We start from the raw sequence: 144,179 nt of genomic DNA on the forward strand, positions 1-144,179 counted from the left end.
AACTTTCTTTGTCTGAACTGTTTCATAATGTTTGGAAATCTATCTCTTTTTTCCCCCTCTTTTCTCTATTTTTTGCAGGCCCACATACTACATAATGCAGTTCAACCCTCACTGAGGTTTAGATTTAATCCCTAGTATCATATCACTCAAATATGCCAAGACAAATAAGATAGATAGTTAATCCTAATGAACAGTAAATTCTAAGCTTGTACGCAAACACTGAAGAGCACGTTCCTCAGCAGAAAACAGCAAGCAGTAGAAAACTGTTATGTATGTTTATCATTATAAATTAATTAGTATTTTCTAGAGAGATAGACATGACCTGCTGCAGAACTTTCAAAAGCCCACAGTCATGGAAAAGTCTGACCTCGATGGGAAAACAATTTATTCCTTTTTTTTTCGGACCAAAAATACAAAGTAAGATCCTTGCATTACACCAAGGACACACTAAAAAACAGTGCTGGCAACTAGCAAGGTAAAGAATGAAGTGTTTGCTCCTTGAACTGTGAGGTGCCCCAAAGGGATTTTAAGCTTCACTGAGCAAATGTGTGAAGTGGAATCTTTGGGAGGCTGTAAATAAAATCTCTCCACACTGCATGAGTGAGACCAATAATGCAGTGCTATGTAAGATCATACTGATAAGTACCAAGTGAAGGAAAGACTATTAAACACTATGCCCTTATCCTGCAATAATTTATGCATTTGAAAATATTCACGTAAGCAAGTGATCCTACTCAGTTCAGCTGGAGAAACTCATGTGAGAAACAAGGATCAGGGTTTAAGGCTTTAACCATTATTTGATACAAACTAGAGAAATGGAGGCTTGTAGTTATATATAATCAAACCCTCAGCATTTAATTAGACAGTAAGTTAGACACGTTGCCCTATGAAGATTCTGACAGCTGTCAACAACTAGTACACAAACAAAGAATATCAGGAAGAAATGAATTTCAAAGTCTTTAATGAATGTTAATGTAAGAAAAAAGAGCTGGTGTTTCCACTGCCCAACTATCAGCACAGGGCAACAACACAACAGTGATCTTCAAAATTCTTGACATTTATTTTTCCTTATATTCTCCAGTTATACAGCCCTTGTACTTCAGTTTTCTCTCATGCAGTCATAAAATACTATGTTCTTCCCTACTTCAATATACACATAGTATTCCTGATTAGCTTTAAAATTCTTCACATCTTTCACACTGATGTCTGAGTTATCTGTTGTAACAAAGTCAGTTATTCATTCATAATAGTGAATGCTTTGTTCCAGTTTTTTCCTTCTAAAAGCCACATAAACTACACATAAACTACTATCCTGCTGCTGAGTACCATCAAAAAGACCGTGGTCTTTCCCTTTCAGTCTCCTCCAGGCTAAATAGTCCCACATCCCTTATCCGTTCCTCGTACAAGAGATGCTCCATGCCTCTAAACATTTTTACACCACTCCACTGGACTCTATCCTGTCTCCCTCAATGGGGGAGCCTGGATACAGTTCCCCAGATGTGGCCTCACCACTGCAGAGTATAAGGGGTGGATAATCTTCTTCAAACTGCTGGCCACACTTTTCATAGTGCACCCCCAGGATACCACTGGTTTTCTTGTCCACAAGGGACACTGCTGCTTCATGGGAAACCTGTTTTCCATCAGGACACCTAGGTCCTTCCCCACAGAGCTCCCTTCCAGCAGATCAGCCCCCAACCTACACTGATGCACACAAGTCAGTTAAACTTGGTGGAAATCCTTAGACTACTCTACATACCATGTTTGATAACGCATCCAAAGTGATTGATATCTTTTGACAAATTTCATATTCATTATGGGTAACCTAGTGATCTAGTTCTTTACGCTGGGGCTCAAAATTCCAGTTTTGCACAATTATTTTCAAGAAAGCTGCACCATACAGTGACTTACCCAGAAAAAAATAAAAATAAAAAAATTTTAAAGAAAGAAAGAAAGAAAGAAAGAAAGAGAGAAAGAAAGAGAGAAAAAAAGAGAGAAAGAAAGAGAGAAAGAAAGAAAGAGAGAAAGAAAGAGAGAAAGAAAGAGAGAAAGAAAGAAAGAAAGAAAGAAAGAAAGAAAGAAAGAAAGAAAGNAAGAAAGAAAGAAAGAAAGAAAGAAAGAAAGAAAGAAAGAAAGAAAGAAAGAAAGAAAGAAAGAAAGAAAGAAAGAAAGAAAGAAAGAAAGAAAAAAGAAGAAGATATTTAAGAACATGTTGTAAGATCTACTTTGAAAGCACAAGTAATGATCTTTCTATTGAAAATAAATAAATAAATAAATAACAGAAATAAAATACCCTATGCAAGTCTCCTTCTTCCACTAAACTCCCTTCAAGGGAGAATTTGAGATTTGGCATCCTCTAGACAGTTTTATTTTGTGTTTTAAAATATATTCTTTATATAAGGGAAGTTATATAAAAAATATAGCTTACCTCTCTGACTTTTTCAATGGCAGTGCTGAAAATATAAATAATAACAAGCCACTCCTGCACACTTGGTCTTGGTTCCATTTTCACCAACACAGTGTAAGTAAAGAGCATGAGAAAGGCCATGTACGCCATCTAAAAAACAATCAGTATATAATACAGATGCATGAAAACCTCCAACAAATTTCTACAGACATACCAACAAATTATTACCCTGAGTATAACCAAATACACTTTGAATATAATATACTCAAACAACTGAAGCACTTCAATATTTTTGAACCCAGCTCTTCAAAGTATTTTTATGAGGAAACCCTTAAACATAAGCAAACTTGTGCTTTGGTGCTCAAAAAACAGAAGCAGAAGACAAACTACTGCAGTGCAAATTCACCTAGGCCCCAGCCACACAATATGAAATAATAGACTATCTTTCTTTCTAATTATAATAATAATCTATCTTTCTAATTATCTACCTATCTTTCTGTCTAAATCTTAACTATCCCCACACTGTTACTTGAATATAAAGGCATTGCTACATTGCTATCCCGACCATAAGTAGGAGCAAGTAACCATTCTCAAAGTCATCTGAATCACAACTGGTTAATAAGTGCCTTCCAAAACACAAAAAGAACAAAATCAATAGCAAACATATTTTAAAGGTATCAAACCATACAATAACTATGTCTGAGATTAAAAACGTATAAAGTAGTTGACTGTTAAAGGATTAACAGTTTACATAAACAGTAGCCTGACCTTATAGACAGGTTGATCTTAAATATCCTAAGTTCTACTACAGGGTTAGTAACTAAAATTGATTTAATTAACACATATAGCATAAAATGAAAATTTATTCAATAAATGCTCTATAGTAAATGATTGTTTCTAGATTAATTTTCACAGCTTCAAGGAAGAGTTCCTAAATAAAGAGGAAAAAATATTTGTGATAGTTTATGCATGAGAAGTCATTTTCAAATTTATCTTTACACTGGAAGTTATACACTGTAAAAAAGCTCTGCTTCAGTCTTACTTTCTTTTTTTTTCTTTTTTTTTTCTTTTTTTTTTTTTTTTTTCTTAATGGGTGTGCTGTTTCTTTGCTTTTTAAATACCAGCTATACGATTTTAGCTGAAAAGATTTTCATGCAATTGCAAGATTGCAAGAGAAGCATTCACATCTTTTGCCACTCCCCACCACCACCTAGTGATTGTAAATCCATGCTGGGCAAAGAACAAGTGGAATCAAGTAGTATTTGAGAAATCAGAGAAGAATTTTGGCAATCAAGTTCCTGTGCAATGACCCACCGTGTGAAACCAGAACTTGACAATCGGTGCATTGTAGAACTCATAGATTTTTCTAGGGCCTGACAGGTTTCCTTGTCCATTGTATATATGTCTTTCATCGGATGACTGAGCTACCTTCTCCACATCACAATCTTTCTTTAAAAGGAAAGAGCATTTTAGAAGTAAGAAAGCATAGTCTATGACAGCAAATGTTGCGTTATGTTAGCAGAACACACAAATGACTAAGTTTTGCTCAGAATCTCTAAAAAAATGACTCTACCTTGATTTTATGTCGTTACAACCATCACCACTTTTCTACTACAAATATCTTCCAGTGTTTGCTTTTTCGACTACGGGCAGCAGACAGGTAGAGATCAGCAGACTTAAACCTGCTCCTGTCTCTGACACATTTCTCCTTCAGCAAGTCACTCATCCCCCTCTACCTCTAAAACACAGACAAATAGCAACTTTCAATTTGCCTTAAGTGTGCTGACTAGAAACCCATTCACATCAGTGTGGCATTATGAAACAAAGGAATAAGTACCCTCATTCAGTCCGCTGTGCACAATCTGAATGTATTTGCACATAAAATGTCAGGACAATAAAGTAATAAATACAAAATCCAGTTGCTATTTTTGATGTATTACAAGCCTCATTAGAAGATGAAGATGAAATAAGCATTCTCTCACAAAATCCACTTAGAAAAAAATATGGATAATTTCTTCCTCAACAAAATAAATTCACAATTTGACACTTGTACAGGAACCCAAGACACAAGAATCTGAGCTGCTGCAGACCCACAGCAGCAGACAACAGAAAATAAATAAATAAATAGATAGGCAGATTGGCAGATAGATAGATAGATAGATAGATAGATAGATAGATAGATAGATAGATAGATAGATAAAAGAATTTGAAAGTAGTTTCAACAGATGAAGTGGAGCACCCGAGTACCCTTAGGAAACTATAGACAGATAATAGATGGGCATGGCCAGAGAAAACAAAATTTTATTTTGTTTCAGTCTGACAAAAACCATTTTATTTTCTTTCAGTGTTAGCCAACTGCCTAGGCTATTATTAATGCCAAGACTTAATGTTAGCAGACATGTGCAGTATAACATTTCCAGGACATGGGCATTTGTGTCCATTATACAATTCCTCCTTGAATTATGGGCAGAAAACTGATTTTTTTTCCCCATCATCATTGATTCAGAAAAGTAGTAAAACCGAGAAACTGATATACTGACTCATCTGACACAGTAACACCAAAACCTCTGAGGTTAAAGAGAATCTGTCCCATGAAAGACTTCAATATCCAAGAAAGCAGAATTGATAACAATGTGTAAAAAATGATCTGTTAGGCACATGTACACTTACAAAATGTTCTATACTTTTTTCTACTATATTTCATATTAGAGTATTTAAGAAAACTAGGCCAGACTTTTGTTTTAAACAACTGTCTGTATTATATTAGCAGTTAAGCCTATTGCTAGCTTAGAAGGGAAGCAGCCCTTGTGGGGCGTGTGAAAAAAAATTGTTGCATTGCCTTCTACCAGACTGCAGGGGGTCTCTAAAGCAAGTAATTACAACTCACCTTTTATCTGAATCATAGCTGCTACCAAAACCCACTGAAAGCACTTTCTGAACTGACTATATTAGACAGGCACTGCAGAGGTAAGAGCTTCGAAGAGTTTTCCACATCAGAGATGATAGAAAATACAGGTAATGAGGCAATGACAGGTCTGTCATTCTGCAGCAAAAGCCCTAGATGATAATCCATTCTTTTATTTTGCACACACTGAAAGTCAACCAAGAAGGTCCAAGGCAAACTATACCACATCTGCAGTAAGAAGAGCAAGACTGCCCGACACACTTCACTTGACAATCATGTTTTAACTGGTCAGTGCTCCATCAACATTTCCCCTTCAAGGTGGAAGTTCTCTGCATCTGACATCTGCATCATACTGAAAACTTCTAGATAATTTTAGTTCAAGGAATGCCTTGTGAAGAATGAGAAAAAGAAAGGACAAACAGCACTGCTTAGTGGAAGTCACAAGGAGCTCAAATCTTAACAGGAAAAGTCTTCACCTATGCTAGAGACTCTCTACACTCAAATCTAATGACTTCAGAGCAAATACACAACCCCTTAGAGTGCTTCAGTATTCAGTTCACATGACTAAACCAAAAGCATAGTGCTTCTCTTGTGCTTCAAATAATATCTCTACTAGCTAGACTCAAGAGACTGAAAAGTAGAGATACCCATGAATAAGGAGAGTAATGGCACAATTGACTGACAGTTATAACCTCTGTATTCCTGTGAGGTGATTTTTTCCATATGATCAGTGCAGGATGGATTAAGTGACTTGCTAAAGCTCCATTTTCTGCCCAAACAAGGACCCAGAGTCCTACATGAGAATCTGGTCCCAGTGTTTCCAGATGAATGCTCCTCCCTAAGTCAACAGATACAAATGACTGATTATCACAGACTAACCAGAGACAAGACATCTTTAGTGCTGGCTGGGCTCTGATCACCATGGTACCATGTGAACTGGTGGCAGTCTTGAGACTGAGGCACATGAGACATTTCAGCCTTGCTTTTAAACTCCAGCAACAAGATAGTGGGAGGCAGGAGAATACTTATGATGACCTAAAAGAAGAACACAGGAAATTAATTCAGCACTGATAGCATAGTTCTGAGGCCTAAGTCTGCCATGCACAGTGACAGCAAAAAAGCAGAGCTACTCCATGGCCTGGGAAGTACTCCATGTCACTGCAGCAGGAATCACCACATAACACTCTTTTTCACTCTGTGAAGAACTGTGTTGCTCTAGGTTCTCTGTCAGAGAACCAGCAATGCAGTGTAGTGGGAGGAGGTGGGGAGGGATCAGAGGGTGCTGAGAAAAATGGGAACAGAGAAAACTCAGAATATGCAATCACCTACTACCCGCCAGCTTGCTACTGCAAAGAAGTAAAACCAAAGCAAATACTGTCCTCCCTTCCCCTGTCTTTCTCCCAGATGTGCACAGTCCAATCCATGCTCAAGTGCAGAGCTAGATTAGACTAGTTCATAACTACACAGACATGTATAAAGCATGTGAGCAGCATCTAAATGCTCAGAAAGTTAAAGTGAGTGATGTTACCTTAAACCAGCAGTTCTTCCGCATCTTCAGACGTCCCATCCACATATCAGTCAGCAGCATCTGTGTACAAGTATGAGACACAAAAGGCCGAAGGCCCACAGACACTGCTAGTTTTAAGCAAGTTGAGTTGCTCCAGTTTTTCAGTTCATATGTCAGCAACTTCATGGCCATTTGTTCATTTTGTTTGAATGCTTTCTCCAGTATATCTAAAGCAAGCTGTCCAAATTCCCTAGAACAGAAAAGAATTAACAGTCACAATAAGAATGACCTGTCAGAATTACTACTGCAAATAGTTCCATTAACTAAAGTTCAGTGAAAAATCACAGCATGTCTACCACCATTGTTCACACAGCTTTATCAATGTATGTATTACTAAAAAAATAATTTGGGGGGGTAAATGTAATTATTTAGTCCTAAGCATAGGCATTTGTGTCATTTTGGTTTCTGTTTTTTAATTATTTGTTTTGTTCCTAACCCCATTCAGTGTTCAAAATGGACCCTATAGAACACTGTATATTTTCTTCAGCAACTCATCACTGTGAGGAAGCAATGCAGGCAGTTGAAAAAAAAGTATTCTATTACACTGGTTTCTACACATTTTATTGTTGAAGAGACTCTGCCAGAAGACACACCTTCCTTTAAATTAAACTTTGGACTTAAATATATAAGAAGCCAGCACAATCCATTGTACTATGAATTTGAGGATTTAGTATTGCGAAACCTTAGGAAAGCCTTAAATTAAATAGCAAACTTGAGGAAAAATTCTTGGTCTACTTCATTATTCATTATCTCAGGTATTTCTTATACAAGCAGGACTTAAGGACTAGTTTTGCTTCGCTCATTACCAACTATTAGTGCTGGTTTGAAATGTTCAGTACAGCTGTATTGTGACGGCTTTTTGACAAGTAAAGCTGATAAGGGAAGCTACAAAGGAAATTTTAACTTTCCACTTAACCACTTAGCAGACAGTGAGATATGTATTACTCACCTATATGTCATTTTCAACTGTGCAACTAGATTACATGCTAGTAGATTTCCCTTAACACTTGATTAAACTGTGCACTAATAAGAGCTCCATTGTATGTTATAAACAATGTGCAGCTGAAGTTATTTTACACTCCACAGACTGCAGCATCACTAATCTTACATACTCCCAGTTGAATAAGAAATAGGAAGAAGTCATACTTTGAGTACTTCTTAAGTTCTTCTGAAGTGTCATCCACCATGTTGCTCTGTTTAGCTTCATGTGCCATTGCCCTGTAGAGTTTACAAGCCACAACTGCTTTGACCATGGCTTCCTCTCCATGTTGCCAGAAGAACATTGCCATCTTCTGCCTTCTCATTAACACTGCCCAAACCAGGAGATCATTATAGGGGTAGATAAAACCAGATGCCTCATAGCTCTCATCAAATTTTATATTCTCTTTTGACTTCTTCTTAGACTTATGGAAACCAGTTGATTTTTCCTATAAATTTATTAAAAAATAAATAAATTAAAAACTCACAAAATCTCTGTGAATGTTTGAGGTTCACGTAAAGAAAACTGCAAGCAAACCCAAATTGCAAATATCAAAATGTTTGGTTTTCACATATATGTAAGATATAAACCATAGCTAGTATTACTATCAGATTACTAGTGCTAAGATGGGATAATATCTGCATAGGGAAAACACTCCTTGCTCTGTACCCTTGTCATTTACTGCCATCCCCTTGTCATCAGTCCCTGAAACACCAAGATACTACTTTCACTCTCTTGTACTTGCATCATGACAAGAGAAAAAGCAATAAGAGAATCAAATATGCATAAAGGACTTAAAATAGTTAAATGTACTTTTTAGTGTCTACCACACATTTAGCATAGATTTTCTACACATTCCTATCTGGGTATTTCTCTGCTAAAGGCAAAGAAAGTCTTGCTAAAGCAGGTTCATTTTGGCTCAGACAAGTTCTAATAAAGCCCATTAAACTCATTCAACTTTATGGTTACGTATTAGATATGTAATAGCTATGTGGTGACCTTCGCTCTTTTAACATTCTTTCCTTGATAGAAAACACTGTTGCCTTTTTCAATATATCAGAACTGTATCTTCTTGGTGAAGCTACTTTAATAAGCAATCCTGAGAAAACATGGGGAAAATCAGAAAATTCCTATTGTGACTTCCAAATATGAAGGCTTTCAGCCACAACTGGAGTTCAGTTGTTTACTTTGGTGAATAAAAGCCCTATCCAGAATTGGATTAAAGTCACAAAGTATCATGGGAGGAGTCCATCACTTTATGAACAATGGGCAATAAAAACTTATATGAAAAAAACAGCCTGCAAGTATATGTCCCAAACAAATCTTTCAGAAAATTGATTAGTAGACTAATCAGTTCTAAGAACAGTTCAGAGCAATTACATTACCTTGCATTTGTAAGGCTGTGCTGTTCTGAAGAACTGAGAATGTAAGGTATTTTCAGGAGATCCCATTCTGCAACCCATCTGATTACTCTGACGAAGGGAATGAGATAGGTTCTGAGAAAAGCTGGAGAGCACTCTCTAGATGCAAATGCAAAACACAAAACATCAAATTAGGGATGAAGTTTACCTGTACTTAATACCGGTTTTGATGGTACCTCTGAGTTATTCAAAGACTACCAGAATCAGCTGCCAATGCAACTACAGCAGGAGCTTAAACCATCAAGATCAATGGCCTATTCAACATTTAATTTTAAAATTTAAGTTATATATATATATATCTAATTCTCTGAAAGACAACATAGATTCATAGAATCATAGAATCACAGAATCAGTAAGGTTGGAAAAGACTCACAGGATCATCCAGTCCAACCATCCACCCATCACCAATAGTTCTCATCAAACCATGTCTCTCAACACAGTGTCCAAACATTCCTTGAGCACCTCCAGGTTTGGTGACTCCACCACCTCCCTGGGCAAACCATTCCACTGCCTGGCCACTCTTTCAGAGTAGTAGTATTTTCTAACTTCCAGCCTGAACCTCCCCTGGTGCAGCTTGAAGCCATTCCCTCTAGTGCTATCATGTACGTATTTCCCCAATAGCACACACACATTTACACAGAGCTTTTGCTACAACTGAAATGCCCAAGCTGGATGCTCTTCCAAGTGCCTGTCTTTACAAAAGGTACCACAAGTTCTTTAAAAGACAAAAAAAAATCTCTGAACACTTTACTGACCATTTCATGCAAATTATAGCATATCTAGAATTTTGTCTAGATAACAGGTGATTTGCCTGATTTATTTCCAGTCACTCCTCAGCTCACAGATTTATAAACAGAATACACATACAGTCTTCAATCAAACCACAGTGACATACTGAGCTGTTTCTAGGTGTCATGCTTTGGCTTTTCTTGGTACCCAGTGGTAAGCATTTCACAGAATTTACCTTGTGCTTTCTGTAGAGATTATTGTACAGAACTCGGAAGTGTTTCCTTGTGTAGCTGCTCCGATAGGCTTCACCAAGGAGATACTCTATCACCAGACCAATATCAATCAAGGATATCTTATAATCTGAGGGAAGTGTGCTCTGAAACACCAAACATCACAAGAATTCCACAATGATCTTATATGCAGCATTCAACACCTACTATGAGGGAATTCTGGCAGAAGGTGCAACTGACAGCTCTGGCATCTGTCAGAAAGAGTACGCATTCTTTAGGCATATGGAATTTCTCTGGGAAGGAGAAAACAGGCACACTGACATTTTCAGTATAAGAAGTGTGACATCTGCTGAACACTGCATAGATGTCACTTAGGGACATACACTGTAGTGTTCACAAGACCAGCTGTATTCGATGGTGAGAGTAACTTACTTCAGAATATTCACTGACAGCCAGACAGACTGATAAAAATCTTTCTAAGGTAACAAGAGACAACTGGCATGGTACAATTTGCTCATTAAACCAATTCATTAATTAAAAATGGGGAAGTGGATGAAGAATATATTTAACATTGTAGAGTAATTCCAGGAGACTGGAGTCTTTTGTAAAGGCTCAAGACTATCTTGACAACTAGGACAAAAGCCTCACTTTTACGTTATCTGTATCTTCCAGCTCTGTTACCACTTGTGTTAAAACACCCTTGATTGCCTGATTACATTAAATGTACTTCTAAGGCACAAGCTTTGCAACAAATTATCTGAAGAACAGGTTATCTGCCACGTAGATGACAAAGATGATCAGCAAAATCTTAAACCATAACTCTTGTATATGAAAAATGGGCCTTTCTGTACAACATCAGATGTTTTACGTATTCCTAGCAGTCTGCACCATTCAGACTTTGAAAAGCCATTTTCTTCATTAGGCTGAGCTTTTTTTTTTTCAATAGACTTCAGTGGCAACCCTCAGGATAACCAGTTAATGCTATTCTTTCCTGGGAAAAAGGGGCACCAACAAACATACTGAGTACTGTGGAGCGTGCCTCACAGGCCTGGCTTGCCAGCTCTGGCATTAAGGGATAGGCCAATATTTCTGACTATCTGTATTTGTAAGTACTTCTCTGCATGGAAAAAAAAAAATAAATAAATTTAAAAACATATATATATATGTATGTATATATACATATATACACATATATATGTATGTATGTATGTGTGTGTGTGTGTGTGTGTATATGTATGTATGTATGTATATGTGTATGTATATATATATATGTATATGTGTATATATATATATTGCTTCTTGGGCAAGCTGCAACATATTTGTATTCAAACACCTGTATTTCTATTCAAACACCAGCAACAAAGCTGGTCACATTAATGGAGAAAGTATCTCTATCCCCAATGTGGAAAGGTAGAATATATTTTTAAGACTGTGACTCTCTCTTCACTACATAAATTAGACCTCAAACATTTCCATCAGCATGGGAAAGCACAGAAAATAGCTTGTCATAAAAATCAGAACATGCTGCACAGTAGCATTAACATGAAGGTCATCCACAAAAATAACATATCTCAGAAATCCCAATACATGAAATGTGAGAATTCTACAAGCAGTCATTTTTCTTATTTATTTATTTATTTATTATCTTAGTACTCACAACCTGGAAAGAATTAGCCTATTAATATAGTTTTGGATCTAGGCATCTCCTGCAGTGGATACTAGATGCAGAAAGAACAGCTCATCCTTTCCTGACTAAGCAAAGCTGTCAGGTACAATAGATAATGGTAATACAAAATAAATTTAATGTAGCTAAATAACAAGGCTCCCAATGATCTAATTCAGACAGAGCTCTGTGCAGTAGTCATCCACTGCCACCTTCTGTTCTTCAAGACACTGCAGTATGTTAAAATACACGTTGTTACAGCATCTTTCTGTTACTGCTTCACAAGGAAAATCTTTTATTTTTAGCTTTAGGGGGGAAAGTTTTACAGCAGTAATTATAATTATTGTGCTAATTCACTAAATCTTTTGTGCAACCACTTCATAATGTCATCTGAGTAATTCAAGAAACAGACAGTCTGATCTATATGAACTACCAAGCTTTGAAATTAAGGTACAGGACCCCGGGGAACATTCAGTAGAAGGTTAGTTAATTGCTTGAGGGTATCAGTGGGATGAGGATAAAACTATTTAGTAGATGAAGGGTTTTAGTAATGAACCCATGGATTTTATTATTTTGTATTCCCCTGTATTGTCTAATAGCAGTGTACTGCTGAACACTGAAACTTATAAGTTACTATTTTAGCTCCTCAGCTTCTCCTATACCCATTACCTGTTTCACATCTCGAATAAGGTGCTGCAAAAGTAGATTGGATGGTCCTTGTTTCTGTTATGTGAAAAAAAAAAAAAAAAGAAAGAAAGAAAAAAAAGAAAAAGAAAAAAAAAGTAAACCAACATGTCTCTCTGCATTTGAAAATCAAAGAAGCTTGAAGATCTTCAGAATACAGCACTGTGATTCACTTTCCTCACAAACCTATTCAAAATAATTCATCACCTATCTGCAGCACTTCCACAATCTTCAACTTTCACATATGCTAAAAAGAAGCGAGTACAACTTTGGTTAAACAGCATACCATTTCCAGCAAGATGAGTATATGTAAAATACCAGATTAAAATCAGAGTATATTCTCATAAGCTTCAAGTGAATACTCAGTCTGGTTTTAGTCAATGAACTGAAAAATAAAAAGATGGGACACACCATTCATTAATTTTTTTTTTCCAAAGCCTTTTGTAAAAAACTGTAGGCTAATCTTTTCAGCAGAGCAATAATCTTTCTACAAATTTTTATCCAAAGCAAACTGTGTGCCTTCTGTAAGGCACTACAATACTCACTGTATTGTAGAGCTCTTCCAGACGAGATATGGTAAGAAAACGGTGCATATTTACTCCATGCTCTATTAACAGCTTTACAAAATCCACCCGGTCCATCACTAAAGCATCCAGCATTGCTTGTTCCAATGCACCAACCTTCAGAAGGACAGAGACAAAATAAGAGGGAAAGCCTCCTATTTTGGAGATGAAAAAAAAAAAAAAAAAAGATTCCCAAACTGCTGAAGAAGTCTGTCATGGTTTTGTAATTCTGTAATTTTGCTATCAGTATTCCACATCATAACATCATGTAAAGTATGGATACTTCTATTGAATGTGAAGTCCACAGAAGAAGACTACATATCCCAGAGAACAACAGGGGTAATGATAAGTCACGGGACCAGGACGCTGTATAATCTCGTTCCCAGGCTGGAGTGCCCTCCTTCTTCTCTCGAACTTCTCGGAGAGTGGGAAGCGTTCCAGCCGTGTCGCCTAGAGTTCACAGTAGGCCTCTCGGTTTTCGGGGACTCTCTCTCTCTCTCTGTTTGTTCGATTTGTTAGCCTCAATTATATTATATTGTGTTATCTTGTATTTCAATATCATATTTAGTAAAATAAGTTTTTCCTCCTTAGATTGCCGCTGTTTTTATCCCATTCCCCTTTTTCCCCCTCCTTTCTGGGCCCCGGGGGGGGCCCACGGGGTGGCTTCCCCTGTCACGGGCATAGGTAAATCTAAGTAACCCGTGACAAAGTCTTTATCACAATGATGTATTTTTATGTGTACTTCCAGCACACAGTATGAAAGAAAAATATGCTGGAAGAAGTATCCCCATTAAAAAAAAAACAAAATCCAGTAGAGAGGGGGAATACAACAGAGTCTCCATAAACCCACTGTCTATATGGGCTTTTATGTAAGATTATGCAACAGAACTTGGAGAACACTGCACTCCACAGTAGAATAATACTCTTCTACTCTAATTCATTTTAGAAACTAATGTATGATAATGCTTCAAGCAGAAGGAGAGCTAATCTTTTTTGAAAGATGACAAAAGCCACTTCAAGGTTCTGTATTTCAACATCTCTGTAGAACTTGAAGTCCTTTAAAGCATACTTCACATATGAGAGAGAATCTGGACTAGGATAAAGTCTCTGAAAGATGCTGCAAAGCAGAGCTCTACCTACAACACTGTCCAAAATGTGAAACACTACAGTCACACTACCTGCACAGTGCTTAACAGGGTCAAAACATAATAGCATATTAAAAATATATATATATATATATATTATTAAGGCAACAATATGCACACAAACTTGTTTATATACAAATCTCTTCCATATCTTTTTTTTTTTCCTCCTATCTCATAGAAACAAAATCTGTGTTGAAGAAATACTATAAAGGTTATGTGGTCAATCACTCTAAAATTATCAAATAATTCATCACCATGAATAATGGTAAAGTTACTGATTGCACAGTCATATACAATGTTTCCCCAGAGGGCTCAGGCTCATTCAGTTCACACAGTGAATGATGCCCACTCAGCAGGCAGCTATTCAGCATCTTGATCTACCCTTATTGTTCCAGGCTTGGAACACCATGTATCATCTGCATGCTATTCAAATCCCAAAAACTAACTGGGAAAATTCCTTCTTTATTTTTCAGTGAGCACCCAACACCATTCTTACCACTTTTATTTTTTTTTCCAAGATTATGCTGTGATCAACAACACTTCATGAATAGTGAACTGAGCCTGAAGAGGAAACAAATTTAACTCACAGATTCGAAAATATGTCAAGAATAATATTTACATATTCAGCTCTATACACCACAGGAGGTATATAAAGAGTGATATAAAGTGTACTAAAAGTGTATAAATACTAGTGAACAATAAATTCAAGTCTTTCTTGTGTGTGTGTGTGTGTGTGTCAAGCAATCAACTTGGTCAGTTAACAATATATATACATATATTCACTGTCCATAATACAAAATTTACTCCAGAAAGTTCTTGGAATAGCAAAATCAACACTGTAATTCTTGGAGGACAAAACTTACTTAAAAAGTAATTCTGGGAGCTTCAGATGTCATTTCTTTCAGAAAACATTTTCTCTTGTAATCAGTTGGGAAGTCCCAACACTCAGCATTTCCTAATGGGAGAGGTGTTCCAGTTTCTTAACATTCTTTGCAGCCCCATGTTGGACTCCCTCCAGTACGTCCATATCTCTCTTGCACGTGGGGGCCAGCAATGGACACAGTCCAAGCACAGCCTCAATAGTACTGAGTAGAGTGGAGAGAGGACTGCCTAGTACAACTAAAAATACTGTTAGGCCTTAGCCTTCTAAATGGCAAGCGTTGCTGACTCGTGTTAACCTTGGTGTCTGCCAGGTCTTTTTCTGCAAAGCTGAGCCACAATGCCATATTAACAACAGTTTTTTTCTACCTGTCATACTATAAAGTATTCATTACTGATCCTGGAAGTTCCTCATTTCCTAGATCTAGGAAAACAGAGACAATATTCCTTTGTAGTTTATTCTTTCAGGGGAAAAAAAAAAAAAATGTATTCTGGATTACAAAGAAATGTCCATAACCATCAGAGACTGTCAAGACAGGCTTGAAAAATACACATCCAGAAGGACCACTGAAGCTATTCTGAAAGGCTAGCAGTGAAAACTATAAGAATTTTAGGCAGAATCTCTTTTCTAGGTAAACACTGCATTTGATTCTTCATGTGATGCCCTCTGCAGTTGAACACCTTGAAGTTTTAAGGATAATGACTCTCCAAAATCAGAGATCATTACTCTAGAAGACTGAATCCAAGCACCATACCATTCCCCAGCTAAAGAATGATAAACACAAATTATGGGAAATCAGTCATCACAGCAAAGTGTAAAAAATACAACATAAAAGTACCTTCCAGTGCTGTCCATAAACCAATATATGTTTTTTGGCAATATCTAGCTGGTTCCAAGCCAATGCCAAATCCAGTTGATCTGATGCAGACATACTTGTACCTAGGAAATGAGCAAAAGACCCAGCAGTTTGCACAGTCAATATTACTCCTTTGCTTAGAAAAGGTAAGCTGACAAGACTGCATGTTAGACGAGAACAAAATATTCAAACACATACCTTTCAGAAGTGCAGTTAGAATTGACAAATCAATGTCTTGATGCTCTTCAGACTCCACATCAAGTATAGTTATCTGTTAGAATCGCAGAAGTACACTATTTGAGGTGTGCTTATTTCTTCTTGGTTCTGGTAGATTAAATCATACACACTTCAACACAAACACTGGCAAAGACCAGACTAATTTTCCTTTGTTTCAGAAAGGAAATGTACAATTTTGCTTGTAATGCAACAGCATCCAAGACCAACTGCCATCAACCTGCTGCATAATAACATGAGTCTATATCCTTTCAATTAGCTTTAAAGCTCTGAAATATAAAAATGCAATATGATAAATAACTACTCAGCTTCCAAGTAGAGAACAGACACTTCAACAAAGTAAAACAAATAATAACAAAAACAGATTGGATAGTTTCCATTTTAGTAATCACTGTCATTATTCCTAAAACAAATATTTGGCAGCCCTAAATGAGCTCAGTAGTCACTACACATGCCAGCACATGGCAAAAATCCCAATACACTGTGACAAATTCTAGCACAATGCTGTTATGAGTAGAAGAATGGATATAAACATTTCCAAATTATAAAGAAAAGACTACTAAATAAATTAAAAAGTAAAAATTACTTGATCGTTCCTGTGAAAATAAAGACACTTAGCCTCAACTAAAATCAGAAGGGTTATCATTTCATAAGCAGCCACTGAGACTTCCAAAGTTAACTAAGCAGCCTCTTCGGAGTTACCTAAGATACAAATTAGCACAGAGTCTTTTGTGTTACTTTCATTTTATTATTAAAATATAATATTATTATATTTTACAACTGTGATGTCAATCCAACACAGAAAAGGCAAAAAAAGATAACAGCAGATGAAATTATTGTAAAGCATAAATCCCACTCACAGACTCTCTGTGCTCCATGCATTCCATCAAAATGTGAAATAGATGACTGGACTGCTTCTGTCCCAAACTAAACATGTTTTGAATCATTATTAAAACCTCCTCCTTCACTTGTGGGCGCAGCTCCCTGAAAAAGAGATACATAAGCTAAAATATTGTTGGTTATCTCTCCCCAGTCCAAACAACACCCAAGGGAGAGGAAGAAACTAGGCTGAGCAGACACTTCTCTGGTGTCTTACTGCTTCCTTTGTCCAGTAAAAGAAGGCCAAGGTATCCTATAGCATCAGTTATTATTCACACAGATATTTTCTCTAATCATGCATACTGGAAATAAAAGAAACGAGTTAATTTTCAAAGGACTGTCTGTGCACACAGGGCAAAAAAAAACACTGGAATTTTAGCAGTCACCTTCATTCCTTCAATAATAGTTTATGAATAAATTCAATTCCCCATTCTTTGTTCATTAATCTTAATATACCTCTTTCTTTCCTACACCCATTTTCCCCTTATTTCTCTGCTAACTTTACTGTTCATACTCTTCTCTCCTGTTCAAATGACCAGGTGTTTTTTTTTTATTATTTTTTTATTTTAAGATCAAGAAACATTGAGGGAAAAGTGGAAAAAAAAAAAAAAAAGTACTTGTTATAACATTTTAGAGAAAAACAGCATGCTCAGAAAAGAATATTAAGATAATAAATTATTAGTGCATATATACAGTGAATAACTGAAGTTTACTAAGTTGTCATCTTCTAATTGGAACAAATCCAGTTCAGTTTTTTAAAAAAAAAAACAAAAAAACTTTTATGTAAAGTCCTTTTGACTTTTAAAAACTTTCACAATAATAATAATAATAATAATAATAATAATAATAATAATAATAATAATAATAATAATAATAGTAATAATAATAATAATAATAATAATAATAATAATTTGCTACACAAGTTCATACTTTTTTTTTCATTTTGGATACAAAACTGTCATCAGAATAGCTTTAATGTTGAGTCTGTAGCTAAGGCTGAACTGGAGGTGGCAAAAAAGTCACAGAAAGAATTACAAATACATTTTAATGCTGGGTTAACCAAAGCCAAACCCAAGGCATATCACTCCTCCTTCTGCCTCAGTCTTAGTTGCCTACAGCCACTAACCCCACTCTAGGAGCATTAGAAGAATTACAAATTTTCTCTGTGGTTAGGGCATTTTTAGGTCCCCCCCAGCATGGCATATCATGCACTACTCACCCTGTATCACTTGTGTGTTTGTGGGTGAAAGCCAGAATATCAGCAGCTCTGCCAGTGCCCTCATAGACCACCACAGGGACAGGTGGGCTGGTCCTTACATACTCCCACACCATTAGAATCACACTGGCATCTCCTTCCACCACCAACCCAACTACAGGTACACCTTGGCCCACTCCTGTTTCAAAACACAGCTACCCAGTTAGAAATAGGTCACAGTTGTGCACACAAACACACAAAATAAAAAATTTAAAACAAAATAAAACAGAAGCAAACAAAAAAAACCCAAACAAACAAACAAAAAAAAAAACAAAAAACCCACATCATCAGGAGATAATATAATTCCTGGGTGACTAATACATAATGAAGTCTTATAGTAAGTATGTAGTTCAACAGGTGGAAAATTGTGTGTCTAGCATCTCTTGCTTGACCTAATTTTCCTATGAATTATTTTTGTAGTACACAGTGATGGTGTTTTAAAGGTGGTCCATACTCTTTTCGTTACCAGAACAAACAGAAAAGTAGTTTGTTACTTTGTTTTTTTAAGGATTTTCTCAAGTTGTACACCAGTAGGGTATTCCTCTCTATAATCTAAAATAAATCTCAAGATGCAATAAATAATTTAAAAAAAAAACCATAAAAATTAAAAAAAAAAATTAAAAAAAGAATTACTCCTAGCATGAAAAAAATATCAGAGACTGATTTAGAAACTCTAAATACAAACCATTAAAACTATCTTGCAAACATATAAAGAAAACAAGGATTGAATATCATAAAATTCAGCTAAGGTATTTTTAACATGCCTAAAGATTTACATCACTGTGTAAGAATGGTTTTCCACAAAAAACTTATACAATCTAGTACATAAAAGGAAATGCTCATCTATGTAATAAAGATTTCCTTGATAATCTCTGTACTACAATTCAATTGCTGCATACGCAAACAATAAAATTTACATAATACGATAAATAGAAATACTAGATACAAGTACTTTTGCAACCAGCCTTTGTCTCTGAATATGGGGAGGTCACAGTGACAGACACATAAGGAGGTTAAAAGTAACAAATGATTGTGTTCTTTCCACCTGGCAAAGCTATCTAGTGCCTATATAGAAACTATGGAAAACTGCATGGTGAGCAAATGCTCAATACATACTATGGACAAACAATGTATTATTTCCAATTCAAACTGCTTTGTGAGAATGCCATTCTTTTCATTTTTTTCTGAGAAACTTGCACTGGGCAACTTTGAATCACAGTGAAATACATCACAAATGAATTGTTGAATCATTTATATTGGAAAAGACCTTTAATATCAGTTTAACATTAACAGTTACAACATTAAACCATGTCCCTAAGCAACACAGACAAGAGAAAATGACAGGAAGTGTCAAGTACTTCCATGACATTTTAGACAGGGCTTTCTGTGTTAAAGCTGACCTTGGCAGTACTTACTTGTGTGTATCTTTTGAAGTGACAAATACTTCTCCAAATTCCTCCTGAGCATCATTTCATTCCCATACTTGCCTACTGTTCCATCATCTGCCATTAGAAAATGAGAATGCATGCTGTTGAGGGTACTCAGTTTGCTGAGAGGATTACCAAGAGTCTGGTACAGGCAAACTACCTATTAAAAAAAAAAAAAAAAAAAAAAAGTTATTCACAGAAAACAGTGAAATATACCAGGCATGCTGCCTCATTTGCATGTATTTCTTCATCACATCATAGTCCAAAGAAAGTCCCTATCATGCCTTTTGTTGCTCAAGTAACAACTCAAGATCATTTAATATGATCTGAACAGCAGCATTGTTTATAGCCAGAAACATTTCTGATTAGGCAGACTTGCAGCCCTCATTACGAGATACTGACAACCTTTCTTTGCAACAGTTGAAACACAATGGCACTTTTTTCCTGAGTGTATTTCCAATAAAAGCATGTATGCTATCATTTATCAGGAATGATTTTGCCTTACTTGTCAAGTGTCTTTAAACAGTTACTTAAACTGCATCCTCACACTGACTTAAAATTCTAATTTATGAATAAAAATCACACATATGAATTGTCCTTTTGTATATACAATTAATGTTATTGCTTGTCCTAAATCACGTGAATATAGAAATAAATAATTTGCATCCACAAGAAAATTACCTAGTTTTAAAGCTATCTATTTCTATATGAAAAACAGAATACACTGTGTCAACATGCCGCAGAATTCTGGCCCTAAGAAAAACCTAAACCTCTGATGCTAAGAAAAAATATCAAATTAGTGAAATGAAGCTAGCAAAAAAATAAAGTGCGCAAGAAAGCTAAAGCATTACTCAAACATGAAGGATTTTATTACTAAAATGCATCAAACTCACATCTTTCCCAATGAGATCCCTCTGGTTCTCAATGATACCCCATGGGGGGATTCCAACAGCACAGATTTTTCTCAGGTATGGTGAGGTACGTCCTTTCAGTGCATCTCCAACGTGTCTGGATACTCCTAAACAAATGATTAACCATAATTTTTTTTCTGCATTTGTGGCTTGCTACAGGACAATAACTGAAGGACTTCCCACCATGTATGAGATTTCATCTGAAAGTAATGCCTCCTGTTTTGTTAGGTTCACACAATGTCAGAGGCAGATGTTAGTAGTAGGGTGTCGTGAGTTAACAACGTAATACAGGGTTCTTGTGCCAGGAAGATTTCTTTATTGCTGTGATGATCATGATCATAATGCTGTATCTCTCTCTCTCATTCTTCTAAGCAAGTCTTTTTATATTCTGCTACATGCATTCAGTACATTTCCACTAACAATCCATTGGCTGGAAAGCAAGCAAATTCCATAACAAGTCTTCATAATCAGCAGAGTTTATCTTATGCCTATGTACAAAACATCCCTGTTTATTCAAACCATCTGTCTACTTTCCAGATCCTCATTATCAGACAGTTGACATCCAACAAGGCCAAGCAACTCTGACAGTAGGGAAGTTTGAACCTTCCCACAAATATTCCATTCAGTTTTGTTTCTATGTGACAGACAGCAGCAGAGAGGCAGTCCTACAAAATGGCATCTGACACCATTAAATTCCTCCATATAAAGCACTGAATTCCTCTATGCAGAAAAAATGGCACCCACTGACATTTGTTGGTGCTTACTGAAAGCTTATGGAGACCAACCAGTGAATGTCAGCACAGTGAGGTGGTGAGTGGTGCATTTCAGCAGTGCCAAAAGTAACATGAAAGACAAGCTATGTTATGGACAGCCATGCACAGTTTTCATACTGCAAAATGAGCTGATCAGCTCATCCACACAAATCATTGGATTATGACCAGGAAATTGTGTACAGAGCTGTATATTGGCTTCAGTGAAATGAAAACAATGGTGGCTACACTGGAATATCAAAAAGTTTGAACCAGGTGTTCACACCTGGAATAGAAAGAACTCCACACACAAGTTTGTCAGGACCTACTGAACCAGTACTGTGCTGAAGGCAACCATTTCCCAGATCTCATCATTACCGGGGATGAGGTGTCATGTCACCACTATGAGCCCAAGTCAAAACAGCAGTGCATGGAGTAGCAACAGGTGAATTCATCTCTTGCAACATGATAACACACAAGGCTCCATACCACTTCAGACTGTGGAGCATACCACAAACCTTGACTGGGCTGCCCTACCACACCCCTTAACAGTGCAGATTAACATTTCTGACTTCCATCTATTTGGGCTGATGAATGACAGACTCCACAGGCAACACATTCCTAGCTGTGACATTGCCATAGCAGCTGTGAAACAGGAGGTCAGCTCCACTGGTGAAGATTGTTATGAGTGTGGCATGTAGGCTTTTGGTCAACGCTGGCAAAAAGTACGTAGCTAATGGTGGTAACTGTGTTGAAAAACAGTATTCCTTAGCTGAGAGTTTCCTCTATCAAAGTGTTATTCTACTCTTTGTATCTGTTACAGTTTCCATGAAAATAAATAGGATGAATTACTTTCAGAGCAACCTACATATTGTATTCTGTGGTTATGTTTTAACCAGAAATAAACCATCCCCTGTTTGTATACTTGATATGAACTGCCATAATTGCAAGGCTTAAACTGAATAACCGCACACTTCAAACCCAAATTTTTAGTTCATAATACCCATCTACATGCCAATGGCACTTTCTATCTAATCATAAAAACTTCATTATTTACATACAGGGTGGTTCCCTTGTAAGCTCGCTGGACTCAATAAAAGATAAAGAAGTAAAATTACTTCAGTTCTGTGGCTGACCAGCCACCTCAGTTTTTGAGAGGATAACAGGCTAATAACTTAATTGTACGGATTATCAGAATTCAAAACTTTCCTAGTGGGAAAAAAGAAAAAAGAAAAAGAAAAAGAAAAAGAAAAAGAAAAAGAAAAAGAAAAAGAAAAAGAAAAAGAAAAAGAAAAAGAAAAAGAAAAAGAAAAAGANAAAAGAAAAAGAAAAAGAAAAAGAAAAAGAAAAAGAAAAAGAAAAAGAAAAAGAAAAAGAAAAAGAAAAAGAAAAAAAAAAAAGTTATATCTAGATTTGAAAATTTCAGAAGTTCAAAAAAGCTTCCCACAGTCATCAGAAACTAAATATTTTAATGAAGCAGATAAAACTGACTACTTGTAGAATACACTGCTGTTTAATAACAAATAAATAAATCAGAATGCCCGTCAATAGTAAAAGGCACACATTGTTTGTCATTGAACGATGCATTGTTCCTAAAACAAAAATGTTTAATGTGTCAAAAAGTACCACAAATTATAAAACTAACAGTTTCATTATATTTGCCTATACACAGAGAAAGAACACTAGAGGAAGACTGAAACAATAAGAAGAATTACACTACCACTGTTGATGCCTTCAGTAATGATCCATGCTCCTGTAGTCTCAGCAGCCTTCACCAATCCTTTACTGAAAACCTGCTTGATCTTTGGAGGAAGTTTGAAATTTTCAGTGCCTCCATGCACAGAGATTACTAGCTTTGGCAACTCCATCTGCCATTCATTAACCATCAGGTGCAACAGTTGATCCAAACTGCTATCATAAGAGAGTCTAATGTACTGGAAGAAACAATTGCAGACAAAATAAACATCACTGAAATCCTTGAAGAGAAAAAACTGCAACATCATACCAATTTCCCAGCTCTAGCATCTTAAAGACTTCATGCTAGATTAGAACTTTCATAATACTGTTAAAGTGATTGCACAGAAACACGTCAGCGAGCAATATAGGCAGTTAGACAAGCAGCTACTCTTAATTGTGGTGAAGTTCAACATAAAGATATAATGCACATACACTAACTTCAGTTGCTTTTAGGATCCTCCTTCTCTCTTAAAACAAACCAGCCTATAGTCACCAGAGTCACTCTCTGCCCTTCTTCCAGGGAATTATAAAAAGAAAGCAGACAAATAAACCCAGCAATCAGTAGGAATCAAATTACATGCAAACCTTGGCATGGTAAGTGTGATCTCCATCTTGAAAATTGATTGTACCAAATGCATCTGTTGGACTTGTCTTTGTGTGTTTTTGAACAGACCATTTTTCATCTCTCTGCAGGGCAGTCTGACAGACGGGCCAGCTACAGTCTACTCCTTGGTGATCTCCAATGAGCCTTCCACAGCAACATCTCACATTAAAAATAAAATTAAAAAACAATTTTATATTACATAAACCTGTGCACAGATCTAGGATCTCCACTAGAGTAGCCAAAACAGTTTTCTTCAAAGAAGGATATTGCAACATTCTGACACTAAATAAAACAAGAGTGAACTCAGATAAAAAAAATCTCAGTGATGGTTAAATGACATTTAGTTAATGAATAAAGATGTTTTGCTAGATATGTCATTGGTTCTCCTCCTGAGGAACACTGATACCAGTTTTACAGTTCACCCACAAGTTAGTTCTGGTCTGAGCTATTCAGCTCAGATTTACTGGAATCTTCTGTAAGATTTCAGAGAATTATCTTAGAACACTGAAATTTGCTATAGCAATTGCAACGGGTTACTCCAGGTGCAGAAAAAAGATCTAGGAGCTACAGTCATGAATGCAAATGAGAGCAGCACTCTCAGTCTAAAGAGACCTCTAGATTAACTCCAGGACACCAGCAAAGTGCATATATGCATATACAAAATAAATACTTTGATTGTTAAGGGGAATATAACAGAAGCTCAGTTAGCATTTAAGATTTGCAGCAAGATGAGTAACTCAGACTCCAAATTCAATCAGTATTATGGTCATATGGACCTCAACAGGCTCCAGCCTGTTCTAGAGAATTAAATTTGATATATTTGTAGCAACATCTGATACTTCACCTTTCTTGTAGACATTTTAAATGCCAACAAACTGTTAGTGATGGGAAAAAAAAAAACCAAAAAAACAGGGAATAGGTTAGGAGGCACAGGAACTGCTGAAACAAATTAGTCATCTATAAACTTTATTCTGATGAGCCCAAAAGCAAAATTCACGTTAATTTTGACTTCTCATTGACAATCCAGGTCAATACTCACGAACTATACAAAAGTATCCAAGCTGGAGATTGGCAAACAAGCCAAGTGTTCTATAGATACGCAATTAAATAGTTATTACAGGAAACAAAGCACTCAAAACAAATGGAAAATCACTGCTGACATTTTAAGTGCTATCAAATACTATATGGGCTCAGACTTCACTTGGATGTGCTATACAGACATATATTTTTTAAAGCATTTCATAGCAATGTAGCTGCAAAGGCAGGTAGCACAAGGAAAGCAGCTTTGGACATTTGCCTATAAAAATCATGAGGCCAAGGACTCCATTTGTTCATGGCATTCTGCATGTAACTTAAAGGAAGGACAAGAAAAAGAGGTATTTTCAATTAAATTATTGGTCTTCAGAGGGTAAGTTTCCTTACAGCTGAGGAAATAACCTCCTTGCTCCAATTTTCTCATTTTCTCTCTCTCTCTCTCTCTCTCTCTCTCTTTTTTATTTTATTTTTTTTTTATTCTTTCTCCTGGGGTAGCAGCAAAATATCCATAAAATATATCCTTTAGAGAAAAGGTAAGCAAGCCTTTGAATACCCTATTTTTCTTTTGTCCTGAAAATATCTTAGAGCCACTGTACTGCTCCTAGAGTAGTCTCACTAAAACAAATTCTTTTATCCAAGAGTCAATCTTGAAGACAGCAAAACTAAAGCAGTCTCATCTAAGTAGTACATTAAATTTCATTATTTACCTAGTACACCATATTACACAGTCTGACTCAGCAAATGCCAGTGCTTGGAAGAACGGTGCTGGAAGAACAGTGTGTGCCCCAGTGGTGCAGTCGTAGGAATGCCACGTTGCAACACCAGTAGGCCCGGGTTCGAATCCCCCCTGTGGCGCAAGTGGTAGAAGTGCCACTCTGCTACACAGGGGCTCGAATCCCGGGGGTTGGAGTCAATGACCTCTAAGGTCCCTTCCAACCCGCACGAGACTGTGATACTGTGTGAAAAGCATTCAGACTTATTAGCAGTAGATTACATTTTTTTAAAATCTGAATTAATTTCAGTTCACGGAGTAAACCATCATCAAATTAGAAAACAGAATGACTGTCCCACATGTTACTGCTCCATACAGGGAGCGATCATGTTAGTGGCCATTAGAGCAGCAAGAGCCAGAGCAACCCTACTTTTTAAATCAGAAATCCTATGGAATGCAATCAACTGACATAACAAATAACTACACTAACCTTGAAATTGACAGGCCAAATGAACATTGAGCAATTTTCATCATTAGCATTATTTTCACTACATATCTAACATCTAAGCGCAAATGTCCACAGGTGAGCTGCACTCAGAACAGTTCAAGTACACTGTGCAGACAGCAAAGGAACTGCACGTGGACCTAACACATGCATTGCAGGGTATGTACACCTGTTTTTATCTTGGAGATAGTCACAATGAGAAGTATGAACTAAAAAAGAACTGGTATTTCCTGAACAGCTCATGCTCCACCCCAAGTTGACACGCTCAGTCTCTTGAACTAAATAGGAGAAATGGACAAAGTCCTAATGCCTCCCTGATCAGGGAGGTCAAAAGCCAAGATCAAGAAACTAGAAAGGGTGAGAAAACCAAAGCACATTACACACATCTGTTTGGCTTTGTTTTGCTTTCCCATAAGCTTTTGTGCTCTGTGCCTAGTGAGGGAGTTCAAGGAGGAGAGGAGCTAGCAGCCAAGGATAGTGGTCAAGCCAGGGATTGCTTCAGAGCACTGGAGCCACACACACATCCCTGTGACCTGCTGGGCTGCACCCCAGGGTGCTGATGGAGCTGGCTGATGCCTTTGTACATTTGTTAATACCTAGATTAGTTTTCCCAAAGTTCCATCCATCCTGGCCTTGAACATCTCCAGGGATGGAGGGTCCACAGCTTCTCTGTGCAACATGTTTCGGTGCTTCATAACACTCAAAGTGAAGAATTTTTTCCTGCTGTCTAATCTAAATCTGACCTCTATCACTTAAACACCATTACTGCTTGGTCCAATCACTACACTCCCAGATAAAGAAACTCTTCTCAACTTTTCTGCAGGACCTCCTTAAATACTTAATGCCAACAGTGACATTTCTCTGGAGCCTTCTCCAGACTAAATAACCTCAGCTCCTTCAGCCTCATTCTGTAGTAACAGTGCCTCAGCCACCTGATCATCCTTGTGGCACCTCTAACATCTCACTTCAGCAGACCCATGCTGGGATCCCCAATTCAAATGAAATACTTTAAGAGGGGTCTCACTAGCAAGAAACAGAGTGGGAAAATAGCTTCCCTCAGTTTGCTGGTCATGCTTCTTTTGATGCAGCCCACAATATAACTAGGCATAAATGTGCCTAAATGGTAAGACAGTGACCACTTGTGAAAGCATCTCAAATGTGCAAGAATCTAGAAGTACTGCATTCCTGAGCACTCACTCAGTGAGGCTGGTCTATATTCTGTCTGGCAAGTATTTATGAACACTAAAAGAACAGCAAATAGAGGTAATTTCAATAGAGAAGCAGCAAGTTTCTCAAATTTCATTAGGAACTACTTAACAGAGTTATTCTACTTAATATTAGCAAATACTTGTTTAAGCCACTCATAAACAGTTTGCAAACCTTGGAAGTTTCTTGCAAATAAGAAACCACTAAAAGATTTCAATTGCCTACAATGTTGTGATATTGGGTCATATTATAATAGGTGTCAAGTTCATTCACATCAGTTTTGGACTATGTGGAAAATTACAGATCTCAAGCTGACTTCACAGCTGATCTAATAAGTACAGTATAAACAATTATAATGCTCAGGTGAAAATTACTTCTCCTTGTTAGGCATAGGAGAACTCTTCTATAACAGAGCTATGAGTGTGGATTCAGATATACAAGTAGAAAATAATGTTTAATATTTGAAGAATCATACTTGAAAATAATAGCTGGCTGAAAAAAAAACATCAGACAACCCTATATATTCCGCAGCTGTAGAAGGAGGGACATACATGATACACAGGAAAATGTTCACCAAATAGTGAAAGAAACAACTAAAAGATAAAAAATAAAAAGAAAAATTGAAAGGTAAAGAATTTCATTACAGAGAAGGCTGGAAGAGAAAAACAAACACGCTTTAAGGGGTGCACACTTTCAGTTTCTCTTTCTTCTTTTCTTGATTTAGTACCAGAATTCATGCAACTGAACAGTTTCATTAGAAGACTGGTTTGATGAAAGCTTTCTTTTTTTTCTTCTTTTTTTTCACCCAAGTTAATTTTCATACCAGAGAGCTTCTCATGCCAAGTAATAACATGGTAAAACCAAGAGGGGAGATGGCACAGAACTGCAGAACTGCTGTGGTGTTAACTTGAATCAGATTAAGACATGAAACTACACCTTAAGTACTCTTTACTTAGCATACATTGCCCTAAAGGTATAAGCACAAGTTAACTTCAGTTTAAAGCACAAGTTAACTTTAGCTTACGTACACACCAAAGTATCACCAAATCAGCAGGAAGCAATAAAATCTTTACAGCATTTCTCATTCTAAAACATTTGCAAAGAATCTTAGGATCTCTTTTCCTCTACTCTAAAGCAACCATTCTTTTTGCACAGATCATCTGCTTCCATTTTAAGACCAATGCTATTCTGTGTATTAATCATTTTCAGCAATGTGATTCACAGAAGTAATTTATTTGCTTTTTGGAAAATGTGATTCTTCTTTCATATAGGTCTTAAAAGTGAAACAAACAACAGAATACAGTAGAATAGAGGACTTTAGTTCCATTGGAAAAGACCTTCAAAGACCATCTTGCTCAGCTGAAAAATGTTAAATGTCACATAAAAAAAGCAAATAATCTTGCTTATGTATATGACAGGACCAATTTTCACAAGTTTCCTAGTCCTCAGTTACTGGAGGACGCTCACTGCTTTCTGGTGCTTCAGCTTTCAAAAGCCTTTAATACAAAACAAATGCAAAGAAAAGTTAATTTTTTGTTATAGTAACTATTTATTATCATAAACAATATCAAAAGGTGCTTGGAAAAAGCAGCTGAGCAAAGAACCTTGGATGGGAACCAGCAAGTTAATATAAGCTACAAATACTAGCTGCCTGGAAAATATACAGACCAGTTAAAAGCACCATAATAGTGTAATTTTTGTTACTTATTGAAGGTGTGGATGCCCGGTGCAATTTTCAGAAATTCTGTCATCAGGGATGCTTCCATTGCCCTCTTTCTACTCTTTTTATTTCATTTCTCCTCTTATCCTGATTCTTACTGTTCCCATTGCCTTCCTCTCTCTTTCCCTGTATCATCCAGGATACAGCCTGAACTTAAAGATAAACTCATTTACAGAAGTTATTTTGGTAAAATTTTCTACTGCAAGTAAGTTAAAGTTCATAATGTAATTGATTTCACCTGGGTTTATGGTAAACCTTCCCCTCAGTCTCCAAAAATGATGTTCTGACATTGGAAGAGGAAGGATTTTTTTGTTTTTGCTTCCTGGTGTAGGAATGTCCATTGCTAGCTTTTGGTCATTTCAGAAATCATATATACATAATTTTTGCAGTGTTACCTGATTAAATTCTGGCACACCTGGCATCCTGCAGGACATCTGTGATAAAGATAAATAATTAATATATGCATGTACAAAAGAAAACATCTGTAACAATACTCATATCAATTCACCTTTGACAAAATTCTTACCATCATAATTAAAGGCTATCTTCTTCTGTGTTAACCACTGGAAGAACTACTAGATAATTTCAGTGATTTAGTTTGCATGTTGCATCTCAAAATATATATTCTATCTACATTTCAAAGATGAGTTCTTTATTGTCTACACAATCCATGCATTCAAAACAATAATACTAAGTTCACATTCTCAAAACATGATCTTGCTGAGTATATTTAGGCATCACCTTCTGTTAGATACAGCCTGGAATGTCAAATCATGATTTTTTTCTTAGTTCCCACAGAAAGGCTCAGGAGTTTGATCTTTTCCTTAGTCTTCCTTAATTGTTTATAACTTCATATTCAGATGAACAGCAGCATTTGAAATGTATGAAAATTACCAACAGTAGTATTGTAAAGATGGGAAGAATTGTGTTCAAACTTCACAAAACACCCATATAAGTAAGTGTATTCTGATTCTTTCTAACTTTAACAGAAAGAAATGAAAGTAACTGTTTTACCTGTGAGGGTCTTTTAAATAGGGAATAATGTTTGCACATTCTCTCTTACTGAAGACTTCTTCTATCCACGATTTGGGGGTCTGAAAAGACATTTCAAACATAATTATATTCTTTAACTTTAGAACACAGAGCAAAAAATTGCATTAGAAACTTTAGGTTGCTATATTTGCTCAATTTCAAATAATTTCCATTACAGTGTCAAATGAAACCAAATGCTATTACCTGAAAATGCAACTCAGAATTGTACAAGGCCTTCACTCCCAAACTTTTTTTCACTGAAATATGAATCCTAACGTATACTCCCATTCCTCAGTAATAAACATGAAAATGATTTAGGGGATCACATACATGTAACTGAAAGCACTTCATTCTGCTAGAAGTCTACCAAATAGCAATAGTACTAAAACTGATACTGTGCAGAAAAGGCATTATTTCATTTTTACCTGAAAGACACTGTTTACTCCTTCTTGTTTTATTATTATAACAGATTTCAAAATTGATGCATCCTGGTTACGTTTACTGAACTAGGACTGTGTTGAAGTACAAAAGACAGTGAACAAAGACCGGACCAAGCATTTAGAGTGTGTCAGGTGGAGTTTTATCACTGAGACACTGCCTCACTGTTGTAGCAGAACGACATGAACACTTGCTTTTCTACACAGACTTTTTTCAAACTCTTTCTAATCCAGCCAATCAGACCACAAGAACCAAAGGATCCCCTACACTCTCGCCATGAGGCAGAAAAAGGGACCTATTAGACAGAGGCAAATGGGAGCAGGTTTCTGCTTGGGGCAGCCAAAAAAATTTACAGTCTGCCTACCCCACCCTCCAAGATACCCTCAGACTACAGATATGAAGCTCTGGAACTTGACAGACATCCTAACATCCATATCACAATCACCTCAGACAAGAAAGAAAGAAGCATTTCTACCATAGGTGAGTCCCTTGTGAGGGGAACAGAGAGCCTAGAATGCCAACTGGACCAGACCTACAGGGAAGACTGCTGCCTCCCTGGGGCCCAAGTAAAAGATGTTACTAGGAAGTTCACTAGGTTGGTACAGCCACCTGATTATTAACCATAATTAATTTCTCATGTCTGCAACAATTAGATATCAAAAAGAAGTCCAAGGTCAATCAAATGGAACTTCAGAGCTTTGGAGTGATTAAGGATAAAGGAGGAAGTACACAGGCAATGCTCCCTTACATCCTTCCTGTAGCAGGTGCCAATAGCAAAAGAACAGGCAGACCCAGGTGGTCAATACATAGCTCCAAGATTAGTGTAACCAGCAGAATTTTGGGTTTCACAATTGTGGGGTAATCTAAACAATACAAGGACTGTTGGTGCCTGCTGAGATTCAACTTTCTTGAAAACAATTTCTGCTCTAGGCCTCCCAGCCAGGGTGACAACATCTATGAATAATTCTATAAGGAACTCGGAGATATCTCTAGATTGGCTGCCCTTTTCCTTATGGGTGACTTCAACTTGCCAGATATTAACTACAAACATACAGCTGATACAAACAGGTCCAGGAGATTCCTAAAACACTTTGATGATAACTTTTTGGTACAGGCAACTAGAAACAGTTCCCTCCTGGATTCTTTTGTCTGTAAGCAGAGAGGGTCTTGTGAGTCAAGTGGAAGTTAGTGTCTTTCTTGGTGATCATGAAGTATATAAGTTCAAGATGTTTGGCTATAGGAGGAAAACTGCCATCAGAACTACAGCTCCAGATATGCAGCCTTCAAGCTACTCATTTTATGATTAGGTATGAAAGGCAAATGGTAATCAAATTATAAACACTGACTCCTTATTCATTCTCTAAGTTGAAAATTGATTTCTCCTATGCAATATGCCCAACTTGCAAAAATACTTAAGGTAAGTACTTCTCTTGATACTTGTTTATAAAATGCCTCCTTCGTACAATGAATTAGAAAAGAATTCAGTTCATGAAAATGCCTGTAACCACTGACTGAGAGCAGTGCATTGTTATGGTCAGAGTTCAGCAGTTATTCTTACAAAAGATAATACTTCTCTTTTATCTCCTGAAAAGAATTATGAACCTTAATAAAAAAAAAAATGCTTGTTTGAGGATTTTTACTTCAGCTTCACATCCCTAAATACCCCTGAATTAATTCACAGCTAATCACCTGGTTATGGAATAACAAGAGGTACATCAGTCAAATAGCAACATGTGTGCAGGACCCAGCTCCCACCAGGACTAACAGAAGTCCTCCCTTTGATTTTAATGCAGTCTGAATGAGTCCCCCACTGACAGAGATAAAAGAGTTTATTAAAAAGCAGTTTGCAGGTATTGATATGCACATGTACTCTTCCAAGAGTAACTAATTTAATTATGTGTGGTTGAGCTTAGAATGAAGAATAAGTGTGGAAGATCCTTAGGGGTGGACGGAGGGTGGGCATACAGAAAAATTAATTATCTCAGGAATACACCTATTGAAGACAGAAGACAAAAGTTAAATCCAAGGAAAAACCCGAGAAGCAGTAAAGCAAATTTCATTGTTTGAAGGCAGGCATGCGATGCTTTCAAAAACCTTTCAGTAGTAGTCTTGTTAGTAATCATTCTTGTTTCACGCTTCCCAAATCACTTTATTCTAGTTGTCTGAGCTGTGAAGCAAAATAGAGAAATGTTTCTACTATTACAATACCCTGGGAGGAATCTTTTTATTTAGGGGATACCTTGGATAAGAATGGACTTCTCTAAACTTTTCATTAACAGGAGAAGGAGTAATGGAATTGCCAAGAGGTTGGCAAGCCTCACAGCACTTGCTAGGGAAACATGTTCAGCCTTGTGAGAGGAGAACATTCATGTTCCTGTCATTTTGATTAGCAGCAACACTAGCAGTCCAAATACTTATGAACAAGCTGTTGGTATTATTCAGTCTTCCCCCCAGCTGTATTATCTCCAGTATGATGTATTCTAGAAATCAAATGTTCTGGGGGTTTCTTTCCAGATGTGCAGCACAGGAGAATATAAAGTATTCAACTGGGTGTGTTGCACAAACCTACATGGCAACAGCAAAACATACTGTCAAATGTGCAACACAGGTGCTCAGAATTGTGACTCCATTTGAAAACCGGTGTCAAAGAAGTTTTTTCCTCCAAAATTTAACATTCCTTAGCAAAAAGCTGCATTATACAAGTTACAACATCAATAAGTAATTTTAAAGAGGGTAGAGGTCATGTGGAACACTACCTCTTTTAGACCACAGAATCACAGAATGGCTTCAGTTGGAAGGGGACTCAAGGATCACCAAGTTCCAGCTCTCATGCCACAGCAAGAGAAGTGGTTATTTGCAACCAAAATATAATTTACAGTCTTCAGGGATAGCAATAAATTTTGCTGAAGTTACAGCAAGTATTATGGGAGATAACAAGCCTCCATTACTATTAGCTTTTTGAACATCTAGGCTTTTTCCTAACTAACACACCTTGTTCTAAATATTATTTTGTTTAGATTCTAGAGAATCTAAAGAGGGAGATTAGGGAGTTAAGACGAAAGTAACAATGCTTAAAATTCTGTAAAAACATTTCACAATTTTGTCCACATTTTCTAATGTAGCTGAGGCAGTGACTAACATGCGCTACAGCTGATTAGGCCACTCTAATCCCAATGCATTGGACTCAATGTATAACAAATTCAGTGGAAAAATCCTACTGATTCCTTGGATGATATACCATGAATCCAATCTTGGAACAATGATTCCCATTTAATCTGAATGAACAAGGCCTTGATTCAATTAATTTGATCCTTTAATACTGATGCACCATTGATGCACCTCACATAGTGTCTATAAGATACCCATAACCTCACGCTCACTTGAGTTAGATTGTTAAATATTTATTTTTATAACCAATGAGAAGCAAGTAAACACAGCCAAAATTTTGCAATTTTTGCAAATTCTCTATCATTTCTGTCTTAATGAAATTCCAGATAGTTTTACTTAAATACATAAATAAATTGCAATTCCAATCAGCCATAGGGAAGAAATGAAAAAACTTTGAACCACTATATTTCATCTTGTTCTGAGCAAGTTTCAAAACTGAAACACCGTGAGATGAAACACATTTACCATTATTATATAAAATTCAGATGAAATCATCACTTAATGTACAATATATACTGTAAAAATAACATCCATTTCTCAGTCTAAGGTGACCAAATTAATAAACAGGAAAAGGGTTTTTAACCTTCATGCTCTCTACAGCAATCTGTGACTTCAGGACTGGGCAAGTAAGAATGAAAAGAGGAGGCTTCTCATCTGCTGTTTGTCTGATCTTGGTTTCCAGCTTTCTGAAACACATCTGTAATATATATATTTCTCTCTTAAAACATTTCAAAAGTGTCATCATTCAGTTAAACTTCAACATCAGATTAAAACTTCTTCCCTTACTACAACTGAGGTGTATATACATATCTCAGCCAGTATCAGCAAGCACCCTTTCTAATACAAAAATGGATCTACCTACTGTTTATGATTTAAAAATTTATTTTCTGATATACTGAAGACTGAAAGCAACGTTTATATTACAATTTTCCTTCTAGAAAGTCTTGAGACCTTTATTTGGGAGATTTGCCTTCTCATTTCTTACCAGCCAGAGGATTAGAACTGCTACTTATGCTTCCTTGCCACAGAAGAGGCTTTGGAGATTTCTAGCCTGATTTAGTCAATGGAGTTGGAAGAGTTTGGCACTGAAATTTAAGGCACATGAGTAGTTTTTAGAAAACCACTTTTAATCACGTCTCCAGTATATTTAGTGTCTGAGATTCTTACATAACATGGAATTAAAGGGATACTCTCAGGTCAAATTTGGTTACACAGAAGTAAGGTTTGCGGTAGTAAAGAAAGAGATCAACAGACTAAAATTCAGAAAACACCTGCAATGTTTATTTCTTTCAAACTCCTTTCAGCTGGGGGTGCAAGAAGACAAAACCTAAAAACCCAGACCAGCAGGAAGGCAAGCAGTCCTCCAAAGCCTAGCAGTGACACATGTGGTATGCCACCATGACTGGGTCTTTGTGTAGGGGGTTCAGCAATTCCTCATGACTGGGGGTCAGGTAGTATGAGCAGGGGAATCACCCAGGCACCACATGCTGTTCCTGGTCCTCAGACAAACACTGTGATTACTGCTACAGCTGTCTTTGGCCCACGCTCACCCTGCTCACTCACACAGCATGTCAAAGCCAAACCTCTTAGAAGCACTGCACCAACTACATACTAACAAACAGTGGCAAATGTGGAGTTGTCCTGCTTTAGAATGAGCTTTCCTAAACCAAGGTCTGCAGTAAACATTCAGGCTCTTCAAGAACAGACATCATACTCCACTCATTGGTTAAGTACTAAACTAAGGAAAACTAGGTTATGCTGTGAATACTAAACAACGATTTTTTGAGACTATTAGATGTAATAATGTTCACTTTGGGGTGAAAGGCACAGATACACACATCTTCAAAAGACACCACACACTACTCCTGACACCCTCAAATCCCCTGCAAAAAGTAATTGAAAGGCACACACATCTCTCTTTCAAAATTCCATCCGTTGCTGAAATATAACCACTTTCTCTACAAAACAGCAGCATCTGCCTTTAATTGCATATTATAGATTAAGACAAGGGAAGATAACATAAATTAAATAATGACAATTCATGTAATTGTATGCAAAGTCATTTAAGCAAAATCCATTCAAGCTGAATACTGGTTGTAACAATCAAGTTTGTAATCACTTACATACTTCACTGCATCAAATTGGTACCGGCATCACAAATAGCAATGATCTGTATGTCATGTCTTAGCCAAAACAGTATTTAAAGAGCTGGAAAGTGTTGCCAGACACTGCACTTCTGCTCTGCACAGAACCCACTGTATACAACCACTTTTCTTAGTCATATCACAATGGTTCATAAGCTCAAAAGGCATCCCTAAGGATCTTAACTCTTAGAATCAAAGATTTTAAAAAGCTGGGCAGATATAGCGGAATCACTGCAAAACAAGATACAGCTGCACTGTTTCCAGTTAAGAAATGTTTTGTTATCATTAAAATGATGTGGTGATAGCAAATACTCATTTAGTAGCAACAGATAGTTACAGGGCTGATAAATTTGCACCAGACTCCAGAGCACGCACACAGTATCTGCAAAGAACTGTTATGACTGATGTCAAAAAACAGACACAAAACGTCTAAAAGTGATTTTTTGTGCCTAGTAAGGTGGGAGCTACCAGTATTGGGTGAAAACTCTGAGAAATTAACCTAAGGGAATATGTGACCAACCTTTCCTAAAATTCAAAGTGAGGTGATAGAAAGAGGAACTTTTCAGCACTGTCTCTGCAGGAATACAGCCTCCACATTCGGCACGGCATCCTAAAAGATTTTAAACCCTTTTAAAAATTAACTAGACATGGAGAAGTCACTGGCAAGAACACCAGGTATCTGAAATGTAGCCAGACTTCTTGTAAGTTAACACTCAAAAGTGTTTCACAACAGCTCAGCCTGTCAGCCAATTTTATGTCTTTTTTAACCCTTAGACCTGGAATGCTTATTGAGCTATAAAAGCTAAAGTGGTCTTACAGGTATTGTAATTTCATGCATAAAAATTCTTATGTGAAACACAGGACTTTAGCAATATTTCCACTCCCCAAGGTGACGGCTAAATTAGTGCCAGCCTGAAAGATTTTTAACTTCAACATGCTGTCCTGGGGTAGGAATTCTCCTCCTTAGTTTCCATTACATACACACTCATGGTATGAAGTAACGCTCATATAAACTGTTCATAACAAAGAACACCACTTTAGATTCACATAGGGCAGAAGAGTATTGTAAAAGACCAGAGTGTGCAATAAGAACCCAACATGAGGTTTCCAACAAACATCCAGGCATTCTAAAATTTCCTTCTGTTCAGGCCAAGCTGTCGAAGGACAGCAGCCTGGCTTTACAACACAGAAATGCCATAATTCCCCCCAACTTTCATCACTGCATTACATCAGTCCACCTGTTACTAACAAGTATCTTACCCACTCCTCTGCTCAAGTGTTTAGAACTCTGTACATCTGTGAAAATACTACATCATAACTAACTGAATTTGTAAGAAAACTGTCATCACTATGCTTTGAGAAGACTCTCAGAAGTACTGCACAGAACACTCCATTAAAATGCCTCGCTGCTCAACAGTGAAACACCCAATTATAAAAGACAGCTACCATTTACCCCAGAGCCACTTTTTCAGAAATTCCATAGCTACAGATTCTCTTTTCTCCCTTTTTAAAAGTAAAGAATGATTTCAGCAGAATCTCTGTGATTTTTTCCTAGTATTTTCACAGTCAACTGCCCATAAAACTAAAGTATGCATACCTAAGTGCCTTTCTGGATTGCAGTCTTAAATTGAAGGCTCATAAAAATGTTTCCAAAACTACAATCCCAAACTCAGCCAATGAAAGAAAACCCCTTCAACTGTAATGAGCTTTCCAACACACTGTTTCTAATCTCAGAGTGGACCATGCAAGATATTCAGAAGAACATTTCCGAATGCAAATACCAGTTGGGCTGTGGCAACAAAACACAGGAAATACTAAACAGAAAATTATCTCCTTGTTGCTGTTGAAGAAGCTCTAGTTTGACACCTGGAACAAAGAACTAGTAAGCTGCTGAAACATTTAGTCCATAGAATGAAGGACTAGGCCTTTGCTTAATAATTAAGTCTTACTATTTTATCAGTTAATCAAGTAAGCCCTTCTGCTATCACCAAAGACATAACATTTTGGAAAAATATAATGAACAACACAGCCCTACAAGTGCACGTAGTGCAGTTGCACTGAGAGGCTCTAAGCAGGCCTCCCTCTCTGACTGCATGGCCTGTGGCACCCAATCTCATGGGAGGAAGGCTAAGGAAGCCTCCACCATAACACTTCTTCTGATAGCCCAGGCATTTGCAAATGAGCTAAACACAGGAAATACACATCCATAAGTCAGCTTCCTCAGAACAGTCCTTGAAGCTGGCCCCAAAAGCATTACTTAAAATCTTCCATTGGTATTACACATTCATATTTAAAAAATAAAAAAAAAAAAAGTTTCCTCGTCATACTCCACAACTGAAATGAAACATGGAATGTAATTTAGCTGAAACAGACTAATCCAAAACCTACAACACCAGCAGAGCGGTGTTTCTGAGAAAGTTTGGATGTGGCTATGCTTCATAATTGTAATCTACGCAGACAACAAAGCATAAAGCTAATAGCAGCTGCCTGGCCAAATGCTGACATCCGCCCCACACTGCTAGCATTGGAACACAGTATAATACTATACATCACCTCCTCTTACAAAGCCAGTTCAATAAGGAGTCTAAAACACAGATTATTAAACCAACTAGTCACAAAAAAAGATATATAAAGATATCTTGTAGTGACTTCAATTAATGGAAAACAATCCAAAATTGCAGAGTAAATTGCGAATGGCAAAAAGAACTTTTGATAGACAAGAGAAGGAATAAATAAAAGAGTATTTGCAAATAATTATAAATCCTAAAATATAGTAATGGCCTTGCTTTTCCACATTTGTTTTAGAGAACTCCTTAATGAATAGCCCTGCCCGACTCACTGGCAATGTTTCTGAAGACAGTGGTGTTGGCAAAACAGAGAAAGTAAAGCAGTTAGTCTTCCTGTACTCACTAACATAGCATCATCAGAAAATCCCACAAATTCAAGCAAGCCACACATCTACTTCTAAATTATTTTGTTGCAAATCATTTTAAAGCAGTAAAAAAAAAAAAAACAGGCAGTCATAAGAAAAAGTTGCTTCCAGATTATTATTTAGAGGGTTAGTGCAGTACTTCAAGCCTTGCTCAGATTTCCACCTTGGGAACAGCAGAAGCCAAGCCAATGCTTTTTCTTTGCTTACACTTCATACAAACAACATCAACTTGTGGTAATTGAAACTGTCTCTCACCTTCCTGGCAGTGAGGAATCACAATGCTCAACCACCTACATCTACCAATTCAAAATTAGATATAGTCTTCCTTGTTTAAACCAACTATAACATCATTTGCATTACATTATATCACTCGTGGCTCTCATCTTACTTGATGAAATTATAAAGTGTTTTTCATATACTCATAGCCCTGAACACAGCTTTACAGTAAATACCGTAAGCCACTGATCAATACACAAAGATTTCTTCTTGACAACCATGAGACCTCATTCATGTTTCTTGAAGAATTTCCCCCCAGGAAAGTTCACAGCATATTTTGCATTCAATTAAAACTGTTCCTCTGCTCTAAAAATATTCCATGTCTGCCTAGAAATTTAGTCTCTAGGTTTAAAGTCACCCTGAAATCTATTTTATGCCTACATTTATACAAAATTTTCCTCCTTTCTCATTTCTCTTGTCTTTTGGACTAACGATAGAAGTTCTTCTTCACCAAGAGAAGATGTTCAGGAGAAAGTGAAAAAAAAGTTACATTTGACACCTGCAGGTAAATTCAGAGCTTTCTTTCACTTATTTTTTATTTTCAAAACAGAAGAATATTAGATAGAGAGGTGATCCTCCAAAGACAGGATACATCTAAAATGTCTGAAGTTACTAATGAGAGGAAAACAAATACAGACTGCAATACAGCCTGTAATACAAAATACAAATACACCTGCAAAAAGCTTGAAAGGTGCCAAGAAGAGAGTTTGACAGCAGTCTGCATTACAACACAATACTACGAAGTTTACAGTACATGAACTACCTAGACTACTGACTTTTGAAGCCTCTTGGCCATTTGCTGTCACACCTGACATTGCTGTTTGTTTTGCTCCCCTGCTTGTCTCACACCCTAATAAAACTTTATGGCTGGAATTGTACACACACTGTGAGAGAGCCTTACTTTTCACAAGACATGGAGGTACTGGAGCAGGTCCAGAGGACAGCAACAAGGCTTGTGAAGGGCTTGGAAAATCAGCCCTATGAGGGAGCTGGGCCTGTTTAGTCCGGGGAAAAGGAGGCCGAGGGGAGATCTTATTGCTCTCTTCCAGTATCTGAAAGGTGCTCACAGTGAGAGTGGGGCAGGCCTCTTCTTACTGGTGACAAGTGACAGGAGGAGGGGAAATGGCCTCAAGTTGTGCCAAGGTAAGTTTAGGTTGGATATTAGGAAACACTTCTTTACAGAAAGAATAGTGGGCCACTGGAGTAGGCCCCCCATGGAGGTGATTGAGTCACCATCCCTGGATGTGTTTAAGAGCTGTTTGGATGTGGTGCTCAGAGCTACGATTTAGCAGATGGTTGTTAGAGTTAGGGTACTATGGCTGCGATTGGATTTGATGATCTTTGAGGTCTTTTCCAAACTGAGTAATTCTATGATTCTGTGATTCACTGTGCCAAAATCCCACTTTACAAAGAAAGGGATCTGATAACCCCCAGAAAAGTCAGAAAGGCAAAGGCCATGTTCCTACATTTTCCAGCCTAGCATCTCCTGCTCTCAGAGGCTGGCAGAGCAGGCAAAGGGCTTTTCTCCTAGGTCTGGAAAGTGAAAAGTGGCTGCTGCTACAACAGCCAGCCCTCATTCAAGCTGCTGCACAAGCAGCAGAAGGAGACCTGGCTGGGCTCCTGTACAGTCCAGGTGCTCTCAGATGCCTCTCATCTTCCAGTTGCACATCCTGCCCCCTCCACTTAGTTGAATCCACAGGCTTGGTTCTGGCACTCAGCCTTTCTGGTGAGTGCTGGTGAGACAGTGGGCAGATATATCTTGTAAGTATTTGGTCTGCTGGTACAAGTTCCTCTATCTATCTGTTAAATCATGCCAGTGAAGTATAAACAAGAACAGCATTTTATAGTGGACTGGTAAAAAATTTATATCCACAATCCAACCTTACAGACACAGCCTAATCCAACTGACATTAAAGTCACAGTTGGAGACAAACAGATAAACTCTTTATGAAAGTGATCAAGTTACCTTGGCATACTCCCCAGCACCACTCAACAGCTAGGAAACCACCTATGTAATGAAATCTGTCATTTTTAGACTGGCATCATGGCACAGCCCAACTGTTTGGACCTTAGAGATCACTGATGGTTACTAATTAGTGAAAAACAGAAGTACTCATTCCAGCAGCAACTTGATGGCATGACTTGGAACATCAAGATGGATGTTAAAAACCCCTTTTATTGGATTACATCAGTTTATATATCTTCTGTCCCAAGACAAGAGCAGCAAGAAGCCCAGAAAGTATTTTTGGGTGCCTCCTTTTATGCCTGCATGATGGACAGAGGGAAACAGACAGCTCGCAATACCATGTACCAGAAACTGCACTATGGGAGAAGAAAAGCAACCATGCAATCATACTGCAGAATCACAGAATCATATCACTGAATCTATTATTATGATAACAAAAGCTTAATAAATCCTGCCCTTCTTTGGTGTGTAAGCACTTTCCTTACAGCTCTGACCCGCTCAAGGTGTCTCTTTCAGTACTAACCCGAGAATCAGCTTCTCAATAACTGGTTAGCTCTCTATAACCAAATTAAAATAGCAGAGATAAGAACAGAAAGAAAAAGAACTGGTAACTCAAAGCACAGAGCAGATCACAAGAGTTTATCTAGTATATTGTTACACAGAAATGTTTTCACTTATTACCTTGTAATAAATCAGGGAAGCTTTAAACAGCAGTTAAATGAGGTCTTCTTGAAAAAGAGCACTGAGAGAAAATGAAAAAGTTTCATCATAGACACCCCAACTTCCCACTACACTGAGAGCTGACTGAAGTCTCCAAACTCAACGCTCTGTAAATTGCATTACCCAGCTGGGATCTGCCACCTTCCTGGAGAGAGCCAAAAGCCTAGGATCCAGCTTCCTGACATCATGTGGGGACTGACTCTCAGCAGACTTGGTACTGCAAGTTAAGGCTAACTGAGCCATGAAAAGGCAGGATGGAAAGTGGGATCATTTAGTAGAAGACAGAGAGCCCAGAGTGTTCCACACCTTGTCCTTTGTATGACACCCTAGAAGGCCCTGTCAATTAGATTAAGCCTTCAGAGACATAAACTGAAGTGTGAACTAGACACGTAATTGCCCTGTCAAGACCAAGGCCAAGGAAGATCTTAGTGCCAGCATCCATATTCAAGTTTAGCTGAAACAGATTAGCTCATCTAGCTCCTGCTGTAGTTCCAGGCCTTTCCTCCTCACATCATATGCTTATCCGATACAATTCATCTCTAGGACAAATGAACTAATATTTCTTGGAAATAGCTGTCTGCTATAAAATACTCTTGATTTATATGTTATGCTATTGCAAGAAAATAAAAGTAATAAACATATTTAGAAGATTCAACATCCATTTGCCTCTTTTTGTGTTGTCACAGAACTGACCACCTGCAGAAAAACCACCAAGGCTCCTGGCTCTCATCAAAATGATCTCAGTTCAAGTCTCAGAACTGCTCAGTCCGACTCCCACTGAAAATTTCTTTGGGAAAAAGTATATGGAGCTGTGAATGCTAAAGGCAGCTGAAGTACTTTGTAACAGATTATCCCCATACTTATCCCAGTACTTCTACTTCGTAATTTATATGTCAGACAAATAATTGTCAGTTTCTTCATGCATTCCTCCAAAGAATGTTAAAAATGAAAGAAGAGATTACATAGTTTGCTCTTTTCTATTGTCTGTCAGACGTTTCTGGCGCTTCACCTTTCTCCAATAGTACTGGATACAGGAACAATATTGCACATAGGTTCTTTTCCCTTTCTGCTCAAGTTTTTCCTTCTGGGAAGTATTCATTCATGTACAGCAGATGTCACCAAGACCAGACACACGCTGATAGGATACAGCAATACTTCATGACCTTTGCCATCTCTTTGGTAACATCTGCCATGTTCAGAGTGGCACTGGTAACAAGCTGAAGGTACCAACCTTCTCTTCTATACCTGCAACTTTCTCCTGACAAGCTACTGTGTACCAAAACCCCACTTTAAAGACAAGGATGATTCTGGCGACTGCAACTTGTTTTCAATTATCCCTGAGCATCTGCCACAGTGGTTACACGCAGGTAAACAATAACTCTTTCTGCCAAAGCAGTGGCATGCTATGGCCACATTCAGGCAATTTGTGTGCCTTTGAATAAGTTACCTGCAGCCCCACAATGAGCATTCATGGTTACATGAATGCAGATGCTTAGAAAGACCTCATTTTCTTCTGTGAGTTGCAAGAATTTTAAAGTCTGTCCTTTAAATCTAGTGCATGGCTTTTAGATTTTACTTTGGTGATCACAAGATAACTTCCTTACCCAGTCCTCGTCCCTGAAACACTTAAGAAAAAGAAAAGAAAAAGAGAGGGTGGAGCACAAAGGGAAATGTCTTCCTCCAGTACAATTCTGCAGTTCTTATGATTCCCCCTGATGCTGGTTACTTCTAGGAAAGCATACTTCAGCACATTCACTATTGGGCAACTTCTTTGCCTCTGACCTCATAACAGCTGAGAAAGCTTCATCCTTTGTCCCTCATCAAGCCTAAAGGTGATTAAAGAAACTTAAGTTCAAATACAATCAAATCCACTTGCTGCTTATCATGTTTTAATAGCACTGCCACAACTTTATGTGAGGTTGTTATTGCATAAAGACAGAGCCTGTAAAGCGATTTCACAACTGCAGAACATTTTCCTTGTCCTTTTTTAATTAAACTCATTTTAGCCTTCCACGAGTACAGGCACATCCTTGCAGGTAGCACAGTAATCCCTCCTGGTTTGTCTGCCCATGGTGTCCAACATGCAGTAAATCTCTGAAACCAGTTGCTCCATTTTGGTACCAAGAAACGAGCCTGTGATTTAATATCTGAGCACACTGTTCTCTCAGTGCACAGGCTGATATTGTGTCTCTTAGAATTCACATCCATAAACTGGAATACCCACAGCAGATGCAATTCTATCACCAAAATATTAGAAATGGATAGTCGGAGTTACAGCACAGCCTGCATAAAGCCCAGTTGTCCCATCTGACAACTTCATCTACAGCTGCTGAGCTGTCTTCCCAAAACCCCGGCATCCGAACCATTACATTTCCCAATCCCAAACAATGCCGTCAGCCGGCGGTACACTGAACGGCAGGTCTGGCAGAGCCATGGGCAGCTCTCGCACCTCGCACCTCACTGTGCAGCCCCACGGCGGTTCACCCTGACAGCGGGGATCGTCCCGCGGCCACCAGAGAAGGGGAGGCAGCCGGGCACGGCAGCGGGCTATCCCGCAGCCAGCTGATGGGGATCCATCCCCCGCTCCGCTCCTAACGGGCTGTCGAACAAACCCGCCCGCTCCTCGCCCTGCTCAGCCGTCCCGGTGAGCTCCGACGTCGGAGCGCTCGGCCCCGAGGAAGGCACCCTATGCCCCGCTCGCGCCCGCCCTTCCCTCACCTCATGCGGCACGGAGCCTGTGGGTTCGCGGCTGCCATCGGCCCGGCCGCGGTGTCGCGGGTGCCGCCAGCCTCCCCCCGGCCAGTCCCTGCTGCCGCGGCAGACGGGGCCGAGCTGAGACAGGAGCAGGTCCCGCCACGTCGCCATGCTCGCGCGGCTCCGCCGATCCTCGTCCCGCGGCAGAGGGGCAGGCGGGCGGCGCCTCTGCGGGGCGCGGCGGCACCCGGGGCGCCGGCCTTCACCTCCGGCATGGTCGGCGTGGAGCGCTCGCTCCGCCCGGCGAGGTCCCGCAAGGCGCCGTCCCATCCCGGCCGTATCTGTGTGGGGCCGATCCGTCGTGTCGAGCGACTCAGGCAATACGAGCGTGGCTCCAGCTCGTCCGCTCCTTGGTTATCCCCCCTGAAACTGGAGGTGCTTTTTGTGTGGTTAGTTATTAGGCTGTTGTGAAAATAAGTTAATAGTGGGAGATGAAGTTATAGCAGTCATCGTAAACCTAATGGAAAAGTCAAAGTGGAAATTTTTTATTCTCTCTTGGTTTATGGAGACTTAAATCATATGTAATCAGCATGCTGAGAAGCAACAGGTGAAGAAGTGCCTGTTCTATGGCTCATGACCACGAAAAACTCAGCCACAGTACAAGAAAACCAGTGCATTATCCACGTGTTAGTTAAACCCTGCTTGTTCACAGAGGGGTGACAGCTGGATATAAACCCAAACATTTGAATGCTCAGGTTTGTAACAAAACCTTGTGTCACTTTTTCTACAGTGACAAATAAAATTGAATGCAGAAACCCCAGCACACCTTCAGCAGTTACCAACTGTCTTCTGCTGGGCTGGAGACCTTCAACACAGCAAAGCCCACGACCCTTGCACCACAACAAGATCTGACAGCAATCTGAATCACAGAACAGCTCTGAAGGGATTGAAAGGATCCTAAAGTCATTCCAGTTCCAACCTCTCTGCCACAGGCAGGGCTACCCCGACCAGCTCAGGCTGCCCAGGGCCCCATCCAACCCAGTTTTGAACACCTTCAGGGATGGGACATTCACAGCTTCTCTGGGCAGCTGTGCCAGTGCCTCACTGCCCTCTGAGTAAAGAATTCCCTCCAAACATCTAAACTAAATGTATCCTCTTTTAGTTTAAAACAATTACACCTTGTTCTGGAACTGTAGACCATGTAATAAGTCTCTCTCTATCTTAGTTACAGTCACCCTTTATACACTGAAGGCCTTTGGTAAGGTCTCTCCTTCTCTTTTCCAAGCTAAACAAGCCCAGCTCCCTTAGTCTGCTTTCACAGGAGAGGTGCTCCAACACTCTGATTATCTTTGTGGCCCTCCTATAGACCCACTGCAGCAGCTCCTCATCTCTATTGTGTTGTGAGCCCCAGACTTGAACGCAGCATTCCAGATGAGGCCTCCTCCTCACTTCCCCCTCCCTACTGGCCACTCCTTCATCTACCAGTTTCTCTGAATGCTTCACTGCAAAGATGCTCTCATCCAGTTCATCACCCACACAGTGCTGACAGTTAAGGACTGCCCTAACCCAATGCAGGATCTGGCACTTATAGCTGATTGTACCTAATGTGGTCTAACACATCTGGCATGGTTATTCTTCCTTTGTTCTGAGCTCCATTTGTTTCCATTCTCCTGTATTTTTTCCAACATACCTCTTTTCTGAGCTCTAAGTTGGTCAGTTGTGCCACTGAATTTATTGTAAGCCTCAGTACCTGTCTCTGAATGCTGTCTGTATCTCCCAACTACTTTTCCATTTTCCAGTCTTTCCATTTCCAATTTTCCAGGCAATCTCAGCTTCCTCCTTGGTGCCTTGAAGCTTGTTATCCTCTCCTGTCCTGCAGGACAGCTCTGCCTTCAGACCATGCTGTCTCTTTCCTCAAGGGCATGCACAGGTCATGCTAAGTAACCAGGCTGCACAGCTCTGTAAATCCCAGTAGAAATGCTTGCTGAGCCCCAGAGTGTGCCTTGGGGCCTTGCTAAACTTAGTGGCAGGTTCACATAAACAGCTCTTTCAGAGTCAAAAAGGATAAAACGTGCCCCTGCATGACATGCGTTTAAACTTCTTGCACTGTTTCTATTTTGTCTTTAGACTTCTTACATTGCATCTAATTCCGGGAAATTTTAGCAAGTGATAAACAGCAAGTTATTTCTTTTTCTTGCCACCTTTTTTTTCAATTATTTTCAGTTTTTGCAAACATATCATCCTGAGTCAGGGTAGCAACTTCCTGCTCCTTCTACTAGTTTCACCAATGTTTGCAAATGGAATAAGAAATTTTCTTTTAATAGACATACTAGATGAACATATCAGCCAGTATTACCAGGTCCCAATGACGATGTTTTCTTGGGGTGCCTGGAATAAAGGGATTAGCACCCAGATGCCAGTGTTTTCTATTAGACCTTACTTTCCATCAATCAAGAATATGAAAAAGGTTTTCTATCAACCGTACTTAATCTGACAGGATCTACTGAAGAATTATCAAGATTTTGGAATGAAGAAGCCAAAACTAACCTACATTTTATGAACCAGTCTACTTAAGAGGGAACTCCTAGTTTTGCTGTTTTAGCATTTCCAAACACACACTGAAAACATCAAATTTAATGAGACTACCTGAAAGTTTTCAATTTTTTGTCTTTTCTTAGCATACTGGTAGATCTTCAAGAACTGACAGAGCAGTGAAAAGCACAGTATGAGACTGCTAAAGACTGTTCTTACCCTGCACTCTCATTTCTTCTTCAATAAATCAGCCTTCCATTAGGCTTATTTCTTTTATATTCTGATAGAAATTAAGAAGACTCGTAAGACAGTCCAACGCTGTGGTTGGCAGCCTGTACAGTGAGCGCATATTTATCAGATGATGGCTGCACTACTGCTTTATCATGCTGTGTAGCAGTATTGTGGCAGAAATAGGTCTGCTTGTCTATACAGCACAGAATTTATCATGCAGATTCTGGACTACATAAGAACAGAATAACTTGTCATCCCCTTCAACTTCTATGGTGCAGAAGCAACATATTGGAGTGAGTTCCATAATGAATTATTGCTTATTTCAGAGTATGTAAATATGCAGTAATGATTCCAGGTCTGATTGTAGCAAAACTGCTCTCATGCTGCCACTGTACCCCAGTGCTAGAATCATAGACATAGAATGATTTAGGTTGGAAGGGACATTAAAGACCATGTGGTTCCAGATCCCCCTCTGTGGGCAGGGCTGCCTCCCAGTAGATCAGATTGTCTAGCTTTCCATCCAACCTGGCTTCAATGACAGGCCATCCACAGCTTCTCTGGGCAGTCTATGACAGTGCCTTGTCACACTCATAGTGAAAGTTTTCTTCTTAATGTCTAATCTGTAGCATAAGATACAGTTGCCTTTCTGGGCTGGCAGTATGCACTGCTGGCTTGTGCACAGGTTTTCATCCATTGGTACCCCCAAGTCCATATCCATGAGGCTGTTCTCCATCCAGTCTCTACCCAGCCCGTATTCATGTTCAAGATTGCCCAGACGCAGCTGCAACACCTTGCACTTGGTCTTGTTAAGCTTCATGATGTTCATATGTACTCACCTATCAAGCTTGTCTCGGCTCTTTTGGAAGGCAACCCTTCTGTCATACCAGCTGCACCACTCAGCTTGGTGCCCTCCTCAAACTTGCTGAGGGTGTACTTGATCCCACTGTTTATCTCATTAATAAAGATACTAAATGATTCCAATCTTCTGAGGAACTTTACCCATCATAGGGTAAATTTCTCTATCCAGAGAAACTGATCTGCCAACAAATCTTTCCCAGGAAGGAGAATATGGTTTCCCTCACGAAGAATAAATGTTTTGTCATGCATTCAGATTAAGGATGATAGAACTCAAGCAGTTGTATAAATGTTCATTAGGTATCAGTTCACATGATACTTGTGCTTCAGTAAGTTTAGAAAGATAATGACCCTGAATATTGAATCATACACAGGCAGTATGTCATGTGTTGGTGGAGTCCATGGTGTTTTCTCAGTCAGACTGCTCAGTGGTTGCAACAAGTAGTTAATGGTACCTAAGCATGCCTCAAGCTGTATTATGATAGTTCAGACATCTCTGTATTTGAATGAAGAATTATTCAGAGTAAGATTGTCTGAAGGACTTGTTCTATTTGGGAACAAAAGAAGGATCTACAAGTAGACAGGAATGTAGTGAGGTATGTTTTGTCAGTTTGATGGTCATGCACACAAACTACCCAAACACAAGTTCTCCCCAGAAAAATTCTGTAAATACCTTTGAAGTCAGTGCAAACCTGAGGAAGAACAAAATGTGACAGCATTCTCTCATTGTAATTATGATCTCTAGAGGTCCCTTCCAACCCCTACGATTCTGTGATTCTGTGATTCCTCTCTTCAGCTTTCTCTGTCATTCTTTGCATCCATCAGGTTAGTTAACACATTTTTCAAACATTTTGCTTTTTTGAGAACTCCTAGAGAATGTGAATTCTGACTTGTTGTCTCCCTCACCTGTGTCAAACACAGTCATAAGGATTTTTCTGTGAGACTTTCTTCAGCTATAACACAAGGACTTCCAAATCTTCCTCTTTAAACAAATTTCAAAGTCTCATTCTCCATCTTTTTCACACTAGATATAATCAGTTTTCCTCACAGGGCTTGTAGAGAAGGTAGCTGATGGGACAGAGATTTGTGTTGGCACTCAGCGATGTACCAAAGCAAAAATTTCAAGCTCTAGAGAAGAGAGGACAAAAAACTTCCTGCTTCAGGCTGGAGGGAAAAAAAAAAAAGAAGAAAAAAAAATCTAGTCTCCACAGTCTCCTTATTTTAAAGTAATCTAAAACTATTTACTTAAAATCAAGGGTTAAACAGAATGAGAGTACAGGGGGCATTGGATAACCACTTCAAAGAAAGAACTCTGTCCTTTAGTGACTCATGACTGGAGGCAAGAGTCAAACATGATGCACTCTGAGTGCACCTGAGTGCACTCAGTGTTTAAGTGGCATAATCTGAGCAGAAGTTAAGCCATGGACTGATTTACAAAGAGTAGTATTGTCCCAGGCAAGTCACAATTGCTGGAGGCCAGATGCCAGCTGAGGACACCTCCACAGTGCACCTGGTACTGTGCTTTCCAGACACGAGTGCCTACTGCTCTGCAAGTAATTCCAACTTCACTGTTGGTTTTCACAGGGAGCTGTATTCATTTTCAGCTGCAGTGTTTTAGGAACTCACTTTACTAGGCAGTGTCACCCCATTAGCCACAGCCATGACACAAGAGGCCAGTGACCACATAGAACTGCTGAAGCTGGTCCTGGTCTGCAGGTCATTGCTTGGACCACTTCACTGGGAGCAGCAAGCAGTAAACAGCTGGCAGCAGTCTCACTTATAAATAATGAGACAGTTGTACCAGTTAGGCAGGGCTCTGTTATGATTATTACTGCTTTTGCACTGCTTTGAGAAGCTAGTAAGTACTACATAACAGTAAAGCACCATATCATCAATGTTCAATCTGTCTAACTGATCTGTTGCTGATTGCTTGACAGTTTCACCTTCTAAGAGGAAAGCAGAGTAAATATGTTTACTTTTATTCAGCAGATTATCAAGACTTGGGGTGATTTCTTGTCTGGTACAGTCACCCCTTTCTGGAGTTACATTATTTTTATACCAAAGTACTGGCTAATTGTTACATTCTGCTTTTAAATGGTAGTTTTAAAAGTCACAGAAATTCCTCTCGTAAGTGCTTACCTAATATGAAAATACTTTATGTATTTTTACATTTAAAGTTAAAAAGTTAGTTAAAAATAATAAAAATAATAATAAAATTCAAATTTCCCTGGAAAAGTTGAGCAGCCCAGGAGGCATGGTCTTATAATTTGATTTATACTTACATACATGCTGTGAACAGAGGAGCTCTGATAGAAAAGGAGAAGGAAGAAATGTATTGAAATGCAGAGTGTTGGGTGAAATGAAGGGTGTTGGGGAGCCCATTCTGCCTTTTATGTTATTTGATGGCACAAAACCAGCTCAAAACAGGCAATCTCACTACCTGCTTGTTTGATGCAAAGGAACACCGCAGACCAAGTTTTCTTTAAAACACTTTCGGCATACACACACTGTATGTATGGACTCATAAGGAAAAAAAAAAAAAAAGCATATTCTGGGGACTGAAACCATCTTAATTCCACTTTGGAGCCTTGCCATGTCATAAAAATTAAGCCAGTTTTATATTTTCTGATTTTACTTCCAATGTCCAAAGTATAAACCTTTTTGCCTGTTAGCCATTCACTTCCATCTCATATCAACCCATGGTTTGGAATCACACTTCAGAATTATTTTGCGGCTTCCATTTAATCGGTGAGAAACTGTAGTATTTTTCCCTCCTCTGTCACGTGTGTCTCTGAATTTGCACACTATATACTGAGAAATATAGACGTATATCTGAAGTGTACTTCTCTAGTTTTGGACAGGTTTCTCTAATTCTAAACAGATAAAAGCACAAAACCAGTAACTATTAAGGAGCATGTAACATTTTGTAGTTTTTTGATCAAAAAACATTGAAGTTTACAACTGAGAATCATGAAAGTATAGGATTTTGGTAGCTTATTGCCACAGTAGTTCTCACATACTAGATGTTTTTCATGCAATAAGAAGCAAATTTAATTTGTTTAAAATGGTGCTTGGATTACTGGAACATTGTGTTAGAGCTGTTGGAACACAGAACATAAAGGAAAGTAAAAACAATACACTTCATGTTCTACAAGTTGGAGCACTGAAAGGAAATAAGTACTTTTTATGGCATCAGACTGCAGAGAGAACACATTTGATACTTCAGAGTAGATTCTATGGAATTAATCATGTTCCTATTTAATCAAAGCATGGAGCATCGCTCAGATTAAGTAGACTACAAAATTCACCAGTGCAAGAAAACAGAGAGGAGAAGTTGCTCATATCCATTCATATTTTAGCATAAAAACAAAATCTTTACTCTGATATAAAGTTTATTGAAGGTAGTACAGTACTGTTTTCTTTACTTGGTTCTCTCACATTTGATAAGCCACCTTTTTCATCATATTCCAGCTGAGCACAAACCACTCACATTCTTTTAAGTAAGCAACAAAAAAGAGTATTTTTATAGCCAGACTCAATCCTGACAGAGTCATTCTTAAAAAGGAAATCAGAGTAACAAACAAGAAGACTTTTTCTCCATCCTCCTTTCACAACTTTAATCCTGAGAATCATAGAACATCAGCAACAAGGAAACAACTTTTATCCCTAAAATCATATATTTTTTCGCTACTGCGTGTCCTTAAGAGAAAAACAAAAAATTTTAAGTTCTTAGAAGTGACTAACAGAAAGTCACTACTGGTCCAGAAGTGTGCTGTAATATTTGAACAAGAGTGTTTAAAACGTACTAATGAGTTTGCTTACAAATGAAATACCAGTAATTAAAATACACTGTTTGCTGCATCAAAAACAAAATCTCTTCTATGTAAAGTTTGAAGTAAGGATTTTAAACAGACAAGCCTCTAATAGGACAGTTAGAAAAATCCTCTGGTCTTTCCCCCACACGTTTCCAATGTACTGTTACATATATGTCAATACTTTAAATACTACTGCATGAGTTATATTCTCCAGAGTTAGTGTACTTACCTCCTTCTTCCCCATGTTTAAGGAACACATTTCAAGCAGCCTTCAGCCCACAGGGCCAACTTGCAATCAGAAGAAGCTTGCTTTCCAGTTACAACCAACGGAAACAGTTTTAAGAAGCAATGGCAATAAATTCCCATGTGTTTAAATTGGTCAGGTTTTTTGGTGGGGTAGGGAAGAAGGAAGAGATGAACCAAAATCTCTTGCCAAAAACACTTACTCTTGCTTTTACTCTAATTATGCTGAAGACTTTTTGTCACCTTGCAGTTAGGGACTTGTGGCTTGATGTGCTTTATTTATGCATCATGGTCAGGAAATAATTAGTATTCATGATGTCACGGCTTGAATTCTTAGCAGTAGTTCAGAACAAAAGCATACCCCAAACATTTTCCACATCACTGTATTTTACTGTGTACATCTATTGCCACCTAGAGTCAAGTTCAGAAATGAAGGTAGGCATGGAAATAACTAAGCCTGGCCATAAGAGCAATTTTGAAATGCATCTTTGAACACAGGTTTTGCTGTAACACTTAGCCTATGCAGACTAACATCTCTTACCCAACTACCAGCCAGTACTTTCAGAAAAATGCAAGTGAATTCCCCACAGTGAATCTGCCATGAGCAGAACGAGCCACCAAATACTAGAAATACTATCTTTCATGCCACTTGGAAATATGCATTTGCACTCTTCTGTTCTTCACTAAGGTTTTTCAATCACCCACATATATGTGTATACTCTTTAAAGTCCATTAAATTATTAGTCATGCCAGCAAGACAGGAAGCATGAAACATGAAGCAATTAACTGCTGAAACAGTGAGAAAACTAACATATTTACTGTGAATAACCGTGTTCAAGTTATTGTTAATATATCTTATGCTGAAAATGGAGTCACTACTGTGAAAATATTGCTTCATGTCATTGCTCTGCTGCCTGCCTGCTCTTACTCTACTCTTCATAGCAGTTCTGCACTCACCTATTTAGGACTGACCTTCAACCTCCTCCTGGAAGCTTATCTAAGAAGCCATAAAAACCTCAGCACATACAAGCAAATGCCAGCCTTCATGTAGTACAAGGCAAACCTCTTAAAAGATGCCTTAAGTTTAGAATGAGACACAGAACTTACATAGGTGGACATGCTGCTAATATGACCTTGCTGGAATGAAAAATACTTCAGCAGAGGTTTAAACAGCAGTGTACCTGTACCTGGTTCTTATTAGCATTACTCATAGTTGATGGTTCACCCAAACCACAGCTGCCTTGAAGAAAACTGCCAGAATTCAAGAGCAGTGTTGTGATGGCTCACAGTGACACATGCTATCTGAAGACATTGAGATGTTTGGTAAAGACGCTTCTTGATTGTGCCTTCAGGTTATGTAATTTGACCACACTCTCACCTTGCCCAGCCTTGTATTTAACCTACAATCTCAGTCTCATTTCAAAAGCTTTTCCAAGGCTACTTGGAAACAGATGAATGGAAAAAATGAATCAGCAACTACTCTGAAAGTACCTGTAACATTCCACTCCATAACCAGAGCCCAGGAATGGAACAAAATGAGAGGAAAGTGTTAGCCTGCAGCATAATTGTAAATTAAGGGAATATATGAACCACAGCATTATGCAAGCTCAATTTTTTTAAAGGACTTCTTTGTTTTCGGGATCCAAAATATGTACATTAAAGGCAAACATAAAATCTCTTCTGTTCTTTAAATATAAAGGCAAATTAGAGATGGATTTTAACATTAACACTCAATCTACTACTGGGATGCATTTACTGTATATGAAGTTTCAACAGATTATAAATTAAATGACTATAGTAGGAGGGCTGCTCCAATTTTATTATGTTAGCCCGTGAGTCCAGAGGTGGACGTTGGCATGGCATTAGAGGCTGAATCTTCCTGCCAATACCTTGTTACATTTTGCTGCTGTATGACAGACGACAATGGAGGAGCACTCTGACAGAATGGCATCTGCTCTGGTAGGGTAATTTCAGTTACCATGGTATGTCTGGTGAAGATAACTCATACTTCAGCTTTGAAATAATCTCCTGTTCCTACCTGTTCCACTAATTAATATGATGAGCCCCATTTACTTTAAGGAAAAACTGAGATGTGATCAATCTAGTAGAAGCATTTAGACTCAAGCTTGCAGTCACCTTTCTCTGTAACATGTTTAACATACTTAACAATATGATGTTGTTTTTTGGACTCAAGATTCCAAAGTATTAATTATTTCAATTGTTAAGAAAAAAATATTCCTTTCAATCTGGTGAAAGAGGTGCCTTCCTCTTTGATGGGCAGCAGGGTTGCCGAACAAGTGGTCTCTGCCCTGCATGGAGGGAGCCACTGCGACCAACTGCCCCAGCTCTTCTTGAAGCTCCTCCTCTGAGAACATATTGGTGGTGGTGGTGTGCCTTGGATGCCCATAAAGGATACTGGGGAGCCTCTCAGCACTGGAGCCTGCAAGGCTGGTAGTGTGGCCAGTGCCAGGGGCAGAAGGCCTGTGATGGAAAGTGGAGGAGAGTGACTGTGAAGCTGTCTTCCTGTGCTCCTCAACACAGGCATCCCCATGGTCCCGCTGACCACGGATCTCTGGGCCATACAGAGCTATGTAGCAGAGATGAACCTCCTCAAAAAGTGCACCATGAGATCTTGGACGAATGGCGGCAGTGCCTGTAAGGCTGTCTGTTTGAGCCTGAACACACAAAGCTGACATTGCTCTGTCCTGCAAGTTCCTCCTATCATCTGTTGCTGCAGATTCAATCTCTTGTTGGTGCCACTGGAGAAGGGGTCCAAGGTCTTCTGGAAGTTGTTAGAAAAAGGCAGCTCAAACCTCAGCTGAGAAACTGTGCTCAGAAGCAACAAACACCAGCTCATCCTGCAGGCCAGAATCTGAGCATGCTGTGGGCTGCAGGACAGGACACTAAAGGTAATCACTGTGCTACCTCATCAAGAATCAGTTGGTCCTGATCTGGTGCCTGCATATAGCAAAACTCCATTTCTTTTCCCACCAGAACACACAGCCACAACAAAGCTGTTGGAAACAGAGTCACGCAGGTGACATCATCCCAACTGTGCCCGCTGACGGGTCCAGTCAGATGCCACCTTCATGGACCTGGGCTGTGCAGTGGGATGGGGAGAGGTCAAGTCAGGAAGCTGCTCCCTCACTAGTGCTGCAACAGGCAGGAGCTGTTACAAACTGCAAGAGAGGCTGCGGTCACATCATGTCTTCAAAGCAGGCAGCAGTGACACCCCAACTTCCCAAAAGCAAACCCTCCTAGCTCCTTCCAACCACCCTGGGCTTTATTCTCTCTCCATACCACTCATCTCCACTGCTGCAAGTACACCCTGCAAGGTCCCAGCTGCCTGAGTCAGGCAGGACTAAGGGAAATGCTATTGATGCTATGGGATGGGCACCAACAACTGCTGCCAGCAGCTCCACAGCACAACACAACCAAAGCCTTGTTCACTGGTCCAAGTCTCACAGTCTGCTTGACCGGGTTGCAGGCTCTTGTCTACACTGGGCTCAGCCAGCACCTGAATTTATGAAGTGACAGTCAGCAAGGTCACAGTCATCTCTCACTAACATCAAAACCTATTGGTTGGTGATCCCTCAGACAAGCACTGCACATATTCAGACACTAGCCTGGGTCTCCATCTCCTTCCATCATTCAATGATTTTTTTTCATATGGTGATATATTTGGGAAAATAAGAATTGCCTGTTTGCAGGGTTCACAATAACCCACATTCTATGAACTATTTCAGAAACTTAAAAGATATTTTTTATCTGTTCTGGCTTGGGTGCAATAAAAATTGGCAGCAAACTATGTCAGGCTTGCCTTTCATTCCAAGCACTCACAAGAGGTTGTTTTCTCATGCTTTCCTGTGCTACCAATGGGACCTGCTTTAGCAGGGTGCTGGACTAGATGAGCTTCCATTGCCCCTACGATTCTGTGATTGAATTCCTCCATGCAGAAAAAAATGGTCCGCTGTCATTCACTGAGACTTTCTGAATGTTTATGGAGACCAAACAGCGGACGTGTCAGTATAGTGAGGTGTTGGGCAGTGTGTTTCAGCAGTGGTGACAGCAACATGAAAGACAAGCCATGCTCCAGATGGCCATTTTTATAAGCATGGCATGAAGATTCTTGCTCATGGCTGGAATCTGTCATTGTTTCCACAGAAATAAATAGGAGGCGTTATTTTCAGGGTGAGCTACATGTATCCACATAAATACTAAGTAGTAATGCAAAATAGTGGATCCTGAGAAATAATGAGTGCCGTGAAATATCAGACAGACTGCAAATATAGGAAGGCAGTACATTAGTGTTAAAAACAAACAAACAAATAAACAAAAAAACAAAAAAATCCACAAATTTATTTCCTTTCTAATTTACTTTGGTTATAGTAAACAATAATGGTTGTATTCTTGACAGAAATCTAGTAGGTTGGTAAAGACATTTTCAAAGCATTTCCTAAGAGAACTAGATTTGGACTTAATGTAACATTAAAATGCATGCTTAATATGAATATTGTTTTAAACATGTATCTCGCTGATGTGACAGCAATTAGAAGCACATCTGAACAAGCACCATGAAACGCCCAATTTAGTAAGCATCTTCTGCAGGCACCAGGGGACCCTGACAATAAAAACATTTTACAGTACAAACACTGAAAAAAAAGTCTTGAAATGTTCACTAAGAAGGTGGACAAGTTGCCTCTTTTTAAATAAAGACACTTAATAAATAAAACAACCAAGTTACAGAAGTAATCGTAAGAAAAGTCAGGAGCTTCAAACAGTAATAGTCCCAAGGCTTTCAAACGCGCACAGGTAAAATTTTATTGACCATTAACAAACACATTAGTAAAAAGAATTCTCCTTATTTTAAGATGATTCCAGCAAAAATATGACAAACTCACCTAAAAACAAGTCACATTCGCAAGCCTGACAAGCCACCAATACAACTTAAAATTTCAACCTATTACTGAAGACACATATTTCTAATTGTACTTTTAACTTGTAAATAAATTACAAAAAAGCACATTACAATCATATTTCACAGCAAACAAGACAATAAAACCCACTAAATAACTGAACTTCTGTAAAAGAAAGTCTTTTCAACATCCACATCATCTGCAAAAAAACTAAACCTCAGTCAACTAGGTACACAATTCATACTGTATTAACCTTTCATGACCCCACACACAGCTGCTATTTCCACATTACCAAGTAGTTCAATTTCACAAAGAGTAAGAAAATCATTAACTTAAGAACAGATGAAAAAAAAAAATAAAATCTAAAAGCAAGCTGCTTTGCATGATCACAAGAAGACTGTAATCATTTAGAACACCGGCAGCATATAAAATAGATCCCCCCTTTTCCCTTCCCATCCCCAAAACACTCATTTTTGGTTTGCATAGAAAAGGGAATGTTTTGTCTGGTTTTGGTGGACATACATTTTCTTTTGGCTTAGCTATTACACCGAAAAAAAAAACCCACAAAAACCAAACCCACTAAAAAATACTAGTTTCTGTGCTTTATGATAAAGAATTTCATATTCTGGTACAATAGTTACACGTTTTGTTCAGAACAGCCTAAATTGTTTTCCACGTGTAACTTATCCAACTGTTTCTTAAACTACATCCAGAAGTTAACTAATTTTCTGTCATTTTTTTCTACCTTGCTTTCATGAATTCAGGCCTTCATGCCAGACAATCACAGCCTCCTTCACACAGAATCAGTAAGTTCACATCTCCAGCTAGCTAAAAGTACCTAATAGTGATGATTCCACCAACCTGACAGCTCTGATTTGCCTTTTCAGATTGATATAACACTGTTTCTTCGTGAAAATTGAAGCATGTTGATTTTTCTCCCACACAGGAAAAACTGAATCCGAACAGAAATGAGCTTCCTGTGAGTAGATGTACAACTATGAAACAACTGATCAGGTCTCCATCTCAGTCTCCATGGTATCAGTCCTTGAAGGAGTCTTATTGGCAGATGTAGTCTCTTCATGCAGGCTCTGAATATCAGATAAATCAATTGTAGGCAGTGGTGCTCTCCAATAAAAGAATGAGTTATACTGATTGAATTCTTCTTGCTTTGAAAAGACAGAAAAAAAGAAAGGTAACAAAATATTAATATACATCATATTAATCAATTAAGCAAATAATTTACTTCTGTCAAGTACTCAACTACTGCATCACTTCTGGGAAACACCTCCATGATCTCATCAATTTGTTGAATTGGCAATCTTTCAATAGAAAGAAAAAAACAAAAACTTGTAAAAACCTCTGTTGGAAAGTGGTATTGGTTTTTAACCTTACATCCTTAACCACAGAATAAAATCTACAGACTGGGTGGCCAACCCATACATGTATCCATACAAGTTATTTATGTATGTAGGAAGTGAAAAAAGGAATTCTCAAGCAACTCCTTACATCTTAAGCATGCAATTTCTTTTGGTATATGAAAACAATAAATGCTTTTATTAACTTGTAACTGGAACTGTTAAGGCAGTATATTAAATGTCTCAGTATATCCAAGTGCTAAAAAAAGGGGTTCAGCAACTGAACTGGTACACCTGCTTTGAGATGGCTCTTGAACAAATTCATGCTCTGTCTGCTGACTCCATAACTGATTAATAAAAAATATGTAATGTTCAATAAATTCCAGTAAGCACTGGCCATAGCCCTTCTCAACCACCAGAATAACCATGCCTTTTTTTCTTTAACAAAATTTAAAAAATTAAGTGTATAAACTCACAGTACTTTCCCTCTAAAAATAACATTCCTCTACTCACTGCAATACAAGCCTACCGTGAACTCCAGTTTGTATTTGTTCATCTTTTTTTCTAAATATTCTATAAAGCAAATTATACAAGCATCTACCATACTTGTATAGCATATTTTTTCCCTCACTTCCTTCATGCCTCAGTTCTACAATACACCAGAAAACACAGACAAAAAGAAAAGCCTGAGGTAAAAGAAGTCACAAATCATAGAATCATAGGGGTTGGAAGGGATCTGTAGAAATCATCAAGTCCAACCCCCCTACCAAAGTAGGCCCCTACAGTGGGCTGCACAGTTAAGCATCCACGTGGGTCTTGAGTATCTCCAGAGGAGACTCCACAGCCTCCCTGGGCAGCCTGTTCCAGTGCTCCGTCACCCTCACTGTGAAGAAGTTCCTTCATATACCGGTGTAGAATTTTCTATGCTCCAGTTCATGACTGTTTACCCTCGCCCTGTCCCCACAGACCACTGAAAAGATGTCTTTACAAGTCACAGTGCTGTACAATCAAAGGATCAACTTGAGAATGGGCCTGATGTCCCTCCATCCTACCAGACCTGCCACCATAAGGCCACCAGATCCAATTCTTTGCTTTCATCTGAAAGGTACACGTGAGTTCACATGCTGCAGACCTCTACGCAGGTGTTACTTATAAGAAGCTAAAACCTTCCTCGAACCACATGTTGCCTGCTATGCTACTGCACAGAAGGCGGCCAGAAGAGGCAGGCCATCCTGCTCCATTGTTCGGCGCTGCCCAGGTGCGCTAGAAGCCAACCGTGTGCCGGCACTCTGATCACAGCACCAGCAGCAGCGAGGACCGCCACTAAAGGGGGCTCGCTCGAGCAACCGACTGGGCAGCCAGGCTGCCACACAGCCTAAGCCCGACTTGTGAGAGGCACTACCTTCAAACTTCCACCTCGCTTTTGGACGGGGATGTGACTGTAGACACAGTAAACACAGACAAGCGCTCCCCCCAGACTTTCTACTGCAGAAAGGTTCCAGCCTTTCTGAAAGAAAACACCGCTTTCTTAGCTGCAGAAAATACACGACCAAGAGCCCAAAGGGTCCATCGGCCGCGCACGGCAGTGCTGCCCGAGGGCACGTGGTTTTGCGGGGCCTGCAGCGCCGTGCCGGAGCGTCTGGGCGTGAGGCCCCAGGCTGCGAAGCAGCACCTCCCTCCCAGCCCCGCCCCGCTCCCCGCGCCGTTACCGGGGCGGCTGCCGGTTCCTCGCCCCGCCTGCCGTCGCTTCCTTCCGCCGTCCGCTCGTTCTGTGACGCCGCGGGCTCGCTCCGCCGCCGTCGCCTGCCTGCCGCGTCGCCCTGCTCGCCGCGTGGACTGCCGCCCCGCAGCCCGGGACGCTTTCCCGGAGGCGCCTCGGCCTCCTCCAGCTTCCGCTTGGCGGCGGAGCCGGCGCCCGCTGCCTCGTTCCGCGGGCGGCGCTCGGACAGGGCGCTGCGGAGCGGCGGCTCCCGCAGGAGCCGCTTGAAGGGCGCGTAACAGACCAGCGGTTCCGCGCGCCGCTTGGCCATGGGGGGAACCGGGCGCGCAGATTCCGCGCGACGCAACGACCGCGGCGGCGAACGCACCACCACCACCACTCGCCGAATGCGCATGCGCGCCGCCGCTTCCCCAGCACCCGCGTGGGGCGGGACAAGGCGAGACCACGCCGCCGTGAGGCCCCGCCCCGCTGCATGGGCAGCTCGGAGCCCTGCATAACCAAGGGCAGGAACACGCGGGACCTGAGCCGTACTCAAGCCGACGACAAAGCACACCGCACGCCGTGTCGTACTGCAAACTTTAATGTCTGAGTAAAATCAAGTTCATTACACACATTAAAAATAGCGGAAAGTTCACGCGGAGACATGAAGCTTCCAATCCCCATCTTTGTGACTGTGCTGTGTGTGCACTACATATAAATAATAACACAGGTAGCTTTACATTTGTCAAACATACTCCATACACAGAAGCATTTGTTAGGCCAGGATCTGGGAGCGCACTCACACTGGGTGCAGCGGGAGGAGTGTGGCACAGCAGTTATCCCCGGCAGGGCGATGGAGCAGCCTAGGACCGCGCAGGCAGGGCAGAGGGTTCCACACCACTGACTCACACCACCGATTCACAAGGCTGTGCCGCTTCCAGCTGTTAAAGAAGCTGCTACGCATTAAAAGGAAATTCGTGGGGGAAAGCTGGCATTTTCCAAATGAGAAATACAAGCACATTGCTATATACATGATTAAAGTCAATTAAACCACTTCTATAACCAGTGCTGAAAATGGCACTTGTGACAACATGGGGCAGCAACGAACAAAGCCAACTGAATGAAGGATAGCAATGTTCAACCAGAACACAAGGGTACAATTTCATATGTGTAGGAAACATCGCATGTTGGGTGTAACCACTGACTGCTAGGACAGGGCAGCCCTCAGCCTCAGCAGGACCAACATTCAGCTAACTCATTAGCATTCAGGAACTTGGAAACCAAAACGCTAATCTTGTTTTATCTGAGCAGAAAAAAAAAAAAAAAGTGAAGAAACACAAAGTCTAACCAGAAACCAAAGTAAATAATACAGTAAGAGAATAAAAGTAAGATTATTATTATTATTTTGAAGGTGTGGAAGGGCTCTTATTTTAATCCCACTGTGGTAGCAGCACTTTAAAAACCTTTCTTGGACCAAAGCAGAAACTCAGCAGTTCATTAACAGAGTAAAGTCTTGGAGGTGCAGTTTCTAACAAGAGTATTTTGTGTAAAGCTGAAAACTTCTGTAGTCCAGAAGTCTTTATTCTCAGTAAAAATTCTGACCAGAAAGGGGCACGGTACTGAAACACCCACAATCGCTCTTTTCCTATGTGCAGTGTTAACGTTTAAACACAAACCAACAAAGTAACAGAGCTGTGTTTTTCTTCCATGCAAACTTTCATCTTAGAAATGAAGGCACAAATGTCCAGCCTTAACAGGAAAAACCCCAAACTTAGCAATGGAAATATAAAAAAGATGTGATTATGAGATTCTGACATCACCCTGAAAAAGGGACCGGAAATAATTGTAAACATTTAAACAAGTTATTGTCCAGTGCACCATTGTGACCCTGAAAACACCCTTAATTCCTTACCACAAGGTTCTTATAGTTTGAATAACAGTAAAGGTGGTACTGAACCAAACCAGTACATTAAAGAGGACAAATGGCTACCATGATACCTCCTCTAAGCTCAGTAATTTTTTTTCATTTATATAACTTAAGCAAAAGAAGATTCAGCCTTACTTCTACGAAGGTTTGGCTAGGATTTGCAGATTAAATATCCACCTAAGCCTCATTAACCAGAAAAATAATTAGGAAAAGGAACCTAGAAGTAAGCCACTAAGTAGTAAAGTGCCTAAAGCTACAATGCTGACCCAGGTTAGGAAATTTACTAAGTTACAGCACATTATTTACATGGTTTTTTGTTTTTTTTTATTCCTCAAGAAAGAGGGATTTTTCTCTGTCACTACCTACAAGTAGCATGGATAACAGTTTTGTCATTAACACTGAAAAAGAGATGAGTGAAAGGTTTACTGTAGCTTTCTGTTAATTATATGTTTAACACTTTGGCTTAAGCGGTAAGTAGGTGACTCAAAATCAGTGTGTCTTAAAGCCACAATGCATCCAATATTTCTGTTTCAAGGCCATGAGATGATCATTTAGCTAAAACCCCCCTGGTAGGTTGCCACCGCCTCAGTAACAGGTCATTTAATCATTTCATAAATTTTCAATCATTTCAGACTTCATAACTGACTTTAAATGTACATTTAAAAATACTTCTTTAAATGTGATGCAGTAAGTACAGTAAGTACCTCTTTGCAGAAACACCCAAAAGCAGAACACCCAAAATCATTATAAATCCAAGGAAAACGAGGCAGCATTTGTAAAATTAGCTTGGCTCTGGCAAACAATTTTTATGTCCTAAAAAACATTTTTGTTCTTAACGCATTCCAAAGCACAAAGACAGTATATGCAAATATTTTATCCTCCATTTTCACTAGTCATAGTACAAATACGTATGGCATAGTACATGTCTGGATAGCAACAGAAATATTAAGAAAATAGACACTATCTAAATCTTATTAGGAATAGGAAGGCACCACTGATTTGAGGTTGCGTCCAGACATCAATCAGTCCATATTATTTTTATTTCTAGCATTCAGGCCAAACTCTTTTCTGACTAACCTATTCAAAGCACTTCTCTTCTGGTTTTCTCACCACAAACAACACACATTCATAGTAGTATTTCATCATGGAGAGTTCATTCACAGTGTAAGTTGACAGAACAGATTCTTTCTCCACCTGGAAAAAAAGCGTAAGTTTTCAAAACATTTTCAAGCACTACCCAAACTTCTCTTAGTGAAATAAACTGCTACTTAATTATAGCCCATAGATTTCAAAGCCTCACACTTTAAAAAAATGAGGAAAGCAAACTTGTGATGCAATTACACACAACCTACTCTCCTAAAAGTTTTTTGTCTATGACGCTAGCTTGAATGAACTTTAAGATAAACTTTTATTTAAAGACTTTATCAGGTCTCTACCAATACTGCTCAGTCAAAGCTACATCATCTTCTTACCTCTATATGGAAGCCATACTGCAGTATAACGTTTTTTATATCCTCATAGCTTAACTCTATTGAAAGTTCATTTGCCAGATTTTCAAAGTGGTAAAGAAGAGGACCTGGAGTGCAAACATAAAATGGAAATGTCTATCAAAAACATTTTTAAAACCAAAACCACATACTGAAAATGTGAAGAATGCTAACATCCAGACCCACTAAGCTGGAACATATTGCTATCACTGAAATACAGTATTCTGTGCAAAATCACAGTAGTTCAATTGCGTATGCAAGAATGAAGTCTCATTTCCCATTAAATCATGTTTTCTGTACCTTAAACTTTCTTCCATTCTATCAGTCTACTATCACTGCTGTGTGTACCAACTAGAATGCAGGCCAAACCATGATCTACTCAAGACCTGTGCTCACATTCTGTGACTGACAAGTTTATCCCACACAAAATGTTTAATAATAGAGTTTTGCCTGCCAGTCTCTCACCATAGGAAACTTAAACCCTGTTTTTAGTTAAGATAAGGAAACCCATAAATCTCATTTCCAAAACTTATACTTAGGAGCTTTAATTAATAGCAAGAACACAGCACACTAGAATTGTCAGATAACAAAAGTGTGACACATGTATGAGAAACCTAGCACTGGGAAGATACACTTCAACATTTCAAATCATGTGCTGGTAACTTGACTGTAACTAATATTTGAACAAATGCTGAACACAAAATTTAAAAGTTATGTGTGTTCTTATCTCCACACAGTCTTTAGTACAGACGCCTTCATCCCCACAACTATTTCATAGCACAAAATGCCTGCTATGTGAGTAAAGGGAAGTCAGAAGTTGCAAGAAGAAAGTTGGTCACACTTGCCTACATTTATCCATATGCCTCCAGGCTTCAGTATTTTCCATATAGTATCAATATAATCAATAACGTTATGTGCTGTATCAATGAAAAAGCAAGTTGCTATGCAGTCCCAAGTATCTGTGTAAGAACAATAAAATGTACAGATTAATTTAAATTTTCTTTTCCCCTATAGAAATTCATAATTTAACACCAGTATTTGTTTATACGCTCACTATTTCCTTTAAATAACAGTAACAACTGAACACCACACTTAAATTAAAAGTAAACTGTCATTTACAAGAAACTAAGTGCAAAACATTTTATGTTAAATACATTTAAAGCATGAATCTCCCTGTTTGTCTCTAAACATGTATCATTGAAATTGTAAAAGTTTAAGCTTCTGAAATAAAATAAAAATCTTAACATTCTTAAGATAACATCTTCAGAACAGCAAGCAAATGTAAGGAAGGCAACTACTGTAAAAATACTACAAAAAATAACAAAAATATTTTAATAGTGGTGAAAAACTGCTATGAAAACAGAATGGATGAGAGCTGTAACAAAAAATAGGCATTCCAAGTGATATCTAATGCTGTGTGAGGATAAAATACTGACTTTTATATAACCTGAATATTTATTTATTTATCTAGCTCTACCAGGTTCTGAAGAAATGAGATGTTAGACTATATATAAAAGTTAAGTATGTGCTGCCTTTGATCTAGTCTTGTGCACATAATTGACAGAGTAGGTGCTAAATATGGTCATCTGAAGGTTAATTCAGCTCCATCATAATAGACTGCTTTGGCCACAAAGAAAACAGCACAACTAACCTACCATCACAAGAGAAAAAAGTGGTATCTGTACTGGCATAAGTCTCAGTCTTTGTTACCTATCACTGCCACAGCGTATCTCGGAAATACTCATGACTGACCAGTAAGCACACATACATCTGCTTTAATAACAGGAAATAAATAAGTAAGAAATACAAATTTGTATATTTTGTACTGAATAAGAAAATTAACTTTCTATTCCAGCTCATAACATCATCTTTCCCGATCAGGTTAACCTTTCCATAATTTTTCCTTGTTGACTTATTCTAAAAGACACAACCGTAACAAATGTTCATTAGGAAAGGAGGAAAGGATGCATCCATTTTTTTATTTTTATTTTTTAATAACCAAAACAAAAAATTGATTTAGAAAAAAAATATCTTACTAACGCTGGTACTTTTTTGCTTAATGCTCATAGATATTGGTTATATTCTGTTTATGTGTTTATATATTACAATCACAACAAATAGTCTGAACCACGCAGCTGGTCTAAATGATGATTTTACTCACTGCATTCAGAGTAAATTTCTTGAAAATCCCCTGCTGTCATAGAGAAGTTTGAACCAGAAGGAAGACTGTGAGGATCAACATCAGGGAAGTAAATTGGACGTATCTGATCTGCAGATCTTTTGTTATTGCTAAACTGATGAATCCAGGGGTAAAGCTTACATGAGTTAACTTCAGAACATCTAGAAAATATAGAAATTGGAACAATTTAGTTTCAACTAATTGCTTACACATTATCTAGAAATGTACGAGACAAACTTCCAACATGCTTTTTTTTTTTCGTCAATGAAGCTCATGCTAAACCTATTATTGTTTTTTCACCTTATCTAGTTCAAAACAATTCAGGCTGCCCAACAATTTATGAGCTGTTCAAAATAGCAAATTCAGTCTGACACATCAACTGAACCACATGATGACTGCCTTTTCTTCATTTTAATTTTTCTCCTTTTTACAATTATTCCCAATTTCCCCAACAAAAATGACTAGAATTCCCTGCATAGAATTACTGACACTTGTGATTTAATATCCATAGTAATTATAAGCATTTTGCATCAATCTTTTTTTCCCCCCTATTTACAGAAAGGATTCTCTTACTTCTGTACTTGTTTTAAACTTCCTTGACCACATCTGTTCTCATCCAAGGCCTTCCTGCTCCTGAACCATAAAAGTTTCAAAGGCCAACAAAACAAAAGCATTTTTCGGATGCCAACTGAAATTATGCATTTAAATTTATATATATATATAAATAAATAAATGAATGAATGAATGAATATATTTATTTATATATGATAAATAAATAAATAAATATATATATATATATAAATTCCTTTTTGCAAAGTGTAATTTTTGTAATTCCATTTTAAGTCAGCAAAATCTAAAATACTCAACTTATGTCAAGTATAAGCATGCACTAATAAGTATGTCATCATAAAACAGAACTTGTGGATTGACATGACCAACTAGAAGAACATGTATTTTAAAAACTGACAAAAACAGCATGAAAATATGAGGAACACCTTTACACACAGTCCTGCAAAATCAATATTTAATTGAAAAATGAGGCGATTTTCATTCCCTGAGCAAAAGTGTATCCTGCTCTCTAGCCCAATTATTAAGGCTATGTTACACACGCATCACTAAATTCAGATAACAGAGGACACATCTATCCAACAGAACACACAGCAAACACTTGTAAACTGCAAGCAGTCCACCAGCTTGTAGAAAACACACTATTCACTGGAGGATAAAAAAAAAGAAAAATCAGTGTCAGAGTCCTAGAAATAACAGTTTTTACCTTTGTAAATATTTGTATTTAATCCATAAAAAACAGAAATACCCCACAATGCTGCTGTTGTATGAGCAGCAGTATACTGAGCACATTAACTGATGTTTATTTGTCCACCATGTATGGAGATAATCAGACACATGCAATTAGCCAACGAAAACAATTAGGTAAAAAACTGTAACCACAGGGGCATCATTTTCTTAAAACAAAACATTTCAAAATCTGCCAACAAATGTTTTGTGCTAACTATTGTGGCACTCTCATGTGCTCAGAGTCAATTTGTACTAGCCTATGAATATTCTGTGTAAGAATGAAATTTTCCAAAAAAGCAAGGAAAAGGAAAAAAAAAAAATCTGAGTAGATCAGAATGGAATTTTTTTCTGAGCTATAAGGGAGGAAACACCTCTAGATATTTTTTTTTTCCAGCACAAATTGTACTAATGTAGACTTCCCAACAGTTTTAGAAGGAATTACTGATTCAGTATAAAAGACTAATTCTTATGTTTACAGTCCCTCTTGAAAAATCTTCCTTTTTACTCAAAAAAAAAAAAAAAAAAGTCAACCAAAATAACAACAAGCAACGAAGCAAAGAAACTACAGCAAATCTTCACGTTTCCCTCTTTCTGCAAAACATGTTAGATAAAGTTGACATCCTCAAGTAAAACTGTGACACATTTCATTTCTTTTCAAGAAAAGGCAGAACATTTCCTGTACAATATTTAGTCTGAAACGCTTGCACTCCAAAAGATAGTGAGGCCATACCTTACTTTTGACCACTGATTTCAAAATAGAACGCTAACTACTTTCATCCTAAGGCACTCACGGACATGCAATAAGTAGAATTGAGCAGCCTTCTCAAAGTGTCAAGATTTATCTACAAAGATGTTTTTGCATGAGACCAAGGATTAGCCAGTTTTTAATTAGCATGAAATACACTTCTATTTAAGAGCTCTTCTTAAAGCACTCTGTTATTTGGGTACAAAATTTTATATTACTTCACCTGAACTTTTGGTATGCCTTCCAGAGGCAGGAAAACAGGTTATGCTTTTAACAGCTTTTGTTCTTAATAAAAATCACAGGGAGTCTGTTCATCACCTCTGCCATCTGTTACAGACTGAACTCATCTAAATGTAACAAAAAGAAACCAGCAGTAAGAGCCTTAAATCAGAATAAATAAAGCAGAATCAGGTGGGTGTCTTGGAGCCACTGGAGTTTAACTACTCCAGAACAAGTGTATTTTCAGATTAAAACTTCATAATAATGCATTTTAATTTTATACTTCAAATATTCACAGGTGAACATAGCTAGGCCTTGATGCATTTCCTATATTTAACACTATCAAACCTCATTCAAGGTGAAAAAAATGTCATAACTTAAGAGAATTTATTTTTTATGTCTGTTCAGATCAGCAGGTATCTCTGCACACAGAAGACGTTAGTCATATGTAGAATAGACTTGCTACTCATGACAGTACCTTATATTCCTAAAAATAAACTAAGGTCAGCCAGGGGCACAAGGCAGATCGAATCTGTAAACACACACTAGCAAAATCCTTCTAATTTTATCAAATGAAAACCAGAAATGTATTTAAACCAGAGTCTAAGATTAATCTGCAAAATTTTTGAAGTTTTTTTTTTCCTTTACACTTGTCCTTAGCCGCTATGTTCTGCTCACGTTGATCAATGCTTATTTTCCAAAGCCAGGAAGGTAAATATAGATTTCCAAAGGCTAACAAGGAACAGACACCTAATACTAAAAACAAAACTCTCAAAATTCTGTAAAATTTTCCAAACTGATATCCCAAGGCATGATCAGATCTGACAGTAAGGAAATCAGCTGAAATGACTGGAATTCAGTTAGTGTAGCAGTTACGAGTATTTTTCTTCCCTGCAAATAACAAAATTTGTAACTGGTAACTCTCCCAGAAACAAAGTGACACCCAATTTGACAGTGTAAGATCAAAAACAGTTAGGAAGTCCAATCTATGCATGCCTTTTCGTTAAATATATTTTCTATAAATAGAAAACAACAAGCAAATGTTTAAAGATGCCATACTTTGCGAAGGTGAAAAACATGTTTGAACCAATATGACTGCCGAACAATGTTCCCAAAAATGGCAAATTAATACTTTAATGCTACTTTGTATAGTTCCAAAAATTTCAAAGAAACAGAAAGGTTACACAGTTAGGGAGGAGGGGATGACTTCCTTTCAGTAGCTGCAAGGTATTACATCAGCTTAACTATAAGATGCAACTTCCAGCATCAGATGACAATCACTGGAGAATAGTGCAAAAGGAGAGCAAATATATGTCTAGCAACATCTTATTTTCATTACATTTATCACTACTGCTTTAATCAGATATGCAACAGTCATATCTTGTGACAATGTTTGCTTAAGAAGTGGTTCAGTGTATCTGCATAATTGTTTTCCATTTTAAAATGGTGCCTAAGATTTTAGTATGAAATCTAACGCTGTTATCACCACCATCAAATATCATGCATGTAATTAATTAGTCCACATTTGACAACCTGTGAAACAGGTGTACTTTTTTTCTTTTTTTCCAGAAAATGATGGAAAATAAAAACAGTAGCACTTACTCCAGGTTACATAGGGAATCTGTGATAGAATCTAGGCATTTTAAGTTTCATAGCTCAAAACCCATGCTTCCTGTTGTATTGTTAATGACTTACCCATAGAACTCAGATATAAGCTTCTCTTCTCCCCATTACCCTAATCATTATTTGCATCAAAACATTCTAACAAGTGGTTATTTGTGTCCCACGTTATGACTTACAAATCTGTTTTATTTATTCATTTTTTTTATTACTAATAACTTCACCTCACCTGTACCTGCAGGTTTTGATCAGGAAGTAAAAGATAAGCTATGTACCTGTTGAGTACAAAGTTAGAAGAAAAGAGCATAAAGAGGCTCCATTCATTTCCTTGGCAAGCATAACCGAGCATAGCTATTTCCCACGCCAATCTACCTAGCCCAGCACCAGGTACCAGGATATTAACTTTGGAGAAATCCCTGCAACAGAACAAAAATAATAGTTAAGTGTTTATCTGATACCTCTTAACAAAGCTTACAGAGGTCCAGTCAAACAATTTTTTTTCCATATTCTTGGATATTACAAATATTTCCTGTATGACTTTACTTTTTAAAGGCAAATGGAGCCAGTCAAGGTCATATCATTTAGCCATATAGTCAAAATAATTCATAGAAAATGACCAAAAAGAACATAAGAAACCCTTATTGAGAATACAGTGCATAAATATAAAACAAAATATTTCTTCTGAAGACTTCTACAGTTATTAAGCTAAAATAATTTCTTAAGTGAATTTCAGGAATAAAGAACATGATTAAATAGCACCATTTTCTGTTTCTGTGATGATCACTGATAACCACTACATTTTCTAGAAATCTTCTTGATTACGTTGCATGGAAAATAAACAAGCATTTTGAGATCAGAAACACAAAGCAAATCAAACTTCCATGAGCCGATGAACAATTCAGACAGTAAAAACTTTACAGCAGTTACCCTTTCAAAAACCGCGTGTGTTAAATATGCCTATTAAGTGACAAAGGATTCTCTAAACAAAAGAACAGCACTGTTCTCTACCCTTTCACTTGCCAAAACTAGACATCAGTACAAGAACATCAGAATATCACCAGCAGTGTGTAGCTACTGAGAGATTTGCAACAACTTCTCATCTTTCAAGAGCAGAACTAGAACTGCTCTTTCAGGTAACAAAGTCAGACACACATATGCATACATTTTAACTGACATACTTCATCATAATACAACCAAACCTTCTCTTCTGAAAGAAAAACATTCCCACACAAAATGGAACAGGTACATTAAAAAAATAATTTTCATGTTTCCAGTCCTCAACAAGACTCTGCAATTTCATGTATCAAGAATGCTAGTCCATCCTCTCACTGCATGTCACCTTCAAAGACCAACAAGTCATATAAACAATTAAATGAATAAAGACACAATAAGCACTTTCGAGTACACAATGAAAGAAAGCAAAGTACACAGCCTTTGACTACTTAAAAATTCAGACTGCCGAAACAGATTCAATAGAGCCACTAAGCTGCTGCACAATTATGAAGTTCAGCCTGGGAGACAAGTAAATTCTAAAAATCAGTGCAACTCTAGAAGGTTATTACCCAAACCCCTGAAGAAAGTATTACCTTGTATAACCCATCTAGAAAATCAAAAGTCATTTTCATTCAATTATACTTACAGCTATTTTGCATTCTGATTAACAAGTAACAGGATGTCATGACTATGTAAATAATTACTTAAGATTTGCTTAGCAACAGCTTCCCTTGCCTCTTCTACAGGGAAAAAATGATGGTAAGCTAGCCAGGGAGTCCTCCTTAAAAAACAGAGAGACTAATTCAAGGATAAACTAATTGCTTAAGACAAAACTTTTGAAAATAGGAACTCAGATTAAAGATTACTCAGGTAGAAGATTCTCATTCTTGGAGGTTATTAATCATGTTGTATCTGTTTGCTATTACTCAAGAGGTACTTCTACCTTATCTATTTTTTTATTTCCTTACAATTCACCATTATCTAAGAAATTTTTAGATCTGCGTGGACACTTCCACAGTAAAAGAGAAGAGTGAACCAAAAAAGGCATTTTTCTTAAAAATAACCTAATGACAAGGAGTTAGCTACACAGGTTTAATTACAGTTTACAGTTTGTACCTGTACTCACCCCAGAACAAGACAAATTACCTCACTGTAAATTGCTTGCAGTTTGCTTCTACTTTTTTTTTTTTTTTTTTTAAATAAAGCATAACAACACTATTTGATAGAGCAAATTTTGACTGACAAAGCACTGCTTATCAACATAGTCAACAATACTAAATACACATTTTCATCAGCAATGAACAAGAGTGTGCATGCCACACTTACCAATGTCTTCATGGCCATCCAGAAGTTGGCTCACCTTTCATGACACTACTGCCGTTGCTGAAACACACCACCTACCACCTCACTGTGCTTACATCCAGTTTAGTCACCATAACAATCCAGCAAGTGTCACTGCATGTCAGTGGGTGCCATTTTTTACACATGGAGGAACGCAATGACACACCTTTTGTTCCACAGACACTTCTGTGTCAGATGCCATTTTGTCAGACTGTCCCTCTGCTGCCATCTGTCACACAGCAACAACATGTAATGGAATGCTGCCAAGAAGGTTCAGCCTCTACTACCACACCATCAACATCCACCTCCAATGTCCTGAGCCAACATTAAAACAGGAGGCATTACTTACAGAACAACCACCACAAATTTAACAGTGAACAGGCCCAATTTTCAGTCTTTTCCATTCTTTTAATATTATCTCTGTTGAGAGCTTTTGTTGTTGTTGCTATTTTTTAAATATAAATGCTTTTCAAATAATGTAATTAGTAATGAAATTAGCTAAAATGCATGATAACCTGAAGGATAATGTCTCTGCAAAGCTGGCAGTTTAGGCTTCTCAACCCCATATAAAGACCTGCAAAGACTTCAGTGGGAAGGAATAACACTGATGATACTCTTTGCTCTTAAAACCAATGGTTAAAACAAAGTTGCAGCTGAATCACAAATCTAGATTAAATTAAAAACTCCAGGAAGACAGTCATATTCTATAACAAGTTAAATAAAATCTTAAAAACCAGGAGCTTTAAGGTCATTATAATGTGACTGACAGAATGCAAAAAGTATACCTAAGACTAACTGGGGGAATATGAAGATTCTCCGCCACCTACCCCTTACTTCCCCCCACCTTTCCACCTACTCCCCCCACCATGTTAAAAAGAAACTCAACAAACTCAGAACTAATTACTTCTTTCTGGCAATCCTAATCATGAAAACAACTTGATAGATTAAATATATTTAGACATATTTAAATTTCAAGTTAAAGCTGGTTCAAAAGACAAAGTTAATGAGCAGAAGTTTATATATGCCAAGTTCTTACAGCTCAACCATGGAATAACATTTAACTAATTTGAAGGTTAACCATTTCCTTGTTCCTTTTGAGCAAGAAATTCAGTCTTCATGTCCATAAGGGTAATCGTCAAATAGAATACAGAAGATAAAAGAAGTACACTTAGATTTTCAACTTTAAGTTTCTCCTTAAAAAGTATACTTTAACAATCTTACTCCATTGAGAGACCAAAATATGTTTTACTGTTTTCTCCTGCAGAAAACAATTATCATGGCTCTTTCAGGTCCAAGAAATTCAGACAGCTTCACCAAAAGAAGAACAATCATGTAAGCTGAATGAAATGACATAATTCAGTTATCAACACAGGAATCCTACTGCTTCTTCAGGAAGAATATAACTTCACTTTAAACTGCTTTGTTGATCCAACTAACATTTTCTGTGCTAAGCAGAAGAAAGGAATTATTCCTTAAGAGCTTACTTTTTTCAAGTTTTACATGACAGTCTTGTCAGGAAACAAGATAGCAGTGGCTCTTACTCAAAACACTGTTCAAATGTACAGCTAATTTCAACCAATGTTTGCATCTCTTCTGCATCCCAGAACAGCAAGCATAAAGAATACTTTGCTACTTCCTTTCGTGTTCTTTATAGTCAACAGAACTTAAGAGGGTCACGCTTGCAAATAATAGCCACAAATACGAGACCAGCATGCATGGAGCAAAACATACTTGGGTTGTTTTTAAAAAGTATATTATTTTTTCAGAGGATTCCAGTGCAAGTAATCAATACAAGTGATGTTTACCAGAAACTGAATGTACAATTCTGATCAAGTCACTAACAAATAAAGTATGGATTGTATTAACAACACTTCAAGTATTTATTTTTTTGTGAAAAACATATTGATGCAAAGCTGCCTTCATCATCAAGCACGAGCAACACACTCTTTCCTCAAGTAATTGAATTTAATCTCAAGACACTTCAGCACACTCCACTATAAAAAGGAACTGCAAATGCAAAGAAATGTGCAGCTGCACCTTGAGGTTCCATCTGCAGGTTCTCACCACCAGTCCTCTCAGAAGCGAACAGACCATGCATCCATCACAAACACAACAGAAAGAATAATTTCATCATGGTCAGCTCAGTCTCTGTTTATCTGTTTAAACTGAAATTGCTCTCCACCAAAACTTTAAAAAATGAGCCAGACTTGACATCCAACCTGCACTGCCATGGAAGTTACCTTTTGCCAATACCAAGATCACAAGCCTTGCAACACAGGAAAAAACAGCTAATTTTGCTACCCTAGTTTTTGTCTCAAAGAATATAGCAGCTTAGAACAGCTTGTGGTCACTGAAAAATGGACAATTCATAGTTTACTTAAGTACTGCCACAGCTCCATGATGGTCACCAATATTAAACTTTTAAAAGAGGTATGTACATAATACAAATTTCTTAAATACAATACTTCAAACTCAATCTTGTAGCAGACATGTTTCATCTATACAGTGGTATTTCAATATTCCTGCACACACAAAAAAAGAACACCTCTGGGATTCAGAGTTATCACAACACAGAAGCACTGTCACTCTAGTCCAACAATCACTGCCACCACCACCAGAATTCATACTACTTTGGGAAAGTGCAATTAACTTCAGATTTATCAATAGTAACGTCTTCCTAGTATCAACTCGACTTTATGTCAAATAGGTACAAGAAAAAACTTTCCAACTGCAGTCATGTATCTCTAAGACTTGATAAGACAGCAACCTCTACCACAACCGAAAGGTTCCTTCCTTTTATGATAACTGACAAAGCTAGTGCACAGGAAAAAAAGGTGAGCTGCTATTTGGAAGATCAGAATAATTACTTTCAGTACTATGACTTTTCCTACAGGTATGCTCTAGATGTACACAAGCTAATTTATAATATTTAATTCATATGTGGAACATCAAAGGCATACTATAAGAAGTTCACCCTCATATAAACTATGTGCAGTGGTGCATCTACACTGAGATAAATTAGCCCAAAGCAAAAGAGAAACCAAGCAATCTGACTGACACTGCCATTTTACCATACAAGATTCTGTTCTGCTGTCACTAAGTGAAAACCAAACAATGGTCAGTGAAAAGTATTCACAAATTGGAATAAGTGCATTATTAGCAATCTCTATCAAAGTGAAAATCCACAGTAACAGCCATCTATAATAAAGCTAAGTTCTGGCCAGTTAGATTTATGAGTACTACCCTCTCAATTTTTCCAAATATGAGCAGGAAGCTTAAACTGAAACTACTTTCTACTGTGTCTAAATGGCACAATTATTAACTATGTAATTCTTACAACAGTAACTTCTTCCTGGACTCCACCAGCACACTTTTACTTAAATTTACCAACAAGAACCAACCCACACTAGCTACTGCTTCTGTGCTGTTGGTGGGTTTTTTTTGTTTGTTTGTTCATTTGTTTTTAACAAGCCAATGCAGTAACAAACCTATCCAGATATGTGAAGCAATTTTTAGTAATAAAGGCCTTGTAACATCTGTCTGAAACTAACATTAGAACTACATATTTGTAATAAAACTGTAGTGGCAGTTACAATTCTGCTTCCTTTCTCCTTCCAACATTAAGGGAAATATTAATGCCTGAAGCTCTCACAAGGTTTTTTGTTTTGTTTTTTTAATCTGCAGCATACACGCTCTGAAAACCTTCTAACTTGCAAACACTAATTCACTGAGCACACTTGAGAGAATTTAAACAATCTCTTAAGTCCTATTACATAAAAAGTTAAAAGAAATCCTGTTGTATCAACTTGAAGAAAATCCTGGCTCACTATTTGAGAAGTTTGAGATTGTGCTCTTTTCCAATACGTTCTATTAAAACTTTTGATAATTAGAACTTTTGATTAATTCCATATCCACATCAGTACTTTTAAACCTAAGCTTTTCATTAATGCATAAACAAACTCTGTTAGATTTGTGCAACAGCATGTGTCCATACAAGAAGTAAGACTTAAAACACCATTACCATCTTTCTTTTGGAAAGTTCTTTACAATTTCACTAATTATTGGCTGGTAGCAGGAATCTCGCTCAGGTTTCCCCTCTTCACTCCAGTCTCTGACAAATTGCTTCAAAGTAGACTTCAATTTATCCATATCAAATGTTGAAGCAGGTGTAATCTTCCCTCTTCCCTAATTAATGTGGGGGAAAAAAAATGTTAATTAAAAAAAATGCACAAGTATCTTCAGTCTTCAGTATCTTCAGTATGCACAAGTCTTGAATAATAAAATGTAAATCACAAACAGACAAATAACATGCTACAATGCCTGCTGAGAGTTTTAGCCAGCACATGACTTTCACATCTGAGCCCAGGGTTTACATCCAACCCAAAATGCTTAACAAGAGTTTGGTGGTCTCAGTTCAGCAGCCAGGAGACCAGGCTCCATGCCACAAAAGCAGTATGTAGTATGACAAAACAGAGTTCAACTTGTCGTCCTTATGCAAGAAAGGACCGGGGTTTCACTAGCACAGAGAGTGAACTGTTTACCCTGAGAAGATGATCTCTTTAGGATCTAATAAGGCAGTGCTGAGAAGCTCACACTAGCACTGCCCATTACTGTACCTCAGCTGCAGATATCAAAAAGGACTTCAGTTTCCATCTCTGCCACTCTGAATCCTGAGTGGGTTTTTTTGTTTGTTTGTTGTTTGTAATAGAGATGTCACAGTGAAAAAGCAGATCAACAGTGAGAAAGCTTTGCAGATGCTAACAGTAAGAATATTTGGACAAACTAAAACTGTAACTCACTCAGGATTCAACAAAAAAACAAAAAATCCTACAGAAAGAGACAACGCTATTGAGCTGTACATAGTTAACTGAAATATTAACTTGAAACTAACACCATGGAGCAAAAAAGTTTCCTTCTAAATTGTTTTGTTTTTAAAAACATGTAATTACTGTAAATTGTCACATTAACAATTAGCTTTCATTAAAGCAACTACAAAGACTAACATTGTTTGTCAGCCCTACAAGATGAGAAAATAGAAGCAAACAAGAAACAGTAGAGGAGAAAAAAAGAAGTAAGCCAGACACCTAAAGGCATTAAACATAAATACAGAAAAATCCCAAGGTGTACAAAATTTGATTCTGGAGTATGAAAAAGTTAGTTTAAACATACATCTTCTCCATATTCTTTATTTTCAAACATATGAACGCAGTCATTCACAATGGTCTGCAGTATTTCTTGATTATGATCAATGCACTTCCGAATCTTGTCAAGGTGAGGAAGGAACTGAGGAAGGAGACTCTGTTGACTAGCTGGAAGGGATTTAAACTGCCGCTCTGTTCTGCTCACACGTTCATGCATGTTCGTTCTAGAAAGGAAAAAGTTTAACATCTTCAGATACTCAGCAGCAACAACTGCACTAAACACAGACAATTCCTTTTAGGCTACACCACTCAGAATTATTAATGTATTTAAATTAAAAAAAAACAAAAAAACAAAAACAAAAAAACAAAAAACTGTTCATAGACTGTAACTGCTTACCAGAAAAAAAAAAAAAAGTTTTCAAGAAACATTTAGGTAAAATTGTTACTTAGTTAGCTCTTCTACAAAACTGAATAAATGATCAACATATGAACTCATCAAAAGTAGCCAGATTGCTTCCCAAAGCCAATTTACACTGAATGAAGCAACCAAATATCGTAGTAACTTTTGGCACAAATATATATATATATATATATATATATATATATATATATATATATATATATATATGAAAGATATGGAGTGAGAATAGGGAGCCTTAAAATCAAGTGCTTCTGAAAGAACTGTAACAGAAAAGGCTATAAAACAATGGAGTTCAGGTAATCTGACTGCCAAGAGACAAAGGGTCTTCAAGTTCTGGCACTAACAAAGCCTGCCTGAACACTGACTTGATTTGCTACTGAACAGAGGACTTTCAGACAGTTCTATTTGATATGTTCATTTAGTAAGTTAAGCCAACTGAGCAGAGTCATAGCAACTACAGAACGTAAAAGTCGTTATCCCAGGGCAAGGGATATTGCCCCTTTGGATAGGAGCAAATCCTTTTCTCACAAGAAGCCATACTGTAGTTTCTCAAACTGTAGTAGAGCTGGAAATTTGTAAGGTGCTGGGCTACTTTTAAATGGGATAGAATTAATCTCCCCTGTAGTAGCTCATATGATGGTTTATTTTTGACTAAAAGTTCTAGCTATTGCTTCTACACACACTATTAAGGCTTTCTCTTCCTCATGCAGCCCAGACAGCCAGGCTGGTGGCACGCAGTCAGGACAGCTGACCCAAACTGTCCAAAGGGCTATGTTGTACTGGATGACACTGCGTTCAGCAGTAAAAGCTGAACAAAGGAGGGGGAAGGAGAGATATTCAGTTACAGCATTTGTCTTCCTCAGCAACCATTATTTGCGATCAATCTTCGCTTTCCTGGAAATGGCTAAATATCTGTCCAGTCATGAGAACTTGCACATGAATTCTTTATTTAGCTCCATATGCTTGTGCACTTTCTGCTTTACTTATTAAACTTCATCCCATGAGTTTTTACACTTTTACCTTTCTTACCATCTTCCTCATTGTAATGTGGAGAGTGAGCAAGTAGCTGCATCAGCCTCAGTGTCCGCAACTGGTATAGCTGCTGTAATTTTAGTTGCAGCCTCTGTCTGGAAACCTGACCAGTTAAAGTCTCCAGTGTTACATCCATACTATCAAAAGGGTCATGTACACTGTAATATATAGTGAGTTTATCTGATATTTAAGAACAATGAAGCATTAAAGAATACAAACAAAACAAAACAAACAAACAAAGAAGAACTGATTCTCTGTAGCATGGGGTATCCAAACTTTTGGCTTGCTTGGGACATACTGAGTGAAAAGAAATTGTCCTGGGCTACATACACAAAATATTGTAACATGAATGCATAAGTAACAATTTTTATGCAAACAAAGCAAAACAAAACAGAACAACAAAAAAAGAGAGTGCAACATAAAACTAGTGAGATATTTGACCCTGTTTCTCGGAAACTAATATATCAGTCTGGTTTGATGATGTTGTGATTTAACCTGGCAGGTGGCTAAGCACCACACAGTTGCTCATTTCACAGTGGAATAGGGGAAAAAATAAAAAAACAAAGTAGAACACGTGGGTTGAGATAAAACTATTTACTAAGATAGAGAAAAGGAAATTAGTTATAATTTTGTGTATATACACACACATACACACATATAAATGCTACAGAACTAATGTCAGACAAGTAATTACTCACCACCTCCCAACCGATGCCCAGATAGTGCCCCCGAGCAGGAGAAGAGAGCCAGGTGTACTCCCACCCTCTTTCATAACTCCTTCCTCTGGATGTCATATGGCACAGAATGTCCTTTGGCCAGTTTGAGTCAGTTGTCCTAGTTCTGCTCCCTCCCAGCTCCTCGCGCCTTTTGCTGGCAATGGCTATGGCCCTGTGCAGCACCGCTTTTCAGGCAACCATCAACACCTGTCTGTTACCAACATTGTTTTTCTTCTAGAATCAAAAAGACAGCTTCATACCAGGCATTCTGAAGAGGGCAATTCCATCCCAGCAGAAACTAAAAGAGATGGAGGTAGCTGCAATGCTCAGTGAGCTCTCAAGGTGCTCATCAGAGATTTTCAATGGAATTTTACTCCTCCTGTTCTTCACCCTTGAAAATAATTGTTCACAAATGCAGCTACCACCACAAGAAATAACATAAATAAAGCATTATTGTGAAGAGAGGAATATTTTTCTCTGGTAAGAAAGGGCTTATAGAAGTCTGGCAGAGAAACACAATTACATTTCTCTTTGAGTTGAAAGTCTGATTGTAACTCTATACATTCCACTCAAAAATTCTCAGGTAATGTATTTATGTCGTCTAAAAACTGAGTCATAAATATACAAAAAAATTGGTGACGGTCTGTGGTGGGCTTGCAAGATATTAGCACTGCACTGCTCTCCGATCCACAGTGTTCCACTGCCACCTACGCAATCTGCACTCAAGCTATGTACAATTGACTCATGAGCATCACTAAAAACAAGTAACATTAAAATTGCATGATCTTTTCTGACTTCATTATGGCTGCATGTGGTTGGACATTACGGTGCATGGGTTGGACATGCCTACTCTATAGAAATTGCAATGGCTGCTTAGCTCAGTACCAACATTTTCCAAGTTTTGCCAGTAAAGTTCTTTGAATCGTAATGCTTGTAATCCTTTTAAAGCTGGACTGCAGCCTTTTTGAAAAATGAAAATTATGTGAGATCAAAACTACAAAAATATAAAGTTCTGCCTGTCTCCAATCTGAAATCTGGAATCATCTGAAAATGTATTGCTGCCATGTTCATACAGGTGTTTCCTATTAACTCTTTACATTATTAATACATGCAACTCCACTTAAACTTCATTACTTCTCTGAAGCAGAAGTAACTTACTTCAATTTCTATACCAGAAATTTAAGTCATATCCACTCATTACTTGTTTACTCAATCTGAAGATTAAAAAAACAACCCAGAGGCACAACTGAGCATGAAGTTGACAGGGATGTTTCTACTTTCTAGGGCCTGAAAATACCACTAAACCACCGATATGACAGTTATTTATTAGGTCAAAAGGCCGTCTTTGATATGACCAAAGCGAACTACAGAATTCTGCTTGAAAGAAACATCAAAAGGTCATGTAGTTCAACCTCCTGCTAAAACAGTATTTCTAATAAGCAACAATAAAAGTACCCAAGGCAGAGAAACAATAAACAGAAAGAAGGGTTAGGTGTTACCCACTTTACATGAAGAACCTCACTGGATATACTTGCTTTACGCTGGCAGAAAATGCTCTGTGCATAACAATGGGTGAAAAGTATAAAATAGGCAATGTTAAGTATACCCCAAACACACATCCCAAGCCCACAGGAGGTGGCTTACTGAAATAACATAGGCTGTGCTTTTTCAGCCAGCCTCCCTTTGCCACTGGGCCTGGCTAACTGGGATGTTCTGGCAGAATGGAGACTAGCAAATGTGATGCCCATTTTCAAAAAAGGGCTGGAAATATGATCCTGGTAGCTACAGACCTACTAGTCTCACCTTGGTGCCCGGAAAGGTTATGGAACGGATAATCTCAAGAGCCATCAAGGACCAGTTAAAGGTCAACCAAGAGATCAGGCCCAGTCAGCATGGGTTTACGAACGGTAGAACCTGTCTGTCAAACTGATTTCATTATATAACAAGGTGACCCATTTAGAGGATGACGGTAATGCTGTTGATGTGGTCTACCTGGACTTCAGAAAGGCCTTTGACACTGTCCCTCACAACATCCTCATGGAGAACCTGACTGCCCACAGTTTGGATGGGTGTACACTCCACTGGGTGAAACAGGCTGGATGGCCAGGCCCGAAGAGTTGTGGCCAATGGAGTTAAATCCAGTTGGTGTCTGGTCATGAGCACTGTCCCCCAGGGCCTGGTATTGGGGCTGCTCCTATTTAACATTTTTATCAATGAACTTGATGAAGGGGTTGAGTAAGTTTGCGGATGACACCAAGCTGGGAGGGAGTGTTGATCTGCCTAAGGGGAGAAAGGCACTACAGAGGGACCCTGATAGACTGGTCAAGGCAAACTATGTGAGTTTCAATAGCGCTAAGTGTCGGGTCCTGCATTTTGGTCACAACAACCCCAGGCAACCCTACAGGCTTGAGTAGAGGCTGGAAAGATGCCTGATGGAAAGAGACCTTGATGTGCTGATGGACAGTGGACTGAATATGAGCCAGCAGTGTGCCAGGTGACCAAGAAGACAATGGCATCCTGGCTTGTATCAGGAATGCTGTAGTGAGCAAGACTAGGGAAGGCACCCCACCCCTGTATTCAGCATTGGTGAGGCCTCACCTCAAGAACTGTGTTCAGTTTTGGGCACCTCAGTACAGAAAGGACACTGAGACGCTGGAGCAGGTCCAGAGGGCAATGAACCTTGTAAAGGGCTTGGAGAATATGCCCTGTGAGGAGAGACTGAGGGAGCTTGGGCTGTTCAGTCTGGGGAAGAGGAGGCTGAGGGAATACCTTATTGCTCCCTTCCAATACCTGAAAAGTGCTTCCTGCAAGAGCAGAGTTGGTCTCTTCTCACTGGTGACAGCTGACAGGATGAGGGAAATGGCTTCAAGCTGCACCAGGGTAAGTTTAAGTTGGATATCGGGAAAAGTTCTTTAAGTGCTGGAACTGAAAAGCTGTTGAGTCACCATCCCTGGATGTGTTTAAGAGCAGTTTGGATGTGGTGCTCAGAGATACGATTTAGCAGAGGGTAGTTAAGAGTTACGGTAGTATGGATAGGTTGTGGTTGGACTTGATGATCTTTAAGGTCTTTGCCAACCTGAATGATTCTAGGATTCTATAACTTTATTGTCCTTTCATTCAATGGATTTAATTCCTTTCTTCCCCCTTTCTTTTCCTTTTCCCTAAAGAGACACAGCCATTTTTGGAGTCATCAAATTCCTACAGACCAAAACTACACTACACAAATGGCCTCCATAGGCTCATTTACAGCTCATCTGAACACGATAACCAAAACACCGTTTTCTTTTCCTGGCTGGTAGGTGCGAGTACCGTTTCTGATACTCGACCAAGCTGAGAAGCTTTTCACCTTAGCAAAGCGCCCTTTTACACCACCTCACGGTTTTTCACCGACACCGAGAAGGCGGTGCAAGCCCAGCCGCGAGGCGCAGCAATGCATATGGCCGCAGCCGGGGGCAGAGCCCGGCGGGTGGCCCGCAGCACGACGCCGTCACACGGAGCCTGGGGCTCCAGGATCGGTCAGCGCCGCACACGCGGACGGCGGCCTCCAGTGTAAGGCGGCAGTCGCGGTTACCCGTAGTATCGGAAGGCGTTGATGATTCTCCGGAAATGCTCCCGCTCCATCCGCTCCTCCTCCGCCTCCTCCTCCACCCTGGCTGCCGCCAGCGCCCTCGGTTCCTGCGGCTGCCGCCGCCGCCGCTCTCCGCTCTGCCAGGCCTCCTGCTCTCCTTCCTGATCGCCGCTCCCGCTCTCCGCCGGCCACGGGAGCCGCTCCTGCTCCTGATCCAGCTCCTCCTCGCGGCCCCGCCGCACCGCCCTGCGCATGGCCTTGGCCGGCGGATCCCTGTCGCCGCGGGGCGGTGGCGGCAGCGTTGGCTGCGCCTCACGGGACACCGCGCACGCGGCCGACATCCCCCCGCCGGCAGCCGCCGCCAACGGTCGCGCACGCTCGATCGGCCACTTCCGGGGAGGGCCGGGCCCAGCCGCGCGCACGCGTCGCCAAAGACGCGCAACGACGGACGAGGCGGGAGAGGGGCGGGGCGACTGGCGCAGGCGCAGATTCGCGGCCTATCTCCTTACGGCGCCTCGCTTCCGCCCTTGGAGGGAGGTGGCGGCGGCGGCGGCGGCGAGCGGAGCCTGCGTGTTGTGTCCCAACGGGGTCGCTGCCGGTGGAGAGCAGCGTCCTGCTGAGCGGTGGCCCCGCAAACTCACTGCGGGTGAGCCCCGCAGTGGCTGCGGGGAACAGCCTGCTGCTCCGCGGGCTTCTCCTGGGCTGCAGGGAGCTGCTGTGCCTCGAGCCCCTCCTGCTCTCCCGCACCTTGGGGGCACGGTTTAATGTCAGACAGCCCAAAAGTACATCCAAGTGAAAGGGACGTGAAGTGTTTTTATTGCAGATCAGCAGTACAAAATAGTATCTGGAAGTTCTTTATTTTAGACACAAATTTACATCGCTCCCTTGAGGGTGTTTCTTATTCAGAGTTTTAACACACTTCAATACTACTAACAGTAAAGTAATAGGTTTCAGTCATTATGATCAATTTAGCTGAATTGTAGTCAGTAATATAGTCCATCCTTTGCTTTTCATGTCTGCAGATAGATTTTTCATTCCAGCTGATAAAATTGCAAGAGATTGCATAGAAAGAGTATGGGCTTATTCATCATGCAAATTGAGATGATTAAGACTCCTATTTTCCTAGTTCATCTAAATATATATATATATATACACACAAATCCTGAAATATAGTTTTAACATACACTTAGTATGCCTTCTTTCTGAATAATTTCATGAGTAAAATTTCATCTTGAGTTCTGTAATTAATAAGAAATATTTCTTTTATCCTTTTCTCTGAAACATGCTTTTATTGTCTTGCACTTCACCCCATTTTAATCCTCTATCTTTTCATGATAAATGTACTTACTATTGTTAGTGATGCATCTTCATTGTGGCATCTTATTCCTCCACATTTTCCCAACAGTCTTTATCTCTAAAATACCCATTCTGAGCTGATATGCAGATTACTTGAGAAATACTACATAGGCTTTAGCAGCTCTGTGTTCAGCTACAATATATTCAGTAACAGATTCAGATATGGTATAAGCTGTTAGACTGCTCATTAAATCTTAAAATTACTATTTTCACAGCTTGTAGCTATTTCCTCTAACCAGGTTAATCAGTGATTACCTCTAACATATTTCATAGCTTTTTATCATTGTAATTCCCAAGTACTTCATTAACATTTCAAATTGCATTAGTCAATTTTCAAATATGCTTATTGGTCCAGCAGAATTGCATCTTTACAGTTTAGTATTGTGTACAAAAATATATTCTTTCCAATATACACACTTAATCACATATAACAATCAGTTAAAACACAACTAGTGGAAGGAATTCTAAGGAATAAATACATTGTTGGCACTCAGCATCTGAGGTTTGCAGAGCTAATGCCTTAGCTACAAATCCACGTGTGTTGTATGAACATAAACATGGGCATAAACATGGGCATCTGCCCTGTTTGTTGTCTTGCCAACTACCACAGTCCTGGGGCTTTCAGTTTATATCAGACCAAATAGAAGCATTTTGCTTCATCATGCTGTGACCTGCTGATCTGAAATAAGAAATACAAACCTTTAACTTGTGTCATTTCTGTTTTTGCAGGTGACATCACCATATATTTGAAACTACCACCACCAAGACACATATTTCATTTATGTTTTGTCTCATTTTACTTTTCTTTTTTGATTTACTAGTGGATAGCAGTGAATTCACCTATTACTTAACAAAATCTAATTTTAGTGAACTTAAATATACAGTTCATTGTGACAGAGTAAAAAAGTATAAGGCACATGTGCACAAGGCAAATACATATAAGGTGTATATTTATATGGGGAGACTATAGATTTATCTAATCCTTGCAGCATTTCCATACAGAGTATTACGCTTCTAGTTACCATGGAATTCTATAAGCAAATTCAATTTCCAATAAAATCACTTACTTCCTTCTCTAAGCTTTTTTAATTCCTGTATTATATCATTATACACACAGGATAAAAGCTCTTCTTGGGATTTAGTTCCATCTAAATAAACTGAGGGGAAAAAAAAAAAAAAGAAAAGAAAAGAAAAGAAAAGAAAAGAAAAGAAAAGAAAAGAAAAGAAAAGAAAAGAAAAGAAAAGAAAAGAAAAGAAAAGAAAAGAANGAAAAGAAAAGAAAAGAAAAGAAAAGAAAAGAAAAGAAAAGAAAAGAAAAGAAAAGAAAAGAAAAGAAAAGAAAAGAAAAGAAAAGAAAAGAAAGAAAAAATCATTAGTTCTGCAATTATATGTTATCTGTAGTAACAAATAACAAAATTTTCAGTATTCCTTCAGGTGCACTGACAAGAAGAAATAAAAAGCAAGGACAGTGCAAGTCTCTGCTTTTTTCCCAAATACAGTTTGGACATTAGAAAGTAATACACTGTACAAGTATTCCAGTTAGCTTCCAGTTAGCTTACAGATATTCATAGTGAAAAATTCTCCAAAAGAGTTATGATAATAATATTAGGACAGTAGAGCTGGAATAATTCAACAGAAAGTTTCCTGTGCGGGAGGAAGTTACAGGTTCTTCCTTAGCTTTAGAGTTTGAGCAAGCTAAGGAAGGACACTGCGGTTCTCATTCTCACTGTGCAGTAAAAGCAGTGCCTTGCATGCTGATGAAACAGCCGCCTGACCTCTCTTCCCTGAGGCTCAGTCCAGAATTAGGCAGCCCCAAGAGCTGCATAAGTGTGAACGCTGCACAGACTCACAGCACCACTACATCTGGCACTATTTTCACAAGGATAGTGACTGTATGTAGTGTGTACCAAAAAGTACTTGTGAAATGTCCCATAGCTTTCAACAGGACTTCATACAGGATTTTCATGCATCAAATTCTGTCTCAGGAGTTTCTTGGTTAGTCACAGACATGTACACACACATGCACATGCAAACTAGCTGGTTAATGGACATAGTGATCAAAACGTTCATATTTTTTAAACTCATAATTATTAAGAAAAAGATCAAGACACAACCTTAAAGACTTTAAAACAACAACAAAACAACCCACAACAACAGAAAGGCCAAAACCTTTTGTGCAAGTGTCACAATAATATTTGAAGAAAATTTTATCTCTGACAAAAAACGCAACTGAGAACCAAACAAAATCCAGAAATGTGACACACTGAATCATTTCATAAGTTTAAAATTAAGTATATCATACCAATGTTACTTGCACTTTCTTCCATTTCATTTTTATATTTCAGGTACATAGGCCACACGTGTCCATCGAAGTACCCGGGTGTATCTGCTGGCTGATAGACTCTGGTGCTACACAGAAACATATGTGCTTTCCCATGCAAGTTTTACATTAAACTCCCAACCCAGTGTTAGAAAAAATACATAGAAACCGGGATGCTGCATAACTATGGGAACAAAGGAAGCCGCTTAGTTATAATGTAATCTGTAAGATGAATCTCACTATTTCTGCAAATCAAATCAAATTAAAGACAAGGAAAAAGGAGTTTAACTGAAAAATATGTGACATATAAACTAAGCTGTATTGGAAATTTTACCAAATAAATTACCTTTTATTTTTTTCTTCTTATTGGCAAAGATTTCTCAAATTTTAATTCCCTAGAAATTCAGATACTGAACTCCTGAAGGGAAAGTCTAGTCAAGAACCAAGAAAGTTCAGTCAACTAAAGACAAATGAGTGGAAAACTGCTTGACTCAAATGTCAGATTTTGATGTGCAAATGTCTTGCTCCAAGCACACAGTAGTGTTTCAAATCTGGAGTCAAGTCAGTCACTGGCTCAATATTCCAAATCAAAATTGCAATGTAATTAATATACAGTCTAAATGAAGTATACAGAGAAAAACAAAACAAAACAACAACAACTAAAAATGTATAAAGATTGGTACTTCAACATTAATCACCATCTATAACTGCATGTTTAGTTTTATTTTGTTTTCTCATTTTACATTAGATTAACTCTAGCATTTAGTTGGTAATCTAAATTGTTTTTCTGGACAACAAATTCTGTTTTAGTGCTTGTAAAAATTAAACATTTATATATATATATATAAAAAAAACCAAAAACAAACAAACAACACTTCTCTGCATGTTTTTGTTAATATTTGCCAAACACCCACAGGGTGTTGCCTGGGAATAACAGATTACAGATGATCTTTGCAGCTTATATGTGTCTAGTGCTAAAGAAAAGCCGGTACAAAGAAAAAAAAAAAGAAAGAACAGCACAGTTCAGGTTAGGGGATACAGTCACCATCTGTGAACAAGAGCCAAATAATCTTACTTCCTTCTCCTTTTACACTCTTCATAAGGAAGGGTCACAAAATATCTTCTATTCCAAAGTTCATTGAGCGGCCTAGGACAGTAAAATAGAATTACAGACTCATAGAATCACCAAGGTTGGAAAGACCTCTAAGATCATTCAGTCCAACCATCCACACATCACTGATATTTCCCACTAAACCATGTCCCTCAGTACCACATTTGAATGTTTCTTAACCACCTCCACTGACAGTGACTCCATCACCTCCCTGGGCAGCCCATTCCACTGTCTGACCTCTCTCTTGGAGAAGCTCTTCCTAATGTCCAACCTGAATCTCCCCTGGCACAATTTGAGGCGATTTCCTCTCATCACTGTAGATCACTGTATCACTGTTGATACACAGGAGAAGATGCTGAACCACACCTTGACAGAACCTCCTTTCAGGTAGTTGTAGAGAGCCATAAGGTCTCCCCGAACCTCTTCTCCAAACTAAACAATCCCAGCTCCCTCAGCCACTCCCCATAAGGCCTGTGCTCCAGACCCCTCAACAGTTTTGTTGCCCTTTTCTGAGAGCACTCCAGAGCCTCAATGTTTTTCTTGTAGTGAGGGGAGCCAAAACTGAACACACTACACGAGGTACAGCCTCACCAGTGCTGAGTACAGAAGGATGATCACTTCCCTGCTCCTGCTGATAACACTATTTCTGATACAAACCAGGATGCTTATGTTTGGTACCTTCTTTCTAGGGCAGCTTTTAATATACCAATTTATATATTACTACCTACTCATAATTATACAGCAGAAAGCCTTCAACAATCAAAATATAAACATCTTCTGTCGTCTTTAGACTGTTAGATGTGTCCATCGGTTTTTCAGTCACAACACCAGAGCTTGTATGGCTTTTCATCCAATTGTGAATACTTTTCACCATTTCATCCATATAGAGGGCATCAAGTACTAGATGAATACAAAATGTTAGATGCACATTAGAGAAAAAGAGGTTAAAAAGAAAAAAAGGACCCTAAAGCGCCCTCATTAACCTAAATCTATAAGAAACAAATAATCTACATGCAAGTTTAAATGAAAGCGAATGCTATTACCCCTACAAGACTCTGAGATGTGTTAAGTAGTTTCATATTGGCAACTGATGATACCTTGAAACAAATCCCTTCGCATGAGATACATTTGGTGGGTGTGTTTTTTCAGAAGAGTGTAAAAACAAAATTTGTGTGAATTCACCTCACAGCCTTTTTCCCCTTGGAAGAAAGTGCATGTACTGCTATCATATTCCACAGAACCTGTAAATACTTAGCCCAGACTTCTAAGCTACTGTCAGTTATCATTTAAGCAACGCAAGGAATGGGGTTAAAAATCCTTTGCCTTTGAGTTCTAGATTATTTGGATGGTAGGGAGGGATGGTGGTTTCAACTGATAGGATGGCACAAAAAGTAAAATATTTCAACATAGCACATGGTTTTGTCCAGTGTTAGAGGTCACATAAGTTACTGAACTGTAGACAAAAGGCAGACTTTGGATACAAGCTTTAAAGTAATATTTAAGAGCAGCCTTAAGAGCAGAAAGATGAACTTTCTCATCCAGTTTCACGTTCTATTTTCATTTAGTGTAGAATCTGAGCCACAGACTATGCTAACTGATGAAAGTCAGCTTTCAGCTACAGTTCAAGGTTCTGGACAATCTTCAGAGCAATACATTTTGCGATCACCAAGTATCAGAGGAGCCTAACTAATAATCATCTGTTTGTCACCAGTCATGACCCGAAACAGGGCACTGGCAGAAAGCAGATCTAATTCTAGAAGTTCATACAACTAAACCAGCACACTAAGCCATCAGTAAGACTGAATTTGGAACCATTCTGGTCTCTATGTAAGACCTGACATGTAATAAAGGTGTCTGGATCAGATCCAATGTTATCTGATTTGGAACATAATAAGGAAAGAGATGACCATTAAGATATCCTATCTGTTAGTTATTAACATGAAAAAAAGCCATCACTACATAGAAGGTAATGAGGTTTAACTTATGCCAGTGCTGCCAGTCAAGAGACTTTCAACTGAGCTGAACCATTTACTACTTGGACCAAATGCAACTCTAGAAAATTAAAACAACGAAAGGGGAAGGCAATCACCAGCTTCAGTAGTTTACTAATTCTACAAGTTTGCTATATAGTGAGAGAAACTGAAGTAAGGATTGCTCTGCATCATTTATGACCTCAGAACAGACAAGGAACAAGGGAGTTGTTTGCTTAGAACCAAGTCTTAAAGCTCAGTACAATACAACCAAAACAACAAGTCAAAGTTACTGACCATCATACAGCTTAAATCCACGCTCATCTGTTTCTACTTCAGACTCTGGCTAAAGAGAAAAAAGAAATCCTAATTTTCAATTGTGCTTTTATAAGAGCTTACACAGGTCTGTTTTCTTCAGTTACAAAGATGAGGGTATCCTAAGTGATAAATTTGTCTTCAAAATTTAAATGCTGCATAGAGCCATTAAAATATAATACAAACACAACACTCCATTTGTAACAAGAAATCCTCCAACTCATCACTTTTAAGTTCACTAGAACTTCACCTTTCATAAATAACAACATGTTCAACCTGTTTAGCACAGAACTTTGATATTCATAAAAAAGTTGCTTTTTCTTTCCTTTTTTGATTTAGGAAAAGAAGAGCTATATATTGCCGCATAGCAGTAGGGTTAACTAAGCAATACTATTAACTCTGTTAGCTCATAGTATCTTCAAAAATGCATGCACCCATTCCTTACTTTGAAAGTGCATAACAAAAACAGTCCATTTATTTTGTTGAGTATACTGAGTGGTTTCAGCCACTGAAAGTTCAGTTACCTGAGTGCCGACAAAGTTACCATGACTTTAAGCAGCATCAGTTTTAACAGCCCATTAACAGAGAACTGGAGAGAGTAGAAATTGTTCTAATATCTACTCAAGTCCACTTCCACATATCAGGTCTTTCCATCAATACCATTACCTTAAAGAAGTCATCCTGAGAGATTGTATCACAGTTTGGAAGCAGTTTCTTAAGCTTTTCTGCTAATGTTGTTTTTCCTCCATTTGTAACTCTGAGTTGGAAAACACAGAAACTGCATCAGAAAAGATCTCTCTTTTAAACGTATACACACTTATGGACATACACCGCTACATAAATAGTGTAGACGCCAGTCATTCCTCTCTCTCCTCACCTCCAAGAGGTTTATTAACACAAAACACACTCTTGAATTTTTCTGGCAAGTTCTAACAGATTTTAGAAAGTAAATCTAACAGCGACAAGAAAGAAATTAGAAGTGGTACCTAAGATCTCCAATAGAGAAAGGAATAATTTCCTAGGAGTTACATGTTTACAAAAAGTCCATAATATGCTGTATTTGTAAGCTATTTTCAAAAATGATCCATTCAGGCGTATAATTTTTTCATGCTTACCCTCCAAGGCCAATCACCAGTATTTTCATTGCTTGTTTTCTCTTCAGTTCTTCCTTTACACTGTCAAAAACAGAGTCAGAGAAAACTCTCAAATCAGAAAAAATAACAGCACTTATTAAGACATTCCAGCCTTATGTAGTATTATATACTTGTTTTCTGTCTTTTTTTCCCCCATAAGCCTACTGTCAGAACCACAACTGCTTGTTCAAATGCTAACAAAACCCTCCAACACAGATGCCGCATTACAGATTTCTATGCGTTTTACCTAGGTCAGTATTTGATGACTTGAGACAGACCTTGAGAGATTCAATTCTACCACTGCTGATAAGCACAGAAGTACCCGGATAAAAAACACAACCCCAGCTCAATCATTAACAGTATCCAAATGTCTGGGTAAACAGGTGCTGAGGTGGAAAGACAAACAAACAAAAAGCCAATTAAAATAAAAAACAAATACCAGTGTTGTGCTGAGGGAAGAAAAATGTTTCAAAAATCCAGTAACTCCCAAATTCCACCATTCACTGTATGTTTATGGCATTGGCTGTCTGTGTGGAGCCAGAAAACAGACTACCTGCTCTCAGGATATGATGAAACATGATCTGCAAAAACCCCACTGCTGTTTTCCAACCAAGCTGTCACTGAGGTTTGTGTTCTGGGGGATTAGCCTTTGTCCCACAAAAACTCTGCAGCACAACCCAAATAACATCTGGGCGCACACACTGAGCTTTGGACTCAACTTACGTCACTGGCTATACAAAACTTTATCCCAACCAACCCACCAACTCTGCCTCCCTCAGAACACAACGTAGAACCCAAACTGCGAGGGCAAACTGGCCTCCAGCGTTGCAGCACACAACTCCAAAGTTAACTCGGCCTCTTTAAAGGGCCGAGTGAAGTTCCACGACAGTTCCCTCACAGAGCTGCCTCGGGCTGAGCATTAAACGTGCGACGACAGCATCCAAACGAGCCACCCGCCCCAGGAGCTCCCACACGGGAGGAGCGGACCCGCGGGACCCACACACCCAAACAAAGCCCACCCCCTACCGCCACTAGCCGTGCTCCGGCTGCCCAGCCGTCACCCGCCCTGCGGTGCCAGCTCCGCCCCCTCCGACACAGCGCGGTCCGATTGGCCGCCCTCCCTTCCCCGTGATCTTCCCACCGAGGAAAGGAGAGAGAGGCGAGGATTGGCTGTAGGGTGTTTCGGGCTGCTGCAGCGATTGCCGCTGCCGCTGTGGGGCGCTGCGCAGGGTACCGGCGGCCGCCCGTCCGCCCCCTCCCTTCCTACCCGCAGCTGTCGCCGCGCACCGTGCCCAGCAGCCCGGAGCGGCTCGCCCCGCTCTGCCCCACCGCCCCGAGGCACTTGCGCAGCTCGTCTGGTCCCGCCGCAGCCATGTCCAAGCCACCGCCCAAGCCCGCCAAGCCAGGTAAGGGAGGGTCCCCAAGACTAGTCCCCCCCTCCACCTTCCCCTCTTCTCCCTGTCAGCGCGGGGCCACCGTGGGCGCGGGCGGCCTTTGCTGGCTGACACGTGGACAGCGGGAGAGCGGGGCTCGGGCTGTCAGAACCGGCGGCCCCCGCCTCTCCCCGCCCCGCCGCCATTAACGTCGGCGCCGCCCGAGCGCTGCGGCGCGGGCTGCGGGTCTGTCCTCGGGCACACCGCAAGGATCTTCGTTTCTCAAAACTCATAGCGAATCGCAGGGTCTTGTAAAAACACTGCTGACCGGGTTTAGGAGCACTCAGTGCGTCATCATCCACCTTCTGCTGATCTGTTAAAGCCTCAGAACTTCTTCCAAGTAACAGTTTCCTCTGGTATCTCACCCACTGAGCATCTTTCAGAGTTGACCTGAAATAGGAAAAAGGCAACGATAGGAGCCCCGACGCTGCAGTTGCCCTCTGGGAAGGTGAATGAAGTGCTGTGTGGGCTTCCGGGAGATGAGAAGGGTGTGGTGCTGCTTTTAGCAGCCAGATATGCGGGAAGAAGCTTTTTTTTCCAGTCCTCCGATTTGCAAAATGATTGGTTAGGTTTAGGGTAAGAATCTTGCAAATTTCAAGGATTTATACTGTTCAGCCTTGCGGAGTTATCAGGCAGGCTAGATGTTCTATGCCTAATGTTGGGCATCCCCAGCCTGGGCAGGCTGTGGTAAGATGCAGGTTGCTGCCAGACAGACAGGCTCGCTGTGCCCTCCCTGTCACTTTGTCCTTCAGTGAGGTGGCACGGCAGTCTGCTGGTGCTCTGGCACTGCAGGGTTCTGCTCATGTTCAGGTTATTTTCATGTTTTAATGAACTTGCTGATCTGGTTTACCACATGATCACTTGACACAGCAAAAGGAAATGGGTGGAAATAAATGGCTGAAGAAGAAAGAGGAAGAGGATAAGACTTTCTTAGTAGTTGCTCATAGGGGTCACGAAAGTCATTTTGTGGAGTCCCTTTTTTGAAGAAGGAATGTCTTTACAGATGCTATTGTGGAATATTTTTTTTCCCAAGTCATTTTCAGGAAGAGGCAGCCTTCAGACTTCCTCCAAAATATTTTGTCCGTCTGCCCTTATAAAACCAGTTATGCTTTTAACACTGAATTTCATTCGGGTTGTAGACATTAAAGCGTACTGAGTTAAAGACATAAACGTGGAGTCTGTGTGTGCTGAAACTAGAGTAGCACAATGCTCTATTTGTTACTAACTTATATGCTTCACGTGGGGAAACGTCTTCTTGGTTCATTTGCTGAAGTTATGTTATTTTTTCTACACTGACTGTTGTCTGGTATTCAGTCTGTAAACCGTCCTGGCTTTTTCACAAAGCAGCAATCTGCTTGCCATGCCGCAATTCAAGCAGGTAGAAGGAAAAATAAGACTTTGGCTGCTGTAGTCCTTTAAGAAATGTTCGGGAAGAAAACGTACAAACTACATGGAGATGGAAGGAGATAGAGTTGATGGCAGGGAACTGTGTTTAGTGTTATATTCATTTCTGAAACAACGAGCGCATTCCTCACTCTACTGGTGAAGATTACAGTTACATATGAATGCCCAGACAGTGCCTTGAAAATGTGCAAAACAGGATGTGCTAAGGGAAAAATGTTAAGTATAGCAGTGAATGGGGTTTTCTTCAGTACATGCAGGATTTTTATTTGATAGAAGGCTCTTTCATTGTAATAATCTGGCTGCGTGGGCAGTGCATTGTGCTTCATCTATGAAGGAGAAGGCTTAGATATCAATAGATTCTAGAAAATCATCTAATAATGTTTGTCAGCTCTCAAGCCTGTATTCTGGGGCCTGTAGTTAGCCCTTGAGTAAGAAGGCTGTGAGTGTTTTTCATGGCTTTGGGAAATTTTTAATTTCTAGTGTTCCAAGACTTTCCTTTGAAACAAGCTTCTCAATTTGCTTTTCTGCAAGAGCTTTTTGTACTGGTTTGAAAGCTTTTTCTTCTTTCCCTATTCAAACTTGCCATTGGTGATATGGAAGAGTGAAGTGAGAACTGAAAATAATTGAAGCTTTCTTCTAAATCAGCATAATGCAAGAGTAGGATTTCCCCTCCATCCTTCAAAAGCTCTATTGATATCTCAAACAACATCGTTCTTTTTAGAGTTCATTAACCTCCTAAACATTCTGTGTCTTATGTTAATTCTAATTACAAAAGTTACTCAAGTCTTTTGAACCTGACAAGCTGCATTGACTCCTGTTAGTTGTCTCCTTGAATAATGGTGGTTATGCATTTTTGGCTAAGGCCTTATAAAGTGTGCAGTAAGAGCTCTTAGGAATCTGGAAATTCTCTTTTTTAAGAAAACAAAAAAAAAAAAAAACTTTGTTACTTTAATGTTCTCCAGATAAAGTAAGGTTTGTTGATCTCGGGCTAAGGTCCACAAAACAGCCAAGTTTTAGAGAGAAGGACCAGTCTTTGAAAGAAATTACAGTTTTAAATGATCCCAGTTGAGAGGAAGTGAGGAAGGAGGAAATAGAGTATGTAGCATAAAGGGACGCTACCTTAAAGTACGTCTGTTGCCTTTGCAGTTTTCTAAGTTAAGAGAAAAATTCTCAGTATAAATATTTAGTTAGAACCACAGTCAAGTTCCTTGCACATTGCTGAGGTAAAGCAGAAGCTGTGGCAGTTGCCATTCGTAGGAGCAGAAGATCTATGCTGAATGGCATCTCTATGGTCTCAGCAGTCCATCACCCTGGGTTGTCACCTTTGTATAGCCACAGAAGGGTTTCTGTTAGCTAGGGAGAAGTGGATTTGTGAGTCTGGGGAGTCATGCTGCAGTTGTGAGTTCATTTGTGGGGGAAATCAGCAGAAATGTTAAACAGCACAAACATGAGTGCTAAATTTGCAGTTTGATCCTGAAAATTCGATTTACTGCAAGGTTCTCGAGCCACAAACCAGCCTCCTACAAGTGAAGGTGTTCTTTGTGTTTGTAAAAATTAAACTAGTAATAAGTAGATTTCATCATCATACTGTACTAGTCAGAATTCATTTCTGAAACTGTCTAGGTCAAATGCAAAGTGAATACATCCACATACATCTTCTCTGAGAATACCCTGAATTCTGATTTTTCTGTATACAACTGCTGTGGAGCAGAAAGAACAAATATGCTGTCAAGTGCAGTCTATGATTGTTGCAGGGCTACCCCAGCTTGTCATTTACTCTGGTACTGGTCTGCTTTTTGAATTCTCTTCTATGCGTCTCTAAACACTCCCCTTCCTGCTCTCCCATTTGCGTGCCTATGTGCACTTCCCCTTTCTAACAAGTACTGCTAAAAAGTGGAAGGTGGCTTTCCAAACAGTGGGACCTCCACTTTTTTGCCTCATTTAAAACAATACTTAAATACTGCCTCATACTCTGTTGTGCCTGTGTGCCTTAAGCAAAACTCCAAATTTAAAGCAGGAGTCTTGTAATACGTGCTCACTCTCTTTAGTACCTGAAGGTCTGAGTGTAAAGTACTTTATTTTTCAGTTCCTGAAAAGTCAAGAAAAAGTTTCCATCTGCTCTTAATATTCTAAGAAAATGCCATGTTTCTGAATATATGCCTGTTGTGAAAAGGACATTTCTTTCCTTACTAATGCTAACTGCAAGCGTATCATGAAAGACCCTGATCTGTAGTTTAACCACAATACTACTATTTGACAAAACTTCTTGCCTTTCAAATGCTGTTGCCAGGTATCCTTTGTAGGGTCTCAGACCAACGCTGAGTACACTTCTTGCCAATGAACTTGGCAAAAAGACAGTGCCTGTCTTGCTCCGGAATAAATAAAATGCATGGATTGTGTTTTGGGAGGACACCCTGAGACTGACACAGACTCTGGAACTGGCATACAAATTTCTAAATAAATAGTGCTATGCAAGAATCAGCCTTCTTTCTTTCACAGATGAATGTAAGTAAGAGGAAAGTAGAAAATGCTGTGTGTTGGAGGGGGAATTTTACTGGTAGCATCTTACGATAGCGTAGAGAACCTGAGGTAAAAGAACAGAAAGGAGGTGGGGGGAAAAAAATCCATCACTGAGAAACTAAATCCTCCTTGCAGAGATGCTTAGTGTGTCTTTGAAAACAACCTTCTGTTATGCTGCAATTAATTAAGATTAAACATGAAAACTGATAGGAGAAAACAAAATATTTATGGTTGTTGAGAAAACTTTTTTTAAATTTTAGATTGTGAATCCTCACAGCGATCATGTTAGCTCAGTATGTATCAGAAGCTGCGTTTATTTTTTTTTAACTGTTGTTACTGTTTAGCCACTCAGTTTCTTTATTTTCACACATTTAATTTGCTATACGTAGAGCTGACAAACAAGTTTCACCTGAGAGAGGGCAATATGATAAACCTGAGTTGCATGTTTCCTTTCTGTATTTTATAGGAGAAGTTGTCCTAAAGAATTCATGCTTTAGGATGACTCACCTCACTGCATTGCTGAGTGAGAGTTTGGGAAAGTGGCATGGGGAGTTTCTGTGCTTAGCTTATATGTCACTGTAGTATGTGTAATGTCTTTTTTTTAATTATTTTTTGGTCACATAATTGCACTGCAGATGTTTAATGCAAATCATTTGAGAAGGGGGAAAAGGCTTGTGGCAGAACTACAGGACTGAAGAGGACTATTCAAATTTGGCCCTGCAATTAGGAAAATATTTGCTGGGGGACATATCACTACACTTTGCCTCAGTTGATTTTATTTTTAGAAGGGATAGTCACTAACTATCTGGATTGTAAAGTCATTGCTGTTTGCCCGGTATCTTGAAATATCAAAAATACATGTTTCCCCTTGTTTTAGTTATTCTGTCTTACAAATAAGTGGTTGGGAGCTACAGTCTGTTAGCTTTGCCAAGTTCCATCATTGCTTATACCTTAGGTCCCTGTCCTACAGGAATCTCACAAAGTGGTGAGTGGTGGAAAGAGGAGCTTAGCAAGTCCTCAGGCACTTCCTGACCATGAGCTTATTAATTCCAAAGGACACCGGCCAGTGAAAGCTGTAATTTTGTCCACGTGCCTGGGGATGTGCATCACTAAGTGGAAGTACTTGTATTCAAGTGAATGCAGCTACTCAAAGGTCTAATAAAAGATAATTTATTTCCAGAACAGAGACACTAGTTTTATATTCTCTCTTAGTCCTTATATTTTGTTGTCTTAAATATTCCAGACCGATTGATTTTTTTTATTTTTTTTTTACATTAAAAATTATTCCTGTGAAGTGTTAAGTCTTAATGTTCTTTGCTCTTAATTTCACCACTGTAAGCAGGCTTTACTATCTGTTTATCAGTAAATATTTAAAAGATAGATTGAAAGTGCTGGAAGTGAGCAGTGCTTAATTCCCAGATGAAGTGCTGTAAAATTAAGGTTAACCAGACCTGCAGTTTTGTAGGTATAGATACAGAGATAAGTGTTTTAGAATGTGCTGTGCTGTGACACTACATCTGACATTTGGGGAAGTAGCTCTTATTTCTGTTGTAAATTATAGTGTACACACATACAGCAAATTGTATTTAGTTTAAACAATGTTTTGACAGTACTTTTATCCGTATTTCATTTCTTCTTTTCTAGTTTACTAAAACTGTTATAGATGCAGTACGTTATTACCAGAAATGTGTATTGTACACACAAATCAAATTTCTTGTTTTCCTTGTCTTCTGCTATCTTCTCATTTCCCCTTTTAATGTTTTTCTTGTCTTCCCTCTTAGTCTCCAGTTTCTTCTTTTACTTAAATAAAACCTTGAAAATGATGGTTGAAATCCTCAAAGGGTTTAGTGTGCAGTCCTATCATGAATTGTGCTGTTACCTTTGTAAGAAGACATAGGAGAAGGAACAGTACCATGCTCCATCCTTCCCTTCATGCCACACATCTTGGTTTGTCACCTCTTTTTGTCTGTTTTGTTGTTGTTGTTTTTGTTTTAATTGAATTCCAGCCACAATTTGGATGCTTCATTTTGAAGCTCTTAGGAGTATGACATATTACTGTCTGGTTTGTTTGTTTGTTGTCTTGATCATTTTCACATAGGTAATGAATGAAAAGTGTTTCATGCTTTTAGCTGCTACTGTAGTGCAGGCATTCAGTTTCCATAGCATAGGCCTGTAAAGTGTTGAGCCTTTTATGTCTAACACATGCTGTTTGAGAGTGCACCAGTAAAGCCAAACTAAAATCTTCTGGTATTACTCAAAAGTAACAGCTGCTTTGATTACAAAGTAACCCATACAACATGTAAAAATACAGCTCAAGGATCTCAATTACAGTGTGGTTTACTTACATCATTGTGATCTTTAGAGAGAACCCAACATATTTAAGACTGCAGACATTTCAAAGCAAACAGAAATCTGTACAGACCTCAATTGAAATTGGTGGATTTCAGGAGTTCAGTTAATATAATTATGTAGCATACTTGTTTCTTCTCCTGAACTCATCTTCTGCTTTGTACTCTTACACACGTGTGCACACACACACACACTCACATACATATCTATTTTAAATGTTTATAGGGATGCTTCTTGTGCAATTAGCAAAATTAAATATCTGTCTCTTTTTTTTTGCCTGAATGCTGCTGCCCAATTTGAAGTAAACGTTGCTTACTTATAGAATCACCAAGTTTGGAAAAGACCCACAGGATCACCCAGTCCAACCGTCCACCAATCCCCAGCAGTTGTCATTAGTCTGTATTCTTCAATACAGTGTCCAAACATTCCTTGAACACCTCTAGGGTCAGTGACTCCACCACCTCCCTGGGCAGCCCATTCCTCTGCCTGGTCACTCTTTCAGAGGAGTATTTCCTAACGTCCATCCTGAGCCTCCCCTGGCTCAACTTGAAGCCATTCCCTCTAGTCCTGCCACCAGTTACACATGAGAAGAGGCCAACCCCCAGCTCACTACAACCTCCCTTCAGGTAGTTATAGAGAGAATGAGGTCTCTCCTGAGCCTCCTCTTCTCCAGACTGAACAATCCCAGCTTGCTCAGCCACTCCTCTTAAGGCCTGTGTTCCAGACCTCTCACCCACTTTGTTGCCTTTCTTTGAACACGTTCCAGAGCACTGATGTCTTTCTTGCATTGAGGGGCCCAAAACTGGACACAGTATTCAAGATGAGGCCTCACCAGTGCTGAGTACAGGGGGACAATCACTTCCTTGTCCCTGCTGGCAAGCACCGTTTCTGATACTTAGAGGTATTGTAAACACTATATTTCCTGCATCTAAGCAGAATATCATATCTGCTGTACCTGATATAAATAGGACTTGCTGACTTGTCATTTTTCTTCAAATCTTACAGTGATTTCTGTGTCACTGCATTGTTTTGCTGATTAATAACAATGACAAATGAGTATGGGAATGTATGTTAGACATCAGTCATTGCTTTGTTTCTTCATTCTTTTTCCTTAATTCTGACACATTTAAGATGCTATTAAGAAGAAACTATATAGAGCTTATATTGTTGCATATGATTGAAACAACACTTTGCATCAGAAATCAGTGGCAGTACTTACAATGACTAAGATGGTGAACCATGAAGGCAGTGTAAGATGTATAGAACAGACAATTTACACTTCTGTGATCAGTTGACACATTTCTTTCAGAACCTATGCTTCCTGTTTGACTGCTTTCATAATCACTTTCATTGCTGTGGGCATGCCACAGACTCATTCAGCAAGTAGTTTTAAGACGTAAGGAAAGGAATTTACTTGTGTATGGGTTCTGTGTATGGGTGCAGTGTGTTTAGAGAATGTTAATCATATTTCTTTTTTCTTTTTTTTTTTTTTTTTTTTTTTTGTTGTTGTTTTGTTTTGTTTTGTTTTTCAGGACAGGTTAAAGTATTCAGGGCCCTATATACATTTGAGCCCAGAACGGTAAGTATATTTAGGGACTGGAGAGACTTATTTTTAAACTTATCCATAATAATGCTTATGTAATTATGACAAGGTTGAACTATCAGATTTGTTGTTTCAATGAAAAAGTCTCTGATGGATACTCATTCTTAAATACGACTTTTCTTCCAAAGGCAACAAGGTTAATTGAGAACTAAGAGGGTACTGATAAACTGGAACCAGCTAAAAGAGGGGAAGAAGTTAACAAACATGGGATATATTTCACTGTTTTTGTTGCGCAGTGCTCAATTGGAAAAACTAATGTCTGTCTTTAGCATTCAGAAAGATCAAAAATATAAAAGGTTAGCTGCAGGCAACTCAAACTTCAGTCTTAAGTCGAACTACAGACTGTTAGGCAGTTATCCCATTTCTGTAGAATTAGAGGTGTTAATGATTTGAAAGAAATTGGAGGTGTCAATATGCTCGACTTTTTATAGGTGCTTATTTTATCTAAGTACACATATTCATATTTCTATTTACCTTTATTTATTTATTTTTAAGCCAGATGAACTGTACTTTGAAGAAGGTGATATCATTTACATCTCAGACATGGTGAGTCTGACATATCCCATACACATACACCTGAATGCTTCTGAGATGCAGTATATCCCTTTTAAACTCTTCTCCCCTTTCTCTCCAGAGTGATACGAATTGGTGGAAAGGAACTTGCAAAGGGAGAACTGGATTAATTCCAAGCAACTATGGTAAGGTCTAGAATATTTTCCTTTGGTAAGATTATTTACAATCAAAGGAAGTGGTTATATAAAGATTACTGATATGTTTACTTTCAGAAACTGATAAAAATGCTGACATTTAACAGTACTCTACCAGAGTATTTCAGATTATTTCTACAATATCACTTAACGCCATGCATCAGCAGCATACAAGCTGAGAGTTTTCCATGTGGTTTTTTTTCCTGAATGTGCTTATGAGAACAGACACTCTTAGCTGGGAGAGGAAAAACAGCTAAATATAGAGGAGAGTTCTACAGGGTACACACAAAGCTCATAGCTTTACATTCTTTGTATCTGTAATGAATGAATTCTTGTTTTTAAGATTTTTCTCACTAGCAGTATCATATTTGTTCAGTCTGAATGTTGTTTTATTCTAAGTAAATGTAATGATAGTCATGCAGAGCCTTCAGTTGTATGGAGAGCAAGAAGTCTGACGCAGCATGGGGTGGCTTCTTACCAAGCTAATCAATAAATCAGTACTCAAATTGTTAAGTAAGCTGTGTAAATGGACAGGAAGCTAAAGCAGATTGTAAGCAACTTTGTAGATACGCTCTTGCAGTTGTTGTTTTGTTGCTGTTTGTTTGTTTGTTTTTTCTCCTCACTGTTCTGTTTGCCATTTGTTGCTTTGTTGTTCAGCCACAGAAAATTCTGCTTTGACAGAATTGTAATTGCTTTTTCATGTTCAACTAAAATCACTTTGAAAAGCCACCAGTGCAGTTAACACAATTCTTTAAGGCCCTCCACGGAAATGTGGGAAGAGTAGCCATGTCCATGAGATGGATTGCATCAGAACTGTTAATATTTTGGTAACAGTGTGGTTCCTTTGTGTTTCCCTTTCTTCACCAGGAGACATAATGGTAGCAGCACTATTATTCCCTGCCCTGAAGTAGAAATACTTAGAGATATGAGTGGTGGCCCATAGTGCAATTGCTTTGACCCTGGCATGCAATTTCATTTTTAGAAAAACATTGTTACCTTCTGGACCAACTGACTGTGTTCTTGCCATCTGCCAGAGCAGTTGCTGTTACGTAAGATAATTATTTAAATATGCTTACCTGTGTTCATTTTTCCTTTGGATGTGTGCTATATTTAAACTAATAGCTATTTCTATCTGTGTTTCTACTGTGATCATTTTGGAAAACTTCTGCTGAAAAATTATCTGAGCAACATTTAGCTTCTGTCCGCATTGGTGAGACTGTATCTGGAATACTGTGTATGGTTCTGGGCTTTGCCATACAAGAGAGACATGGATGTGCTGGCAAGTGTCCAGTGAAGGGCCATGAAGACAATTAAGGGACTCCACACCTATGGGGAAGGGCTTAAGGAGCAAAGACTTCAGTTGGAGAAGGTTCAGGTAGGACCTTATTAACATGTATGAAGACATAGAAGCACGATGCAAAGAAGATGGAACTGGGTATTTTACAGTGGTGCCTAGTGCCAGGGCACAGACAGGAACATGAGGTTCCCTTTGAACATCAGGAAGCACTTCCTTAGTGCTTACCAATAGCATTGGTACAGGTTGCCCTCCAAGGTTGTAGTCTCTTCCTTGGAAATCTTGCCTGAAAATGGGCCTGGGCACCCTACTCTGAGTCGCCCAGCTTGAGCTGGAAGGTTGAACCAAGTGACTTCCAGAGGCTGCTTCCAACTTCAAGCAATCAGTGATTTTCAGGCCAGAGATGTGTGTGAGCATTTGCAAAAATTTAACGTGTAAGAAGTCTATGCAAAAACTAAAAATGAAAAATACTAGGAATATGTCTTCTTTAAACAAAAGCCTCCTTCATTGGCTATTGCAGTAAGACAGCCTAGATTTAGTCTTAACTAAACATTGCTACCTTCCTGGTGAAATTCTTTGCTCCTCTGCAATCTTTTTGAGAAAAGTGGAGACAAACATGGAAGTACTTAGGCTCTGCTGGGGTCTTGTGCTCCATCTGCTGGGCTTGAAGGAATGTGTTTTAAGACACTGAATACAAAAGCAGGTGAAGCCAGAATCAAATGTTATCTGCCTTAAAAATGTTTATAACTCTACTCTCAATAGTTTTATAAGAACAAAATTGTTTCTAGCTTTCTGCAAGGTTACTAGTACTAATGCTTTGTGGTACAAGCACTATTTAAAGTCTCTGGTGCAATTTTACTTGTTTGATGGCTGTCTTTTCTGGAACCAGCTTCTTTGGCTGTGTATTAACTAGAGGGAGCATCCTCAGGTCATACCGGGGGGATGCAGGTTGTACATTAGGAAAAATCTTCTCTGACAGAGTGGTTGTGTGCTGCAGTGAGCTGCCCAGGGAGGTGGTGAAGTCACTGTTCCTGGAGGTGTTCAAGAATCTTGTACTTAGGTACATGGGTTAGTGGGGAATACTGGTGATAGGTGGATGGTTGGACTGGAGGTCTTTTCCAACCTTGGTGATTCTGTGATTCTGTGTATTGTGATTCTGTTCGCTGTTAGCGCGAATATGAAACATTGGAATCTAACGTATATTTTATTTTACTCGCAGCTAGAGGCAGAAATGTGAAATCTAATTGCAAGAAAAGGTCTGGATAGGTCATGATTGTCCTTAGTGTTCTGTTCTTGGTAGTTAAAGTATGTTTTGTTTGCCTGCTTTGCACCTGGTTGTAATAGCAGTTTGGTCTGAGAAACCTACTCGCATGTTGTACCTATTTAATAAACTGTAGAGCAGGGGCTTGGAGAGCCTATTCATCTCAGATTGTACAGTCATACTTGCTTGAGCTCTTGCTAATTTACAGACATTTCTACCTAAGAAGATTTAAAGATTTTTTTTAAAAAGGAGTTACCAAATCACAGCCTGACTTCCAAATGTGGAAAATGTGAAACTAGTGGGTGCTCTTCCCCATAAAACTTAAAGCTTTGGAGATGAAGGAAAAATCTACTGAAATCCAAACTTCCACTGTATTCCTTGTTTAAGCAGTTTTGATCCTCAGATCTCCTCTAAGTTTTCCGGAGAAAATAAAAACCTCTGTAAAATAAATTGTAATGTTATTGACAATGGGTTTTCTTAGCTACCCTCTAGATAATGCTTGCAAATAATTCTCTCAGAACTACAGATGGCAATCTATAGGTTGAAAGACTAGCTGCATGCAGCTGCTTAAGAACATCTTATAACTGTAGAAAGGCGTGTAACAGCTGAGGTAGAATATTACCAGATTCCCAGTGACCTGCAGCTGCTGTTTGAAGTTTTTACAGGCTATCTTTGAATTACTTTTCCATACACAATAAATTGAATTTTATCTGACTAGTCTAGGCCTATCCAACCCGCAAGCTGCATGCGGCTTGGCACAGCTCACAATGCAGCTACCATGCTCTGTCTTGACAGGCTGCTCCAAGTGCACACCCAGTGCTTGGAAACAGTCAAACCACTGAAGTGTGGTCAGCCCTGCCGGAGTTGGAACCAAGACACGGAGAGGGCGGAGTGCTGAATCTGCCTCTTGCTCCCACCACATGCAATGAGCCACATCACTTGTATTATGCATGGCATGTGCTTGTGCTGCATGCATTGCTTGTTGGGGGAAAATGCTGTGATTTCAGTTGTCTCATTGCATCTCAGAAGAAAACAAAGCCCAGTAAAAGAAACATTTTGAATGGAAGAAGAGTGTTCATCTGCCCATACTTCGTTGAGTACTTTTTTGTCAAGACAAATAGTATGGCACTGTGCTTAATTTATAAGGAAACTGTTGGCTTTCAAAGATTACAATTTGGAAAGACTTTATCTGCAGAAACCTGCTGCCAAATTCAATGCATATTGAGGAATGCGTTGTAAAGAGGTTGTGGAACATGAAGTGACTGCCATCTCAACAGTACCTTTTTAAAAAAGCTAAGACTGTTGTAAAAGCTAGTTGCATGGTAGCAAATCTGACTGCAAAACAATGAAAACCTTATTGATGGTGAGTTTACTGAGCAATGTTTGGAAAAGTGTGTCAGATAGATATAATGTGTCCGGAAATAGAACCAGATTTTTCTAAAATCAGTTTGATTCACCAATAGCCAGGTGGGCTGAAGAAATAGGAACATATATGAAAATTCAGAGAGCAGAACTGCTAATTTTTAATTCGGTGTTTTGGTGAAAGGTAAAAGTGCTGGTGCTACATATGTGGCTGAACTTGCTGTTTTCATTGGAGGCATTGTTGATGAATATAATGTCACTGAATAAATGGTTACTTTGGTGCCATTAACAGACTCAACTAAAGCTCTTTATTTGTATAAAGCAGTAAAAATTACATTAAAGTGATTTTCTTGAACCCTTGTTAACATGGCTAGTATAGCTACCAATATTGCCTTGGCAATGGTTGGCAAATTTTCAATGTGAAAATCACCTTACCTGTTTTAAATGGTTACAGTGTTCAAAATGAAACGTAAATTATGGCAAGCTCAGATTATGGCAAATAAATTCATGCATTTTGATGTGTTGGCTAAACATAGGCCCATGAACAGTGAAAAATATTCAGCCTTGCTTTCAGTTTTGATAAAGTGATTTGAGCATTAGCTTCAAGATTAAGTTCAAGATAAGATTCAAGATAAGTTTTTCAAGATTTTCAAAATAAATTTTCTTGTATATTTGCAACTTCATTTTCAGTTGATATAAATACGTTGCCTGCACATTTTCAAATGGAATGCATATAGTTACAGTCAGGCATTCAACTTAAAGAAAAACTTGACCATGTCTCTTTACTGGACTTCTATAAGACCTGCCTTAATAGAGAAAAATGTCTTGTGCTTCACAATCGTGCCTTGTTCACATCATCACTTCTTGTCACTGTAAACATTTGTGAACAACTGTTTTCAAGGATGAATTGTGGGAAGAGTAATATTTCTTCAGAAGTATCTGATGGCTTGAGAGCTCACTGCAGCCTGGGCAAGCCAAAGGCTTGGACACCCATGGGCTAGACTTATCACTCACAAGTCTCTGTTCACATTCAGATTGAATATGCATTATTGGCTATTCCAGAACTAAGAAAAAGCTCTATTTCCATGCAGATATCAAATAGCTTATTTCAGACTTAGCAGAATTTGTTATCTGTTTCATTGCAGTGGCAGAACAAGCTGAGTCTATTGATAACCCCCTGCATGAAGCTGCCAAGAGAGGTAAGCATGATTTGGATTTCAGTTGTGTAATGCTAATGCTGAAAGACAGTTTGTTTCATACTAAAATAATAAATATATTTAGGATGAGGATATTTTGTCTATTCTTTTTGCCTGGCATTTTGACCTAATTAATTAGTGAAGCAATGCAGCTTTCAGAAGCTGGTTTACAGCCTGATAGAAGTGTCATTAAATAAGGTATGATTGTATGCACAGCAAAAATGGCTGATGCTATCCATTTAATGATACAGGTACCTGAAGATCTCCTGGGAATGGAAGAAGAAATGTTTGTTATGAACTAAACTGATGGTTTTGCAAGTTGCAGCTGTTGCTGATAATAACTTTTTCACCTTGTTTGTTCATAGAAGAGAGAACTGAGTGCTTTTAACTATTCTGTTAACTCTTTAAAGAACAGAAATAAGTAGAATGGAATTCTTTTTTCAGGCAACCTAAGCTGGCTGAGAGAGTGTTTGGATAACCGAGTTGGGGTCAATGGCTTAGACAAAGCTGGAAATACAGCTCTCTATTGGGCATGCCATGGAGGCCACAAAGGTATGAAATAATTAGTTTAAAACAACTGACCTCTGATTTTCTTGACTTGTTTGCTAGCCACATTGCTAAAGCCACTGTGCTGAATAATAAAGCCAGGATTTTCTTATGCTACTCTGTGTTGGTTTTTTTTTAAGAGTTAAAGTAAAGTTCAGATCTGTCAAATGCTATGTATATTGTTACTGCTATTGAAGGGGTCATTCCAATCACTGTAACTGTTAGAAGCAGAGTGGTAGGGACAGACCAAAAGAGTCCTGTATATTTTGTTGTAGTGTTTCATGGTGACTAACAGTTGTTTTTTCATTGTTTTCTGGCTGCTAGATATTTTCATTAGCTGACTGGATCTTTCTTTCATTGAATCTTAACTAAGACCTATACCCTGTATGCAAATAAGCACTATTTGTTTCCACCAAACTCATGGTTTTTTTTGTGTTTTCTGCAGATATAGTGGATGTTTTGTTTACCCAAGCAAACCTAGAGCTGAACCAGCAGGTAGGACCCTTAAACTAAAGATGTGATGCTATTCATCTGTGGTACAAGCCAGATTTTTTTTTGCTGTGATTTAATCCTGTTGCTTTTCCCTCTAACTCCACAGAACAAATTGGGAGACACAGCTTTGCATGCTGCTGCATGGAAAGGTTATGCTGATATTGTAGAGATGCTGCTGGCAAAGGGTAAAGATCTTCACCAAGATTTCAACAGTGTCTATGGCAGACTAGCTTCTTGATTGTTTATAAATGTGTGTTTTTTAAATTCCTTTCCTGTAACCCAAGTACAGTCCCTAGCCAGCTTACCTGCCTGATTTTATAAGCCTTGCAGAAAATTTTGGCAGCTGTTTGAGAAATAGACATTTCATCTGCTCTAGATAAATTTTATTCTGCTTTATAGACAAAATTAGGAACTTAACCCAGAAGAGCAGTTCCATTTACTTCCTGAAACAGAAGGGACAACAGCCAACAATTTCCCCAACCAACAGTAGCTTATGGAAGAACATCCTTAGCTTTTAGACTGCTTCAGATCAGTCCAAAGATGATATTTCCTTGTCCATTACTCTGAGCTGTTTTACCCATGCTACAGAAAATCTTCTCATAATACTATTGCTCAAGATGTACCTGGACAATAAGTCATGATGGGAATTTTCTGTTATAAAGGGGCAAGAACAGATCTGAAGAACAATGAGAAGAAACTGGCTTTAGACATGGCAACCAATGCAGCTTGTGCTTCACTTCTTAAGAAGAAACAGACTGCAGGTATTTCTGATTTATTTTTTTTTCCAATAAGTTTTTCATCTTTAGAGGACACTTACAATTTAAACTAAATATCAACATGTTGATAGCTGTAATATCTACTTTGGAGATACGTGGGATAAGAGTTGGTTTGGCAGGGTTTATCTGAATGGGATAGTTCAGTGGAGCTGTGATGGAGGCCTGCAAAATGCCACCTTTTGTCAGCAAGAGTCAGAGGAGTTTGTTGTAGAAACAGTAAGGGCTATTTAGAAGAAAAGCAAGGATGGAAACAAACTAACTTCCTTTAAGAGCACTATGCCATAAGAAACAGGGTATAAGAGTGAAACAGTATGGAATGTGCCTTCTTAATCACACCGGTTACTCTAAACTAAGCCAATGTCAACAGAAACTTGTCTTCTGTTTTCTTTTTGCTCTTTAAATTTCATATTCCTGTATTTCACCAAGTTGACTCTCCAATAGAGAAGTAAAGAAAGAATGCTTATGGTTTATTTATCAGAATATTCTCACTGCCTCCCATGTGTGTTCATCATTTCTAATAGCACATCTAATCCCTTGTAATAGTTTAAAAACAAATAAACAGGAAACAACAACAAAGCCCAAAAACTTTTAGGAGATACAAGGCCACTTTAAAAAGCTGAACAAGGTCTGAATTGTTCAGTGTCATATAAGCAATGTTATGGATATAATATGGTTTTCAGAAGACTGAAATAGGGTTGGAAATCCTAGGTGAATTGAGATGAAAAATAACCTAAGGACACATATCCAAGGGGATATGCAGTCTAGCAACTGTACTAAAGTATGGAAGGCATGAGAACTGAAGGTATACTAACTTGTGTATAAATAATGGAACAGCTGAAGGGAGCTTTAGAAGGCTGATGATCAGTTGTGGCAAAAATAGCAACCAGTTTTTTTATAGCAAGAGGTAATTCTGGGATTTACTAGAAAATGTTGACAAAATTGACATCAGTTTTGACTTGGAAGAGAGCAATTGTAACTAGGAGCAAGTTTTCCTCTGTTTCAATACAAATATTTTTTTCTAATGATAGCTAATCCTGTTAGGAGCATTGACTTCATTTTTTTCTGTTTGTTAGAAACACATCTGACATGGGAGTATTCTCAGTTCTAATGTCCAAAATAACTGAATTAATGTTTTGTTTCCTGGCTGTAGAAATACTACCCACTTCTGTTGCATTTGCATCACTCTTTAGTTATTTTTGTTTCATAGATTTCATATCTGACTAGTTTTTAATCGTTTCTACTTCTGCTGGCAGGCTCTGATACTCTCACATTGTATTTTCAAAATTGCCGTATTGTGAGAGCTGATGTCGGGTTTAACTGCAGTTCCAATTTAGCTTTCTTACTTTTCTCTCTCTCTTAGTTTAGGCTTTTATAATCTGACACCAGTGATCCATGTACTTTTCTTTTATTCTGTATTATCTTAGCCATTTGTATTAATTTTTTTTTTTTCCGTGACTTCATTCTGCGTTTCAGCATTTCAGGCATCTGTCAGTTTGGAAAAGGATTTGTAGCAGTACTTTACATGTACCCATTTTCAAATCTTTTCCTATTCAGATACAGCTTATATCGCAGTCTGTCTGAAAATATTTTGCTTGCTCTTTGAAAGGTTATTTTACCACCACTCAAATGTACAGTTTTGTGTATAAACACACACATTTGTGTGTCATAACTGTTGAAGTATATATTCTAAGAAATGAGATCTAAGATACACTTAGAAATAGCAAACAGAAAAAAAAAATGTGGAAGGAGGAGACAATAGATGGAATGTGTTCAGTTTTGAGTTGAAAATGGCAGCCAACGAAGCATTTGGAAGAAAACTGTGGGGGCTCATCTGTCTACTTGGGCATACTTTTGTTTGCACTTTGAAGACAATACATTCAGAATATAAAATTAGTGGCAGTTCTGCTGTACATCTTCTAAGGAGCCAGAAGATGGCTCCTGAGAGTCACTGAGAGCAGACTAAATCTAGGAGATGTGAGGGCTGGCTTAGTCACTGGATGTAGAACTGGGGTGCCACTGCAGACCTTGCTGAATTACTCCATTTTTGAGATACAGATCTTCAGCCTCAACATCCGTATAGGGATTGCATGGACTCAGATGTGAATGATCCAAATCATTTGTTACAAGTTTTTTACAGCTCTTATATACCTTCACGGGTTTTCTAGCTTTCCCATTCGTCCCTACAACTCTCCCATGCACTTTTACATGTCAACAGAGTATTCCACAAACACTCTTTAACCATTCATGCCAATCAGAGCCATGAGTCATTCTTTCTTCTTTCTAGAGGTGTCCTTGGTTTTCATGCTGTTTGTCTTGCTCCACAGCTGCTTCTCTGTACAGTCCTTCTTGTATTCCCACAGTGCTAACATGACTAATTGACACAGGAATTAGTTTTCTCATATACTAACAGTCAAGCACTGCAAATCAGTGGGGGGTGGGGCAGTTGTTTTGTTTTGCTGTTGTCTTTGAGGCTTTGTCTAATTTTTGTCTCAGACTAAAAGAAAGCTTTGTTTCTTTCCAGGTACAGCCCGAACATTAAGTAATGCAGAGGAATACCTTGATGATGAAGATTCTGATTAGCTTTCTTCATTCAGCCTAGAGAACTACAACTTCTGTTCTTGTTTCATTCCCAAAGCGTATCTTTACAGCTGTAAAATTATCTTACTTAGAGTATTGCAGTCTTCCAATTTAGCATATAAATGAGAACAAAATAATGCTTTCCAAAGTAATAAGCTTCATGCATATCAGAAGGTGCCACATTTTAGATCAGAGTTCCTTTGGAATTATCTGACAGGGGATGTGTGGCATAGCCTTACCTCGCTTATCTGTTGAATGGACAGAGGAACAGTCTTCAAAATGCACAGTTCTCATCTCAGACCTTCCCAGCAAGTGCCTTGCATCTCTGGAATAATACTCTTCAAACTTAAAATTTCCTCTGGGACAGCAGAACACCCGTGCTAACATTCCCCAAAGCTTCTGCAGGAGTAGGTTCCTTTGTGCAGATAAAACAGGGTCTGTCAGGCATGAATGGAGTTGCTGCTGTAGAGAGTGACCATATTCAGGTCACTGGTTGGAGAAGGTTGGACTCGATCTCTAGAGGTCCCTTCCAACCTCTACAATTCTGTGATTCTGCCCAAATGGAGCCAGCAAGACAGCATACAATTTTATAAGTTTGAGTATTTTTATTTTTTTTTCCTGTCCCTCTAAATATAAGGGGTAGGAAGATCAAGATCTGCTCCTGGATGCTCTTTCTTTTGTACTGTTATGGGCCCTATTCCTGAAATGTAAACTCAGGTGTAATAATTGCTTAAGTCAGTTTTGCTTGAGAAATACACTTAATTTTCAACTTAGTGACATGACTGTTGTGCTTTTTTGAAGTGTATTTTGTTGAAACTGTTTGTAATGAAAGGAAGACTGAATATTTTTCTATTTATCCTGCCTACAATTTGTTTACTGATCTCTTGCTTTTATTTTTTAAGTGTCCTTATATATTGTCCTAAATTACCTCAAAGCTTAAGTGTTTTTGAAGGAATGAGGGAAGATGTATATTGAATATACTACAGGTATCTTCCTGAGAGGTATCTGAATAAACTTTTTTTAAAAGTATGGTTTCTTCCTGTGAATTAAAGATGGCTAAGATTGAGCCACTTCCAAGTTTTTCTATAGAATTTAATAAATACTAATTTAAGATTGTTCAAAAAAGCTGCAGCCAAAGGCTGCACCATACTGAGGGGTATTTCTTTGCCCTGATGGGAAGGGAGTGTGGCATGTATTTGTAATACAGCCTAGCTTTGAAAATTTGTTGCTAACTTCCCTGTTAGCAGCTTTGACAAATTCATTCCAAGACCACAGAGTCTTTGTCACTTTGAGGCAACAACAAAAGGAGTGAAAGATGGGGGATAAAAGAAAGTCACTGTATTTTAGATTTTAAAAGTAGTCTAAAGCACTGTAATTTTAATTACAGTTCTAAGATATATTGAAGCAGATATTCATATTATTATCCTAGAAAGAAAAAAATACAGGTAAGGGTTTTCAAATGAACACATGCCAAAGAAAGCTGCATTAGACTGAGCTGCATTAGACTTACAGAACACTGTAAGGCTGAGACATTGTTCAAATAGTGATCTATGAATAGTTACCTCTGCAGAAGAGTTGAAGCATTTCAGTTCTAAACTGTTGAAGTGTTAAAACGTGTTCCAGCCATGTGAAATACTCTGGTCCAACTGAGAAACATTTTTTCATGAACTTGGAACTGAAAATTCAAGAGGGGAAGGAGAAAAAGCTGCCAAGCTTTCCTCTCTCAACTTTCATTAGAATAATGATTGAGCGGGTCTCAATAGGCAGAAATTGTCCTGCTTCACATTTTATCATCTGGTAATTTTTGCTAGCACATTTGCAGCACATTCAGGCCTCCTGTTTGGCTGGATGCTGTTGATTGACATACAGTGGCACAATGCAAGCAGCGACATGTAAAAAGAGGGAGGAGAAGGAAGAAGTTTCCTGTGTCTGTAAAATGTGTCTTCTTTCTCCGTAAATTAAGCTCACAAGGTTAAAATTCCTGTGTCATGGAGAGGGTGGCATTTTATGTTTTCTTTGACTTTTCATCCTGAAAGTTAAATGTGGGATTTGATGTAAAGTGTGTTATACTCATGTCTTTAGATTTAACTACTGCCAGAAGACTGGCTTGTTCACATGCAGGAATATCTGGGTGCTGCAGGGGAAGGCTAATGTCAGAAATACAAGGTTGATCTGCCCAAATGCTGCCTTTGTAAAGTCCTTACTGGAGTGTCCTGAGGGAGAGACAGGTCCAAAGGCAGTTAATGCTGTAACACTTTTCTTCAACTAAAGTTCCTGCTAATTTTTTTAGAACTTCATTTTTTCTCATGCAACTGTCTGCTCATCTTGTGAAATAAACCTCACTGTGAAAATAAATGATTTCTTGTCTGCATAGCAGTTTTCATATATATAAAGATATATTCTAAAAAGAAAAACTGATATAGTTAGGAATTACAGCCAGAGTGAGATGCTACAGTGTTGTACCATTTGTACAAACCTACTTTCTGCCCTTAGTTTTCTCCAAAGTGTCACTGCAGGTACATGGATAAATGTAATCCTCAGCCTTCTCTGGAGATGTACAACATAAATTATATTTTCGAAATCTACTTTTCATGTATATTCTGTGTTCAGCAGACTCCTTTAGCACAGGTAGTTCCACAGTGTCAGTTATCTACTTGAGACTATTTACTGAGGATTTTCATTTTATAGTAGAATTATAGAATGGTTTGGGTTGGAAGGGACCTTTAAGATCATTTGGTAGAAACCACCCAGCTATAGGCAGGGACACCTTCCTCTAGACCAGGTTGCTGGAAGCGCCATCCAGGCTGGCCTTCAATACTTCCAGGGTGGGAGCATTCACAACCTCCGTGAGCAACTTGTTCCAGTATCTTATCACTTTCAAAGTAAAAAAAGTCTTCCTATTATGTATCTTCTACTCTCTTCCAGTTTAAAACCATTTCTTCTTGTCCTGTTGCTACATGCCCTTATAAAAAGTCCCTTCCCAGCTTTCCTGTAGGCTCTCTTCAGACACTGGAAGGCCACTATAAGGTCCCCCCCCCACCTTCTCTAAGCTGAAATGACCTTGTAGGGGAGGTGCACCAGCCCTCTGATCATCTTCGAGGCTCTCCTCTGGACCTGCTCCAGCAGCTCCATGTCCTTCTTGTGTTGGGGGCCCCAGAACTGGATGCAGTACTCCAGGTAGGATCTCGTGAGAGCAGAATAGAGAAGAAACACCTCCCTCAACCTGCTGGTCTCACTTCTCTTGATGCAACCTAGAAGCAAGACTGACTGGCCTGAGGTTCCCTATGCTTTATTTTTTCCCTTCCTGGAAACTAAGATTGTGTTTCCCTTTTTCCAGTCAGTGGGAACTTCACCAGACTACCATGACCCTTCAAACGTGATGGATAGCAGCTTGGCAGTTTCATCTGCCAGTTCCCTCACAACCCGTGGATGGATCTCGTAATTAAGGACTTGCGCACCTTCACATTCTTTAGAGGATCTAGAACCTGATTTTCACTTAGAGCAGTTAGATTTTCAATCTCCGAGTTAGTTATACCTTTTCTTTCTGCAGCTTCAGCAGTGCGGCTACAGCCCTTGACAGTGAAGACTGAGGCAAGGAAGTCATTGAGCACTGAAGTTTTTTCCACATCCCTTGTGACTAGGTCTCTAGTTTTCTTCTGGAGTGGGCTCACATCTCCCCTGGTCTTCCTTCAGTCACTTAAACAGAATTTTTTCCTATTGCCTTTTAATGTCCCTGGCTAGATTTAATTCTATCTGGGTTTTAGTTTTGCTAATCTTATTCCTGGCTACTTGGACAACCTTGTAGTCCTTTCAGGTAACCCTTTCCTGCTTCTGCTCCCCATTGACTTTCTTTTTGAGCTTAAGTAAATCCAGGAGCTACTTGTTGATTCATGGAGGCCTCCTGGCCTGCCTTCGTTTTTCTCAAGATGCTCTGCTTCTGGTCTTGGAGACCAACTTTCTTGGGCCTTTCTTCCCTTCAGGGCTTTATCCCATGACACTCAGAAGAGGTAGGAATTTGTTCTCCTGAAGTCCAGAGTAGCAAGCTTGTTGCACATTCTCTTTGACGCCCTAAGAATCTTGAACTCCACCATTTCTTGATCACTGCAGCCAAGGCTGCCCTTGAGCCTCACATTATTAACCAGCCTTATTGGTGGGGATGAGGTCCAGCATAGCACTTTTTGTCATGGGTTCCTGTACCATGTGGAAGAGGAAGCTACCATCAACCCAGTCTAGGAATCTCTCTTATTTCTGATGCATCATTGTGTTGTCCCTCCAACAGATATCAAGGTGGCTGTCATCCACCATGAGAGCCACATTTTGTGCCTGTGAAGCTGCTCCTATATGTTTATAGCAGGCCTTATCTGCTTGGCCTTCCTGACCATGTGGCCTGGAGCAGACTGCCACTATAATGTCTCCTTCCCTGACTTCTCTTTAACCCTAACCCATAAACTCTCTGTATCTATCATCTCAGATAATTTCCCTGATGTAGGTAAAGTCATGGCACATTTCACATAATCAGAAACTCATGAAGAATAGTACTTTTCTTTCTCAGTCTGAAGTTAACTTAGGTTTTCCCCTAAGATTTCTATTTCTAGCTATCTTTGTAGAAAAACCTGCAGAAATATAACATCCTGCTGCCTAGCTGTAGGCTTTAAACAGAAAAGGAGCAAAGGAACAAAAATTATGTCAGGACTACTTGCAGTTATGCTAAAAGCAACAGTATGGCAAACATTTTGTTAATGAAAAGGTTGAATAGCAGGTATTATGTATTTTGGAAACTTGCAGAGATCTTTCTGCTGGTGAGAAGCTATTTGCATTTGTTCAGGCTCTGCAATGGTTTGAGCTTTTAAATAATTACTGTCTGACTCAAGAAAGTTTTCATACTGGAGAAAGTAGTCTGCAAGGCTCTGGTGATGCTTATCACAGAATTACAGAATTATCAAGGAGTCAATTTCACTCCGTAGCATGGAGTCCTTTACTCCTTCAGGAGGAGTCATCTCCATTGAGTTTGCCCAATCCTAGGTTGTATTAGATAGACAGATCTTCAGCAAGGCATTCTTAATTCCATTGTTCCAATATTACTCGTATTATATTAGGGAAATTCTAGTTCAGCATCCTGTTACCATTTTAAGAGATGCTGCATTTTAAGCTTAGCTGCTAATTAGTTAATCTTTGTTACTTTGAAGTCTTCCTAGTGACACCAGTTTCCTAGAACCTGCCTTTTGTTATTCTTTGCATTTCACTCTAGTACTTCAAAATTTAAATTAGGTGTGATATTCTTGTGCTGGTTTTAGCTTTCCAGTTGTCTGAACTGGACAACCTGCTGAAGAACACTGTAACCCTATCGCTGTTACCAGACTAATATAAGCCAGGAATATGCTCTTGCAGCCTAAAAGGCTGATGATATTCTTGGCTGCCTCAGGAAGAGTCTTGCCAGCAGGCCAAGGAAGATGATTCTTCCCTCAGTGCTTGGTGAGAGAATGGCTGGAGTGCTGTCCTCTTCTAGGCTCCAAAGTGCAAGAGAGACAATAATGTGCTGGAGAGAGTAGTTTGAAGGGCCAAAGAGATTATAACAGGAATGGAACATCTTTACTATGAACAGGGAGCTGGATTTAGAGAAGAGGAGGCTCCCCCCATACCAATGTCTGTAACTGAGGAGAAGATGTGAAGAGGATAGAGCCAAGCTCTCTTCTGTGGTGCTCAGTACCAGCACAAGAGAATGTGGGCACAAACTGGAAAACAGGAGGCTCTCTCTCAGTGCCAGGAAGTACTTCTGTACTGCGAGGATGACGGAGCACCGGCACAGGCTGCTCAAAGGCTGGGGGTGTCTCCTTGGAGATCTTCAGAATTTACCTGAATATGGGCCTGGACACCTGGTTGTGGATGTCCCTGCTTGAGCAGGATTTGGACAAGAGGACCCAAAGGGCCCTGCCATCCTCAACCAATCTGGCATTCTGTGATTTCCTTCAACAAGGAAGAGACTAAAGTATATGTGCCAGCAGTATCTTGAAATTTAATGAAGTTAACTGAAAAAAAAACCAAACCCTCTAGCATATGTACTTTATAAATCTAATTTTTCTGATGAACTGTGGTTTAGTAGAAACTCACTTGTCTTCCCAAATTTAAAAAGGCAAGAGTTTCTACAGTAGGGTATATTTCTGCACATGCACTGAGGTTTAACCCAGGAGGCAGCTGAGTTCTACAGAGCTCACTTTCCCCAGGTGGTATGGGGGAGAGAATCAGAAGGGTAAAAGTGAGAAAAATCATGAGTGGAGATAAAAATACTCCAACTAGAAAGGCAAAATGTGCTTGTGCAAACAAAGCAAAATAAGAAAATAACTTGCAATTTTCTATCAGCAGGCAGATGTTCACCACTTCGTGGAAGCAGGACTCATTGCACATTACAGTTTCACTGTCACTCCAAACGTTCTCAACTCCTGTCCCCCTCCTCCCCACTGCCTTTTCTTCCCCAGCTTTTATTGCTGAGTGTGGTGCCATATAGTACAGAAAAACCCTTTTTTTCAGCTTGGGTCAGCTGTGCTGGCTGTGTCCCCTCCCATCTTCTAGGGCACTCTCGGCCCTTTGCTGACAGTGTGAGGAACTGAGAAGCAACTACTGAAACATCCACATATTGTCACCACTGTTTCCATCGTAAATCCAAACTAGCACTGCACCATCTACAATGAAGTAAAGCAACTCTGTCCCAGCTGAACGACGGCAGCGAATGGTAGCTACTTCAGTGTTATTACTAGTGTAATAACATTATTTTTATGTAAGTCCATGTCAGCAACATAAAAGTTGTGTATAAGTAAGTGGTTGTATAATTTAAGCATGTTCATATCTATGGCTTGATTTGGAGGCTTAAAACGAAACCATTATTCGTCAAAACTCATTTCTTGGTTTCCAGGAAGCATTTGCTTTGGCTTTAGTTAAGAAAGGGGAATTTCAGAGTCTCACGTGAAAGAAGTGAAAAATGTTTTCTGCACATTTGGTGTTTTACATACCCAAAACTGTCATGGCTTTTGTTAACAACATTTGTTACATTGACTTCTATATTAGGAAAAAAGCTGCCTTTTACAAAGAAATTAACATCATCTAAGCACTGAATGATTAAAAGAAGCCATTTAGAGTATCTTTCAAAGAAGCTTTCACTTGTATTAAAGACAGTTTGATACAGATGCTACTAAGTTTGCTCTTGTACATGTGATCTTTTATTTGTTTAATCATTTTTATTTTATTTTAGATGCAGCTATATAAACTAATGGTTTTCTGCACACTGTGTTCTGAAAACTGATCTTTCATGTAGCCTGGTGGATGCAAGAACATCGACTTCACTACCATACCAAGTAGGCTTTTTTCATGAAAGTTGTGGTTCTCCTTCCTAGATTTAAAGAGCGCAGCTGAATTCTTTTTGGCTTTTCATTTCAGAAGTAAAACCTGTATAGACTTCACTACATGCTCTATGCAATTCTGTTTTCAGTGTTGACCAGATCCTAACCGTTATACTATGCTAATGAATTTACTGTCTGCACAAGGTAGCTATACAAACAGACTTTGCAAAATCCATGTTTGCACACTCAAGAAAATTGAAGCTGAAGTGCTTTGCCTACTTTTTCTGTTTATGGTTAAGTGATGCAGACTAAGATAGCACAAAATAATATTTCTCACTTTAAACTAAATTCTTGACTTGAATTTTGTGTAATTCTCTTCTGCAAAAAGGAACATTATACTTATATGTTAAAGAAAAATGTCTAGTTTGTTACAAGAACATATGATTTTTTTTTTCCTATGATAAAAATACAGAGACTATTTTTCAGTGCTGATCAGTTTATTAAAAATAATCATCTCAGCTTACATGAATACGTAGCCTTTGTCTGTAGTCTAAGTCTGTAGTACTAATCAAATAAATGTTGCTTTTGCCTAATTGAGTAGTATATCTATAAACCAGAAGTGGTTACAGAGCAGGATGTGTAACTAAGTGTATTAACTATCATGAGACTTCCAGGATCAAAACAGAAATCTAGATGTAATTTGAAGTCAGTTGTAACCTTTTGTTCTTCAACTAGTTCACCATGGAACAACATCCAGAAATTAGGATGAGGTCAGTCTGGGAGTGTGAGACATCATCTGAAGGAAACTTTACGCCTGAATTAGCATAACATACTAGATTACTGTTTAAAAAGAAAAGATGAATGGACATTATGCAAGAAACTCCAGCTTCAGTATGGTTTCTCTGTTGAAATATGAATGTATATTTGCAGCAGCTTTTAGCGAGTGGACTAAAGTCCAGCTTAATTTGCAGTCCTTTCTCTACTTTTTCATGAAGTATGCAACGTTATATATAAATAACTTTCTTCTTAGCTCAGAGGATGAAGGAGAAAATAGAAAACAGTCAGGGGAGCACCAAGACCTGTGTTGTTTGTATTTAAATACAGTTTTATGATTAGCAATTTCCAGCTTCCCAGTGCTTCAAGATACACTACACTGTACCCTTCCTGTGCTTCATTAAAAATATTTTCCCTACTAATTTTATTCCCTAGCCTTCTAACTGTTACTCAGAAAGAAGATTTAACTCTTGTTTTTAAAGGCAGGACAGATATAGTTTGCAGGCAAGACAAGTCATTACATTCCCACTGACATTAATTTTGTTGCCTGTTTCAAATGCAGCCATTTGACAAAATAACTAGTGTTGCAGATTCTTAAGAAGTTTGGTTCTGCACAGGAGTGTTCTGCACTGGAGAGCAAAGAGATTTTAGCAGGAGCAGATGAGGGGTGTGTTTGGCTGATTTTACTCGGTCTTCACAAATCTGATGAGGGCGGAACTCAGAGGTCTTTGTAGGCTCTTCTGCTTACCCACTGTCAGGACCGTGCACACAGCTATCCCCATCTTATGATGTAATATACAGCTGTTCTGCATCACAGCTCTAAAAAAACCAACATTCCCACCTGCTTCTCTTTTATGGTGATATCAGTATTTTTATCTTCGTCTGGACATCTTTCACGAGAGCAAGCTCATCCATGACAAGGACGAGGCCAATATGAATTTTTCCAAGGGACTGTATGGAGACTGGCCATTTTTGGGCATGCATAGCACAAGATGCAGGAAAAGCTGGAGTTAAAATGTGAAAAAGGATAATATGCCTACACCACAACAAAATGTTTTCAGTTCTTTAGTACTGAAAGGTTGGTAATGTTGTTAAGGATCAGCATTTAAAGCGGTAACACAATCCTGAATACTAGAAGACCTCAGGCAGACAGAAGAGAACTCATGTGCCCATACACAGGAAGCAAAGCAGCACAGTAGGAGTAAGCCTGAATAAATTCACATGATGGCATTTGCTGGCAAAGGTGTGCAGTGCAAAAGTAACAGAGATTTAGTAAGTAAACAAGTCTGATGATGCCACTACAAAGATAACCAGTCTTCAGAAATACATAAAGTATAAAAATTAATGCTGCACTATATTCTCAATTCAAATACAGTTAGAACGCAAGATATTCCTGCTACCTATCTGTCAGCTCAAAACATCTATATTCTGGCAAACCATCTATATTCTGGCAAAAAAAAAATCCATTAAATGCTGAGAATTATTTCCCATTCTCATCTGTCGCATCAGACTTTAAAATCACTGTTGACCAGATCTGCAGATGTAATAACAACTTGTGAAACAGTAAATAAAAATAGAGGTTTCATTTATGGGGATCTATTCCCATGAAGTACTTCTAAGTAAGCCAGATGCAAAGTTATGCCCCTAGGAAGGAGGAATGAAGGGAATGTGGTTACAGAACAGGCAATTGTGAGTTTGCTCAGGCCATAATCTATCCCTAAAATCAATTTCCTCTTCTAAGGCAGAAATTGAAAAATACTCTCTGCCTTTTACTTGCCAATCTTTTCTGTATTCAGACCGATAAATCAGTCACTCCCAGAAACCTCCTGTCACACAGCAATCTAGGGTGGCAAATTTGTAGCGACTTAGTTTTTGTTCAGGGGTGTATGAGTTTTTATTTTGTTTTCACTAAATTATATAATGATTTGTTACAGAATATAAAAAGCAACATTACTGCAAAGGCATCCTGATGAGCTCACCTTATATGGTGGTTTTCTGCAAAATTTACAGTTGCAGCCCAAGCAACCAGATTTTGTGTTAGTCTGGTTGATCTGCATTGAAAGAAAACAGATGTGGAAAAAGAAAAGAAAGGGGTATCTTAAGAGTTATAAACAAATGAATAAATAAATTAAAATGGGAAAAAGCAAATCAAAAACAACCCCTAAACTTTTGACATTTTTCTTCCTGATTTGCAAGGCCGTAAGACCAAGTGTGACTTAGTCTTACTCGATAAGTGACATTCTTAAACCAAAATTTATTTGGCCAGTTTGATGGAGGGTTTAATACTAGCACAAAAATAAATCCTTGGGGAAAAAGCTCTGCTGCTTGCATTTTACTATGAGATGACATTTTTCTATGGTGATGTGTTATTGTTTTTCCAGGTACAAGTTTCTGCTCATTTACAGCAGGGACTGTTCTTCTCATTTCTTCTATGCAATTAGAGCTTGCAGACCTGCTCTGATATGCCTGTTTCTGCTGTAGCAACTCTGTTATTGTTACGGCTCATTCTGAGATAAGAAAATTCACAGAGGCATAAAAGTGAACTAAAACACATTTTGGAGGTACTCCTAATTTATCTCCTCATTTGTTTATTTACTTGTTTCCTTAAATCACCTCTTTCTGTGCAGAAGGAACTGAAGTTTTTATACTCCTGGAAAAATTCAGTGTTTGCATTCCCTCACCAGATGTCCTAGGGATGTCATCCTCTAGCAAGCTTTCGCCCACCTGGAGATTAATAGTTGAGATAGCTTTCTGTGTACCTTCCTGTAGAAATTTCTAAATTATTCAAGCAACATTCCCTGTGAGCCTCTCAGGGAAGTGCACGAACTAAGCATGCTACGTGTTTTGGACCTGAGCTGTAGATCCCTGAAGCAAACAGAACCAAGCACAGAAATTGCTTTTATCTTTTGTTCCAGTATGGGACTCAGCTTTTCAGCATGTGATAATCAGTGTCAGTAACTTGGTGACTTGATAAAAATGTCCAGTGGAAGCAAATCTAAGTGAAGATCAGATGCCAGTTTCACCCTTCATGTTTTCTGCATCATGCATTTGTTTCAATCTGGTGAACATTTCTGTGCTTGATTCAGGGAGTAAAGTCAGTGCTAGATTTCAAATATTTTCTTCTGACATAACTTTCAACAAACTTAACATACATTTTCCTGTTGGAATCATAACTGACTGACCCAGCTGCCTGATGCTATAAATGTTCCTCACCATTTTGTAAAGGGTTACAGCAACCACTCTGTGTTTCTTCATTTATTGTCAGCCTCAGTTGTCCTCTGAGTCACCTAACATACCTCATAGCTAGATTGTCTTTGCTGAGGTGACAGATGTCTGCAGGCTTTCCCTTCCTCTTATCAGCTCATGACTCTAGAAGAATTTGATGTTCAGTCCTCTTGATTTTTCTCAGTCAAACCTGGTGTGTTATGAGGCTGTTGGGTATGTACAAAGGATGTCTCAGTGAAGTCTGGAGGATATAGGAGGTGATAATAAAAGATAAAGCAACATCATGTCTGTGTGCTGGGGATCTGGCAGAAATTATTTCTGTAGTGTCCAAGGGACTGATTTGTTTGATACACTGCTCCACATGTATGAGGACAGTAAGAGATCCTTTGAGTGGTGCCAGTTTCTTCAAATTTAGTACAGTGCCTTAAACAGATGAAATTAGCTTGTGATCTACCCTGCTTTTTTCTTTTTTTCCTTTTTATTTTTTTTTTTTTTCCCCTTCTTTTTGAGATACACACAGTAGCAATGAGTTCTGCTGTGGTCTTTTTGACTGCGGCACTGTGTACAAGAATGGACCCCAGACACCTGGCCATGTGTCAGAGATACCTACAGTGTCCTTCATACTGAGCTCCCTTCTGGCAGAATCGTGACAGCCTCCTCAATCTTTACAGTTGCCTCTCTGTAAAAGGCAAGAGAATCCCCAGAGCCTTGGTGGGGTAACTGTCCTTGGACAAATCTCTGAACAGACTGAACCACATTTGAGATGTTACAGCTATAAGATCTCTGTGCATATCTGTTGTTCCACCTACTTTTCCAGTTTCATAAGGTGCAAATCACTTTTTTTAAATTTTTTTTTGAAAAATTAATTTTTTTTGAAAAATTAATCTGAAAAATATGTGCAAAAAAATATTTTTTTGCACATATTTTTCAGATCACGTTCGTGCCTCCTGACACTACTCCAAGGCCTTGTGTGATGTGGTCCAAGGCCTCTGCACCAGGAGAAGAAAACAGGAAATGTATGAGAAGGAGTGTCAAGAACTACATCTCATTCTGCTAAGGACTGCACTGGGAGGACAGTTAATGTCAGGTACTTGTAATCTGAAAATCCACTGCCCCAATGTTCTTTGTAAATAGCTGGTATTCCTAAAGTGACAGGTGACTGCTTTTCAAGGACTGATTTTCTAACCATCCTGACATCACCAGAAGCAACCACACACTTGTAATGAGCTTGTCAAAACTGATTTGTCTTCAAGAAATATTCTGATTTGCATATAGCATTCTATTTTCACTATAATCCATTTTACACGCTACAGTTTATATTAATCTTCTGGAAGGAATGCTCCCATCTTATTAAATAAGCCAGACTGTTCAATTGCTGTTGGGAAAGATACTTATTTCCTGTGAGCCGATCATGTCACAGAAAAAAAGTCACAAGCATCCTAGATAATATGGTGAATAGATTTAGTTCACTGCAATTATAACAGCCCTTGTTTTGTCATTTATCTTACTGCAACACCTGTGGTAGGGCAACATATCACATTCTCCTGGGAGACCAGAAAAAGTTTGAACTTACCAAAGTGCCAGGAATAGATGCATGTGGAAAAGAAACATCTTTTTAAAACGGAAAAATAAAGAAAAAAGAAAAGAAATAACAACCCTTCCCTCCGTCTTTAGACTGTTAGCCATATGAGAATAAGGCAACTGCTCTGAAGAAAGAGCACTAGGTACATAGCAGCAAGCTGCTTCTCCTGTCTCTCTCAGCATTGCACATGACTACATCTCCAAGTGGCTGACAGCATTTCAGTGTGTAGGAGCAAAGTTTAGGAGGAATAAAAGAAAATTCAGGAATGTTAAGGGTACCTCATGCCATGCAGCATTTCATTGGCACTGACAGACAGAGCTTTATTTGAGAGGACTGTGACTGCTTGGCAGCTGAGTCAGGTGAGATGTCATAGGGTCTGAAGAACCCTAAGTCTTTGTTTTGGAGCAGTGCTGGCCAGCAGGCACGTTGTGGTGTCCTCATGCATTTCCTGGATCACGTCCCCTATCTGTTTGGATTCAACTTTCTGAGCATTCTGGATGAGCAGCAGAGCTGCTGCAAGTTTTTAGCAAGTTTTAGCAAATCAGATGTCAATCTACCGGCCCTCCTGTGTAACCCCAACTCCCATCCTTTACCAGCATCTGCTTTATTGGTGCTGTTACTGTCTTCTTTACTCAAAGCATATATGCAGGCAACACTGCTCTCATGCAAAAGTGAATTAAATATGTTTTGATATGCACTTTGGTGCAACCTGGGATCTTTTAATTCTGCTGTTTCTTGTAATCCATCTTTGCTTGGTGTAGGCAAGGCCATAAACAGCTTGAGTCAGAACTTGATGTTGTGTGACTAGTGAGGTATAATGTAAATCAGGAAATGATTATTGGACTTTTATTGCACTGGCTACAATTTCTAAACCCTTTGGAATTTTTTTTTATTTTTTTTTATTTATTTTTTTTTAAATCAACCTGATAAAGAGTCCTTAAAGAGCCCAGCTTTCAGAATCGGGAGAATTTATGGACTATTAAAAGTAATAAAAAGGTACTTTCGGTCAAAAGTGAAGTCTAAGCTATAGAACATGATCTTATTCAATGAATATCAGGGCTCTTAACCTTGCTGGCTTTTCCCAGCATCCCTGGGGTGACATTAGGCTACATACTTTTATGAAGAATATTAAAAATATGAGGAAAAGCGAGAGCTACGGTCACTGAAACTGATCCAATTCCATGGCAAGAAATAAAGGCCTTTTTGATTTACTCTTCACCAAGGCTGCATCCAGACTTGTCTCTTTTCAAGGAAATAAGCTCTGAGAGACAGCAAATGGAAAATCAATTCACCTTACCTGCAGTCAACTGTGATAAGTGAATTTATACTTACATTCCCATATCAATCTCACACGAGATGGATAAATAGTTTTAATACACAGTATTTGCACCTGTGATGGTGGAAAGGGGGGCCTGGAGGACTCTAAGTGGCCATGCTTTTTACACTTGCCTCAAAAGTTTGCTGAAATGGACAAGTTCAGACAAGTCCTGACCAAGGTTACAGAAATTCCTTTGTCTGAGACACACTGAAGGACAAGCCCTGGGCAGGGGATGAGAAATCCTTTGTCTGAGGGACAAGTCCAGGGGCAACGAGAGAGAGAGACAGAGAGATAAGATGCAGATTAATGGCCCTAAAGAGGTCTTTTGTGTGGGCCTATCTCAAGGAAGATGGCCATCTCTGAGGAATTCACATGACTGTAACCCGAACCTTCCAGAAATGTCTCGAATGCTGGAAAGAAGGATAAAAAGGGCACGGACAAACCCCGAATGGAGGTTTTCTGACACCAGATGCCTCACTATGGAAACAAGGAGGAAAACATGGAAACATCTGTCATCAGATGCCTCTCCACGTGAATGCCTGCATGCTGAAGAAGATGCCTGCATGCTGAAAAACCTTTTAGGTATCTGACCTCAGATTCCTCCACTGTCGTCCTACTGCTGCCTACTGTCTCTTCTGGGATTGCTGCTTGAGACTCTGCTCCGTGAGACCTCGCTGCCAGAGACTCCGCTTCTTGAGACCTTGCTACTCTGACCGCCTGCTCTGCACTGCACCGATCTGCTGCTTGCAGCCTGCTACTCTGCTGCTGCTCTCCCCTACGCTTATTTTGCCCCGGACCAGTGTAACAACGTGCTATGGATCGCTGCTGCATCCAGGAGGTGACTATTCCCCACTTTTCACAGTATCACAGTATCACAGTCTTGTGCAGGTTGGAAGGGACCTTAGAGATCATCGAGTCCAACCCCCCGGGATTCGAGCCTCCTGTGTAGCAGAACGGCACTTCTACCACTTGCGCCACAGGGGGGATTCGAACCCGGGCCTCCAGTGTTGCAAAGTGGCGTCCTTAACCACTGCCCCACTGGAGGCACACAATTAGCAATTCTTGCCTCTTTTCCTACTCTTTCTATCGCCCACTTTCCCGTCCCCATCACCCTAATTTTGATATTCGCCGCTCTCCCTTCCCCATCCCCTCAGCTGTCTATCATTTCTAATAAACTGGTCGGATCAACATTTGAATGTTTTTCTTCTTAATCTCACACCGGGCATAACGTATCAAAAGAACCTTGCCTCACTCCTAAATTGGAGCGAGACAAGGACTGGGGGAAATGGCCTCACCTCTGCATTTCATACAGTTTGACAGCTGCTATGAGGAGCCTTTTTTGGTCAAAAGAAGCCCCTAGGGGCAATGCTGCTTCCCAGCTGATGCACGTGTACCCCCATGGTACTGCCTGAAGGCAGTGGGCACAGTCAGCCAGACCTTCACCAGGTCCACAGTGCTGTGGAAGCCCAGCTGAACCTGGGCTGAAGTCACCACAAGCGATGGCAGAGCCAGAGACGTGCTACCCAGCTGAAAAACCTGAGGGCCCCCTGGCGACACAGCCAGCATTTGCCTTGTGTCTGCTGGAGCTTCTGCTTTTCACTGCTCTGACACTCTGAGGCTTTCTGACAAGATGTACAGCCAAATGACCCATCTTCCTGACAGGACTCTGACACACAGAACTTGCACGTTTCATTTCACACTGGCGACTTAATGTTTGACTTCCTTTCAGGATGAACCACAGCTCTGCTTACACTCACCGCTGTTGGTAATGAGGAAGGAAATTGCAATTCCTCTCATTTTCCTCGTGACTTTTCATAGTCTTTTAATCTGCTGGCCATCCAGCAGAGGCAGTTCCACTGGATTCCTAATTTTCATACTCTTAGGTCTCCAGCATACTCATTTATACCTAGATGGGCATTCCTCACTCCTGCCTCTCTGTTTCACTGCCCTTCACCTGCTTCTCTTTTTCAGTACAGGTACTAAGAAGTTTCCTACCTTCACTGAAGGACTGTGGTTCTTTCATTTTTGACTTCTTTGTTGTTCTTTTGATTTCCTCAGCATTTAATGTTAATTAAATTATTTAAATGTACTATTAATTAAATGTTTCCCAGCATCTAATGTTACAATACACATTTTTAGAATAACTTTTCCCTCCCAGGAAAGACTCTGTTGTTTCCAAGTATGTTTGAAGCTCCATTACTAAGAGCTGTCTGGAGTCTGAAAAGCCTTACAAATACAGCCATTTAGGAGGAAAACAGACTTCCATAAGTAACTTTTTTTAGGCAAAGCTGGAGCAAAATTCCAGCAGAGATAAAGGAGTCAGTAAGTACCCCTGCACACCACTGTTTCAGCCCTTTTTCTAGAGCTCTTTGTGCTGCTGGTGTTTCCGTGGGCACTTCATATATTTTCTAGAATTTGTCTCCTGACCACAGGAGATATAGTACCAACTTATGCCTTCCTGCAACAGCTGCTGTGCTTCTGGAGTGCTTGGCTAACTTGAAGATGAACAATCTGGAAGCCAAGGCAAGTTTCCACTCAGATGTGTGTAACCTACAGGATGCCCTTGTAAGATTAAAGCTCACTACCTGCGACACTTTAAAGTAGCTTCAGAATTATTTTCTGAATACTTGAAGAATGCTCAGTAAAGCTTAAGTGCAGTGAGAAAGGATATTCTTTTGTGTCTCAGATTTTTAATGGGTCTAGATTTTCTGTCTCCTCTTAAAGTTTTTCTGTGAAGAATGCATGAAATATTGATGCTACTTTACTGTGAAAGCTCATCATCTTCTCTGTTAAAGAACATCTGTATTGCATTCTTTAACTTACATGAATGAGAAAGCAGAAGCAATAAATGTTTTGCAAAGCCACATTAAGGAATATAAATTTTGATTATATATTAGTTTCAGTGCAAAAACCTGTCTGAAACTGTGTTTTAACAAACACACAGAAAGAAATACAAGTGATTTTTTTTAACTTGGTGGGGTGCGATGGAGCTGGAGCTGGAGGGGTAAAAAATTGCAAAAATAGAAAACTACAATAAATCAGGGCTGCATCTTTATGTTGGAAATTTCACCTGTTTGAATACATTACTTTGTCTTTTTTCAACCAGGATAAGTATATTGGATTACAAGAAATAATACTCTGAAACATTTTCTTAAATGGTACAACAAATGATATGGCAAAGATGAGTATCCAGTGTACATACTGCAAAGATGTGGTGAGTTCTGTTTGGCAGGTACCAATATGAAACATGGGGAAAGAGCAGACTATGTGCTGCATGGAGGAGAGTCCTCAGAAAGCTCTCTAAACAAAACTTCCCTGTTCCTTCCTATACATTAGACTGTCTTGTTTTTAAATCAGCTTTATCTGAGTATATTTCACTACAAGTGAGTATTTATGGCTGTCAAGTGTGCATTATCTTCTCCTTGCTACTTGTTCCACAGCAATTACACTGTGTTTTGAGTCTTCGACATTTTGTGCAGACTAATTTCTAGTCTTATCTGTCCCTCTTGTTCCTGCTCTCTAGCCATCAGAGTTCTTATTGCTGGGAGAGAATTGCAGAGAAATGTTGTTATCTCTGTTCAAAAATTGGGAAAGTGGCAGAGATATTTCCCTGCTGCCTGATTTGTTTCAGTGTAGGAATTAGAAGCAAACCCCATTACTGGTAGGCACCAAGTGTTCTTCAAAGAATCTCATTAGAACAGTTTCCTTTCACAGTGCTAAGATGCCAATTCTGTTTATGATCTGTTCTTGGATAGGACTTGATCTTGAAGTCTCTAACCCTATATCTAACTTTTCTTTGCAAATAAGTCTGGCAAAAGGTGAAAATGCAAGTATGAAATGCAAAGATGAGCTCTGTAAATTATAAGCTGTTGTGCTGTTATGTGTCAGCTGAAGTGTGTCTTGATTTACCTCTACATCTACATACTAAGTTACATGTGAATGCATTTTATAGTGCCTGGAATTTTACTACTGCAGTATCAGGTTCATTTCACTCCACAGACACAGTCTGAAATCTCCTCCGAAGAAGAGAAGCTAGGCTATGTAAAGACCATGAATTCTGTAGAGAACTAAGAAGGAAGATTTTTTTAATTTTTGTTTTTCTTCTTCTTGTAGCACCTTTCTTCCTTAAACATGGAAGCATCATGAGTTGCCTCGGAAACATACTGACACTGAGCAGCAAGCTTTCTGATGCAGGCATTTTGCACAGCACACATCAACTGCTGGCAACGATGATGCAACGTTAATCATTGATAACTGTTTAAAGTTTTCTCCCTCAGAGAGAAAACTGCTGATTGACACAGCATCTTAAGAATAGGATTTTAAAACTGCTTCTATTGCAATTTTCTTCACTTTGGTGTGCCCCGGTTGCACAATGGTAGGAATGCCACGTTGCAACACCGGAGGCCCGTGTGTTCGAATCCCCCTGTGGCGCAAGTGGTAGAAGTGCCGCTCTGCAGCACAGAGGCTTGAATCGCGGGGGTTGGACTCGATGATGTCTAAGGTCCCTTCCAACCCGCACAAGACTATTGCCTATTACTTAAGGCAGAAATCCACATTATTAAGTGAAGCACAAATAAAATTTCTACAGATTTCTGGATTAGCTTCATGAATTAAAAGGAGCTTTGCAACAATAAAATTATCATTTGTCTTGTAAAAATTTTTACTTTTCTCTACTAAATGCATTTCTGCCTAAAATACATGCACTACAAGTAATAATCCTGTGGAAGCCGTATGGTATATGACTATGATACAAAGTGAATCTCTATTTTACATAATTACGCAACACTTGACATGGATAGATTGTCACTTCACTTATAAACCATCTATATTTTGATCTTCCTCTCAATTGTAGCAGTTTTATTAAAAAACAAAAAACAGAAAACAAAACAAAACAAAACCCCCTTATATAACCTTGATGCAAATCTTCTGTTCCTTGTTTTTATGTCCTTTTTGACTTTTTACTGTGTGATTTCTACCAGTGCACTCAAACTCTTTCAGCTTGTACAGACTTAACCATAAAACTGTGTTAAAAGCCAGACAAAAAGAAATGAACATATTGGATGTCATGTATGAAGCAGATCTAAGATTTAAGACAAAATGTGAACCCCATTTATCTGGGGATATATCAGTAATTGTGGAGTTTAGGAAGCATCTGGTCCTCCTTTCAAGGCATAGTATGTGCAGCTAACCAAATGTGGTATCACTGGTTTTTATGGGACATCAATTGATCATTTTATGAAAAATGAGGCATTGGCTAGTGCCAAGAGCACAATAGTGTTTTGTAAGAAACAAATCACTTGATCTGCTGTTCCTATTTTAACTCCAACATGTTCCACGTATTTCATTCCCTATATGCAGATTTACATGAGAATTAGTCTCAGAGTATGCCTGAACAGCTTTTTCTTCTGATTAAGAAATAATGCTCAATTTTCCTTTCCCTAAAGGAAAAAAAGAAAAAGAGAAAAAATGGAATAGCACCTCTAGATCTTTAGGATATAATCATTCTCTTTGAAAGCTGGAACACTATGTGTTACAGCATGTAACACAACACAGATTGTGTGTACATTTCTTGCACGTGTATCAACCACAAATTTATTGCAAAAGCTCATCTGCCAAATAATAAGACAAATGAATATATTCATTTTCTAAAACACAATATTGAAAATATAAATCACAATCAGTGAGATATATCCTTATTGTATGGCAAAACTGACTTAAAATACCATCAGTCTATCACCAGTCTTTGGGAGAAAGAAAACAGTTTTGTGTTCATTTAAGGTGATGATATTCTTTTTATATGAAAAAGCCAGGTAACCTTAATTCTGAGAAACAGCAAGTTATGGAATTCACAGATAATTTTCTGTAATAAGACATATTTCAGTCTCCAGGTAGTAATTGTCCCATACATCACAAAGGTCCTCTCCTTCCATTGGACATACATTGAAATTAATGGAGGTGCTTAAGATATAGACATACTAGGGATCTGAAGTTTGATTTTGGATAGATCTTAAGGTTTCCATGCCATGGGATTGTGGACGAAAATGCTACCTTGACCTGCTATACTTTTCTAATCTTAACTCTGATTTCTTTTATGCTTAAAAATGATCTTACTAATTTTTAAACATAACAGTAATACCTATTAATGTTAATCTTAAAATATTACTATTAAAACATATGAGTTCTCCAAAATCCTCCAGTGAATTTGTGAGTAAGATATCCTCTCCAGCAGATTTTCCATAACACCTAGTCAGAATCAGACAGAGGTTGTAATGCATTTTCTGTTTGACTGAACCAGGGACTTGTAGATCCATTTTTCCCTGGAAATCATCAGTGCAGATTTGATCCCTTCAGGATCATAGCATCTTGCTCCAGAGTGATCAGCCAGGTACTTGAATAGTATGACAAGGGGATTGACATTGGAAGCCATTTTAGTCTACAGTGAGTCTCAGTCTACTCATTTTGTTTTTGTTATGGCCATTCACACATTCTTTAGGTAAGACTAACCAACATATTTCCAGTATGCATCATCATCATGATTATTGTTTTTGAGTAATGTAAAGGCACCTAACCATATCCATCTTTGCAGTCTGGGAATTTCAGAAGTATCCGTGGTTTCAGTCTTCTGTCAAACTGTGAGAAGGGACTTATGCCAACTGCTTCATATTTACCAGTTAAATTTCACATTATGCTGGAAAATATTCAAAGTGATCCACATCTTAGTTTTTTCAGAGATTCTAATACAAGAGTTTTTGTAATACCTTTACTCTCCTTAAAAAGAAAAATTCAGAACTTTAATATTACAGGAGACATTTCTTGACAAGTGTCATGGTGTCTGGTGTCTCTGCACAAGCGAACTATCTGTAGAATGCTAACATTTACTTTCCAGCTTATGCCCTTGGATCTTTCCCATGCCCATGGTCTGTGCATCATTCTATCTTTGCCATCCATTTGTGCAGGCAACCTGAGTACTGAGAGGTACTGAGAGATTTAGCAGTTTTAGGTTTGTGGGAGCATTTTATTTGTAAATAAAGGATGACTGATCAGTATTTTCCCTACAGATTTGAAATCTGTGGAGGCTTAGCATAAGGCCAGCAGGGGCATAGGGCCCTGCTTAAACAAAGATTCCTAGCAGTGGTTTTATCTTTGGCTATGTCAATTTTGAGTTTGACTCAAGTCAGCCATAATTTAACTAAAATCCTCTCTTCGAAATTTCAGAAGAAACCTCTCTGTGCTAGTCAAGACAGACAAGAATTTTTTTTTTTTTTTTTAGTGTTTCCATAAATTGATTTAAATCCTTACCTGCAAGCCACATGGCACAAATTCTGTACTGAACTGTTAAGCAAAGAGCTGCGCTGTGGGAGAGCTGTCTGCCTGGACCAGACCTTGCAATGCAACAATTGAAAAACCTTGGGAAAGCAAACAACTGTGAACTGAATATAACATCTAAGTCATTTGTTAGGGACAAATTTCCCTCTCAAGTCTAGTTCTTTTGTGGCATGCAATAAGTCACCACAAAGCAGATCTTGGGATAGACAAAATTCAAGACAAGTGAAAAACCAATGAGATTGAGAGCAGTACTAAATGTAACAAGGTAATTGTGTTCAGCAGAAAGGAAAAATCTGGATAAATTGAAAGGTGTAACTTCATGGAGTGTTTTAATTTCCTTCTCATGACAAGTCAGCTGCTTCCCATTGCAGGAAGCCAAGAGAAATGTCCATGTGTCAGAGGATGCAATGACACCAACAGGACTTTTTCCTGTGAATTGAACCATAACCAAATTTTCTATTTTGTTTCCGTAAAATAACATCAATCATTTAGGAAGATCAAGAGGAAAGGAATCTGCTGGGAAATAAGAGGACAAAGTTGTTTTATGTTGTTGCTGTTGTTGTTGTCGTGGTTGTTTTTTGTTTGTTTGTTTTTACTAGATAGTCTCTGAAGAACCCTTCCATCTCAAGCCATTCTGCAGTTCTACAATTCTCAGCAACTGCCAGTATGCTTTCTGAGCACACGACTGTACATACATATGTGTGCAGATACACTCATGTCTGTATTCTCCCTGAAATTATTACAGTTCCTAAACTTTCTTGAGGGACGAGTCAGGACATAGCAGTAGCAGGAGACACAAGGCAAGATGACTTTTGCTACATACTAATACTTCAGAAAGTGTCTGCACTACCCTGCTAGCAAGGAGCCCGTACATGTGTACGCACACAGAGTACAACTAAGCAAACATAAGCTTAAGAAATCACCCATTGGTGCACAGATCTTACACGGGATCAAACTGAGTTTACCATGTGACTTTCATGGTGAAAGTTAATTTTCATTTTTCTGGTCTTAGGGGAACAAGTTAATTCTTGTTGAAAGCTACTGCTTTGTTGCAGTTTACTGTTGTAGGATACTCTCATCTCTAGCATACATTGGTTTTCGTTGTGGTTGTTTTTAACTTTACTTTCTGCTTAGCATTTAACTTTATCCTGCTTCTGTGATCTCCTTTTCAAATGTTTTAAATTTTCATATAGAGCAGGGAGTAAAGAGGTGAATTCCCTTCTGAAGGTCCCCATTCCTCCCTTAATAGCATAAAAGATCGATCTCTAAACCCTTGTGCTAACTGGTGTAATCTGCCCCTGAGATGGTACTTCACCTTGTCTGAAATGGCTATATCCAATAACAGCCTTGATCCTTATGTGCAAGAACTACTGTGCAGAACAGCTCATGAAAGAGCCATTAATTTGTTTCTACACATCCTCACAAAGAAAAGTGCACTCACAGAGCTGTCAGAAGTGAGTCATCTTGAAAGTTCCCAAGTTAATTACTTTGCCGAAATTTAAATCATAGCGGTGCTGGAAAGGTTCAGAAGGGCCACACAGGACAAGTCACAAACAAATCTGAGAGATAGCCCTGTAAAAAAATGACACTGTTTTGTTTCTCACAGTATCCATTCACTCAAGTGTTTCCCATATCAATTCTACCAATGCAGGGCATAAAAGCCCAACATCATGCTCAGCCATATTTACAAAAATGTAATCCAGAGTTGCTCTAAATTTAAATGAAGATCTTTATTTCTTTGAGAGTATCAGTGGTATATTGCTTAACATTTTTTATGTTATAATTCCCAGGATGAAGGAATGCTGGAGTATTTTAGTATCAGAGTTATTCTAGTTAAGTGCTTACCTCTAAGGTCATGTTCCCACTGGGGACTTGAAGGTATAATTACTTGCGTAAAGCAAGAGCAGTGAAATTTATGCATGCACACATACGTCAGTGTGGGATCATCCACAGAATGATTTATGCTGATTTAACTCTACCAGTAATTTCTCCTAGGAGGACAAATCCTAACTAGCAACCTTCTATCCATTTTTTATGCCTGCTTTTAAGTGTAGAAAACTTCACTAAATATTAGTGTCTCTTTGTGCAATTTATCCTGTGAAGGATGGCATTTTTAGAGAAGCATATTAACCAAGTCTGAAAGCTATACTCTCCTTCTAGCTGCACTCCGTTTAGAAGCCATACAGTTTTCCATCAGTAGATGGCCACATAGCGTTACAGCTATTTTCTCCTTCAGTTTACTTGAATTCAGTGTTAGAAAGAAAGAATTGTAGCTTGCCCAGTGCAATCTTTTTAAGTTGTGAATTATCAGAGGCAATGGACTTCTGTCTTTACATGATGTGCACACTCTAGAGATTGCAAAAGTCTTTGCAGATGAGCTTCAGATTAAAATGGGTAAGGAAACTATAAGCTTTTCCTCAAAAGTAGTTACTTCCTACCTCTCCAAGCTGCCACATAAACTTTCTTTTGATTAAAATTATTGCTCTGTATCAAAGTCTAAAACAAAGAAGGATCCTTAAAAATGAAAGGTCTAGAACATTATTTTTAGTATTTCCATCACAAGGTCAGTCTTCTTCTAATGGTTTGTCAGATTAGGTTTTGCTAAATGCATTTGATAGATACTCAGTATGATACTCAGTGGGGTCTTCATAATGATAAGGCTACAGCAAAATTCTAATAAGAAGTATGGTTGGGCACCAGTGCAAAAAGATCACTGGACGCTTTGGGATCCTTGTTTACAAGAAATCCATCTAATAAGAATGAAAACAAAGATTGCCTTTAGGATTTATTTCACTCTGAATTTTCTTGCAGGAAGACTTCAGAACACTCTTTCATACAGATAAAAGCTCTGGATGACAGCATACTCAGCCAAGATGTGGGAAGCCTGATCTCAGATCTTTGATTTCAGCTGACCCCAGTTTCCATATTTGGCACAAAACCAAAACAAAACTACACAAAAAAAAAAAAAAAAAAAAAAAACCCCAACGGAAAGAAATCTAAGGAAGTTTTTTTTGATGGAAAGTTCTTGTTTCTACTGTTTTCTTTATGAAAATACTTTTGTTTAAATAAAATTTAATGGTTAATTCTGTATTTAAGTTCTATAACCAACTGTAAACAGTATGATAGGCAATCCCAGTTCTGCCCAAGAATACACATTCCTGTATAACTAAAAGTTAGGGCTCAATTTTAGATATTTTTCTCTGTTAAGAACACAACAGCATGTACTCTTCTAAAAGTTAAGCACAGGAGTCATACTTGACAGTACACAAAGAAAAAACTACTTATTTTTTTAGAGATTGCTTTTTACATTTTATTACATAAATTTCATTCTAGTCAATCAGTACTCTTATGATGGTTTATCAGGCAAAATGCACTTTGTCTGATAAGCCTCTTGCCTCTGCCTGTGGCAGACAGGCCAGGAAAACCTTCATATAACATGGTGTCACCATGTCCCTTTAAAAGCAGTTGCGACCTCAAGGGTCCTGAGGCTGTGCTTCCAAGATGGTGGAAGACAGCAACTTTAGTGATCAAAGAATCATAGAATCCTTAGAGTTAGAAGAGGCCTTTGAGGGCCATTGAGTTTGACTTCCCTGCAATGAACCAAGGACATCTACTGCTTGATCTGATTACCGATGACCTGATCCAGCCTGAAAGTCTCCTGAGATAGGGCATCAGCCACATCACTGGGCAATCTATTCCAGTGTCTCCACTTTTTCCATATACCCAGCCTAAAACTGCATTCTTTAAGCTTGAAGCCAAGTTCTATCACCACAGATCCTGCTTAAGAGTCTGACTCGTCTTCTTTCCTGTAGCTCCGAAAGGCTGCTGTCAGTGGTGGATCACCTGGTTTGACCATCTGGATATCTTTTTGATACAAACCAGGACACAGTTGGCTTTGTAGGCTGTAAGGGCACAATGCTGTCTCATGTCCAGCTTTCCATCACCCGGGTCCTTTTCAGCAGGGCTGTATTCAACCCTTTCACCCCCCAGCTTGCATTGGTAATGGGGGTTGCTTTGACCCAGGTGCAAGACCTTGCACTTGGATTTGCTGAACCTCATGAGGTTCATCTGGGCCCAGTGTATCTGCAACTTGATAATAGTAACAAAAATCTGCATAAAATGCATTTCAGGGAGCAATCAGGACTTTGAAGATTCCCCTCCTGTGGTATTTTCCACTACTTTTAATGTAGCCATGTAGGCCACATAAGGCTGTGGTGCAGCATGCATTTTATATACAGAGAGACTTCTTTGGTGCACTGAAATCACATCATCACACACAGGTTTGCCTTCAATTTAACATCTGGATTTTCAGCTGCCAAATGGAGACAGCTGAATACCCACAGCAGACTTTTATGTTGTGTTTTGTTGTTGTTGTTGTTGTTTTTTGTTGTTGTTGTTGGTTTTTTCCTTTTCACAGAAAAATAAATAAAGGAGGCATTAGTAGGCTTTTCAAGCTTTGCTGAGTTACTACAAACTGCCACTAACATGTGTAACTTTCATTACAGATCTCTTTGGCAGGTTAGCCCTGTTTCTCACTCAGCTTTGACAGCCCTGGCTCTCCCTGCAGGCATTAAGGAACTTCACAAGAATGGGGACCTCACCTGCATGCTTCCCCCTGCCACGACCCTTTCACCTCTGCAGGATCTGCTGCAAACAAGCTCAAAGTTTCCTGAAAGGAAATAAAAATAAATAAATAAATAAATACACAAATAAAGCCCAAGTTACATTGAATAGATGCAGAGAAGTACAATGAAAGATCGTCTAGCAAGAACTTTAGCACTGTGTTTGCGGTTGGCATTCAGATTGTACTGAAACAGTCATTAGCACACAAATGTGTAGTGAGAAATAGTATACAGAAGCCACTTAAACTGTTGAATAAAAACACTAAATCTTTTCCTTAAGTAATCTAGACTTCAGGTAAGATTTAACTGCAGAAACCCAAATCCTACATTTATCATCTTTATGGGGTATAGACAAGTCCTGTTGGCACAGAGCCATATCAGTTGCAAGAAAGTGGTGAAGAATCATGTACAGTGCACAGCAACCACACATTTCAGAAAACGAACTAACTTGTCATCTTTCTCCAAATTAACTAGTCATAAGTCATGGTCCTCTTTAGGACTTACCTCCATGATACTAAGTGAAGGTATGTTTGACCTTCCTCCTAAAGACTTCCCTAAGCTGTGTTTCCCTGACAGATGACACATCCATCAGTAGCCACAGACAGAGTATATTTCTGTTGATCAGATAATAATATCAATTCCTTATGAGACTCTCAAACCACAGGGAGCCTTGTTGAGCATAGGCTGCAGCTGTTTCATGCTGTTATGGCCAACAATGGAAGAGGACTGGTGATGGAAACCCTATGATATGTCACACTGCTCCAGAAGGTCTTCTTTGGATGATTGGTGATTAAGGCAGGCTTGTTTCAACAGAAGCTTTCTTTCTCTCTCATCTCATTTCTATTGACAATGCAGTAGGGATGTCCAAACAAATGAGGAGCAGTTGAGGGAACTGGGATTATTTAGTCTGGTGAAAAGGAAGCTCAGGGGTGATATTGCCCCTCTCTATGACTACCTAAAGGGAGGTTGCATCAAGGTGGGGATTGGCCTCTTCTCCCAGGTGGCAGTGATGAGACAAGAAGCCTTAAGTTGTGCCAGGGGAAGTGCCCCAGTGGCGCAAATGGTAGGTATGCCGCGTTGCAACACCAGGGCCCGGGTGTTCGAATCCCCCTGTGGCGCAAGTGGTCGAAGTGCCGCTCTGCCGCACAGAGGTTCAAATCCCGAGGGTTGGACTCGATGATCTCTAAGGTCCCTTCCAAACCAGCACGAGACTATCTACCATATTACTATTACTATTACTATTACTATTACTATTACTATTACTATTACTATTAGGGGAAGTTCAGGTTGAATATTAAGGAAAATTCCTTCTCAGAAAGTTATAAGGTATTGGAACAGGCTGTTAGGGAAGCATTGAAGTCACTCCCTGGAGATAGTCAGCAAGTCTGTAGATGTGACACTGAAGAACGTGGTGGGGTTGGGTTGGTAGTTGGACTGGTAGCCTTTTCAGACCTCAGTGATTCTATGATCCTATAAAATCTAGAAGGCAGAAAGTAAAAAGAGAGGACACAAGAAGTGAAAGTAGAGAAGTTAATTTCCACCCTGTCAGTGAAAATTCGTGGTTGCTGCTCGAGTCCAGAAAATTCATCAACCACTTGAACCATTTAAATGCAGAGACAGCAATATTGTAGCTGTTCGTAATTATACTCTGTTGGGTGCCAGTGAACTGCCCTTCAGTCTTAGCTCAGACAGGTGCAATCTGAGTGCTTCAAAAGAGGTTGCACTCACACTTGCAACAAGTGCTTTGAGCACATCAAGGCCGGGAGTTTAATTGCAAGAAAATAACTGAAGCTCTTGGCATTTCCCTCAGGGGATCTTTTGTAAGGGATGATAGGGAAGATGATATTCAGTCTTGGTTTTGCACACCCAAAGGGAATATGGTGCAGATTTTTCTTACCCAAGGCAGACATAAAAGCTTTCACAGCTGAAGCCCACAAGGGGAGAAATGTGGCTATGAACTGTGCCATAAACTTGCACACAACCTTCTCTGTCTCAACAAACACAGTTTCTTGCATGATCAGGAATTAGCAGAACAATAATTGGGAAACAGTTTGACCTCTCTCCTTTCTGAAGACTACTAGTAACCTTCCATTACCAAAATGTTTCTTCTGGCACTGTGCCTCTTGCAAAAAAAAAAACCTGCTCATTTCCTCCAAGTAAAGACAGTCATTAGGGGTAAGTTTCATACATCATCCTGTTCATTCCAACTTGCATTGTACATGCTACATATACATTACAACTTCATATGAACTGTCAGCTGCAGACACATACTGTATTTGGGTGAATTTTTCAGTATGGCCTGAAGCTGAACTTACAGAGGAATTCAGGGCAATTCAGCTCTTGCTTTTCTATTATTGAGAAAATAACAATTAAAAAAAATAAAAGGATCTTTATGTATTTGTGAATCTAAATCCCCTTAACTGTCAGTAGGACATCAGGGCCTGCAGTCGTATTAGAAAATTTTCCCTAACCTTATTTTTGTTTGCCATACTTCCTACTTTCAACTGCATTTACAAGCTATAAAGCATCTCTTACATAAACTAATTTTAATTACCATAAGCTTTTCCAAAGTAGGCAGCTATAACTGTGCTCACTGCACCTTTCTATATCACAGTTACAACCTTCCCTTCATTCAGTTCTCCCCTACTGTCTCAGTTTGTGCCTTCGTACTCCTCAGCTGTCAAACCTATTTCAATTTTTCTGAAATACAGGAATAAAAAAACCCAAGTGGTCTGAACCAATAGATTAAATTTTTGGATGATACCTCACAAGTAAGAATTTTCCACATGGAGATATAAAAAATCTATAAGTATGAAAAGAGTAGCAGCAAGCCAATCCTAATTTTTTCTTTGATTTCCTTGCCTCATCTTCAACATCTCTTTTGTATTTCTGCCTTTCAGTTTCTGCAGTACAAGGGAGAATATTCAATTAATACCTCATAAGAAACAAAAACTGTAAAATGTTTTTAAGGTAGCAAGTATTGCTTCACAATATGCCACATCCATTATTCTATTACAAAACATCATCCTTCTTTTTCCATTTTTTTCTTCCTCAGTGAGAAAGATCTGTATTTCGGATGAAGAGAGTAGATTTACAAAAAGCAGTGTTCTAAGCAACATAATGCAAAACTATCATGATTTTTTCCACTCCCTCCATTTATACACTTATTCTCTAGATGCTATTTTTGGCATATCCAATAAAACTTGTAATTTCTGGAATGTACATTTTATTTTACAGTTGTAGCATAAGATGGGGAAAGTAGGGATGATGACCTATCAGCTCTGTGGCTGATTATTTCAGCCAGTAAAAATCCAGCATCTGTTTTAGTAATAAAAAGTCAGCAAGAACAATGTAAATAATTTTCACCTTCATTTCTCTAGTGCTCAAAAATATCAATCACCTATATTTCTGATTCTCATTCTGAAATATACTGCAGTATCTGAATTGATGCTACTGAAAAAGATCAACAACTGCAACTGCCCAAGGGTCAAGAGGGTTATGAACAAAAGAAGAGTCCCTTGCCTTTCTGCCCCTCTCACATAGTCAGACTGTACTAAGAGGAGTTTGTGAAACCACTGGGTATAACTCAGTAGGAATAAAACATGCTTTCTCTTTAACAAAACAACATGTTGATGGTCTGATGGTGCTATCTGAAGTGTACCTCTTACAGAAATTCTAATCTTCAGCTGGAATGCTTGTATAAAGTCATAATCCCACCACAAAGTATGTTTTAAAAAGTAATTATGTTTTTCTTCCATAATCCAAAATATTTTTGAGGCTGAAAGAAAATGCAAAGAATAGCTATTGACCTCAGTCAGTGCTTAACTTAGTGATGCATTTGTTACTCTGCTACAAGAAGCTGCCAACAGCATTCCTCCCATTCCAGAATGAGTTTGATTTGGTCCCAGGAAGATAGAGGAATTGAATGTGCAGGAAGAGGAATCTGTGAAGGTCTGGTCCCAGGAGGATACTGGAATGGTCTTTGGTGACTGATCTTAAAAACATTCCAATTAAAAGTTATTTTTTTTTCTTTGAACTGTTTCATCCAGCTCTTTCCTCCACAACTTTGAGCTAGCCAACAGCATCCTTCACTCATGTTAACCTATAACATCACTCTGCAGAACAAGGAAGTGTTGACACACTTATAAAGTACTAGTTCAACAAAGCAGTTGATTTTACATTGTCTAGATGCCTTGGCATTTAGCTGCACTGTCCCAGCTCACACACTTTGATCATGTTGTTGTAGCCTGGACTTGAGTAAAGCAGTCTTCTGACTGCAGCATTCAGACAGTTGTCTAATTCTGTTGTTCTCCAAGAGGAGAAGGAACCTCTTATTTCACTACAGCTGGTTTGGTAAAGCTCTCCAATTAAAGTGTTTATGTTTAGACATAAGTCTTATAACTGATTACTTTTGTTTTCAATTCAGAACCTAGTGTTCTGTCTGAGCATGAAATAATCTTTGTGATGTAAGTGAGGAGAGTAGAGTAGAAATCACTTGAAAAGGCCATAAAGAAAACACACCTCCTGTCTGGAACTGACAAGGAATAGGCACAGCAAAATGTCAAATGGTTCTCAATTCTGACCTACAAAAATGATGCTTCCTCCTTCATCTCCTGACCTCACTAAGTGAATTGTCTACCATGCCATCTGCCCAAAGGGCAGTGTACTGCCCTGTAAAAGAGTTTCCTGCAAAACTGTGTGGAGTACCAAGGAGAAATAATTTTAAATTGCTCTTCAGCCAGTCTAGGGTTGGGAAGGCAGTCCAGAGCTGAGATACTTAGTTCTTCAACTTTTCTTGGTTTGCACTCAAATCAGAACATCTCTTAAAATTGGTAGTAAGACAAACATACATAAACTTCCCGTCTTAAAGACGAGAGTAAAGTAACAGTTTACTGTGTCAGACAACTGAGAAGAATCTGTGACACATTTTGAAGTAAAACATCTGTAAATGTGGGCTAATTAACTGTCTGTTATGTTTACAAGTGCTGTAATTCCAATGCATATACAGAAAATTTAAATATAATAGTCTTAAATTCCAGGACCAAAAGTGCCACATCTGGTCACATTGAGGATCTCTTCCTCTCTTTCCAGGATAGCTAGTTGCTTGGCTTGCCATGCACATCATTACACATGTCAAAGGTGCTGCATGGTATGAAGTTGATAATAGGGCATTGCAGTAATGCAATCTGCACAGCAATTCCTGTCATAGCAAACTGGAAATACATGTCAGAGAGAGCCTGACTGTATTTCATCTTTGCATTTGCTTTCATCTCTCCTTATAAATAAGAGCAAAAGAATCTTTGTATATGATAATACATACATTATCAAGAAGATCTTTTAATCCTGTCACAAATGAGTCAGAAAATTTATGTAATCTTGTAGCAGAAAAAAATGGCACTAAGAATATAAACAATTTGCACTTTTAATAATGAGCCACTTTGAAACAGACCCAGTCCTTTAAACTTAGACAAATCAGATCTACCAAAGCTTAACACCTGTGGAGCCTGTTCTCAATGTATCTATATACAGTTCCAGTAGCAGGATGTGGCTGTATCTCAGTCATTGAGCACAATTACTGTGAAGCATGAATATGTTTCATTTTCTCTTGTGAAACCGTTAACACAGAGAAACTGCTTTTTGTGCATGACCTCTGGAGAGCAGCTTTGGATTGACAAAAGGAAAACAAACAAACAAAAAAAACCCAACAACAACAACAACAACAAAAAACTACTGGAGCTTTCACATCTTTCTTTTGAATCTTTGGAAAAATATCAGTATTTTACTGTAACATATGACTGAGATATACATTTAAATACAGAATGTTTTCCAGAAGAGTGAAAATGTTGTAGTGTAATAGACACGGACTTTTTCACTTCACCAGCTATACTGGAGGAGTGAAGAAATATGTATAGATTATACCTGCGCATCATAGGAAGGAAGGAAGGAAGGAAGGAAGGAAGGAAGGAAGGAAGGAAGGAAGGAAGCGAGGAAGGAAGGAAGGAAGGAAGAAGGAAGAAGGAAGGCAAGGAAGGAGAGAGGAAGGAAGGGTAAGGAAGACGGACAAGCGAAGAGAAGGAAGGCAAGTGCGCACAGGGAGAGGAGGGAAGGTAAGAAGCGCCTCAAGGAAGGAGAGAGAAGGAGGGACAGGAAGGAAGGAAGGAAGAAAGGAAGGAGGAAGGAAAGGAAGGAAGGTAAGGAAGCGAAGGAAGAAGGAGGAAGGAAGGAAGTAACATGACAGAATGAGACGCTGTATTAGGCGCAAGGAAGGAAGGAAGGAAGGAAGGAAGAATCTCTCAATGTTAGCATGGATCAAAAACATCATCCACTATTTGTATTTAGATGGGCAACTACAAACTTCAGAAAACTTAAGGTAATTACACCTACCTCAAGTACTTATGTCATGCTGGCATATACAACTGGAGCTGTAGCTCAAGGTCAGCTAGATAAAGTGTAAGCTATTGGGTTAGAGGCACAGGGTCTCCCAACATCTCATTATCCTGTAAAATATTTGAAGATATATTCCCTTAAAATGTTATGGCAAATGAACTATTGGCAGTCTGCGGGCTGTGCTATGGCTCTCTTAATGTTTCACTGATCCATGATTCAGTTAGTCTCTATATTAGCACAGGTGACTCAGTTTATTTTGCCAGTAGGCTTCCAGTCCCTTCATCTGCAACAATTACGAAATTCTGATTTCAGTACAAACTGCCAAAATGCTTGCCCTTACGTAGTTTTGTTCATTTTGTTGGTCTAGATTTGCCTTCTCATAAACGGCAACTAAATCTGATCCACAATTTAAAAAATGATGAATGAAAATGCTACCGCCTTAACTGCAAAGAAAACAACAGTAGAATAACTGTAGTCCATTCATTTTCTGTCAGTCTCCAAAAATTTGATTTATTCCTTGCAATCTAGATTTGTCATCTCTATACCATTCAAGCCATTGTCTCCTGTATCTCCCCATGCAATAATCTATCCTTGCTTTATGATTTCTTCACAAATGCTGATGTAGTAATCATAAGCTTTGCTCTCAACTGAAAGGAAACAACTAAAATGCACTCTCAGGGATCTTTCTTGTAATTTACCTTTTGCAGTTCCATGTATTGTGCTCTCATAGTTGATGATATTAGCTAGTATTGCCTCGGGCTTGAATTACAGCTTTTTCTAATAAGGCAGTAACTATGAATTCTTAGGGGTGTTTTTCACATATCTCAGACTGTTCTGACTTTGGAAGATATACCCCTAGTGACTTTTATTTAAAAACAGTGGTGTCCAAACTCCATGACACTGGAAATATCAATTGCATGCTCCCAGACCCTTGTAAAACACGCCTAGTCAATGAAAATATGAGTTCATTATCACATTTTTGTTTATTACTATTTTTAGAGCTGTGTCCTCTGCTTGTAATTTTGTCTTTCTCTGCTGATCAGAAGTAATTGCTTGTTTCAGTTCAGTAGCAGTGAAACACTCGAACTGATCAGCATTATGTTCATCCTATTATTGCAGGTGGGCTTTTAGGATTCTGCTAGGCTTGTCTGACTGTAAAAATGCATCTAGAGCACTACTGTTGTTAAA

General features: G+C 38.9%; 5 protein-coding genes and 1 long non-coding RNA gene across 14 annotated transcripts in view; 1 reads left to right on the top strand and 5 right to left on the bottom strand.

The window, feature by feature from the left end:
* The window catches only part of TRPM6 (transient receptor potential cation channel subfamily M member 6), a 66,747-nt gene extending 36,632 nt beyond the window's left edge, over window positions 1–30,115 (bottom strand). For both annotated transcript variants that reach the window (XM_032441426.1, XM_032441425.1), the window contains exons 1-19: window positions 30,015–30,115; window positions 29,396–29,434; window positions 23,804–23,981; window positions 23,202–23,415; window positions 20,715–20,839; window positions 19,810–19,981; window positions 18,359–18,533; window positions 17,121–17,244; window positions 16,225–16,297; window positions 16,009–16,109; window positions 13,128–13,262; window positions 12,568–12,621; window positions 10,241–10,381; window positions 9,241–9,375; window positions 8,023–8,303; window positions 6,838–7,066; window positions 6,189–6,344; window positions 3,719–3,853; window positions 2,426–2,554 (exon numbers count right to left, since the gene is read on the bottom strand). In XM_032441426.1, coding sequence (XP_032297317.1) covers window positions 2,426–2,554; window positions 3,719–3,853; window positions 6,189–6,344; window positions 6,838–7,066; window positions 8,023–8,303; window positions 9,241–9,375; window positions 10,241–10,381; window positions 12,568–12,621; window positions 13,128–13,262; window positions 16,009–16,109; window positions 16,225–16,297; window positions 17,121–17,244; window positions 18,359–18,533; window positions 19,810–19,981; window positions 20,715–20,839; window positions 23,202–23,415; window positions 23,804–23,981; window positions 29,396–29,434; window positions 30,015–30,115 — 2,697 coding nt within the window. The remainder of the gene's footprint in view (window positions 1–2,425; window positions 2,555–3,718; window positions 3,854–6,188; window positions 6,345–6,837; window positions 7,067–8,022; window positions 8,304–9,240; window positions 9,376–10,240; window positions 10,382–12,567; window positions 12,622–13,127; window positions 13,263–16,008; window positions 16,110–16,224; window positions 16,298–17,120; window positions 17,245–18,358; window positions 18,534–19,809; window positions 19,982–20,714; window positions 20,840–23,201; window positions 23,416–23,803; window positions 23,982–29,395; window positions 29,435–30,014) is intronic.
* Window positions 30,116–56,384: 26,269 nt separating this feature from the next.
* Window positions 56,385–60,543, bottom strand: CZH9orf40 (chromosome Z C9orf40 homolog). The gene is made up of 2 exons (XM_032441483.1): window positions 60,027–60,543; window positions 56,385–58,128 (listed from the first exon to the last, which is right to left on the bottom strand). The coding sequence occupies exons 1-2, from the start codon at window positions 60,429–60,431 to the stop codon at window positions 57,973–57,975; spliced, it is 561 nt and encodes a 186-aa protein (XP_032297374.1). The 5' UTR covers window positions 60,432–60,543; the 3' UTR covers window positions 56,385–57,972.
* A 58-nt stretch (window positions 60,544–60,601) lies between these two features.
* CARNMT1 (carnosine N-methyltransferase 1) lies at window positions 60,602–83,094 on the bottom strand. Of its 2 annotated transcripts, XM_032441481.1 has the most exons (9): window positions 82,705–83,094; window positions 76,993–77,188; window positions 75,845–76,008; window positions 69,765–69,905; window positions 65,592–65,770; window positions 64,276–64,389; window positions 63,416–63,519; window positions 63,021–63,137; window positions 60,602–60,957 (listed from the first exon to the last, which is right to left on the bottom strand). In XM_032441481.1, the coding sequence occupies exons 1-8, from the start codon at window positions 83,040–83,042 to the stop codon at window positions 63,021–63,023; spliced, it is 1,353 nt and encodes a 450-aa protein (XP_032297372.1). In that variant the 5' UTR covers window positions 83,043–83,094; the 3' UTR covers window positions 60,602–60,957. The 2 variants fall into 2 exon arrangements, with proteins under 2 accessions (XP_032297372.1, XP_032297373.1); XM_032441482.1 differs by lacking the exon at window positions 82,705–83,094 and adding an exon at window positions 79,116–79,265 and having other exon boundaries at window positions 60,602–63,137.
* A 400-nt stretch (window positions 83,095–83,494) lies between these two features.
* Window positions 83,495–92,796, bottom strand: NMRK1 (nicotinamide riboside kinase 1). Of its 6 annotated transcripts, none has more exons than XM_015849116.2 (9): window positions 92,705–92,796; window positions 90,889–90,948; window positions 90,440–90,530; window positions 89,756–89,804; window positions 88,217–88,388; window positions 87,453–87,524; window positions 86,360–86,466; window positions 85,125–85,214; window positions 83,495–84,736 (listed from the first exon to the last, which is right to left on the bottom strand). In XM_015849116.2, exons 1-9 carry the CDS (start codon window positions 92,713–92,715, stop codon window positions 84,717–84,719), a joined length of 672 nt encoding a protein of 223 aa, XP_015704602.1. In that variant the 5' UTR covers window positions 92,716–92,796; the 3' UTR covers window positions 83,495–84,716. The 6 variants fall into 6 exon arrangements, with proteins under 6 accessions (XP_015704602.1, XP_015704606.1, XP_015704605.1 ...); XM_015849120.2 differs by lacking the exon at window positions 92,705–92,796 and adding an exon at window positions 92,608–92,699; XM_015849119.1 differs by lacking the exon at window positions 92,705–92,796 and adding an exon at window positions 91,933–92,039.
* OSTF1 (osteoclast stimulating factor 1) lies at window positions 92,116–112,781 on the top strand. Of its 2 annotated transcripts, none has more exons than XM_015849124.2 (10): window positions 92,116–92,312; window positions 100,145–100,191; window positions 100,711–100,761; window positions 100,850–100,913; window positions 105,985–106,038; window positions 106,480–106,587; window positions 107,027–107,076; window positions 107,180–107,258; window positions 107,736–107,834; window positions 110,371–112,777. In XM_015849124.2, the coding sequence occupies exons 1-10, from the start codon at window positions 92,279–92,281 to the stop codon at window positions 110,427–110,429; spliced, it is 645 nt and encodes a 214-aa protein (XP_015704610.1). In that variant the 5' UTR covers window positions 92,116–92,278; the 3' UTR covers window positions 110,430–112,777. The 2 variants fall into 2 exon arrangements, with proteins under 2 accessions (XP_015704610.1, XP_015704611.1); XM_015849125.1 differs by lacking the exon at window positions 92,116–92,312 and adding an exon at window positions 99,394–99,513 and having other exon boundaries at window positions 110,371–112,781.
* A 23,801-nt stretch (window positions 112,782–136,582) lies between these two features.
* Window positions 136,583–144,179, bottom strand: part of LOC107306189 — a 10,442-nt gene continuing 2,845 nt past the window's right edge. The window contains exon 2 of the long non-coding RNA XR_001552034.2: window positions 136,583–136,651. This is a non-coding gene — a long non-coding RNA (uncharacterized LOC107306189). The remainder of the gene's footprint in view (window positions 136,652–144,179) is intronic.

This window comes from Coturnix japonica, chromosome Z (assembly GCF_001577835.2).
Source record: "Coturnix japonica isolate 7356 chromosome Z, Coturnix japonica 2.1, whole genome shotgun sequence".
NCBI lineage: Eukaryota > Metazoa > Chordata > Aves > Galliformes > Phasianidae > Coturnix > Coturnix japonica.

Coding starts and splice junctions, on each gene's coding strand:
- CZH9orf40 (XM_032441483.1), bottom strand. CDS start 60,431: ATGCGCATTCGGCGAGTGGTGGTGGTGGTGCGTTCGCCGCCGCGGTCG. Junction 58,129..60,026: donor AGGAACCGGCAGCCGCCCCG/GTAACGGCGCGG, acceptor GTCTTTTCAAAG/CAAGAAGAATTCAATCAGTA.
- CARNMT1 (XM_032441481.1), bottom strand. CDS start 83,042: ATGTCGGCCGCGTGCGCGGTGTCCCGTGAGGCGCAGCCAACGCTGCCG. Junction 69,906..75,844: donor AACTTTCCAAAAGAAAGATG/GTAATGGTGTTT, acceptor GTTCTGTTGCAG/GGATTTCTCCAAAGTTAATA. Junction 64,390..65,591: donor AGAAATTTACTCTGAATGCA/GTGAGTAAAATC, acceptor GTTCTTACACAG/ATACTTGGGACTGCATAGCA.
- OSTF1 (XM_015849124.2), top strand. CDS start 92,279: ATGTCCAAGCCACCGCCCAAGCCCGCCAAGCCAG. Junction 107,259..107,735: donor AGAGATGCTGCTGGCAAAGG/GTAAAGATCTTC, acceptor TCTGTTATAAAG/GGGCAAGAACAGATCTGAAG. Junction 107,835..110,370: donor TAAGAAGAAACAGACTGCAG/GTATTTCTGATT, acceptor GTTTCTTTCCAG/GTACAGCCCGAACATTAAGT.
- NMRK1 (XM_015849116.2), bottom strand. Junction 88,389..89,755: donor TGGATTTAAGCTGTATGATG/GTCAGTAACTTT, acceptor GTATTCATCTAG/TACTTGATGCCCTCTATATG. Junction 87,525..88,216: donor TTTCTGCTGTATAATTATGA/GTAGGTAGTAAT, acceptor TTACTGTCCTAG/GCCGCTCAATGAACTTTGGA.